Source organism: Archocentrus centrarchus, chromosome 2 (genome assembly GCF_007364275.1).
Source record: "Archocentrus centrarchus isolate MPI-CPG fArcCen1 chromosome 2, fArcCen1, whole genome shotgun sequence".
NCBI classification, from domain to species: Eukaryota; Metazoa; Chordata; class Actinopteri; order Cichliformes; family Cichlidae; genus Archocentrus; species Archocentrus centrarchus.
The window spans coordinates 12,118,565-12,242,270 of record NC_044347.1 but is presented as its reverse complement, the minus strand read 5'-3'; the positions used below and the strand labels follow the sequence as shown (position 1 = coordinate 12,242,270).

At 41.6% G+C, this 123,706-nt stretch overlaps 5 protein-coding genes and 1 long non-coding RNA gene across 6 annotated transcripts; 3 read left to right on the top strand and 3 right to left on the bottom strand.

Moving 5' to 3' along the window:
- Positions 1-12,766: 12,766 nt before the first annotated feature.
- LOC115797002 (ADP-ribosylation factor-like protein 4C) lies at positions 12,767-16,349 on the top strand. The gene has a single exon (XM_030753492.1). It carries the CDS (start codon positions 13,219-13,221, stop codon positions 13,801-13,803), a length of 585 nt encoding a protein of 194 aa, XP_030609352.1. The 5' UTR covers positions 12,767-13,218; the 3' UTR covers positions 13,804-16,349.
- Positions 16,350-24,654: 8,305 nt separating this feature from the next.
- Positions 24,655-35,619, bottom strand: LOC115792038 (uncharacterized). Its single transcript, XR_004020999.1, has 3 exons — positions 35,451-35,619; positions 33,801-33,972; positions 24,655-25,487 (listed from the first exon to the last, which is right to left on the bottom strand). It is a non-coding gene; the product is annotated as an uncharacterized LOC115792038 (long non-coding RNA).
- Positions 35,404-62,601, top strand: aox6 (aldehyde oxidase 6). Its single transcript, XM_030746370.1, is given in 36 exon segments — positions 35,404-35,534; positions 36,160-36,271; positions 36,273-36,284; positions 39,148-39,205; positions 39,308-39,404; positions 42,492-42,600; positions 43,001-43,127; positions 45,622-45,683; positions 45,811-45,888; positions 46,638-46,718; positions 46,848-46,992; positions 47,162-47,254; positions 47,370-47,521; positions 49,974-50,067; positions 50,148-50,257; positions 50,540-50,724; positions 50,841-51,003; positions 51,084-51,161; positions 51,246-51,415; positions 53,727-53,853; positions 53,969-54,091; positions 54,508-54,604; positions 54,735-54,859; positions 55,164-55,297; positions 55,875-55,962; positions 56,565-56,651; positions 56,742-56,933; positions 57,019-57,246; positions 57,501-57,596; positions 58,446-58,649; positions 58,732-58,784; positions 58,866-58,980; positions 59,080-59,145; positions 59,698-59,886; positions 59,979-60,146; positions 61,954-62,601. Coding segments are annotated over 36 exon segments (4,188 nt in total). The 5' UTR covers positions 35,404-35,415; the 3' UTR covers positions 62,005-62,601.
- A 2,141-nt stretch (positions 62,602-64,742) lies between these two features.
- Positions 64,743-72,823, top strand: LOC115792029 (basic leucine zipper and W2 domain-containing protein 1-A). Its single transcript, XM_030746384.1, has 12 exons — positions 64,743-64,880; positions 66,886-66,959; positions 67,071-67,247; positions 67,331-67,425; positions 67,510-67,575; positions 68,676-68,811; positions 69,244-69,353; positions 69,446-69,616; positions 69,876-70,022; positions 70,887-71,025; positions 71,417-71,539; positions 72,168-72,823. Exons 2-12 carry the CDS (start codon positions 66,896-66,898, stop codon positions 72,197-72,199), a joined length of 1,260 nt encoding a protein of 419 aa, XP_030602244.1. The 5' UTR covers positions 64,743-64,880; positions 66,886-66,895; the 3' UTR covers positions 72,200-72,823.
- Positions 72,824-76,563: 3,740 nt separating this feature from the next.
- LOC115798705 (basic helix-loop-helix transcription factor scleraxis-like) lies at positions 76,564-78,672 on the bottom strand. The gene is made up of 2 exons (XM_030755653.1): positions 78,075-78,672; positions 76,564-76,599 (listed from the first exon to the last, which is right to left on the bottom strand). Exons 1-2 carry the CDS (start codon positions 78,603-78,605, stop codon positions 76,564-76,566), a joined length of 567 nt encoding a protein of 188 aa, XP_030611513.1. The 5' UTR covers positions 78,606-78,672.
- Positions 78,673-82,930: 4,258 nt separating this feature from the next.
- LOC115793374 (von Willebrand factor D and EGF domain-containing protein-like) lies at positions 82,931-120,425 on the bottom strand. The gene is made up of 33 exons (XM_030748330.1): positions 120,291-120,425; positions 114,009-114,193; positions 113,571-113,799; positions 113,244-113,309; positions 112,892-113,124; positions 109,407-109,496; positions 109,146-109,287; positions 108,430-108,647; positions 106,054-106,127; positions 105,694-105,970; positions 105,338-105,540; positions 104,314-105,224; positions 103,991-104,127; positions 103,731-103,892; positions 103,525-103,629; positions 102,547-102,661; positions 100,423-100,694; positions 100,079-100,298; positions 99,776-99,913; positions 95,776-96,246; positions 93,865-94,002; positions 91,369-91,736; positions 90,778-91,282; positions 89,748-89,843; positions 89,568-89,663; positions 89,175-89,270; positions 88,759-88,854; positions 88,518-88,613; positions 87,902-87,997; positions 87,613-87,708; positions 85,388-85,483; positions 85,029-85,126; positions 82,931-83,482 (listed from the first exon to the last, which is right to left on the bottom strand). Exons 1-33 carry the CDS (start codon positions 120,388-120,390, stop codon positions 83,462-83,464), a joined length of 6,246 nt encoding a protein of 2,081 aa, XP_030604190.1. The 5' UTR covers positions 120,391-120,425; the 3' UTR covers positions 82,931-83,461.
- Positions 120,426-123,706: the final 3,281 nt, after the last annotated feature.

Below are 123,706 nucleotides of genomic sequence, written 5' to 3'. Positions count from 1 at the left end.
AGTCACCCTTTGCCTCTCACTGACTCACCCTCTACATTTCTACCTGTCTCCTGGATACAAACTGTGTGTGTGTGTGTGTGTGTGTGTGTGTGTGTGTGTGTGTGTGTGTGTGTGTGTGTGTGTGTGAGAGAGAGAGAGAGAGTGATTTTAAAAAAGTTTAATTAGGGTTTTTGAAATGCTGCAGGGGAGAATAAGTATAAATTGTAAAACTCTTGCTGTGTGTTTAAAATAGGAAAAAATTCAATTCAAGTCAATTTTATTTATATTGCGCCAAATCACAACAAACAGTTGCCTAAAGGCACTTTATATTGTAAAGCAAAGACCTTACAATAATACAGAGAAAACCCAACAGTCAGTCGACCCCCTATGATCAAGCATTTGGTGACAGTGGGAAGGCAAAACTCTCTTTTAACAGGAAGAATCCTCCAGCAGAACCAGGCTCAGGGAGGGGCAGCCATCTGCCATGACTGTTTGTGGCTGAGGGGAGAGAGACAGGACAAAAGACACAAACGGCAAAATAAAATAGCCCATAAAGAACTGGACTTTTATTATGATAGTGTTGCTATCTGATTGTCAGCTAGTTGCTGCAACATTTGGCATTTAGGTGCTGGAGTATCAAAGAATAACCCAACATTTATTTGTGAAGGAATGAATTTAAATATTATTTGTTTCATTTGAAACCAAAAACCTTTGAAATTAACTGATTTTTTTTTTTCGTTGAGCTTCTTACTCAACTGTTTTCATTCATAATTATATCCACCTCTCTCTGAACATTGCTGGTCTTAAAACCACTATATGCACCAAAGTACAGGACCACCAACATGTTTAATCTTGGAAATCAATTAAATGAAGCTCCCAGCGCTCAGTTTTTGTGCTGATGTTAATGCCAGAGGTGGTTTGGAGGTCTGTGACCTTTGTGGTTGAGATGCTGTGGTTCCTGAACATTTCCACTTTGCAATAAAACCACTTATAGTTGATCGTGGAATATCTAAGAGGGACAAAATTTAATGAACTGACTTATTGCAGCGGTGGCATCCTGTTACAATGGCATGCTCGAATTCAGAGAGCTCTTTACAGCGATCCATTCTTTCACAAATTTGTGTAAAGGCAAACTGCTTTTATAGATGTGAATGCAAGGTTAACCCTGCCACCCCTCCAGTTAGCGACAAACAAAGTGGGTGTGGCGGAGCTTACAAGCACCAGTTGTTGCCCCTCTTCAGGCTGCTGGAATTTGGCCAATCAGAAGAAAATGGCTTTTAGGGAGGCACTCCTTAAAGAGACAGGCGCTAAAACAAATTGTTTTACTCAAAGAATGAAATGAAGCTGCATACAAGGCCAGTGTAAGATAAAATAATGCTCTTGTGATTAACCTTTTGAAAACCTTTTTATTTTATGTAGCATATTCTTTATAGAAACTTTGAATCCATGAGCTGTGTGAAATGCTTATTAAAATGGGAGTTCATATTTTTATATCCCCTTTGTACAAAGATGTGTTCAAAGGCAGATGAAATAAAAATTTAAAAAACTAAACCTGCTTTAAAGAGAGCAGATCAGAGTGCTTCTGTCTCCTGAATCCTTTTTGCACTAAAAAGCTAAATGTAAAATAATAATAATACACTTTGCATGGTTTGGGCAGATATATAGCTCTTATGGCTGTAAGTGATAAACTTACATGATAATCTGCAATCATCCTGTGAAGATTATAAGCAGGTGTTATTGTGTGGGTCCAGCAAATCACAGGAACAGCGATGGATGAGGTAAGCAAGAGATCCTCTCTTCCCTTTGTTAATTCCAGACAAATTGGGCTGCTTCGAGCAGCTTTTGAAAATGCAGAACAGGTGGCGAGATGAAAAGCTCAGGGACGAGCCGCCGCTCTGTTTCATCTGCCGTTCCTTTCCGGAGTTTCTGGAGGACGTGTGGAAACAGGCCAGACTGATTTCACCTCGTGGGCCTGACGAATATAAAGGGCCCTTGAAAGATAAAGAGAAACACAAAATAAAACTCCCTTCATCTGCTTTTTCTCACGTCCTGGGCCTTCAGCTGCACAGTTGCAGGGGACCCACAGATGAAGAAACCTTAATGGTGATTATCAGAGCTTCCGTGTCTCTGATGGGCTGCGAGCTGTAAGATCTTATCGAGCTGAAAAACTGAACTGCTCTCCTTCTTCTCTTTCAGGCTGAAGCAAACAGTGAAACGGGCCGTCCTCTTCAACAGACCTGCGTGCATCCTCTAAACTTATAAAAACTTTGCTGCCTTCTACATGCTCTTATCTCACTAAAATATTTTAAAAGGTTGTGTTTGTGTATCTGTTTACAGTTTGAATCTGAATCTGATGGCAGCAACACATCACAACGAAGTTGGGACATGGGAACAAAAGGCTGGAAAAGTAAGTGATACTAAAGCATATGTGAACATGATCCAGAAACACTGCTGTCTTCTCCGAGCCAAAGCTCATTTAAAGTGGACTGAGGCAAAGAGGAACGCTGTTTTGTGGTCAGACGAATCGAAATCTGAAATTCTTTTGGGAAAACGTGGAGTAAAGAGCAGAGGGACTTGTTATCAGCGCTCAGCCTGCATCTCTGATGGTTCGGAGGTGCATTAGTGCCTATGGAACTGGCAGCTTGCGCATCTGGAAAGGCTCCATCAATGCTGAAAGGTACACACAGGTTTTAGAGCAACATATGCTCCCCTTCAGGCGACATCTTTTTCATATTTCAGTAAGATGACGGTAAACAAACCACAGCAAAGCAGACCCAGGACTGCTGAGCAGCTAGAATCCTCTATCAGAGAGAAATGGGACAATGTTCCTCTCCCAGAAGTCCAGCAGCTGCTCTCCTCAGTACCCAGATGTTCACAGGCTTTTGTTAAAGAGGGGATGCTACACAGTGGCAAAGACGGCCCTGTCCCAACTTTTTAGAGACGTGTTTCTGCCATGAAATTCAAAATGAGCTCATATTTTTCTAAAAATTGTAAATTGTCTCAGTTTAAGCATCTGATATGTTCTCAGCTTTTATAGAATTGGGGTTGTCGATGTTTCACATTAAAAGACTTTAATTTTACTTGCCCATTGACCAACAGCCTTTTGGAAAACAAATGGCTGATATCAGCCATAGGTATCCAACCAAAGATATTGTATAGACTATATACTCTGTGTGTCCAGGGTTACGTTCACACTGCTGGGCCATATGTAGCCACAAAACCTCCCAGTGTGGCCTAAAGAGATCAGATTTAATGTGTCCACAATGCATCCCAGTTTCATTTACACCTGTGACAGCATCGCTCACCATTGAGAATTTTAGCAGCAGACTGAGCCATGAGGGGAAACATTTAGTCTCACACACACACACACACACACACACACACACACACACACACACACACACACACACACACACACACACACACACACACACACACACACACACACAAAATGGTAAAATAGTGCTGACACATGAATTTTTACCATAACATGTGGTTGATCACATTTACACAGTGTTTTTCCAGAGTAGCATTAATCTTTTTACTTTATTTAAAATATCTGAATATTTTCTCCTATACTGTAAAAAAAACAGCTAAAATTTTTTACATACAGGTTTGGGGTCAGTAAAGACCAAAGTGCATTATATAAATTATTTTTCTCTTCCTCTTCAGAAAGTTGGCAGAGAGTTAAACAGCTTGTTTGAGACTCTCTCAACATCTGTCTGCTGCTCGTCATCTGTTACCTGTGGAACAGCGAGGAGATGGTGGAATAAATTAGAAGCAAATCAGTGAGGGAGACTCTTGATTTATGGATGAGAAGACTGCGTGGGCGGTGGGTGAGAGACATCCAGCCTTGTTAGATAGCGGGAGAGCAAGAGAGAGGAACGCAATTAGAGTGAGTTGTGGTCTTATAAAGTTAAGCTGTGTGCGTGTGTGTGTGCGCGCACGCGTGTCCACGCCCCATTTATAATTCGTTTTATTGATCTCACACACACACTAATAAAAGGGAAATCAATAAGGAAGGAGGACAGCGAGGACAATTAGTCGGGTCTTGATGACTCAGGTTGTGTTGTTGTTTAGGGACCGGCTTTCTCTCCCCACTGCTAGCACTCCTGCTGCTTCTTAAAAGCTGCATACGCACGCAGTTGCTTTCACTTCTTCTGGCTAATTAGATGAATTATTTGTGCCCAGAGGAATTAAATTTAATGTAGGCTCACAGTAAGAGTTGTTATCAGATAATATTCAATCAGTAGCAGGTGCTACAGGTGCTGTAAAGATGCAAATTGAACACCTGTTGTTACAGCCAAACTGAAGTATGAGCGTCAATCATGACAAACTGAATTTATAGTCATTTATATCTGGAGGTACCGCTCTGTTTTGGGACCTTCCACGTGCTTTCACATAATGAGGGGAGAGCATCAGCAAGACCACAGCACAGCACTGAGCTGGCATCAGTGACAACAGATATGACATCAAGCCAGATACAGCATGAAAAGAGGAGCTGGGGTAGAGGTCGGTTGCAGAGTGGCTTGCTGAGACAGGAGCAGCAACTGTAGGCACGTTAAAGCAACTTAGAGACCAGTCAGCAACCTCCTGGCAACCACAGGCTGCTAGGGAAAAAATGTGTATTCCCTAAGCAGTTGGTGAGCGGTTGCTGGCAGTTGCTGGGTGAAATTGGTTGCAAAGAAGTGTATGATGCTGCATCAGAAACCTCCTTGTGATTGCTTTGGTTGCTAGCAGGTTTTTGTGGTCTCCCATAGTTTGCATGGTAGATGCGAACTTGTCTACGAATACTTGCCAACTACTGACTGGAAGTGACAGCGTTTGCCTTCAGAGTCAAAGTTGTGTTTTCACATGCCTCAGCTGCTGCAGAAAAGCACAACCTGAACTTTGAAGGCAAATGTTCTGTTTCGTGTTCATGTTGTTCTTTCAGTTTCTCTACTTTGTGCCAAGTGTTTGCAGACAAGTCAGCATCTAAGAGCAACCAGTCTGCTAGCAACCAATAAAATTGCAAGGAGGTGTTTGTTGCAGCATACTCTTTGCGGCTGATTTCACCTAGCAACCTCCAACAACCACTCACCAACTGGTTGGGAAATGCATATTTTCCTTCTTTATTAAAGGAAACAAATTGCACTAAAATTATTATTTTGCAGTAATATTTGTAACAAAGCTCTTGTTTCTTTCTTATAAATCAAACACACCCCTTCCCTTTATGTCCCTGTTAATAATTTCACCCCTTCTTAAAAGCCCAACCTCACTCGCTGTTTAGTTCAGTTCAACCCAGTACGATGGAGAAAGAGTCTTTGGTCAATAAGATCTGTCTAGTAGAAGTAAAACATTTGAAAGGTTCCAATACGTGAATCTTTTAAAGGATTTTGAATGGTTTCCTCCAGCTACCTTTATCTCTGAATCACTGAAGGTCTCACCTGGTTCACTTTTTGGCTGAAGGCTCTCCATGCGTATCTATGAGGCTACTCTGAGAGTCCACTGCCACCTGGGTTTCTCGTTGCTCTTATATTCCAGCTGGCAGGGCCCAGCGATTGCCCTCGCCCAGCAGACTTTAAGGTTTATGTGAGTTATATTTAAAGTTCAAGGGAATCCTCCCCTAAAAGATATGTTATTTTTTAGTTGAATAAATGCTGGTTAAGTTAATGGATAATCATGCTAATAAGTTAGATTAGAATTATTGGCCAAAATAAACTTTTTTTTATTATTATTATAATTCTTGCAATAATCGGCAGCCCTACCATTCGGCGCATGGCACATAGCTATGCTTAATTAGTACAGACATAAAATGGGTGAAATACATGTATCACAATATTCATCCATCTTCTGCTGCTTTTCTAGGTCCAGGTCATGGGGGCAGCAGTCTAAGCCGCGATGTCCAGACCTCTCTCTTCGTAGCAACCCAGTTGGACATGTACAAAATACCTCCTGTGGGAGGCATCCTGGTCAGATATCAGAGCCAGATTAACTGGTTCACAGTATCACAGAGGTTGCCACCTAGAATACTTTTCTTTTGATATTTGATATGGAGGGTGGAACACTGGTTAGCACTATTGCCTCACAGCAAGAAGGTCTGGGTTTGAATCTACCTTTCTGTGTGGAGCTTGCATGTTCTCCCCCGTGCCTGTGTGGGTTTTCTCCGGGTACTCCGGTTTCCTCCCACAGTCCAAAGACATACAGTTAGTGGGGTTAGGTTAATTGGTGATTCTAAATTGCCCATAGGTGTGAGTGTGAATGGTTGTCTGTCTCTCTGCCCTGCAAGAGGCCCTTTACAGGGTGTACCCTGCCTCTCACCCAGTGACAGCTGGGATAGGCTCCAGGCCCCCATGACTCTGAAAAAGGATAAGTGGAATAGGATGGATGGATGGATGGATGCATTTTGACAGAGCTCCCATCTGTTAGTTATTGTGGAGGTCAGGCCACCTGGATGTAGGTTTGGACTCATTAGAACAAAGTCCAGATTTCTGCTGTTCTAATGTCCACTCCTTGTGTGTCTTGGACTCCCTCCATAGTTGTTTCTTGGCAGCAGTTGTTTCAGGCATAAAGGCCTGATTCACACAGTCTCCTCCTAACAGCAGCAGAAAATGGATGGACAGATGGAGCTTGAGGCAGATCTGGTGTTTGAACTCTCTAATCTTATATGCTGTTACTTGGTGATTGATGATGGTGATTTTCTGAAGCTGGTAACTCTGATGAACTCAAGTTCTTGATGTTCTTTTCCGGAGGTGGCCCTCTTAAGGAGCCAGTTTCATTGATGGCTTTTGCAGCTGCACTCGAAGCATTCAAACCACATGAACAAATCGACCTTTACATCTGAAAGCAACGATAGACCATGATAGACAGCATGAGCACACCAGCAGCATGATTCTGAGTGTTGCAAACCATGCAGTGTCTGATTTGTTAGAACCCTTGAATGGAGGACAACATATTTTATATAAATTTAAATATTCACTTTGCTATACTTGTACTTTTCTGAAAAACAGTTATTGTCCATAGCAATCCAAACAAGAGGAACAGCTGTCTGTCAGTGTTTGCAAACTTCCTCTGACTGCAGGAAACTCCAAGTACTCCAATGAAAAACTGTGCTGCCATCTAGTGGTACACATGTCAAATGTTCACAGGGCCATGAAAAAACTTCATGGGGAGAGTGGGTTTATTCAACGGCATAACACAAAAAGTCGTCATCAGTTAACAAAGATGTAATATCCCCACATACAGACACAGGGTCTCCATTTGTGAAAGCAGTGCAGTATTTACTTCAGTGGTAATTGCAAATTTCCAGTCATTTAAATATAAAAATAAACAACATGGACAGAATTAAAGCTAAGATAAAGTTCTTGTTTTGTTGTCTAATGTTGGGTTATTGTTGCTTAAATGTGCAGACTTATTTACTGTCATCCTGTGATGGCTGTAATGTTCAGTTTTAATGAAATACTCTAGTACAGAGTTAGATCAGTTTTTAAATGTATTTCTGTTTTCAACATGTTTAACAATAATTTTGTTAATTGCAAACCACAAAATTCAAAATAAATGTAAGTTGACAAGTTGAATGTAAGTTGAAAAATGTGAGATATGAACAATTTTTCTTGTTTAAAATTAAAAAAAAAATAAAATGGGAAAGCTGTGAGGATTATTATAAATCTGAGTCAGATGTGTCAGTATCTTATGGAGGACAAAAACTGCCAATATCAAACAGCTGAAGCAAATAAACAGATAAATCAGTCAGTGTAGATTTAAAAAAAAATGAAATAATAAATATTTATGTACATAAGCAAACAACCAAAGAAACAAATAAACACTATTTTAAAATTTACATCGCATTTTAAAGTTTACCTATTGATTACATTTATTTTTGCTTTATTTAATGCATTTAATGGGATTTTTTTTCCAATTTCATTTTTTATTTGTGATTATTTAGGCAGATTTGGTCCTCTATATTATTTTTTAACCCAAAAAAGGGCAAAGCAGAAGTCCAGGCCTCCAATATTTAAACAGGAAAAACAAAACCATATCAAACTCTGAGTAATGACATTAATTAAAGCACATTATTGACAAGATTTGGGGTGTAGCTGAGGTGAGTACCCAAACTCAGGACCATAAGAATAAAAATCCAAATGGGAAGTAAACAAAGTCCATAATATCAAATATAAAATCCAGAAAGCGGGACTAAAGCTATATATACACTAAAAGACACACATGATCAGGGGACATTAACACAGTCACAGGTGAATAAAGTTAAACACGACAAGGGGGAAGTAACGCTAAATACAGACCACAAGAGACAAAGAACTGTCAAAGTAAAATTGGATGTAAAAACCGTCACTAAATGGGGAAAACACAACCACATGCATGAACTGAAGATAGGGAAACTGACACGAGGTTTAGATGGGGAACACTGAGGGGAAAAATAAACTAACACAAAAAGAAACTGGAACTAATAGTTAAACGAAGGAAAACATGAATCAAACAGGAAATATTTAATAATAAACAGAACTTAAAAACTCAAAATGGTGGATCAAAGACCCAGGACTGTGACAAGAATGAAGAAAAATACTACACTATAAAATGCTATATTTCAGTATATTGGTTTAAATATATTTTTAAATTATATTAATCTCTGGGTGTGCAAATTGTTTTTGGAGGTCAACCAAAACAATAAAAATCAGTTTCCATGTAGCACAGAACTGTGGGCCTTCTTCCTTTCATGATCCATATCTCTCACCCATTTTTTGATTTTTTTTTTTTTTTAAACAAATAATTGTCATGAACCGCTGTGGCAGGCATTGATTGAGGACCCCAGTGCAGGACTCAGGACACAAACTTAAACTCAAAGCCCAGGACCATGACAATATTTGAGTGACTACATGCGACAGTCTGCAGCGGTCATTAGTCTGCACAGTTTGAAACCTCCCCACATTTCAACCTTAATTTCTCCTCATGCTGTGGACTACAATTGCTTAATGGTTGAATGAGTTTTGGTTGGCGTATCAAGCTTGAATTCATTTTTAAGTGTTTATGATTCCCGCGATACACAAAGCTCTAAAATGCAATCAGAACGTTCTCACACTTTTGTAACACTACTCGTCCTTCCCATTATCTTCAGGACAGCCTTCATTTTCCTCACTCTCTTCACTTCATCACTCTCTGCTGCACAGACCCACCTCTACATGAATGAAGAACACAGGACTGATATGAGCCTCCTGCTGTTTTCAACCTTTTTGATGCTAAAGCCCTTTGTATAACAAAGACACACCACAATAACTGTAAATAATCAAATTATCCTGATAAATGTCAAAGTGTCCAAACTTGTTTATGTTTATGAAACTGTAATGCTAAAATGACAGTACTTTGTTTGAGTAGGTCTAATAGTAGTATGTGAAAATGCATTTGATTAAATTTGGTTTGTGATATGTGCAACAGTGTTTCTTTCAGGATATCAAACACAAAATATTTATATGGCAGTCTAAAAGTCTTTCAGATGTACTGACAGTGTTTTAAAAATAGGTATCGATGGGCAGGTTTGCTTTGAGAGTGTTGTGGAGAAATATAAAGAAGGTTAAAAAGAGCTGCACTGTGTCTTTGTAGCGCTAACGGTGGTACTGCATGAGGAAGTCAGGAGTGGCAGAGACGTATGTGAGGGTGGTGCAGGACATGCATGAGGGCAGTGAGGCAGTGATGAGGTGTGCAGTAGGAGGGACAGAAGAGTTCAAGGCGGGGGTGGAGGGGGATTACGTGAGTGACCGGCTCTGAGCCTGTTCTTGTTTGCAGTGGTGTTTGACAGGTTGACAGATGAGGTCAGGCAGGAGTCTATGTGACTTTATGATCTGTAGTGAGAGTAGGAAGGAGGTGGAAGAGAGCCTGGAGAGGTGGAGGTGTGCTCTGGAGAGAAGAGGAATCAAAGTCGTGTGTGTGAATGAGGGGGAGGCAGGCGGAAGGGTGAAGAGGGAGTGGAGGTAGGTGAGTTTAAATACCTGGGGTCAAGCATCCAAAGCTATGGACGGTGCACAAGAGACATGCAGATGAGAGTGAAGGCAGGGCGGAGTGGGTGGAGACGAGTATCGGGTGATTTTTGCCGGCAGGATAGCAGCAAGAGTGAAGGGGAAGGTTTACAAGATGGTAGTGAGACTTCCTATTGGCCTCCCCAGAGCCTGGACCACAACATTATTGAATCAGTGTGGGATCATCCTGACAGAACAGAACAAAAGGCAGAAACATCCAAAGAAGAGCTTTGAATGTCCTTCAAGAAGCCTGGAGAACTATTCCTGAAGACTACTTAAAGAAACGAGAAGAAAGCTGCCTCAGAGAGTTCAGACTGTGCTGAAGAATAAAGGTGGTCACACCAAATATTGACTTTCATGTTCATTAGAACTATAAAAACTCTGTTTTTTGCCTTATATGCTGTATTTCCATGTATGTTTTCATGTTTCAGTACATCATTGCACCTATTTCCCATTTTGCTAGAAAATATAAAGAAATGTGGCTCAAGACTTTTGCACAACACTGTTACTGCCTTGCTTACATCAGTGCACACCTGCTGAGAGCCACTGAGCCAGCATTTAATAATGCTGAACGCCGCTTGATGTTAGTGCTGGTTTTTAGCTAAAATTGTTATTGATGCTTGGAATAAGTTGGAGTTCACTTTGTGTCATATTGTTCGGAGAGGGGCCTCCTGATGCTTCACTCTGGCTGTTTCTGAAATTAAGGGCCATGTGTTCCATGGTGTTAAGCTGTGCTGGGTAAATTTGATAAATTCTGCTGCATTTGTAAGCGGTGAAAGAGGCATCAGAGGGCCTCCACTATTTTTTAGAATTAAAGTTTAAAGTAGAATTAAAGGCAATTTACTTATGACACAAATAACTTTTTTTTTTTTTCCTCAATCACTTTGGTGCAGCTCTCACATCAGAAACATCATTCTCACCACTCTTGATGCAGTTCTCAAAACAGTTAAGGCATTTTTCATAACACAGACTCACCTGTGCAAAAGACTAAAAATAATCAAACTCTTTTTCACACACATCAATCACTTCAACTCTGTGACCCGTCAATAAAACCCTTTCACCACTGTTTTAAGACTTAGATATTAAATTGTTTCTTACCTTTCTGAAAACCTTCCTGACTTTGGAAAGAGTGGTGGGCCTAATGCGGACTGAAAAATGTTCAGATACAAAACTGGAATGTTTTGTAGAAACGTGGAATTTGACTCTTTGCAAAACTGCTGAAATGGAGAAAGCAAAATGATACTTGTGAAACTTTGTGCGTCAGAAACCAGACAAAGAAAATATATGCAATCTGAGAACACAGCACCATCTACTGTATAGTCTAGCAAAGACATGCCACATACATTCAGCAGCCACTTTATTAGGTACACCTGCTCAACTGCTCCTTAATGTAAATCAGTCAGTCATGGGTCAGCAAGTCAAAGCATTTAGGTTTCTAGACATGGTCATGGACAGCCTGCTGAAGTTCAAACTGAGCATAAGGAAATGAGGCTCGTGAACGTGGCGTGGTTGTTGGTCTGAGTGCTTCAGAAACTGTTGATCCCAGACATTTTCCCAGACAATCATCCCAAGGTTTATAGAGAGTGGTTCGAAATAGAGATAATGTCCAGTGAGCAGCAGTTCTCTGGGTGAAAGTACCTTGTTGATGTCAGCGGTCAGAGGAGAATGCCCAGACTGCTTTGAGCTGGTATGAAGGCAACAGTAACTCAAATAATAACCACTAAGGTATGCAGAAGAGCATCTCTGAAAGTACAGCACATCAGACCTAGATGCAGATGGGCTACAGCAGCAGAAGAGCACACCGGGAGGCCACTGCTGTCAGCGAAGAACAGCAAACTGAGGCTACAATTCACATGGGCTCAAAAAAATTGGACAACAGAACACTGGAAAAATGTTTTACTCCAATGGCCTCCAACAGTCACCAGCTCTCAGTCCAGCAGAGCACCTTTAGGATGTGGTTGAAAGGGAAATTTGGATGTGCGGCTGAAAAATCTGCAGCAACTGTGTGATGCTGTCGTGTCAACATGGACCAAAATCTCTGAGGAATGTTTGTAGCACCTTGTTGAATCTGTGCCATGAAGAATTAAAGCAGCTCTGAAGACAAAAAGGGGGTCCAACCCAGTACTAGCAAGGTGTACCTAATAAAGTGGTCAATGAGTGAACATGTATAGTACACACTTGTGTGTCATTAGCAGTATCATGACATGCACCTGCGCCACAAAGGGCAGTTTGACTGACAGAGTGTGAGTGGCCGTGCTCTTTCACACATATTTGAAAAGAGTTTGAAGTAATTTGGTTGAAAACACTAATGCATTGCTGGATAGAACTCAGGAAAATGAGAGATCTGTAGTTCTGACTGACAAAAGTACAAGTGCATCAACACAATAAATACAAATCCTTAGCAGTGAAGCATGCGTAGAAGTTGTAGCAGTGTGCACAAAAATGAGAACAGGCTAATGTGGGTGAGGATATGCGTTACTGGTTTAAGAGCAGTGAGAATGAGAATTCTTAATTTGTGCATCTTCATATTTTTACTTTTTTCATCTACTGTTTGCAGGTGCGCATATGTACCACTAGGTGTCAGACTCTCACAGCTGAGCACGCTCCCTGCGCAGAGGAAACAGGACTGAGTACCTTCCAAATTAAGATTCCTTTTTCACCCCGCTGGCATGTTTTCTGTTACGGATGTGAAGGGCTTTTATTTTTTTTTAAGCCTCTCGTGTAACCGGAAGACAAACTTTGCGCTTTTCTCGCCTAACTTGATGCATCTTTACATGGCAGCGTTCAGCGACTGATCCACGCGTCACGCACCATCACTTGTGCTTGTGTGTGCGCTACTACATGAAGGCAGTTCCTGCGCGCTCGGATACAAACGGCCAGATGCGGAGACGCGATGTGACAGGCGCGTAATTTGGAGAGAGTGCGTTGCGCGACTGTGGATGCGACAGCTGTACGTGCCATGATTTGACAATTTGTGGATGCCAGATAGAGTTGGAGTGCGTCCAGGGATGCTGCGGCGTTCCTGGCTGCCGGAGTGCCTCCGTGCAACGAGGGGCTGCGACCCCTACCACTGTTGAGCGGTGAGAGGCGCGGATCAGGCTCTGTTTTTTCTTTGCGCGTTTTAATAATCCACTATGGATCACTCCTGGGACATTTAAGCGTCTCCTGCGGTGATCTCGCTCGCTGCTGTGGGACTGTGGGAGTGCATGCTGTCTCTCCTCCCCAGCCTGCAAACATGGGGAATAGTTTCTCCAATTTGGCTGCCTTCCAGTCCCTGCACATAGTCATGCTCGGCTTGGATTCTGCGGGCAAAACCACCGTGCTCTCCCGGCTGAAATTCAACGAGTTTGTCAACACGGTGCCCCCCATCGGCTTCAACACGGAGAGAATCCGGCTGGGTGGCGCGGGGGCCTCCAGGGGCATCAGCTGTCACTTCTGGGACGTCGGGGGCCAGGAGAAACTGCGGCCCCTGTGGAAGCCCTACAGCCGCTGCACGGACGGCATCGTGTACGTGGTGGACTCCGTGGACTCCGAGAGGCTGGAGGAGGCCCGGACCGAGCTGCACAAGATCACCCGGTTCTCGGAGAACCAAGGGACCCCGCTGCTGGTCATCGCCAACAAGCAGGACCTGCCCCGGGCGCTGGATGTCGGGGAGATCGAGAGGCAGCTGGCCCTGGCAGAGCTGAGCCCCTCCACCCCTTACCACGTCCAGCCGGCCTGCGCCATCATAGGAGAGGGACTGGACGAGGGTATGGACAAGCTGTACGAGATGATCGTGAAGAGGAGGAAGTCACTCAAGCAGAAGAAAAAGAAGCAGTGATGCCAGGCTTTGGCTGGATGATGGCTAATAAACTGTGATACATCCCATCTATAGAAACAGGATGGATAAAAACACCACAGAAATACCGCAAGCCTCCATATAGGAGGGGAATATATTCATAGGGATGCAACATGAGCTAAAAATGCATATCACATAAACTCATTAACATCCATATTCTCCTGTAGGAATGCATATTTGCAGAAAACATCTCTATAGCATAATCATAAATAGCATAAATTGGTATTAAATATGAAATATTAAAGTCAGGTTAATGGGAAGAATATTGATGATTTGCCTTGGTAGATGACTGTTTTTATGTTTTTCACAGGCAGTTGTGTCTGCACACTGTGGCACTCTCTGCACTCTCCCTGATGGAGGAGTATTAATAGGACTGTTTCATTAGGGATGTGTGTATTGTAGCGGAGATGTTTTATAAAGTGTATTGATCCACTGGCAGAGCTCCCTGTTGCTGTGCTGTGCACAGATGTGAGAAGGCTGTTGTAAATGTGATTAGGGATGCACTCATGCACAGACCAGAGTTTAGAGCGGCGAGGTGGTTTAACACCAAAGATGATTTCCATGAGATGACACAGAAACTGCTTTGTTTTTTTACAGCCCTCCCTGCCATGCTGAGAAGAACATATACATCTGGAATGAATGGCTTATGAAGAAAATATAAACTATGTTGTGTAGAATGTATTTCACTTATATGGCGTTCTCTCCTTAGAAAGGCAAGTACTGATTCTTCATCCCAAAGTTTGCTTATTTTCTGTCTCTCCCTCAGAGGAACCACCTTTGATTATCCCTCCTCCAAATTGGAGGCTTTCTGCTCTGTGAACAGCTGATTTGGTCTGTTTTGGAATTAAGTTTAAATTTTTACTAATGCTGTATCTGTTTTGTCTTCCCTCTTTTAACGGTTCGAGTTTTTCCAGCTATACTGTTGGCAAAACTTGAACTGTTTTAAGCCTTTAATTCTCTGTTGCCACCTTTTTTTTCTAAGAAAAATGTAGCTTGTTGCTAAAAGAGTTGCAAATAGATATCATGGGCTAATTTAAACCAGCATATATAATATTTGCTGTTGTTCAAACTTCATGCTGCACTAATTTGTTATTCAGTACTTGGATATTGCACTGCCTCTCGCCCTGTGACAGCTGGGATAGGCTCCAGCCCACCAACGACCCTGAAAAGCATAAGTGGAAGAAAATGGCTGGATATGTGGGTTTGTCTGCTTTTCCTTTTCGCACAAAATTCTCTCCTAGTTATACCTAACAACTCTCCATGAAAGGGAAGTTACAAAACAGATGAACCAAACTACCATCAGAAGTGTTTTTCTGACATCTTACACCAAAACATTACATAGTCATCAGCATATAGGGTGATTTTGACCACAAGACTAACGAGACCTGGCCCAAATCAAATTTAGCTTCTCCAAAGCAAGTTGTAGTTTTGGCATCAGCTGTTCTTCAAAGTTTTTGAGAAGTGTTATGAGTGCATCCCAGACTGATTCAACCTGATGGCAGTTAAAGGACAGGTGTTCAGAGCCTGTTTTCATCCCCATGGCACCAAAAAAAATCAATGTTTTGTCAGTACTGCTGGTGTCTCAGCTATGCCAAAAGTTGTCTTTTGGTGTTAATGTCACCCTAGTTATGGTAGCAGCATGACTGTTGTGACTTATCTTTTTATTCGTATGATAATTTTATCAAACAACTTGAAATTAACTTGAAATTTTGAGTTAAGTCAAAAGTTCGAGTGAGGTTTTGAGTCAAACTAAGTGAAAAAACAAAGCTCTCAAACAGGAGACAAACCTGCTTGACAAACCCACCCACACCTTTTGCTTTGTTGAACAGAGCCATTGGCTTTTGGCATCCCATACTGACGCCATAGGGCACGTTTTGCACACGTGTGATGCCAGCAGCTTTGACAAGATTCCCTGGGATGAGAGTGGGTCGATAGTCGAGTGGCCCGAGTGTGTTCCTGTCACAGTGATGAAGTGAAACAAACTGACAGGCTGGAACCTGTTTATTCGCGCTTAAAATTGTTCACAGAGTGTGAAATAATCATAAAGGTTAGCATCACTATAATATTTCAACACCTGACAGACGGCTTGCAGAGTAGTCCATAAAAAGTCACTGATATAAGCATTTGATCTTAAATGATGGGACTGTTCAGTGTCTTGCATAGACTGTTCTCTGATGCCACATTCACGTCGAAACTTGAGAAGCAATGAAACAGTAGGACGTTAGTCACACTGTAGAGGTGACTTGTGTTGCCATACCTGTAACTAGTCCAGGTAGTCCACCGGGGGGCAGACATAACTTCTGTTTGTTTGTTTGTTTTTTACAGTCAGGATTTCCAGCGTGAACGTGGCATCTTTCTGCTAAGTCGAGCTGTGTTCAACATTGCATGACACCCACTACTTCAGACAGTATAAATTATACAGTACTATAGTGTTACAGCCAAGATACAGCAAGACCAAACAATGTATTACAAGCCAAAACGGGAAAAAAGGAAAAAGTATTTTTGGGATTAAACTCTTTGTAATTGAACTTGTGTGTTGTCTGATTCATTTTTGGTTTCCAAAGGTTTAATCAGGGCAAAAAAATCCCAGCAGCTCCCAGCTAAAAAAAAAAAAAAAAAACTAATTTACAGGATATATATCTGCAGCAAAACTTCAGTGCCTTGCAGACATAACATTGTCTGCACGTCTTTAATGCCTTTAAACCAGATTTAAGTAGTTGCTCTCTTTTCAAGAGAGCTCAGTCACATTAAGGTTTATATTTTATTACCAATAATAATGGAAATGGTGTGTAAATGTAAAAATATGATATAAAAGTAAACTTTATTAAGTTCACTTACTGGCAACTTCATTAGGTACACCAGCAGGTATTTCAGAAACTGCTGATCTACTGGGATTTTCCCATACAGCCATCTCTAGGGTTTACAGAGAATGGTCTGGAAAAGAGAAAATATCCAGTATCTCCAGTATATCTCTCAGTTCTCTGAGAAAAAATGTCTTGTTGATGTTAGAGGTCAGAGGAAAATGCCAAGCCTGCTTCGAGCTGCCAGGAAGGCAGCAGTAACTCAAATTACCATTTATTATAACCAAGGTATGCAGAAGAGCGTCTCTGAACACACAACAGCAAACCAAATCTTGAAGCAGATGGGCTGCAGCAGCAGAAGGCAACACCAAGTGCCACACCTGTCAGCTAAGAACAGGAAACTGAGGCTACAATTCACACAGACTCACCAAAATTGGACAACAGAAGACTGGAAAAACATCTTTTGGTCTCAATTTCTGCCTCAACAGCCTCAGTTTCTGCTGTCACATTCAGATGGGAGGGTCAGAATTTGGTGTAAACAAAATGAAAGCATGGATCCATCCTACCTTGTATCAGTGGTGCAAGCTGCTGCTGCTGGTGTGCACTTTGGGCCCCTTAGTACCAACTGAGCATTGTTTAAACACCACAGCCTACCTGAGTATTGCTGACCATGTCCATCCCTTTATCACCACACTGTATCCATCTTCTGATGGCTGCTTCCAGCAGGATAACACACCATGTCACAAAGCTCAAATCATCTCAAACTGGATTTTTGAACATGACAGTGAGTTCTCTGTACTCAAATGGCCTCTACAGTCAGTCCAATAGAGCACCTTTGGGATATGGGAGATTCTCATCATGGATGTGCATGATGAGAACGTGCAGCAACGGTGCAACATCTGTGCAACATCTGTGCAACATCTGTGCACAGGTTTTGCACAGTTGGTGCAACAAGTGTGTGATGCTCTCACATCAATATGGACCAAAATCTCTGAGGAATGTTCCCAGCAACGTTTTGAGTCAATGCCATGGAGAACTGAAGCATCTCTGAAGACAAAAGGGGGCCCAACCAGTACTAGTACCTAATGAAATGGCTGCTGAGAATATACTGTTCAACCAAATAACTATTGCGGACCAACAGTCCAAATAATCCATTTTATTATTAAGAGCCCAAAACACTGATGTGTACAGGAGGTCCACACTACGCACACGGCCATTGGTGTATTCCATACAGGTCTATTGATTAAAGTGCTGTATTGTTAATTGGAAAGACTCGGGCAATGTGTTTAAAGGTTGTTGCACTAATTAATTTACAGTGTATGCTGAATATTGTTAATAGCTGAAGGTTTGCTATGTCAGTTAAATTACCCCATTCCATTATTAAAGCCTATACAATGTTCCTTCAGCTGAAATATAGATGGCCACTTAAGGAGGCATGATTAAAAAGCTAAATAATGTAAAATGTATGGGTTTCAGTTTCTCAGTTTAACTTCTGCCATGTCTACATTTGAGGAATTATCCACAGGAAGCTCTAAAAACAGGCTAAAATACCGTGTCCAGGGATAGCGGTACATTCAAATTGCTTGTTTTCTTTCTTGTTTTGACTCACTTTCTGTGTCTAGTGGCAAATTCATCTTACTTCAGTCATCGTGTTTACAGCCAAATGGCCTCCCATCTTATTATTATGGCTTATGTCACTCATGTAACTCAGTGTAATTGCACCACACACACACTGTGCTCCTGAAATAAGACAGTTGTTATCTCTCGACTGGGGTTAGTGTGTCTGGAGGAAGAAAAATGTGTCCAGTGTTTTATCTGAATATCAGACATGCTGTATCTGAGCTAAGAGGAGGACGAGGAGGCAAAAGGTCACTATTTCAAGGCACAGGCGGGCATGGGAATCCAGTGTCTGTATACGCAAATAGATATTTTAAGCTTTGATTGGATCTCTGAGGATTTAAAAGCAAGCCTGTAAATACACACGTAAGCAATGGATGATGCATTTTATTCTCATGGAGCTCATAGAGCTTCTGTTAATGAATGTTACCGATGATAGGACTACACAAAGAGGACAACAGGTTTGCACATTTAGCCCTCGTTCCTTCAAATTGCACTTACTTAAAAAAAAAAAGTATGGTATGAATATTTATGTTTAAATTAGGGCCTCATCTAGTGCTCATAGTTATAATAGCAGGAACAAAAGGGGGAGATTCAGGAGACTAAAGACCACCAAAGTCAACACAGGGAGGACGCTGGCGTTGATGTGTAGGACCAGCTGCTATTTATTTTTTCTTTTAATTATGACCATATCCATAACCTGAGCACCCGGTTTATCATCTTAGACACAGACCATATGAGATCCCACACTGCTTCAATAATGTTGAGGTCCGGGCTCTGGGGAGGCCAATCCATGACTGATAGTGTTCCACTGTGTGTTTTTCTATCCAGGTATGCTTTTACTGCACTGGCAGTGTGTTTGGGATTATTGTCATGTGGAAAAATGAAGCTGATGCTTTATTTTTTGGATTGTGCTGAAATTTGAAAAAACAAAAAGCATTTTATTTACTGCTGATACAAACTTCCTGACAACAAGAGTCCAAAAACAAAGAGTAAATGTAAGGGCAAAGTAAACTCAAGGGGACCCAGGAACAGTAGGAAGTAACACAGAGATCAAACAGGAAGTAGATACAGTACACCGTTGAGACAGAGGCTATAAATAAACACAAGGTAACAAGGGAAGTGGAAGCATGAGGGAAACTAAACACAACTGAAAACAATCAAGACAACACAGCAGGCGAAGTTAAACTAGACAGGAGACATGGAAGACAACTAACCAATAAAATAAGATGGAAAGGGAATTATAACCAAAACCAATGAATTTTACAAAGGAAAGAACAAGATAATAAACAAAAGCAAAAAACAGTCATTTCAACACATACACAATAAAAACCTGACACAATAAACGCAATACAGTAAAACCTGAAAATAAAAACCTGAAAATCAAACTTGAACAACAAACCGTAACAAAACCAGAAAACCTAAAAACACAAGAACTTCAAATTTCAAAAACACCAAAGAACTAATGTAGAATAACAAACGATGCACTGGTTCCAGATCCCAGGGATCATGACATCTCCCCCTTTTAGCCAGCTTTCTTGGCGGCCCCTCCTAAGTGGAGCCTCTGTGCTGGGACATGACTATATTAGGGACATCCCCTAGCGCCCCATCACTGACATCATACAGATTCAAGAGTCGAAAAACACTGTCTGAAAGTGAGTGTTTAGAGCGGTCCGAAGCTACAGGGATCACGTGTACATACACTGAATGAATGAATGAATGAAGTTTATTGCCATGTGGGTGAACAAGTTCACACATTGGAAATTGCAGTTACAGAACACCATCCAAGGGGGGGATATGTGTCCTGGGGTCATGCAGCCGACTTGCAGCGCTACCATCATCATTATCTGAAACTTTGGCCTTGTTTAATGTGACAGTATATTTGGTGTCTTTGCCAATTCTGAAGTACTAATTGAGCTGCTGATCTACAGCCTGCGTTTCCTACTTCACGAATCTGCCTCCTACAGTTATACTTCATATCCTCAGTCAAATGTGATTCTTTCATGTCTCCTTTCAAACTGCTGACAGAGCAAAGAGGTTTCAGCTCTATTTGTATTTATCCGTCTTGTTCTGCTGTGTCTTGTCTGCATGTTTCTGTGGGTGAGCCGTCAAGGGGATTTTATGTTTTATCTGTGCATGCTGATAATCCCCCACATTTCCACCCTCGCGGTCCAAAATGGACGGCGGTCATGTTTCCGCTTTGCACGCAAAAGCTTTGAACGCCAACGTTAACATGCTTAAAAAGAGTACTGAATGTGCACGGGTGGGATTATTTTATGTGTTTGAAGCAGCTTGTCATATTTTTGTTGACAGCTCAAACCTTTTGTCTAAACATGTGTTTGAATTATAATATGCAGCTGAGTTACTACAGCTCACCAAGGACTAGGCTCTGTAAAATAAAAGTAGCAATTATATAAGGATTTTTTTTCTAAAACTACACAAATATGGGCTTTTGAGTCACAGTAAAAAAATTTTTTTTAAATGTTCAGTTTAAAAATGAGGCTTACATAGATGGATGTAGATGGACGTAGTTCCTTTGATGTCAACTGTTGGTTTGCGGACTCCTGTATTGAAGCTTCAAGTTGACCATTGTGCCTATCACCATTTTGGATCAAGTAACACATTTGGACTAGAGGGTGGAGTGCTAAGTTGTCAGCTAATTCTTTTTTTGCTAAGTAAGGCCTGACTCACACAAGCCTTGAGACTGGTTAGTGACCCCCCCCCGGGCAACTGCTGGTCAGTAGGGAAAAATGTGTATTCCTTAACCAGTTGGCAAGTGGTTGCAGAACAGTCCCAATGAAAGTGCTGAACCAAAAAGCTCCTTGGTAATGTTATGGTCGCAAGCAGATTGCTGTAGCTGGCTATAGTTTGTATGGAAGACGTGTCTGCAAACACCACCTGCTCGCAAGGAAACTTGAGAAAGTGTGACGCAAAAAAGAAATGGAGAACATTTACATTTAAAGTAAAAGCTGTGCCTTACAGCTGCAGCAAACATGTTCCAAAAAGCATGGTATTTCCAGTTTCTATCGCACTTTGCAGTTTCACTACAGCTCAGTGAGAAGCATTTTGCTGCACGCAAAAACATGCTAGCAACCAAAGCAATCATGAGGTTTTCAGTGCAGCACCGTCTTTGTCACAATTGCACCTAGGAAATTGCAGCAACCTCAGGCAACCACTCACCAGCTTGTCAGGGAATGAACATTTTCACCTACCAACTGGTGTTTGCCCGATTGTCATTGTCTCTAAGCCTGTGTGACTAAGGCCATAACTAAGGCCATAACAACCTAAAAAGTGCAAAAAAAAAAAAAGACGAAAGCTAGAATTTAACTCAGCAAAATTGGAGCACAAACATCTTGGCTGGTACCACACAGCTGACCAAAAGATGTTCCAAAAAGCACCAGCTGCACTCAAGAGGTTAGTGATTCAGATTCTGAAGCCTAGCATACAGCTCTGTCAATCAAACAGCCACACCCCTTGTAATGTGTGCTTTATAAGGCTTCATATAATTTAAATGAGTTACTTATAACGAACTTCACCCTGTGTACAGATATCTGTACACAGGGTGAATTAGAGACTAAACCCTTTCTTATAGCAGGCTGTAAAAGGTTTATTTCTGTAGTAAAGTTGGACATTTTAACATGGAGATTGACTCAGCTTAGGAGCCAGCCCCTAGTGGGCACATGAGGGACTGCAGCTTCTTGACTTTGTACATTTAACACTGAATCAGCCACAAGGCTGCCAGAACTGCACTTACTCTTCCAGCCTATGACTGCCTCTAAATGTCTCCCGGTATATAATGGAAAACCCATAGCTTGTCTCTAAAAGCTCAAAGCCAATGTATGCTTTCTGCATAAACACTGCAGCTCATCAATTTTACCATATCACACTTTAGCAACAGGACAAAAAAAACAGAAGACTCAATCATTAATTAATCAGTGCGGTGACGTTTCTAAAGGTGTCCTTAAGTCTATCTCCTCTGCTGTCTAACCTGCTGCAGACAGAATCAGTTGTTGCCCAATTTGTTGCTGAATGTTGTTAAGGTCAGCTTCTGTTGAGTCAACACAGGTTTTGCAGTTAACGCTGGTCGTTCTGATGATCAAGTGAAAAGCTGTTGAAACAATAAAGCTGACCTGATTCTGACCTTTCAGTCCGCTTTCTCCTCTGATCTGCAATCTGCAAGTTCAGGCCTTGATCTCTTTCTGTCTTTCAAGTCCACTGGTTGCAAAATTCTTTTTCTAAGCCCTTCAGATCAGGCACATTTTTACTTCTAAGCTCTGACCCTTTCCTTCTGAAGTATTTCTGTCCAGCCCAAGGTGTCATGGAGTTTTTGGTTTTTTTTTTTTTCTTTTTTTTGGGGGGGGGGGGGGGGGGGGGTCTCCTTTTATCTTAACCTGCCATGCATACATATTGTAGAATACATGAATTGCATATACATGAATCAGACACAGTCCTTTCTCAAGACTGACCTATACTACCTACAATCAGTAGGTCATTTATACTAGAGAATAAGATGGAACCAGAGGGGTTCCAGTCTGCTGCTCATGAACTCTCTGAACCTGATCAGGTTCAGAGAGTTTGAGTCCTGGTCTGATGTCTGAATCTGTGACTTTTAGACTTCCGCTCAACACTTGTTTGACTTGTCTGACCTTTGAACCAGCTCTGAAACATTATTTGTTTTGTGGCAAAGAGGATTTCTGCAGCACTTTGAAGTTTGCACTCTGGATTTGGTGACAGAAATTGTAGTATTTTATTTATCTGTTACTTAATGCTGCTGCTCCCTTAGTAGTGAAAGTAGAAATCCCAAGTTCCTAGTCTTCATTTTTAGCTGAAATGTCCCCTCAAGTTGAACTTCCCACAAAGTCAGAGCAGCTACACCAACCCTGACCTTGCAATCCAAGATGGCAGCAGCTTGTGAAAAGAGTAGAACCTGTAATTTACTTCCTAAATAGTCACACAGTGCAATGACCAACTCAGTCAGTCAATGGGCTGCTGCTGTATTTTTTAGCCAAAAAAAACAGGCTTTGCTTAGTATGACTACTACTACAGGAATACAGTTAACTCAGGTGTGGTGCCACTTCCAGCTCTAATATCCAACTTCTGAGGTAAAGGAAAGCAACATAATGATATTCGATATTTGTGTCTGTGTATTGTGCTCATAAATTATCCACTCTTTAAATTTGGTCAGCTCTGACTCCAAAGCTCAACGTGACAGCATCCAAAATGCTAAAGTTGAGGCTTCAAAACGTGAAGTCCAACCCAGTGAGGCATGTCACAGTGGCTTTGTCCACTTTTCATACACAGTATGTGCCAATGTTTCATCTGTGCTCCCATTGTTCCTTCCTCTGTTTGGCTGTCTGGTCCTAGTTTGACCTCTTGCCTTTACTGTCCTTAGTTTTATCTACTTTCTGGACTATTTGACATCATTTAGTGCTCACGGTATTGTGCAAAAGTCTTGATCAAGTCATCATTTGTTACACTCACCCATATAATGCATACCGTGTATGCTATGTACCTTACCGGCTACAAATGTATATAATATTTTGATATCTGTATATAGTGTTTTGATGTGTGTGTATATGTGTGTATATGTAAATGTGTGTATTGACATTGATATATATATATTTATGTATATAGTGCTTATGTATACATATATATATATATATATATATATATATATATATATATATATATATATATATATATATATATATATATATATATATATATATATATATATATATATATATATTTATGTATATAGTGCTTATGTATATGTGTATAGTTTTTTGCTATTTTATTCTATTCTATTTTAGTTTTAGTTTAGTTATTTGTTCTTACTCATCCTTTCATTTTTTCTCTGTACTGAGCTGCTGTAATGCGCAAATTCCCCGTCGTGGGATCATTAAAGTTTTATCTTATTTCTTTATATTTTACTAAGAAAATGAGAAATAGGTGCACTGATTCATTGAAATGTAGAAACATACATAGAAATACAGTATATAAGGCAAAAACAGAGTTTGTACAATTCTAGATTGAAGGTCAATATTTGGTGTGACCACCTTTATTCTTCAGCACAGTCTGAACTCTCTGAGGCAGCTTTCTTCTCATTTCTTTAAGTAGTCTTCAGGAATAGTTCTCCAGGCTTCTTGAAGGACATTCAAAGCTCTTCTTTGGATGTTTCTGCCTTTTGTTTCTGTTTTCTGTCAGGATGATCTGACACTGCATTCGTTACCCAGCACTTTTGACAAGATCTCCAACAGCACTGGCTGAAATGCCCAGTGAAAACCTTAAAAGACCTTCAGAAAGCCTGGAGAACTATTGCTCAAGATCACACTGAAAATGACAATAAAGTCTGGCTCCCTGGAAGCAAAACATAAAGAAACGAAAGGTGATTCAAGACTATTGCACGGTAATGTACTTTTATAGTATCGGCACAGTTTAATAAAGCTCACATTTGCTTCACTTCACTCTCCTTTTTGACTATGTGGCAAATGTACAGTCTAAAATATTTTCAGGCATGACTTTCATTTAATTATTGAGCAGATGCTAGCTAAGCTAAGCTATGGCTATTATGAAAAAAATCAAAAACATTTTTTAGGTAACTTACAATCTCATCATCCTGAAATATCCCTTTGAACTCTCAGTTTTCCTTCATGTTGGATCAAAATCTGATTCACAGTTTGTACATCTGAAGTGGAGGTAATTGCATTATTTATTAGCTAGCATTGGCTGGTCGAGAATAATGCAAAATATATGTAAATACCAATAAAATGTTGACTTTGACTGCAAAAAAGAAGAGATGTAAAGGGCCTTAGTGCCACTGTTTTAGGCTCTAATTTGGCCTTTCTTGGTCATGATTATCTGCACCTCTACACTAAATTATGGAAGAATGTAGGAGGAATTTCCCCCATTCATCCATCTGCTGCTCTTTCAGTACATCATAATTTCTAACCCTCTGTTCAAAATGGATCAATAGCATGCTGGAGATGAGCTCTTGCTATTAAAATGCAAATTCCACCTATGTGCTGCTGTTCCAGCCGGTTCTCAATCATCCCTCATTCACAGACGCTCTCAGTGCGGAGTGTGTTTGGGCTTTGTGGAGCCGTGAGCCAGTTCAAGAGTAGGCTAATCCGGCGGTGTTTCCTCTTGCACAGCAGCGAGCCGGTGAAACAAGAGTCACCGCTGACGTCAAGCCCGAGGCTTCATTTGCAACCAGGCTCATTATCATTGTAATTACAGGCTGGGAGTCTGGAAAGAGAGAGAATAAGAGCGTCATCAGCAAGCGATTTAATGTTGAATTAAACACTGAATACGCATGAAATATAAAACCTGTTCTCAGAGCAGGAGAGATCAAGTCTTCATTGGAAAATTAAGAGTGACAGAATTTGAATATTTTTTTTATATATCATATTGTAAGACATCTTGGTTGCTTGGAACTCTGCATGCTTATTGTTCTTTTTTATTCTAAATGGGATTATAATTTATAAAATAAACCCTCATGTTGTTAAGCATTAATGGGCTCATAGATCAAGTGAGAAGTACCGGTAGTGTAATTTCCCATTCACATTAGTGCTGTCAATTTTTTATTTTATCAGTCACCCCCTGATGGCCATTAGAAAGAATGCAGGTTTAAGGCTGGCCTCCATTTTGAACTCTCAAGCTACATCCATTTTTTATTATATATACTGTCTACATTTTATTAGGTACACCTCCTCAGGTGCAGATATCTAATCAGTCAATCACATGGCAGCAACCGAGTGCAATTAAGCATGTATCACGGGCAAGACAACCTGCTGAAGTTCAAACCAAGCTTCAGAATGAGGTAAAAAGTGGTTTAAGTGACCTTGAACCAAGGTGTGGTTGATGGTCTCAGACAGGTTGGTGTTTTTCACAAATTGCTGCTCTACTGGGATTTCTCACAAACCATCATTAGAGTTACAGAGGATGGTCTGAAAAGAGAAAATATACAGTGAGCAGCAGCCAAAATGCTTGTTGATGTCAGAGGTCAGAGGAGAGTGGCCAGACTGCTTTGAGCTGACAGGAAGGCAACAGTAACTCAAAATAACCACTTGTTACAACCAAGTATGAGGTTGGTTTCTGCTGCAACATTCAGATGGTAGGGTCAGAACTTGGTGTAAATAACATGAAAACATGGATCCATCCTGTCTTGTATCAACAGTTCAAACTGCTGGTGTGTGATGCTGTGGGGATATTTTTCTTTGTGCAGTTTGGCCCCTTAGCACTAACTGGGCAATCATTTAAACACCACAGTCTACCTGAGTATTGTTGCTGACCATGTCCATCCCTTTATGACCACAGTGTATCCATCTTCTGATGGCTGCTTCCAGCATGATAACACACAAAACTCAAATCATCTCAAGCTGGTTTCTTGAACATAACAGTGAGTTTCTCTTACTCAACGGCCTCCACAGTCACCAGATCTCAGTCCAATAGAGCACCTTTGGGATGCTGTGGAACAAGAATTTATCTTCATGGATGTGCAGCTGTCAAATCTGCAGCAACTGTGTGATGCTGTCATGTCAGCATGAACCAAAATCTCTGAGGAATGTTTGCAGAACCTTGTTGAATCTGTGCCATGAAGAATTAAAGCAGCTCTGAGGGCAAAAGTGGGTCTAAGGTGCTGAATGCAAAAAGAGGTCACTGGTGATCTAATGGACCTTAAGAGGGGACTCATTCAGTTCTGCTGAGATTAAAATATTCACATACACATCAGTGAGATGGAGTAATACACAATAAGTAAAGAGTCATAAAAACTTTTTTAACCTCAGAGAGCAGCAACAAGTAACAGCTTCAGTCAAATTACATAATCATTATGAGCTGACAGAGGTTTCCAAGCCATCCTTTGAGTGCACGTTTTCTAAAAGGCTGCAATAGGAAATGCCATTCTGTTCTTTGTTTACTTGATGTGCTCTCTGAGGTGTTGTGTGTTCCATCTCCGTACAAAGAACTTTAAAAAAGGGTTGTTTGGTTTTTAGTTCAGCTCAGATTCTTAGACAGAATACGGAGAAATGCAATTCCAAGCGTCCAAGGCTGGAAAGCTGTATCGCACTTAGCAAAACAGCTGCTCCAGGTGGCTAATTTCTGTGTTCACCCTCGTAACTATCGCATTTTACCACTATAATACACACTGTTTGTGTGCACCTCCTTGTCTACAAGGAAACTGGAGGTGCAAAGTGACTCAGTAAAGCACAGCAGCACACATTACAAGAGTACAGAACCAGAATTATGTTCAGTAATAGCTCTGAATAACTGTTTGGTGCGTAAATAAAATGATGCATACAAAAAATAATCAATAATAATCCATCCATCCTGTACATGGACTTCTAACTCTCATCATGCAAACACGTGCAGAGTGACAGCGTGAAGCCTGATTTCTGGTGTGAAACACAAACAGCAGCTCCTTCTGAAACCTCAGAAATCTGCTCAGATGTGTGTAGGTGGCAACCAAGCTCTGGTTCTCTCTTTGCTGCTGTCAAAGCAAATTATTTCACATGTAGAGCACACGCGCGCGCACAGACACACACACACACACACACGAGGATTCACAATGAGGGTATTTAAATGCAGATGCTTGCAAATCTGACAGCGTGCATTGTTCTTTCAGATCATGTTTCGAGAAGAAATCATGATTTATATTCTGTGAATAAACATTTGCAGGTCAGTGTAAAAGCAGCAGGTTGTTTCCTGTGTCAAACCCTACACCCCTTCTCAATCTTTTATTCATACATATAGTGCTATTAATATAACTTTATGACAAAAAAATCAGGGCAGACGAGGCAATGGTGGAAAAAAGCACCCTGAAACAGAATTTAAAAGCTGGGGAGGTCCGTGGAAAAAACAGTCACTGGTGTCAGATTTATAACTTTAATGGCAGATGTTGGTAAAGAGTGTCATTAACATGTTAAATTACACAGCTTACCTCTGTAATCCAATGGGTGGGACCCTCTGGAATGGGACTCTCCCAGAGGTTACTGGGAGATTATGTGACGGGAACACTTTTAAAACATCCACAGGATCCCAGTCAGAATCAGTCTGTCCTATTTTTGTGGTTATTTTCAGTAAAAGTGTCTGTAATACCGTCACTGTGATACTGATACTGTTGCAGTTTGTTAGAGAGGTCAAAATAAAATTAAAAATGAATAGACAAATGAAGGAGACTTTTTAGTTTGTAGACCCTGTGATCAGTTTCCACATTTCAGGAGAAATTGCTCATTATTAAACTGGTGCACAGGTGTGTTTTATTTTGAAAGAGCCAAGACAACAAACCTTGTTACAGACACACAAGCATGTGTGAAAAAGGATTTCACAGGGCTCTACTCACACCTGTGAAAAACTAAGTACACCCTGCCATAGGAATTAAGTTGCTCAGTAGCAGCTGGGTGCTGCTAATCAAATGCACTTGATTTACTGAACATCAGCGAGCGTGAGCACCTCTATAAAAGAAGTTTTGTTTGCTGGTCTGGGGCTTTCAGGTGTATGTGACACAATGCCATAATCCTCCAGGACTGGATGTGCCAGCAAATTCACCCCTATATGGAACTTGTTTCTGCCACTAGAAAAAAAATTGCCATTCATAACCTGAAATTCTGAGTTAGGTTAGTTTTTCACAGGACTAATTCTAAAATGATTGATTGCTAAGTGAAGTAGAATTACAGGGCCTCAAGGGGCGCCCACACAGGACAGGATGTGGCAACCAGAAACCCCTGAAAGTCAAGGATACTGAAAGACTTCAAGTAATGACACGTAACTGCTGTCAACCAAAGAAGGCGGGTGCTGAGTGACAGCCAATATCCACCAATGGAGAAAACTTGGAACAGCGGGGAACCTTCCCAGGAGTGGCCAGCCTGCCAAAATTACTCCAAGAGTTCGTCGATGACTCATCCAGGAGGTCACAAAAAAAACAAAAAAACAGAACAACATCTAAAGAACTGCAGGCTTCAGTTGTTTCAGCTAAGGTCAGAGTTCATGATTCAACAATAAAAGAGAGACTGGAAAAAATGGCATCCATGGGAGAGTTCAAGGAGAAAACCACTGCTGACCAAAAAAGAACACAAAGGCTCGTCTCACATTTGCCAAAAAACATCTTGATGATCCCAAGAAACTATTCTGTGGACAGTCGAGACAAAAGCTGAACTTTTTGGAAGGTTTGAGTCCCGTTACATCTGCATAAACGAACACAGCATTTCATAAAAAGATCATCAGACCAACAGTCAAACATGGTGGTGGTAGTGTGATGGTCTAGAGCTGCTTTGCTGCTTCAGGACGGCTTGCTGTAACTGATGGAACCATGAATTCTGCTCTCTAGCAGGAAAATCCCAAAGGAGGAAGTCCAACCATCAGTTCATGCTGTGAAGCTCAAGAGCACTCCAAATGCACCAGCAAGTCCACCTCTGAATGGTCCAAAAAAAACCGAAATGATGATTTTGGAGTGAGTGACTTATATCAGATGAGATGCTTTGACCTTAAACAGGCCGTTCATGCTGGAAAATCCTCTGATGTGGCTGAATTAAAACAATTCTGCAAAGAAGAGCCTGGAATGTCCGCTAGCGACCAATCATCAGCGACAAAGATATGCGCAACGAGTGTTTCACTTCCTGTGTGGACACCCTTATCATATAAATTTGCGCTAACTCACGTAACTGACAAGCTAACATTAGCTTTGAGTGAATGCTATTAGTTAGTTTGGCACAAACTGGATAGATTGCATTCATTATAAAATCTTTACTGCACAGATTAGTTCTGGTGTACAGATGAAACTAAAAGAAATCTGTTATTCACATGTTTTAATGCTAACTTCCCATTTATGGTGCATGTAGCTGAATGACTAAATAGCACTACTAGCTATAAAACATAGCTGGAGATAATGCTTTTGGGAATGCCTCGTTTGATATTATAAAGCTACTAAGAGCTTAGTAAGGACTTATAATTTATGTATATAATGTATGTAATGTTGTATAATTATGTATAAGTTCATACATTTTATATGTAGTATGTTTAGTGCAGAGTTTTATGCCATGAAGTTATACATGCACATAGTGCATCGCCTTTTGTTTCCATGATATTTTGACTCCACATGGAGCCTGAAAGGGGTTTAGAAACTTTAATGTTTCATGTAACTTTCGTTTAACCCGAGTCAGTCAGTCTGAACTCCTTTCAGCTTCACTTGTTGTAAATGGGTCATATATTGAAGTGATTTTGGTCCGTAAATAATGACAAAATGGGCCCCATAGCAAAAATGCATTGTTTTTCTAATTTTTTAGGGTACAAAAAGGAGTGTATGTCCCTCAGGCATAAAAGTAGACTCCTAAATTGTGTTAACAGAGCGGAGCTGCAGAGTCCGCTTCTCTGCTTATTCAAGCTCACAGACGACAGAAATATGACTTTACAACACTGCTGACATGGCATTATAATACCTGGAACATTACATAAATATTACAGCATATTTTATTTCAGTACTTCTCCAGGTTTTAAATCATTTCCTGTGTTAACTCTATGTCAGATCATCAACTTTTTCCAATTACTTCAAGCATTTTTTCTTCCTCACATGCCCTCAAGCGCTGACTTCTTAATTGCCAAGAAAGTAAATAAAAGCAGGGTAGTTTCCTCACTTGGAACACGTAAGCTGTACTTATGTTGGGAAATGATCTCACAACAGGCATCAAGTGTGGCTAAAAATCTGGCAGTGCTCTTTAACTGTACGTACCACTTTGCTGTTTGATAATGTTTCCATTGAAAAATCATAGAGTCCATAATGACACCTCATGACCAATGAGCGCAGCCAAATTTTAGTTTACCAGCTACAAAGTTTATACTTTAGCTTTTGACCCAGCAGCAGTAGTTTCCTGAGCCCTGTGATGTGAGGTCAGCGAGGCTTAAAACCACATTTCCTCAGCTAGAGATGAACCAAGTGATAGAGAGCTGAGGAAGTGGAATCAGATCTGTAATAGGAAGTAAAGGAGGATGGGAGAAAAATCTCTACTGGAGATTTGTTTATTTTCAGCTGATGACAGAAGATAGTTGACTGACGGGAGCCCTGAATAGCTTTATGTGACGAGCGTGGGAAACAAACCTCTACAAGTTCTGCACGGCAGGTCTAGGTTTGTTTTTTAAGCTTGACAATCTTCAGAGAATGCAAATAAATAGCATATATAGATGAGCAATTTGATCCAAAGGTGTAGGTTTTGTTTGAGAAGTGTGCACCTTTTAGGAATCTTGATATAAATGTCTTTGTTGCAAATGAACCACAAAAGATTCAGTGGTGGTATGTCTGCACAGGTTCTCAGTCATCCAGGTCATAGCAGTCTCTGGAGCTTGAAGAAAGGGCGACTGGACTTCTTTTTGTTTTCTGAAGACGTTTCACCTCTCATCAGAAAGGCTTCTCCAGTTCTCAAACCAAAAGGCGGAGAGACCCAGGTATTTAAACGCCAGATGAGAGGTGAAACGTCTTCAAGAAAGTTTCTCGAAGACGTTTCTTGAAGATGTTGATGTTTTCAGCTCATTTGAGAGTTGTTTTGAGGCTCCCATGTTACCACTCTTCAGAGAAGATGCAAAGAGAAGAAACACTTGCAGTTTTCCACCTTAACCATTTCTTAGAATTTGATTCACCTATGTATGTAGGTCAAGGGTCAATGAGCTTACAAAACAAATTTTGTGTTACAGTAATTAGTGCTAAAGCTATTCAAATCAATAAAACGACAAGGGTGCCCAAAATTATGCACCTGCCAAATTTTGCTTAAATAATTATTGCACACTTTTTGTAAATCCTATAAACTTAATTTCACTTCTCAAATATCACTGTGTTCATCTGCTATATGATATATTTAACTGAAATTGCTGAGCCAAACAACTAATGATTTATAAAAGAAAATCATGAAAATTATCAGGGGTGCCCAAACATTTGCATACCACTGTAGTCTGTTCTAAGGAATGATTGTTCGACCGATCTTTCAATAGTGTAAAGTTCTTTTGTGCAGGCTGTAAATGTGTTTGTTAAACATGGATATTGTAACATGACAGGATATTGACTCACTCTCTTGGAAGCGACCACTATAGAAACTGTAGGTTTCAGTTTCAGCACTGGCTTCATTTTCCAGCCCTGAAGCGTGTAGCAAGAGAACCTGTGAGTGAGTGGGGCAGTGAGTTCGTGCCGGCTGCAAGCAAGCGACTGAGGGAATTAATTAGTACATTTATGGATCCATTCATTTGAAATAAAGCAAAGATTTTGTGATTTTCTGAGACATTTTAGAGCATGAATGGGGAATGTTTACATGGAAAATGTCTAACTGTATAATTTTTGATGATGACATGAGATGTGCCTCTTGAAGTATAGAAGAGGGACTTTAACCATTTTTCCATTATCTATGAATACTTTTAATATTCATCCACTATTTTCTTTCACCCGTTAATCTGTTACCTCTATTACATCTACTTATTCATTACTTCTGGCTCTTTCATTACCATTGCTCTAACTCTGTATAAAGCCTAATTTAACTCTCTGTATAGGCTAGTTATTTTTATTATTTAATTCATTTATACATTACTTTTAACCCTTTTGACCTATTTATTTATTAACATTTTAATCCAGTCATTTTTTTAGGTCATTCGTCTTCATTCTGCTGCATTTGTTGCCTTTGATCTGAACATATACTGCAGTTAAGAGGCTGGAAACTGAATTTCAGCGCTCTGAGGGCGTGCCTGTTTGTGTTGTGGTGCCGTGACACCTTTGACCCGCCTGCTCCATCTGAAGCTGTAAATGTCACAACCAAACATGCTGTGATTTGTGTACATAAATCCCACCAATAGATTCAGGAGGAATGTGTTCAACAGCTTGCAACGCTGAGGAAAATATGCACTTTAACCCGGTGGGTCTGGAGGTCACAGCACTGAAACAGCCATTTTTAAGAGGCTCAGTGGAAAAATTCAAGCTGGGCTGCAAAGTAGAGCATGTTTGGTTTGTCCTCTGGAGGCCTACCTGTTGTAGTGAGTCAAAGAAATTCGAGTCAGTGAGAAAAGGTAGAGCTGTGTTTGTTAAACCTGGAATAAAAGCTGAGTAAATAAGCTCAAAGGGATCAGACAGGGGCAGGGATAGCTTTCCCACGCTCAGACTGAGGTGATGTGATCCTTTATCAGCACACAAGCGCTTCAGCAGTCTGCCTCCAGCCAGGCACATCATTCACACAGAATCCATTTCAAACCAGTAATGGAGACATTTGAAAAGGAAATTTGGAGAAATACTGAATCTAAGATGTGCCAAAACTATTCTTAAGCAAAAAAAGGAAAACAAGAATAAAGTTCTAGGATAGAAATGTGATTACAGATGTGATAGTTGAATCATTGGCTTTGTTCCTGCCTCCCTGTGAGTATTTTGCTTACAGTATTTTAATTATAGCTTTTTTAAAGTGGATTTTGCCTATGACTAAGCAAGAAGTGTGGTCATGCCAGAAAATGCTCCTCAGGCCTTTCTGATTCTGGTCTTTGCATCGGCACCTGTCTCACCTTGTTTGTGTACAATGCTGCGGGACTTACAGGTTCTTCACTTACAGTGAAGGTAAAGATAAAGGTCTTCTGTTGATGTTAAGCTGGAATGTTGAACCGCCGTGAAGACGCGTCCTTCATGTGCTGTTGGTTTTTGTACTGGAGGGCAAGGTCATCAGCAAAGTCCAGGTCATCTAGCTGGCTCCAAAGCGCCCAGCGGATCCCATCCTGCCATTCCCTGGCTCCAAGAAAGGATGAGGCTTGGATTTGTGGCCAGCAACCCAACTTTATAAACACTTAACAGCAGCTCAAGCTTTGAATGCAAACCTGAACCCCAGGCAAAATTTCAGAGCCACTTACATAAAGCAGGATGGCAGAGAAAAGAAACAGATTTATGTCTATAGATTCACAACACACTGAAAATATATTTTTGTTTTTTTCCACTTGTCCTGGTTTGAATTTTCTCTGCAGCCTTTTTTCCCCGCGTGCCTTTAGCTCCCTCTTGTGGCTCTTTGCCTGACACTGAATCACTCTTTTTCTTTTCCTTTCTTCCTTATCTGTCTTTGCTGAGAAATGATGACCATGCGTTGACAATGACTGTGCAAAAACGGTCCATAAATGATTAACTGCAAATATGCAGAAATAAATGTGAGGTCCAAGGACAGGGTACGAATCACCTGATGTTTATCTAACACTGCAGCCACTGCTGTATGCAAATAAAGATGCCATATATATCTGCCATATGTGGGTCAGATTGTTTGCCAGTTTGGTTCTTAAACCCTTGCCCAACTCGGATGCAGTTTTTTTTTTTTTTCTCATCTTCTGACCAGAGTCCGAGGTAAAGCGCTAACAAAATATTTGACCCACAGTCTTGTTTGCATTCCTCGATTTACTCGTGTGTTTCAATCTCTGGATGTGCCAGAGGAAGCGTTTAAAGGTGCTCAGAGTGAAACTTGGAGAGAGTTTAGTAAAAGTTTAAAGCTGCTAGAACTACAGCTTATGTGACTAATTATGCAAATTAACTATAGTGAAGCACTCCACTAAAAAGTCAGTCCTGCACAGGGAGATTTGATGGGACAAGTCGGAGACAAGCAGCAGTTTTTAGGAATAGGGTTTTGAAATGAAAGAATTGCCTTCTTACTTAAAAAAAAAAAAAAAAAAAAAAAAAAAAAAACAGAGAGAGAAGATAGAGGAGAGAGGAGAGAAGATAGAGATAGAGAGAGAGAGAGAGAGACAGGGAGGGAGTAGATAGAGAGAGAGAGAGAGATATATATATATTAGATATATAATATATATATATATATATATATATATATTATATATATATAATATATATATAAGAGAGAGAGAGAGAGAGAAAACTTCTTAACTGCTTATGCAATTCAGGTTTCACAAAAAAACAGAAGCAACTGATGGCATTTGCATCTTGAAATCTTATTTAAAAATGTTCTTCCTAAGTAATCACATGTAAATTACTGAAGTATAAGTCATGAAGTGTAATCAGCTACTTAATGCAATTTTTGGTGAAATGCTTGAGCAGTACAATAGAGCTTTTACAGCTTACAAATTTAAAATATATTTAGTTTTAAAAGTACTTGGACCAAATATTGTATTTCTAGTTACTTACAGCAACAAATACATCACATTTACCGTTATGTTACACTTTTTCTTGATTGTTTTGATGCATTCTCACAGCAGAAAGTCGTTTTCACTCACCTCGTCCACATTTCCCTTTCAACCACATCCCCAGGATGCTCTACTGGACCTGATAGCTGGTGACTGTGGAGATGTCCCATTTAGGTGAGTCTGGTGTGAACTGTAACCTCAGTTTCCTGTTCTTAGCTGACAGGAGTCGCCCCTGGTGTGGTCATCTGCTGCTGTAGCCCATTTGCGTCCAATGTGTTGTGCTTTCAGAGAGAAATCATCAATAATCACACCTTGTGTAATTAATTGATGGATTTTTACTGTTACTGTTGCCTTCCTATCAGCTCGAACAGTCTGGCCATTCTCCTCTGACCTCTGACATCAATAAGGCATTTTTGCCCAGAAAACTGCTGCTCACTGGATATTTTCTCTTCTTCAAACCTTTCCTCGTAAACCCCAGAGATAATCATGCACATCAGCAGTTTGTAAAAACACCCACTTTCAGCCACCTTTCTTTCTGATTCTCATCCTGAACTTCAGCAGGATGTCTTGACCATGTCTACATGCCTAAATGCTTTGAATTGCTGACCCATAATTGACTGATTAAATATTTACATTAAACGAGCAGCTGAACGGGTGTACCTAATAAAGTGGCTGCTGAATATATGTAGCATGACTTTATTGGACCATACAGTAGTTGGTGTTATGTTCTCAGATTGTATATATGTTTGAGAACTGCATTATGAGTGGTCAGAGTGATTGAAGCCTTTTATTCTGAAAGTTTCCTCAGGCGGAAGTGTTGCGGCGCGGATAAGTTGGGAGTCTCAGCCTGCCTGCGGCTGCTTGGAAAGATGTCTGCGGCAAAGGAAGGCGATCCTCTGTTCTTCTTTATCAAACGGGAAAAAGGTACGTTTGGTTTCAGTGTTATCAAAGTGGCAGTTTTGTTTTTGTTTGTTTGTTTGTATGTTTTTGCTGTCTTTTAGTTTATCTTAAATAAAATCTGCACAGGTGGAAATTTCCCAACTTCAAGTGACTTTTTAAACTCGCGGTGTTGTTTACAAACTTTTTATTATGTTACTGTTACTGGATCAGGAGAGATAAAGGGAAAGTAGCGGACTAAGTCTAAGTTAGAGTCAGAGTTATGCAATAAATAAATAAATAACAACGACTTTTATTTGCCCTTTTGAGTTTACGGCAAGATTTCCGTGCATTGGCGGAACACATGCAAACATACGGACGACTGCACAGAGTCAACACTGACAGCTTTTCGTCTTCAACAAAATAAAGAGAAAACATCTCACTGACTCATAGTGTGCAAATATTTTCTCTTTATGCGCCCAATTTAGAAAGAGCTTTCTCTTTGAACTACACCTCTGTTTGAAAGTATTTAAAGGTGTGTGTGTATAAAATCTTATCTTTTTCTTTTACATCTTCAAATGTACCTCATCATCGTCATCATCTGTTAAAAGAGAGGTATCTGTGCACTCAGCAATGTGCTCCATCTTAACCTTATAACCCAGTATTCTCTAGTTGGATGATGGACTTTCTGACTAAACTGTAAGACTCCACCTTGACCCCGAGCACAGGTGTCCCTCTAAGGTTGTGCGCTGAGTCCTGTTTTATACTCATTATTTAGACATGACTGTGTGCCATCCACCCGTCCCACATTATTAATCTGCAGATGAGGCCACAGTGGTAGAGAGACTAAAAACTGATTGTGGATTCCAGGAAGTCCATCTTCATCAGCTGTGCTAAAGCTGAGCAGGTACCAAGCTTTAAGTTCCTTGAGGGCCTGACATGGTCTCTGGATACCTCCTGTTCCTCCACTTCCTCAGGAGGTTGAAAAGGGCCCATCTGTCAGAAAAAAAACCTTGCCAACTTCTTCCGCTGAGCTGTACAAAGCATCGTAACCTTTGCATAACAGTGTGGTATGGTAACTGCTGACCAAAGGGCTCTGCAGTGGGTCGTGAAAGCAGTGAGAACATTTAAAATGCCACCATCCAGCATATGCGCAGCATCGCCCGTGACTCTGCTCACCCTTGCAATAAACTGTTTGAGCCCCTCCTAATGACCCCCCCCCCCCCCCCTCCCCCTCCCCATTTTATTTTCAATAAAATGTAACTTTGGTGAAATATGTCCACCTAACAGTAAAGTATGTCATCAATACAGACAAACAAGGTTCTGTTACAGTTGCCCCCCGATGTGGCGTTCGTGTTACAATCTTGTATTCCAGCTTGCAGCACCTGTATTATATATCATTGTTCATGTTCATTTTTAACACCCTCCAGATAAAATTGATGTCAGTTTAAATTCAGTCATCTAAACTTTTGGCAGTAGAGAAAAAATTGCCGTGCATCCAAAAAGTAACTTCCTTATCTCCAGTCAGTTTGTCCCTGAATTACCTCTGCACTTCTTCCATGAGCAGAGAGAGAGAATCCTAATGAGCATGTGCAGAGTTAAGTGTAATCACTCTGGCTTGTTTCTGATTTGAGGAATTGGCTGAGTAACAATTGCCTCCTGTTACAACTGCCCTTTGTCTCCCTAGTGTGACAAAAGTGGCCTTTAAAATGGAGTTTTCTATCTCTTATGGCAAATAACCTATGTAGATTAGTAGGTGATGATCCATGTATCGCTATGAACATAATTAATAAAAAATTAAATCCTAATTTCTGTTTTCTGTACCAACATTGAGGTTAAATTAATGTACTTTTTACCCCATAGCTCAGCACAGTAATTGCACTATGACACGATTAAAGAAGAATACAGTCATTTAAGTGTGTTGCAGTCTAGCAGAAATTTAGGTTCAGTGAGATTCCAAGAGTGTTTATGATCTTTTATCACACCAAGAAATTTGATTTCATCCACCATTTCAGTCTTTCTTCCGTCAGTTGTAACGCTGATCTGTACGTCTTTTCAGCTATTTTTTTTTTTAATCATTCATTTTGTTTTACTTACATGTGACGATAATTCATTTACAAACCACTGACAATTTCATTTTGAACAATATCCAACAGTGTTTAAAATAAAATTTAAAAAGTAGTGGTATTGTCAGGAACGAGTATGTATTAAATTCTTTGAGTTACAGATGTCATTTCTGAATAAAATTAAAGTTTTTGGGCCTGATATTGATCCCTGTGGAACGCCAACTGTTAAATGTCAAAACTCTGATTTTTGGGATGTAGAGGCACCAAGTCTCTCTTAGTACTTTATCAATTAAAAATGATCAGATTCCTTTTGAAGAGTTGTTATCACACTGACTGCTGTGACCCTTCAGAATCAGTGATGGAAATACTGGTTCAACAAGTAAAAGCTCAGTTTGACTTTTTTAAACTTTTCTTTTAAATCTTTTGAAAGCCTGTTTTTCTAATCCTTGCTCACACAATGTGATGGATGAGGAATATATTTTTCTATATTTTTTAAAATATTTTTTATTCTCTTAATTCAAAAACAATGCCAAATAATGTTGGACATAGGACAATCCATTAACCCTTTCTTTCATATCAATGATAATTCATTTCATTTCCAGTGATGTCTCCACAGAGAATTTTATTGGTGAATTTAGAAATGGGGAAAAGAAGCAAAAACTGCACACACCCCTCCTTTTAATGACGATTTCTTATTTTTTTGTATGTATCCAAGTTGGCTACTTAGTAACTTTAGAGATTCTTAGAAGCCACAGAGGGTGGTCAGAGACTTTAGTGCAGCGCCGTATGAACATAGTAAACGCTGATACTAGAAAAATGAATTTTCTTTGTTCCTATTCAAACAGGTGACGGAGAACCATGCTGACCCTGAGACAATGCTGCTCTCCTTCCTCAGGGAGAAGAGTATCCTTCAGATCAGTTTTTAATTCACCTTCACCATTAAGACTTGATACATTAATTGTAAATATTTGATGGACTTCTCTAATCCTTGACTGCTAACTTCAGTGAAATTAACTGGAACCAAGTATGGCTGCGGTGGAGGAGGCTGCGGAGCGTGCACGGTTATGGTGTCACGCTACCAACCTGCAACCAAAACCATCACGTATCCTTTATGAAGTCTCACTGCCTGGCCCTGCTGATCTGTTTATGAGCAGAATTTAACTTATTGTGATTTTTCTTTTGGTCTGCCATTTGTTCACTGCTCAAAAAAAAAAAAAAAAAAAAAAAAATTCATGGAACCCTTTTTAATCAGAGTACAGCATCAAGTCAGTTAAACTTCTGGGATATTGATCTGGTCAGTCAAGTAGCAGAGGGGGTGTTAATCAGTTTCAGCTGCTTTGGTGTTAATAAAGTTAACAGGTGCACTAGAGGAGCAACAGTGAGACAACCCCCCCCAAAACAGGAATGGTTTTACAGGTGGAGGCCACTCACAATTTTCCCTCCTAATCTTTATTGCATTTGGCTAGGGTCAGTGTCACTACTGATAGCATGAAGCAATACCTGACCATCCAGAGGTTGCACAGGAAGTCAAGCTCCTCCAGGATGGCACATCAATACGTACCATTGCCAGAAGGTTTGCTGTGTCTCCCAGCACAGTCTCAAGGGCATGGAGGAGACTCCAGCAGACAGGCGGTAACTCTAGGAGAGCTGAACAGGACCGTAGAAGGTCCTTAACCCAACTGCAGGACTGGTATCAGGAGCTTATATGGTTTGTTTCAGACAAACTGAAGGGGCTGCATCGTGAGCCAGAGCCAGTATAAGTGTGAATTGTTTTTGAACTGTGGATCTTGCCACCACTCTCGTAGAGTCCACAAATATAATATGAAGCTATAAATGAGCAGAATCATTTAGCTTTGACGTAAGAAGAGTTTTGTTCTAAGGTTTTGTGCTGTCAGTGAACTTCACACCATTGATTCTTAACTTCTGAGCAGCTTGAATAAAGGACAGTGTTATTCCAAGAGTTAATAAGCTGCAAAGGCTGCTAAACTTCTACTACTGTCAGTGTATGTTTCACTTGGGTGCAACTTTGGACTCAGTACCTGAAAGATCAGTTTGTCCAGCCATGGTGGTTGGTTAAATTCCAAAATGCCAAACAGTCTCAGGTTTTTTCCAAAAAAAATTAGAATTGTAGAAAACAACAGGGGGCCTGAGTGTTGGCTGGTAATGAGCCAGCTTGGTGTGAATGGTCACACTGAACTTCTGCGGTGGCCAATGGGAATTTCCCTTCCTGGCACTGAAACAATACAGTGTCCATTTGACTCGTTGACCTTCCTGTGGCGGAGGAGATGGTGGGACACACACATTGAAATCTGAAACAAATGTGGGACAGAGACTTAAAAATGAAGGTTGTAGACAAATCATTTGAGCCTTATTACATACTCTTTCTTACTTAAAATTAAAATAAAAACAGAGACATGGCAGATAATATCATCTAACCATTTTACTCTGCCTGGTGTTTGTGCTGATCTTCACTATGGCTGAAAATCCCTCCACAGCACGCATGATACGAGTCCCTGGATCCAAAAGGATATCTGGATCTTTATTGGTTTGTGATATTCTCTTGAAGACGATGACTCCCTACTTGTGTCCTTTGGGTTGGATCTGTCTAAAGAATCCTTCTAAAAATTCCTGGCTCCAGACAATCCAGCAATTATAGAGCGTCCTCTGTGTAGTAAAAATGGGAATAGTTCTTCTTGAGCATCAGTCACTGTGTGTTTGTTTTTAGTTGAGGATTACTTACTGTTTGCTAATCTTAATGCAACAAATAACTGAAACAATCTTTCAAAATGGATGCATGTGCCAAAATTTGGGTTTGTCCCTCTGGTGCCATTTGAAAAATCTCATTAGCCACTGGAACTTTTTGAAATGTGGCCATCATTTCCATCTCAGGAAATGACCGCTTTCCTGCAGAATTTAAACCACTGGATTCATCTCAGAGGGTTTTTCTCTGGATTTATGTGTTTGTGCATATGTAGGCCACATTTATACCTTTTTAAAAACTTCTTCCGAGTGGTAGTTGCAGCTGCACAGTGTCGTGCAGTTTGAGGGACGGCCCTTGAACAGCACTATGAAGCATGTAACTAGGCTGAGACATTTGCTATCCATCCGGTGCCAATTTATTCCTGTGTGATTCAATGAAATTCATATATTCGATGCATGAAGGAAATCATTTACAGTCACACCAGGCACCACTTGAGAATCACCAAATAACCTGACAAGCAGGTCAGCTCTGCTTGTAACATCGCTCAGCATGACCGGTTTACCCATGGAGGGACACACACATCTCAACCGGCTAGTCAGCAGCACCCTGACTGCCATTAGTTGTTGGGATGAGCTCCTTGAACCCATTTTCAGACTCTACACTGGTGCAGTGGGGTTTTTTTTTTTTGTTTGCTTGTTTTTTTTTCATTTCCATTGTTTTATTCAACCTTATGTTTTGTGTGCTTTTGCAGCATTTTTGCTTTAAGTTGCAGCGCCTGGTTCAGTATCTCCCTCTGTTTCTCATTAGAACATCTAAAAGCAGATGTTTTAATATATTTTTTTCCTAACTGAACTAGTGAGAACCTGCACATTTACTAATTTCTATTAACATGCAAATTAAAATACTGAACTAATACGTGAGCTTATTTTCTTTAATCCTTTGGGGACCGTGAATATCTGTTTTTGATAAGAATGGATCTAATCTGTTGGTATTTTACTTGCTGCATCAGGGGATGCAAAAGCTCTAATGTCCTAATCCCATGAGTAAAATTACATGTAATAGTCAAACAGTTGCAAAAGCAACACCATGGATGCTTTTGCAGGTGGGGCGTGCATAACCAGGTAAAGAAGTCTGGTTTGAAACTAAGCTGAATGAGTCAGATTTATTTAATTTTCTTTGCTTCTGCCAGAAAATGTTTGAGAAGCACCACCTTTAAGATGGTAACAGAGTTTCTTTTTCATTGTATATCCATAAAAATATGCAAAAAAAAAAAATCAGTGTATTTAACAAAAAGGATGCCTAATATCACAAATTATTATAGATTGACGTAGTGATTAGCACAAATAGCAGTACTCCAATAGCAGCAGGCAGAGCAGAACCATTACATGTAGTCTTTTTGAAGCTGCTAGTTCCTAGTTCAACAGCAGTTGATGGGAACAGGTGAAAGAGTGCTGCATCATGTTTGTGTTGCCTTCACTGTACCATCAGCCATTACTCAGCCAACGCCTGCCTGCTGCCGCTCTGTCAGCTCCACGGAGCCGCGGTCACCACGGTGGAGGGCATTGGCACCACCAAGACCAGGATCCACCCGGTGCAGGTCAGCGCTGGGGGTGGAGAGACCTCTCTTCCTTTTATTTGTTAATATGGACATATAAGGCTTTTTCTTATTTTCTGTCATAAAAAATTCCTCTAACAAAAGTTCTACTGCTTTCATTTCTAAGGCTTTACATATCAGGACAATAATAAAAAATAATTGGTCTTTATTAGATGCTAAAAATTGTTAAATACAACCTCAGATGAACACAACATATTACAAGAACACTGCTAATCATTTTGATGGATAATTCTATTTGGCTGCTGAGTTTGGATTAATTGCTTTATTTTTAAACTTTATTTACATGTAAACAAACTGTACAGCTTGGTGTGCATGTCAAACAGAAAAAAAAAAGGACCCGAAACACGAGACAAACTGTCGTGTGATGCCGTTGTCCTTCCAGGAGCGAATAGCGAAGGCTCACGGTTCCCAGTGCGGCTTCTGCACTCCGGGGATGGTGATGTCCACGTACACTCTGCTGAGGAACAAACCCCAGCCCACCATGGATGATATCACCCAAGCCCTGGCCGGTTTGTTTGCTTTACTTTCTATGATTTGAGTTGTTTGTTATTGTGCTGTCGTGGTTAGTCTGTCGTATGAAACAGTGGGGTAAACATTGCTCACATTTTCTCTCTTCTGTCTCAAGAATGGCAAATTTTGTCTCATTTTTCTATATGAGTAGAACTCCCCTTTTTGGCACAATGACACATAAAAAAGAGAACTAGAAGAACAGATGATTTTAGCATGTCATGAGAAAACACCAGAGACCAAATTATTAGAATATTTCCTGAGATTAATCACGAAAGGATTTGCAAAACAGAAATGTCCAAATCCTTAAAAGTATTCGGACTCTCCGCAGTTCTTGTTACTTTTCCCAAGGGGCCACATGAGAAACTGGGACTGTTGTGGAGGACTCTACCAATAAGCTGACCTCAGTTCTGTCCAGTATTCATTTTTATCTCATTATTTGGGTGTGACCTTTCACAACAGTCCCAGTTTCTAATATGGCCCTTTAGGAAGATTAATTGCCCACCGCTGGTCTCTAAGGTTCAGGTCAGGTGAGTTGGCTGTCCAAAATGTCAAGTTTGGTAGTTTTTTGGCAGTGGCTCTGTGGGCAGGTGCCAAGACCTGCTGGAAAATGAGATCTGATTCTCCATAGAACTTGTCAGCAGATGGAAACATGAAGTGCTCTAAAGTCTTTTGGTAGATGCTGCACTGACTTTGGGCGTAATAAAACACAGAGGACCAACCACCACCAACAGCAGCAGCAGGAGGAGCGGACACGGCACCACAGATCATCACAGACTGCAGAAACCTTCACAGTGAAAACCTCGGCTTCTGGGCTTCTTCAGTCTTCCTCTAGACCTTAGGTCCTTGATTTCAAGCCCCTGTGGTGCCTGAGAGAAATTAAAGGGCAATAAATAAATGTGCACTTGTTGCTGCTCCTTGTGGTAGAATTTTTTCATATTGCACTTTTTGCAGATTAAAAAGTGGTTCACAAGTTAATTCAAAGCTTGTCTGTATAAAAATGATAGTGGAGTCTGTGCAGTGTAAAGACAGCAGAAGAGAATTACACAGCCTCGGTGCCACTGAAAGCCCGATTCCCCACGAGTTTTGAACCGAGTGCGTGGGGCCAGCAGCCACCTTTGACCTGATGACCTAAGAGGTTGGGAAGAAGAATGAGGTTTCTGCAGGTTGGAGATATACTGGGGAGCTTGAGCATGTAGGGCCCTAAAGGTTAAAACTAAAATCTTTTAATGAAATCTATAATTTACTGGCAACCAATGAAGAGAAGCCCAAAATGGAGTGAAATACGATCTTCTCTTGGTGCTAGATAAAAGTCTTGGTGCTGCATTCTGTGCAGTCTGAAAGTGACCCAAAGCTGATTCATTGTAACAAGTAAATGTTCTACGACAAAGAATTCAAACAGTGTTTATTATTCCTGTCATAAGTGGGCCTGTCAACCCCTAAAGTCTCAAAGTTCTCCAGAAAGGGCTTTGTCAAACAAAACTTGCAGCTTTGTCAATTTTTTGGTGCGCCCACTTTTGAAGAAGTCCACAGAGATTGTCCAACAGGATCCTTAAGAAGTAAAGAGCTAAAGTAGTTTTTCACTGATTTGTGTCAGGAGTGTGACAGTGGGTTAAAACCAGGTCACAGTGTTTGATTGTCTGTTCCACAGTAATTGTGACTGGTTTCTTAAGTCCAGTGTCCATAGGAAGATGTTATGATGAAGGCTCAGCTTGGACATCTTGTGGAAGAGTCTGGAGAGCCTGATTGTGTTGAATGCAGAGTTGTAACCTGCAAACGGTTGTGCTTATGTTCCCTGTTGTTTCAGTGGATGCAGTGCAGTGTAAAAGATGCGGGAAATGGCAGCACCTGCTGACCTGTCAGTTCTGTATGTGTACTGATGTGGGCCCAGAGTAGGTGAAAGTGTGTCCATTACTGGTGTCAGAGCCGCTGGCCTGCAGTCACTAAGGCAGTTTGCTACAGGCTGTTTGGGAACACTATACTGGATGCCTTAAGGCAGATGGTGACAGTGAAAGATGTTTGTGAAGGCTGTCCATTAATTCCACAGCACGGTCTCTGAGGACTTGTCCTGGAACACCATCTGGGCCTGCCAGTTTTTGTACAGATATATTACGGAGTGTGCGTGTGACGTCCGTTTGATGAGGAAGTTCATGTCTGTGGCTGAAGCAGTGCTCGTGACAGTCCTTGTCTTGATGACCCAAGACGTGATTACGCTGCTCTCAGCTGTCTAAGTGGCCTTCAGTCCTCCTCTTGTAGGCTGGTTTGGCATCTCTGAGACTCCTCTCCAGTTCGGACCTGCCAACACTGCACTGCTGGATGTTCCTGGACTTGAAACCCCTGTTTCGAGACTTTAGCAGGAGTCAGACAACTTTTGTCATTCATGGCTTCTTGATGGGGAAAAGTCAAATGTTTTCATGATCTATTTCTGTCCCCTCAATATCTATGTCAGAAAGTAAGCTTGATACTAACGCTGTCCTCATTGTGTTGTTTGTTCAGGAAATCTGTGTCGGTGTACAGGATATCGGCCCATTGTGGACGGCTGCAGGACCTTCTGTCAGGTACACAGCCGCTAATTCATGCCTGCATTTCACATCTGATATGAAATATGAAAATATGTCACACAGTGACAAAAATATGTGCAATTCTTGCATTGAGAGTAACATCCAAATAAATCGATGCCAACAGGAAGCCAACTGCTGCCAAGCCAACGGTGGCACAAACTGCTGCCTCAACGGAGAGAAAAATGGCCTTGAACCTGAGTGTGTGAGTGCCTTTTTTTTGCCCCTCCCTACTTCAATTTTACTGTTTAGATTTCTTCTTCTTCCTCCTCCTCCTCCTGTTCCCCCACCATCAGATAGGCTAAATCTCCTGTCACTGTGCCTATGACCAAGACACTCGCATATATTTGGAGTTGGTCTCCGTTTGAACACTCTGAATCATCACAGTATAACGCAAAGTCAGTTTCACCTGCTTTGGTGCAAATCACTGCTGGCAGGATGAGAAGGTACCTGCAGCCCATTTAAGTTGTACAGGTAGTCCAGCTCCTTCAGGATTTGACATACTGTACATCAAAGAAGGTTTGCTGGGTCTCCCAGCACAGTCTCAAGAGATACCAGGAAACAGGCCATTAGTCCTAAAAAGTGAGCTCCAGCTGCCTTCCCAAATCCATCTGAGCACCTCTGAGATGAGGATACCATCCACTGTCTCATCATAAGTATACTGAGGTTGTTGGGAGTGAAAACAGGTGTGATTCCAGTTTTTATCTTAGCTTTTTCTTAATTGTTTTGGGGCAAGGCATTTGGAGGGGTTAAGTGCAGAGACAGTTTGCCTACTGGGGTTAATAAGCGATATATCTTCACTCTGTACTTCTTTTCTTTGCTATCTTTGTCATTTAATTTAGAGTTGATATGTTGTGCGCTCAAACTGGTTTCATTGTCTTCGCACATCATTCCTGCAGTCATACCTGGACGAATCCAGGTTAATTGCTTGTTTTCCTGCTTCCTCGTCTGTAGGAAAAGCCTCAGTTGTTTGACAAAGCTGACCTTCTGCCATTGGACCCAACACAGGAGCTGATCTTCCCTCCAGAACTTATTGTAAGTGATTAGATGTAAAAGAAGCAGCTCATTTGATGCCGGAGGATCCCAAGCTAAAGTTAATAAGCTATTCATGCGACAGTACTTATAGTAGTAGTTGTGGTATGAAAATGTCCCGTTTTCCCTCAGCTGATGGCAGAGACGACGAGCCCACAAACCCTCACCTTTCATGGGGAGAGGGTAACCTGGGTGTCCCCCGTTTCTCTGGAGGAGCTCATTCAGCTCAAGGCCAAGCACCCCAAGGCTCCGCTGGTCATGGGAAACACCAACATAGGTCAGCGGAAAAAAGATACTCAGAGGCATTTCCAACATGAATTAGACAGTGGAAACAGAGAAAAGAGATGTCTTTAAATTATCATCATTTAGGCTTCTGCTTTCCTGAAGTGGATTTTTGAGATGTTTGACTGATTTTTAAACTCCTTTCTCTCTGCTGTGTGTTGAAGGTCCAGACATGAAATTCAAAGGCATCCTACACCCGCTGATCATCTCTCCGACCAGAGTTAAGGAGCTGTTCGAGGTCTCTCAGACACCACAGGGTGGGTAACCTGCACCGTGAGTTGGTTTTGTTGCACCGACAGTGAGTTTGCCTGAGAGTGCAAAAGAGTTATTTAAAGGAAAAATAAAAATGTTTAACATGCTTTCTCTCTGCAGGCCTTTGGGTGGGAGCGGGCTGCAGTTTGACTGAGCTTCGCTCTCTCCTGGAGAAGCTGGTTCCTCAGTTCCCAGAGGAGAAGACTGAACTGTTCAGAGCCCTGAACCAGCAACTGGGGAACCTGGGAAGTGTGCAGATCCGAAATGTCGCTGTAAGCAGAAATTATTCATGTCTTATTGATCTCGTTATGTCTGTCTTTTCTCCATCTACTTCACTTCCTAATTTTTCTCTATATCCTGTTTTCACCTTTACTGTAGTACTGAACAGTTGCTGGGGAAATGAGCACAGCAACTGTTTAACTAATTTAATTTTAAGTGCAAGAATCAAAACAAAATCTTACAAGTACCCTTAACATCATCCTGGTGCAGGGTCCAGGGAAGCTAAATCTGTATCGACATTTATAACTGGTAGATGTAAAAAAAAGTCAAGAAAAGTTGCGAGAAACACCCTTCAACCCTGTCATGAGTGTTGATGTTAACTGCATTGTCATATTATCTTAGTAAGGACTCATAAATAACTACATATAATAAATGCTAGGAATCTGTGCATGTTTTGGGTATCTGAAAGAATAAACAAATATCAGCTGATATCTGATATTCAAAATAGCCAAATATCAGTATCTTGTATCAGTCAGGCTGTAATCATTGGCAGTGTTTCCTTGAGTCATAGGGTGTTTTGGAGGCTTATGGGGTACTTGAGCCTTTCACTAACCTGGCATACTTTTTAATTAATTAATTAATGTATTTATTTTATTTGAAATTGGTGTTAATTGCCCATTTGGAGAAGCTTTGGAGCTGTTGATTATGATTTCTGGAAAGACTCACACCTGAAAAACTCAGAAGCGGTATTTTTGGTGCTGGTATCTCCAAAAAAATGGGTGTTTATAGCAAATAGTTCAGGTGGATAAATGGCATTACAATCCAGAACTAAATTTGGGTTTGATTGGCCCTTTAAGGGTCAAAGTGGGGGATTTATAAATTTATTTATTATCTATTGATTTGTCTATTTTTCCTCAGGAAACTTTAGACTCCCAAATAAATTTGTGTTGCTTAAAAATGAAAAACCTCCAAGGTACTCTGTTTTTATCTAACCTGCAAAATCCCTTTAGTCTCAAGGCATGGTCATGTTTAACCTAACAAACTCCAGCATGATTGGGCATACAGGCCTTAATCAGGGGCTGAACAGACTTTCAGGAAACAGCTCATTTCTAGTACTGTTTAGCCGACAGGAGGCTTGCACTCGACGTGTTCAGTCAATAGCAAACCCCCACCTGTGGCGAGAGTGGAATATTCCACCTGTGATGTGTTTGCTGGAGTTCAAAAAGGCATCAACACATTACAGTGTACTGCACACACTGCCTTAAAAGAGGAATTTGTTTTACTGCTTTTTTAATAAACCTAGTTTGTTCTTTAAAATCTGTTCATATTATTTGTAAGGAGTATCATTGTTTCTTTATTTAAATTTGATACATATTGCAGACTCCTACACCTCATCCAGGGTTTGAGGATACCTGCCGGTACAGCATCGCTGGTGGAGTTTTTGCTATTGGCTGAACATTACTAAAAGCTGTCATAGTGCTAACACACAGAGACAGATAACCATTCAAGCTCACATGCACACCTACAGCCAATTTAAAATCTCCAGTTAACCTAACCCCATGCATGTCTTCAGACTGTGGGAGAAAGCCAGATAGAACCCACACTGACATGGGGAGAACGTGTACAACTTCCCACAGAAAGGCCCCAGCCGGCCAGAGGATTTGAATGGAAGACCTTCTTCCTGTGAGGAGACAGTGCTAACCACTGCACCGCTGTGGTGTCCGTATATTACCCCTTCCAGAAAAACAATAGTGCTCCTGTGGGAGGGGAGAAGCTTCTGTGTTGCTTTTGATGCCTATGAACACTTGGTTTTGAGCTATAATGCAATTTGTTAACCTATGCAATTTGCAATTTGTATACTTGTATATTGTCTTATAGTTTTTATACTTATTTGTTTTTTTCTGTAAGCACGAAGTACCGCAGCAATTTCCTAATGCTGTGAACCTGTTCACCCATATGGCAATAAAAACCTTCTGATTCTGATTCTGATTCTGATTCTGATAATACACTCTTCACAGATTCCAGAAGGAAAAGACCATGCAGCACTTTAAAATGAGCCTGTTGCTCATTTTAAGGGCCGTTCTGTAGTAGCTGCCGTGCACAGCTGTTGGGCTGTGTTGGAAAACACTTACTGCTCAGTCTGTGGTGAAGCCACAGTACCTTTGTAACAGGTTTCTTTTTTTGCTTACTGCAATGCTAAAAAGTAAGGCAGAGAAGAGAAGCCTGTGCAAACCATCGTCCATTTAAACAAACGCATGCACAACCAGTCAGATGATGCACAGCATTAACAAACCCAACAACACTAAAACTGAAAGGAAAAAGCTGCTGAGACATTACATGTCATGCATCAGTTTAACGTTATTTAAATAGTGCCTGAGCAGCCAAAGCTGAGGGCACAGCTGCTCTCGCACTGTTTCACCCAGTGGCAGTATACTGCAGATAATGAGAAGTAATAGTGCAGAATAGTAACGCTTTAATGTCTCCTGTGTGTTTGTGTGCATTTAGTCTCTTGGAGGAAACATTGTGAGCGCGTACCCCAACTCAGACCTGAACCCCGTTTTGGCCGCCAGCAACTGCAAAGTCAGCGTGATTTCCAGCGGTGAGTCGCAGCACTTCGATTGTTTTTAGACACTTAAGTAAAAGATGGAAAGATGAACACGTTCTCCGCAAATCCACCAGGAGGAAGGCGAGAGGTTCCCCTGAATCAGGACTTCTTCGTGGGATTTGGGAAAGTCATCCTGAAGCCAGAGGAGATCCTTGTCTCTGTTTTCATCCCCTTTTCCAGAAAGGTATACAAACTTTATGCTGGATTCAGATTTAAAGCTAATTCCTCCCTGATATGGGCAATTTCTTCTAATGCAGCTGTAAAAAGTGGAAAAAGTCACAATTCATATTTAAGCAGCTAAATTCGACTAACAAAAATCAGTTGTTTGAAGATGTGGTTCCTCTGATGTAGCCGTCTCTCCTCCTCCTCCTCCTCCATTGCTGTGGGGCTGTGAGCATCTTATCATAGCTAACAGGTTAGAAAAAAAAAACATGATTACTAGCGTTGTGTCTCGTCTCACCTGCAGGGGGAATTTGCTCGGGCTTTGCGCCACGCGCCGAGGAAGGAGACCTCCTTCGCCACCGTGACAAGCGGGATGAGGGTGTTCTTCTCAGAGGGATCCAGAGTGGTTCAGGATGTCAGTATTTATTACGGAGGAATGGGCCCGACCACTGTCAGCGCAACCAAAACCTGCAAAGCCATCATCGGAAGGTCAATGTCCTTTTTGTTCTTGCTTCCACCTGATTTCCTTCCTTTCTTATTCTTCCCCTGCTTTTTACTTCATTGCTTACTCATCTTCTTCTGGTTCGCGTTTGTTTTTCCTTAAGGCCGTGGGATGACGAGACCCTCGGGCAAGCCTATGACATCCTACTGGAAGAGTTGGCCCTCCCTCCTTCGGCTCCCGGAGGGAAGGTGGAGTTTCGTAGGTCCCTGACTCTCAGCCTGCTCTTCAAATTCAACCTGGAGGTCCTGCACCAGCTCAGAGAAATGGTAAAAAGAGGGTGTTGAAAAAGAAAGACATAATGCAGTGTATTGTGGTTAACCCAGCAGACTTAAATTTATTTTTACAGAATGTGATCACAGATGACGTGCCTGAGAAGATGCAGCCTTTACCCAGAGAGATCCAACCTGGACTGCAGGAGTTCCAGGTTACAAAATCTCTCATTCAGTGTTTTAACTATCAAACAAATGTGCTTTCTTCATAAACCTGACTGCTTACGCCTCTTCCTCAGCCTGTGTCAAAGTACCAGAGTGACCAAGATGCAGTGGGGCGTCCCATGATGCATCGCTCCGCCATCAGCCACGCCACAGGCGAGGCAGTGTACTGCGATGACCTCCCGAGGATAGAGGGGGAGCTCTTCCTCGTGCTGGTCACCAGCTCCCGAGCACACGCCAAGATCACGTAAGGACCAAACGGCAACATCCTGCATGGAAAAATAAAGTCGACAAGTTGGTCGCAGTTCCTCTGATGGCCACTTGAGGCGTTTTGACCACCATTAGAAGTAACCAACATAGACAGTATAGCAGCGTGCGCTGCGCTGCACTCTGAAACCCATTCTTTGCTATTTTTTACACTACGCAATAACAGTTTCCTGCTGCGTTGAGCAAAGCAGAGTGAAGCACGGCAGCCAGGCAGCATTCACGTGCGTTGTGATGTACTTTTGCGTGACCAATAGAACTTGAGACTGATAGGAGGGTGGGTGCATATAGTACATGAGCAGCCACAAAAAATGACAATAAAGGCAAAGAGTAATGGCCAGCTCAGCACAAATGGTCATGGTGCTACTTATGTGAAAGGGCCTTAAAACGTGGACGTAGCTTCCAGGTCAGAAAAATTAAGCCAATGTGGAAGTGCCTAAAAACCTTGTATTCTATCTGAAGGCCACTAGATGGCGATAGCTGTGGTTGCAAAAAGGTTTCTTGGCCTGTGGAAGTCTGTCTAAAACCGCTTTCTGTCTTGACCTCTTGACACTTTCCTGCTGAGTTCAGTCACAAGTTTTGGGCCATAATGAATAAAAAAACATTACATTATGATCAAGTTGTCCACCACAAATAATTGGCTAATGAACATGCAGTTTCACAGGCAGACCCTCCCCTCAGGTTTTTGGCAACCAAGATGGCAACCGTGGTGTTGGGATGGCCCTTAGCAGCTGGAGTAAAATAGGAGGCTTCAGGCGGAGATGAGGTGCCGACACAGCAGGTGTTAATTTATCGACACTGACGATCACAAAACATAACACAAAATAAAGCAATGTAGCCCAATGGTGGGACACGGTTCCACCAACAGTATCTGACGTTTACTCCCAGCCTTTTATTGACTGCTGCTAATTAACCCCCTGGCCATACCATTCTCTGAGGTTACACACTAAACTAATAAACTAAACACAAAAGTTAACTGGTCACTTTGTTAACATTAAATCAATACTGTGGCGATAACTTGGCCTATCACCTATAATCTACAAAAAAATGATGGCTAATCGATTCCCTCAATTGGGAAGCCGGTGGGCTCTTTTGGCCGGAACACCTTTGGTAGGTAAGAGACAATCTTGTAAACAAAATGTTTTCTCATTAAGATAAAAATGTTAAAATGCAATGTTTTCTGTTGACTAAAGCAAACTTTCCATACTAATCAAATTCTCTTCCTAAGAAGACTTTCACCAGTACCAGCTGGAAGGTTGCCAACAAAAATCTAGAAAAGCAAATAATAAAATATGTCAAACTGTCCTCTTTATGTGAGCATATTCTTTTACACAAATATTAAAATTAGACGTGTATTATACTGATTAGACAAGTAATGAAGAGGACCTTCATTACAGGTGGAAAATGATACTTCAGAAACCAGTAGGTGACATCACAAAGCTACATCCATCTTTTTATACAGTCTATGGATCCTTAATTAATCCTGTTTGGACAAGAAGCTAACACTAGCTAGCTCTGTCATAAACTGCAGAGGTTCTGTGCATATACACAGACCGTGCTGAGGAACAGGCATACTAGAGTTTCACTCACCAAAACTGGAGCACAGTCTTCTTGGGCAGTGTGCACTTTCCAGGAAGTCAAAACATCTCTTAAAAATGCTGCCAAAGGCACTAGCAGCACAATCCTGGTGTGCAGTTCTTGTTCAGTGACATAAATCAGCAGACTTGAGGTCTAGGAGTCAGGTATCGGGTACAACAGCTATGTCAGTACACCTGTCAGTCAAAGCAGCCACACCCCGACCTTTAACCCTTAGCATATTCAAATTAATTGGCTTCAGCTGTACAGCTGTTACAAAAGAGGAAACTGTTCATAGAGGCCCAAATAGTTTTTTTGGATCAGGTTGTAAATGTGCATTTGTGCTGTAAAGTTGGACATTTTAAGATGGGAGTCTATGGAGCCTGACTCACTTTTAGCGTCACCCTCAAGTGGCCACTAGAGGAACTGAAGTGTTTGTTGTTAAAAATGCTTTTGGAGCATTTTAATTCAATTATCTTCTAACAGTAAGACTTTCTGTGTGGTTAATTGTACTAACAAACCATCTAAAAAGCCCGTGCTCCACTTCCGATGAGTGAAGTATAGTAATCTGGCCATTCCTGCAGTGGCCAAAATCAGACTTCACAAACCAGCAGGTGATGTCACTGTGGCTATGCCCATCATCCACATGCAGTAGCGAGAAAAAGGGCTCTTCCTTTTTTCTTTTGTGCTAATGCTTTGCTGCATGTGCTGTCTGGCAGAGGGCTGGATGTGAGTGAGGCCCTACAGCTTCCCGGAGTTGTTGACATCATCAGAGCCAAAGACGTTCCCGGGAAGAAAGTCCGCACATTTTGTGGTTATCACGAGGAGCTGCTTGCTGAGAGCGAGGTAGAGCATTTTGGATTCGTCTTCAGTCACATTAACAGTAACCGTAAATTACAGCACAAACCTCCAAACCAGCTGCCATTCAATACCTCCAGGGTTCCCTGCTGTGTGTCTGCAGGTATCGTGCATCGGTCAGATGATTTGTGCAGTGGTCGCAGACACTAAGGCGCATGCCAAACGAGGAGCAGCAGCTGTAAAGATCAGCTACGAAGACCTGCCGGACCCCATTTTCACCATTGAGGTCTGTCCATTTGTAATTCCACCTGAAACCCTCAGAATTACAGGCCACTAAAGTACAGAGAGGAATTTGGTTTGGAAATTGGTGCAGTTTATATGATATAATATACATATATTATTGGTATATATTATAGTTTCAGTAGTAAAACTGAATGAATTCAATGTCTGTGTTTTAGAAGAACAGAACCAACCATTGTTACTCTGGATGTTTGATCTGTTATCTCATAATTTACTGGAAAAAAAACATAAAAAGTGCATTTTGGGTAAACTTTCTTGGGTCAGATCATCACGTGGGATAGGTTACTCTCCTTTGGCCCTACATTTTCATACAGCTTCATCCTTTGTTTATTTTTCATGGAATGACCCACAGCTGTTTAATCACAGCTGCTCCTGCTGTTTGTCGTCACTCATTTGTTACAGGAAGCCATCGAAAAGTCGTCTTACTTCAAGCCCCAGCGAATGCTCGAGAGAGGAGATGTGACCGAAGCCTTTAAAAACGTCGATCGGGTTTATGAAGGTAAAAGTCAGCAGAAGGAACCCCCCCCCCCCCCCAAAAAAAACAAACAAACAAACAAACAAAAAAACAGGCTTTTGTTTTTTGGTTTTATTGATTATTTTAAGCTTTGCGTTTTTATTTTTAATCTCAGGGGAGATTCGAATAGGAGGCCAGGAGCATTTCTACATGGAGACGCAGAGCATGCTGGTCGTTCCTGTCGGCGAGGAGACGGAGTTCAACGTTTATGTCTCCACTCAGTGGCCGACTTTAATTCAGGTAATAGCAAATATTTTTTACTGACTGTCACTACTCACTGCTGTACTGATGACTGAATGGATCATGTGTAAATGGTCAAAGTCGGACTTAAAACTGTTTTTCTTCCAGTTTAACTGGGATTTGTTGGTGTTTAAAAAAGGATTAAATGGTAAAAGGTGTGTGTGTGTTGTGTTTAAATGGAATTTCCTGCATAGTTTTTCTGTCAGTTAACCTGATAATGAACCATTGAACAGCCATGTAACCTTGTTGTGGCATCAGTTGGCATCATGAACATAAAGAGAGCTGAAATTGGATTTGTCTGAAGGATGCTGTTGCAGAGACGTTGAACATCCCGTCCAACAGAGTCACCTGTCATGTCAAGAGAATTGGTGGAGCCTTTGGCGGGAAGGTCACTAAAACCTCCATCTTGGCTTCTATCTCATCTTTGGCTGCTTGGAAGTGAGTCCAAAGGGTTAACAAATCTCTTTCAGAATGCAGCCTCACTCACGCAGGCCTGGAGAGTGGTCAATAAGCTCTTGGCATTCACCGGTCACTAGGAGAAAAAGTGTATTCACCAACCGGTTGGAGAGTGGTTGTGAAAAGGTATTTGATGTGTCACCTCCTTGTGATTCCTTTGGTGGCTGGCAGATTGCTGCAGTTGACCTTTAAAAGCAGCTTTCTTTAAAAGATCAACAACTGCTCGCTGAGCTGCAGTTGAGCTGAAATAGAGAGCTTACAGCTACAACCAACGTATTTTAAAAGGTCACACTGCAGGTGACCGCAGCAATCTGCTAGCAATCAAAGCAATCTCAGGAAGGTATTTGGTGCAGCACCCACTTTGCAACCAATTTCACCTGCCAGCAACCACTCACAAACCAGCTGGGGAACACAGAATTTTTCCCTAGCAACTGGAGGTTTCCACTGGCCAGCCTCTAGGCTTGTGTGATTGAGGTCTAGAGAGAAATTTATGATGGAATTAAAGAATAAGAACCTGGAAAGTTTTTGAATTTCTTTTCTTTCTTGTAATTGTTTGAAGAACCAATCGTGCCGTCCGCTGTGTCCTGGAGCGCGGTGAAGACATGCTGATCACAGGGGGCAGACATCCCACCCTGGGAAAATATAAGGTACAACCAAGGCTCCCAGGATATAATTTCCAACTCTTGAGATCTTGCCCACTGTATGGAACGAGTTGCTCAGATTGGAAATGTTTGTAAAAGTATAATTTTTCAGTGATCTAAAAACTCCAAAGCTCAAAGTAACAGTTAAAAAACCCTTAACTCTGTTACATATGAATGCTTCACATTCTTTAGGACTAATGCAGGTTTTTTTGTTTTTTTTTTTGTTTTATGCAGATGCCTTTAATTATAAGAGTTCATATAAATATTCTTTTGGTCTCAAATTTTCTGTAAAAACAAACAAGAAGTCCAATTCATTGCATATACACTATGAAAAGGTGATTTTTTTTTTTTAATGTAATTTCTAAGAAAGTTTTTTAAAATTTTACATATTTTTCTTTTTTTTTTATCTAAACTTTGAACTACTTCTGGACTTTAAAACAATCTATCCATCCATTAAATACTTTTGTTGCTATTCTTTACTTACTTTCTTATTTTCTTACTTATTTAATTTTATTTATTTCCCACATGGTGATGATCCAAAATGGTTTATAACTGAATGAGGCAGTATTTATCATTATCCTAAAAGTTGTCTGTTTTTGTTGCTTCAGGTGGGTTTCATGAATGACGGGAGGATCATTGCTGCAGATTTCCAGTTTTTTGCCAATGGCGGCAACGCTGCCGATGAGTCTCCTTTGGTAAGTGAAGGAGTAAATGTCACTCAAGATAAATGTCAGTGAAAGCACAGGATTATAAAACGTAACTGTGGATTGTTGTTTTGTTTGCAGGTTGCTGAAAAGATGGTGCTCCACATGGACACCGCTTACAACATCCCCAACCTGCGAGGTCATGGTGCCGCCTGCAGGACCAACCTGCCCTCAAACACCGCTTTCAGGGGCTTCGGGGTGCCCCAGGGCCTGCTGATCGTGGAAAACATGATCAACGACGTGGCGATGGTGTTGGGCTCCCCCGCAGACAAGGTCACACCTCATCCTCTTCTCCCATATGCTCGACCTTATGTTTATAAAATGGCGTCTAATTAAATATTTAAAATCCTTTTTTCAGATTCGGGAGATCAACATGTACAAGGGTCCTTCAACCACCCACTACAAGTTTGCATTCGACCCTGAAAACTTGCTGCGCTGCTGGGACGAGTGTAAGCTCAGGTCTGACTTCAGCGCCCGCCACACTGCCATCAAGCAGTTTAACCAGGAGAACCGCTGGAAGAAGAGGGGGATTTCCATCATCCCCATCAAATACGGAATCGCCTTTTCAGAGAGCTTCCTTAATCAGGTCGGTGGGATCTCATTTGGTCTGTGTCAGCTTTTCTTTTTGGTTACTGCTGTGGCTGGCTATCTGCAGGTTAAATCCATTCAACCAAACTTCAAGATTCATGATTTAGAATAGAATAGAATGCCTTTATTGTCATTATACAGGATGTACAATGAGATTGGAGAATGAGATTAGTAACTGCTTCAGGGAAGAAAAAAAAAGGGCGTGTAATTTTTTTTTCTGTGTAGTTCACGGTGTGTGTTTGTGTGAGACAGGCTGCAGCTTTGGTCCACATCTACAAAGACGGGTCTGTCCTGGTGAGTCACGGCGGGACGGAGATGGGTCAGGGAATCCACACTAAAATGCAACAGGTACTGTACAGCACAGCTTTTAGCAAACTGATTTTTTATTGCGACACTGAAATTGCTTAAGTTATTTGGTATGAATCCAGCATGCTGTTGCAGTAGAAGGCGCATTCTTTTATTTTCATCTACTCATGCAGTTTTTAACTCAGTCTTGCATGCACCCAAGTGCTGCCATGCATATAGTCGACCACTGATTTTGATTAATCTGCCATTGAAAATAGCCCTAAACTATTTCATGAATGTTTGGACAGCTATTTTTAGCTCAGCTGTTTCAAAGAAAAAGTCGAACTATTGTCGCAGCCTTGGCGTTGGTGTTGGCAGCATCGTCTGTTCCACAAAAACTTAAACACTGGCCATAACTCGAGGACAATGTGATCTAGGATGTTCAAATTCACACCGTCGATGCATCTACTAAAAATCTCACACGAGTTTGAATCTCTGTGACCTTGACCTAAAGGTAACGGTCAGAGGTCAGGTTCTCTGAAAATCTAATGCGTCAGAAGCTGTTCAGTAAATTACATCTTTGAGTTTTGAGAGACATTTGCAGACGGTTCATCATCATCATCATCATCAAGCTTTATTTATCAAGCACTTTAAAAAGCCACAGCAAATACAAAGTGCTGTACACCAAAACGGTTAACAAACATTGGAAATATTGGAAATATTGGAAACTCCAGTTGTTCTTTATTGCAAAATGGTTGTTTTTTTGTGCACAGCTGGGATTCCTCATATTGTATGAGTCTTTTGCACGCTGCATCACAAATTCCTCTACAGTAGGACTATTATGAAAAATGGCAGGAAAAACACCTGATTTATGCCCTATACACTCGGGGTTTGATTCCTGTTTGTTGTTAGGTAGCGAGCCGGGAACTACACATCCCAGCCTCAAAGATCTACATCAGTGAAACCAGCACCGGCACCGTTCCCAACACCTGCCCGTCTGCCGCCTCCTTCGGCACTGATGCCAACGGCATGGCGGTCAAGAATGCCTGCGAGATTCTGTACCAGCGACTGGAGCCAATCAGAAAGAAGAACCCCAAAGGAACATGGGAGAGTTGGGTATGAAAATCCTTCTTGAATGATGTAAAATTTGGACTTTTGTAAATTTAGACCCTTTAAATAAACACGTCTTTGAACGCAGGCCAGAGCAGCATTTATGGAGAAGATCAGTTTGTCAGCGACTGGATACTACAGGTATGACAAAACTCTGATGATTCCATTGGGAAAAAGTAATAGAGTAGCAGTAAGTGGCTGTATCTTCTGGTTTGTCCTCAGAGGTCCCGACCTGTGCGTCGACTGGGAGAAGATGGAGGGCCAGCCTTACTCTTACTACACCTACGGAGTGAGCTGCTCCGAGGTGGAGCTGGACTGCCTGACAGGAGACTACAGGGTCCGTCTGAACCATCTCAACTCTGAAAGTCACTGATTGTAAACAGGGGGGAGTTCTCCAAAAGTAAAGGAACTTTTCTTGTGTTTCTGCTTCTTGCAGACATTGAGGACGGACATTGTGGTCGACATCGGCAAAAGTGTGAATCCATCTGTGGACGTGGGCCAGGTGAGACCTGTACTTTAAGGTCAGCTCTTTCCAAAGAGTCAAACTAAAGGATGGTGACTGTATCTCTGTTTTAATCATAAATATCCACACAAAACAATTAGATAAAATTAAAGCAGGAAACTTTGTTTAACTTTTTCCTATAAAATAAATGTCATTTTCAAGTATTTTACCTTTTTCTGTCTTTGCGTGCCATTTTACATCTTTGTGCGATTTGCTGGCAGTTGTTTCGGTGTTGTTTACCAACACAAACAAGATCCTTTATATTTGCAGCACTGTGTAAATGTTTTGACACTAAATGAATACATTAAGCTGCCTAATAGAGTTCCTTTTTTGCCTCATATACTGCATTTTTATACATGTTTGCACATCTTTACAAACTACAGTACCTATTTCCTTCAGCAGCAAATATAGAAATGAGGGGTGGTTTAAGACTTTTGCACAGTACTCTATATTTGTGCTTTTTGACTTGTATGCGTTGGTGTTTCGGGGCCAGTGGTGTCTGCTGTTTAAATCTTGTCCTCTTCCTTGCCATGCTTTCCTTCCTCCTCTCAGATTGAGGGAGCGTTCATGCAGGGTTTGGGTCTCTACACTATGGAGGAGCTGAACTTTTCTCCCTTTGGGCTCCTGTACACTCGAGGACCGTCTCAGTATAAGATCCCGGCGGTCTGCGACGTGCCGCTTCAATTTAACGTCTATCTGCTGCCAGATTCTGACAACCCCCACGCCATCTACTCCTCAAAGGTCAGAACACAAACAAGGCCTCAGGTTGTCCTAAACCATCTTCTGTCATATACTTAATGTATCATGCAGCTGACATTCATCTGGCTCCGCAGGGTATTGGAGAACCCGTCCTCTTCTTGGGCAGTTCTGTGTTCTTTGCCATCAAGGATGCCGTGGCTGCAGCTCGTTCAGATTCCGGTTTGAAAGGACCGTTTACTCTAAAATCCCCTGCGACACCGGAGAGGGCCTGTCTGGCCTGTGCCTCCCCGTTCACTAAGAAGGTAATAATTCACGTTTATAAAACAACCTCAGGTACAGCTAAAGTGATGTTTTCTACAGGTTTTAAGTCCCATAACTGCAGCTTTGTGGTTAAGGATCACAAAAGCCAAAGAGTTCAGCCTTTAGAAGAAATATTAAGACTTAGGGATCACTTTTCTGTCCCCGTCTGTCCGTCATGCTTTCGGTATCTCGGCAACCAGTGGCGGTTTCTGATATGGGCGACATGGGCAGCCGCCCAGGGCGGCATTTCATCTAGGGCGGCATGACCGCCCCCCTCCCCCCAACGCATTGCGATCGCCGCAGCAACGCCTACCACACTGCTCCACTTGTGGGATAATGGGCGCCCTCTGCTTGCTGTGTATTGCATGTAGCTTTCTGCCATGGTCAGACAGGTTGTAACAGAAGAAAAAGGGCAGGCGGGGGATTCTCTCTCTGTCTCGCTGTCACTGCTTCACTCGATCGTCACACACACAGCGCTGCCCCGCCCCCTTCTCCTCTCAGCCTGGGGTGCGAGTCGAGTGAAGCAGTGATGGCGTGAGAGTGAGACTGTCAGCCGGGTTCATTCATTCATGCCTGTACAGTTTGGGCCTGGTTACAGCCAACAGTAACCGCTGAATTATAAATAAAGGCGACTTTTGCTGGCAGTCTCTCGCCAAACCTTTCATCCTCACGGACACTGTCATATCAAGATTAACGCGAAGTGTATGTCCTAATATTTAAAAGTTTTGCGAGATCTCGCAAAAGTAACTCAGGATCTCGCAAAACTTTTGCGAGATATGCAAAACTGACTCTTTTTTTTTTTTTTTTCCTCCCATGTTCCACAGAATGAATCTGTGCGTCTAATAAAATTAGATGCACACAACTGATAGAACACAAAGCCCATTTCATTTATAATACTGTAAATATGGTCATTAAATCACAGTATTTGTGTGAACCCGAATCTTGATAAAAAAAATAACACAAATACGAATCTAGACAGTTTGGACAAATGTTGGTGGATGGCGCAGTGTTGCCAGATTGGGCAGCTTGTGAACACATTGGGGTGGAATATTATATAGATATTTCTATATAATTATAAAATTATATAGATATATAATTTTACAATAAAAACTTCCTAAAAACCTACCAAATATGGTGAAAAGCAGCCAAAATTTTAACAAGTTACCCAAAGCTTGTATATTTAAATATATATCACACCTGGTGCTATTAACATGAGTTTCAGTGGAGGTTTTGTTGTGTTGGGCTGGCAACTGTCAGTCAGATCTGACAACCCTGGGGATGGGCGGTGGTGGTGGCGAATTGTGGCAGATGGAAAGGAAAAGGTCAAAGCCATCAGGTGCACAGTTTAGGAAAAAGAGAAAAGAAGAAGAGGAGAAACAAGCAAAGATAAAGGTAAGCAGAAGCTGTGTAATATTTCAGTTTCTTCCATGTTTTTTCAAATAAAAATTTAAAAGAAATTCTGAGTGTGCCTGTGATGGTGGGGGGACCTTCTGTTAAAGCCTGTCTGTCAGACCATGGCAGAAAGCTACATACACCACACAGCAGTCGCTCATTACCCCCCCAAGTGTAGTAGTGCGGCGATCGCTATTGTGTGTGTGTGGGGGGGGGGCGCCGGCGGGGATGCTCGCCCAGGGCGCCAAACAGGCTAGGCCCGCCACTGTCGGCAACTGTGCAATACATTGACTTCAAACTTGAAGGATAGATACGTATCAAATAGTTCAACTTTCATATACGTGAATATACTTTCTGACAGGTGACAAATGTTGTTATATTTATTAATTCCTTTTTTGTTTGTTTGTTTGTTTCCAGGTTCCAGCCAGTAAACCAGGATCTTTCAAACCGTGGGCCTTAGATGTCTGAAAGTGAATCATACTAAAGATTTTAAACCAATAGGGATCTAATCATTCTTAAATAATTCAGGTGAAATTCACTACCAGCTGCAGGACAGAAGTGCTCCTAATACACAATTTTACAGTTGTCATCAGGTGTATAAAATGTATCAGTTTATGACATTCAGAAACTCACTTAGACCACTGGGATATACAGGTCCACCTGGCCATAAGGTCAGCGCGCTCAGTTGTATATCAAGTTATCTTTGATTTAAGCACAGTTTGTGTGTTTCAGTTGTTGCATGGATTATTCCCCGTAATCTATCACACAGAATCACAAGTTATACTTAATGTTGTGTTCCACTGTGCACTAAATCAGCTTGGAATACACCTGGTTTTGAAATTTGACCCATTATGTTCTCAAACAGCAAATTAGTTCTTAGAGTAGTTAACCACCATTTTGGTACCTTAGGTGAATTTCAGCCCACAGATATTTTACTAATTTGATTATTTTACATATAAGGAATCAAATTTGAGATTATTGTTGACTTGATTTTACTTTTACTTTAAGACGTCGCTTGTTTTTACACTAGAACGGTTGATTGAAAATTGAAAATGCCCAAATCACAATGAATAAAATTATTTTTAAAAAACTCCTTTTCATGTCTGTTCATTCAGTAGAAACAGGTAACAGTGTCAGAGTCACTCTAAAGACTAAAGCCATGATTACTGACATATATTTGTTTAACAAATGAACACAGATTTGTCTGAAGATGAGGATGAAGCTGCTTTTACAGGAGCAGGTTAGACGGTGAAACTGTGGAGAGTACTGGGTGAAAAATAAACAGTTACAACTGCTCGTTAAGGGGAATATCTAATCAGCCAATCAAATGGCAGCAACTCAGTGCATTTAGGCATGTAAACATGGTCAAGATGACCTGCTGAAGCTTAAACTGAGGATCAGAATGGGGAAGAAAGGTGATTCAAGTGACTTTGAACACAACGTGATTATTGGAGGGGCTGATCTGTCAGAAACAGCTGATCTACTGAGATTTTCCATCTCCTAACAACCATCTCTATGGTTTATAGAGATGGTCTGAACAGAAGGAAATATCCAGCAGCTACAGTGCTCTGAAACTCTTGAAGTTTGGGGCAAAAACTTCACTGGAAATGGAGCGTTTTGGTCTTTGTATATAAACTGTATACAAAGGATGGAAGTAGTCACTGTTCTGTCCTTGACTGATTTCTGGCCTGTGCATTTTAACGCTTTTTATTTTGGCTGCTTTCATCCTGGTTTTTTGGAGCCAAATGTGATCATATTTGTCTGAGAGGGCTTAGTTAGCAGATTGCAAGTTGCATCTGTAATCTGTGCACAGAAACAAGAAAGAAATGACTAAAATATGTGAATTTCACACCAAAACTGAAGCGCAACCTTCTTGATGGCCTTGGCCTCACAGTGGGTTAGATTATGTTCTTAATAATCACTTTTTCAAAAGGCACAAACACAGTCAGATTAGCAAAGGTAAAGCCTAGTATAAAGTTATTGTTTTTATACTTATTAGCTTTTTCAGTTTCAAAGTTCAGGCAAAAATGAACTAGTTTTTTAGATGCAGGAAATGGGTGATTTCCATTAAAAGAGGTATAATATACGATTGATCTGGTAAAAAGCCTTTCCGGCAGAAAGAGCTTGAGATAAACTGCTTCCCTTTATGACACAAATGTGATTGTGGTGATCCTGGCACAGTACTGGTCATGATATTGTTGGATCAGCTCTAATATGACCGTATCAGATTGCACAAAAAGCTGAGAACCATATCCGGTTAAATTTGGAGCGCTCTCCGCAAGGCTGTCTGTGTTGAAACAGCAATCCTTCAACTTGATGGTGAGTGTGGTGTGCTGCAGCTAGGGTTCCACTTCATCTGTAATGGGATAAGTTTAGCTTTAATTTTTTCTTGAAGTAGTCTTATTATTATTGTTAGCTGTCTTTTTTTTTTCTTCTTCTTCTTTTAATGGTGTTAATGGCTGGCAAAGCATTGAAACTCTCAAAAAGGGCAAATGCTGCCAGACTTACATGTGGAGGACAGCATCCTCATACAGTAATGCTTCATATATTTGAAAATTGCAACAACAGTGCTACTATGTGGTGAAAAATTAGCTAACTGGTAATAAATTTTGTTACGTACATGAAAAAAATGTGGCCATCTTTGGATTCAGTGGATGATGATGCACTGACTGTTTCTTGTTCACTCACCTCTGCTGTTTTTACACCACTCTGCATTTAATCATTAATAATCTCTGGTTCTCTTCCACAGCATCTCTTTTGTCCGGTCTCCCTCCCCTCACACCCAACCAGTCACAGCAGATGACTGCCCCTCCCTGAGCCTGGTTCTGCCAGAGGTTTCTTCCTGTTAAAAGGGAGTTTTTCCTTACCACTGTTGCCAAGTATATATAAATAAAATTGAATTGAACTGAACTGAACAGAATATGTATTGCTTGTAAGTGGGATAAAGTAAACGTCTGTTTAGTATTTTTATATTTTGTGTGCATGGATTTATTAACACCAATAGTGTATCACTGGCCGAGTAACAAAAACATGAACCACACAAGGGCTAATTAAAGAACTATATTGAAATATTGAAATAGAAATCTGAAATCCCTTTATTAGTCCCACAATGGGGAAATTTCATATATAGTTGCAAAACAGCTTCAGTAAATAAATAATTATTTTTCTTTCTTTTTTTTTTTCCATTTTTGTTCAAAGGAAATCCCCTTTAAATGGCGCATGCGCGGCGGGCGGAGCCTGCGGAAGTCCTGACGGGAAGGTCTTTTTGTTTGGGCCGCTCAGAGACGCGACACTTTGCTTCCATTCCCCGGGTTCACAACCGTTTTTTATCTGCATTAATTTCGGTGAGTACCCGCATTTTCCGGCTCCTCGTTTCGGTTCCCGCGCCATTTGTCCCCCGCGGGTACTGCGGTGGTTAGTTTGAAGATGGAAAATTATTTTTTCTTTTTTACGGCCTGGGAATGTTGCTATCATGGGCGCCGCCGGAGGGCGAATTTTAACTTAGCGTTAGCCTCGTAACAGCCGGAAGACTCGGGCTCTCCCTCGGTGTTACTGCGGATTTTTTTTAATGACAGTTCGACAGATGGTTGGGTTTTAGGGCAGATTAGATTCCGATGGGATTTTGTTTGTTATTTTTAACGTCCGTACGCCGAGGCTGACTAGGTAATCAAACGTGGGTTAGCCAGCTAGTGGGCCCCGCTAACCTGCTCGGCGCATGGCGAGGCCTGGTGTTAGCCTGTGCTAATCCACAATTAGCCAGCTGGTTAGAAAATCTCTCATCGCACGCGAGAAAGCTTTTCGTGGGAAATATCCGCGGAAAAAACTCGCTTCGAAGTCACACATATCTGCAGTGATATAAATATGAGGTGTTGAGCTGTTGCACCTGGTTATTTCCATTTCCCAGCGCCCACCGCTGTAGCTCCTCGTATCGTCTTTTGTCTGCCGAGCCTGTCACCTGTGTGTGTGGGTAGTTGGCCAAACGCTGATGTGGAAAAACAGCCGCGCTGGATTTAATTTACTTTGAGTTAAGTCTGTGTTATTTCAGGCTGTTTTAAATGGATTTAGGCGGGTTTCCTTACGGTGAGATAAATGAAATCCGAGCACTTAAAGCCAAAGTAAACCGCTGCAAAGGATTGCTTAGAGGAAGCGGATCGCGGCTGACTGCATTGTCATTTAAATCCCCTAAATAATGCTTATATTTAAATACTTCTAGCCTCCTTTCTGCGTGTGAAAACGCTTGTTACAGAGTTTACTTACCCATTTGGCTGATATCTGTAGATGAGGTGGCATTTAGCGCCATCTGTTTCATCGGCTTTTTAGTTTGTTTGGGTTTTTTTTTGTTTTTTTAACAAAGGGGTAAAATGCGACCGAATATCAGTGAGTTTTAAACACTGCTGCTGTTACCTACCCAAGGTTTCACTATCACTGCATCCTTAATAGTTTATTTCCACATAGTGATGAAACATATCAGCCTGTATAGCACTGTAGTTTCTGAGGGGAAACCGGTTAAAAGCGGTTTCCAAAACGGTTAAAAACATTTTTTTTTTTTTTTTTTTTTTTTTTTTTTTAATAAAGATTTTGTTTACGTTGTTGCTGTTTTACAGCCGGTTTGCTTTTGCACAGTTCCATGAATTAAAGACTTGATCCTGCACAATACTGTGGTTACTTTTATTGATGTGTCAGCAGGTATATTTATATCTTGCACTGGTTAAATCTTTATATAAGAAATATCAGCCCTCCATTTTAAAAGGGTGCTTTACTATTAACTTCTTGACCACAATTTATTTTTTTGCTGAAAATGCACTTTTTAGACTTTGTTAAAGTGTTTGTTTTGACTGCCACAGCGAGGGAGCATTTCATCCTGTGATAATGCTTTGGTTACATTAACATTGAAGCTCATTTTACTGCATTAGTGTCTCATTTTGAAGGTTTTGACACCTGTTAAGGTGAGAAAATGTTTAGTCAAAAGAAACTGGAAAGATGTTGTGCACCCACAATACTAAATCTAAATAAAAATGCATAGAAAATGCCCTTTTTTAATTTGGTCAAGTTTAACTTCACCAGCCTGAGGGAGGTGGACATTTTTAATTAAAGCTAAATTGAAACAAGCAAACTAACTTGGGGAAACTCCCTAGAAGTAAACTAAATTAAACAAAAACTGAAACTAAATGCGTGCAATAAAAACATATCACTAGCTTTAAAACTACCATCAGGCTCTAAAACTAGTTCTGCAGGGGATATTTACAGCGTGAACTCACGATGTGGTGGTCTCCCAGGCGCCGGCAGAACAAAACGTAATTAGCAGTTGCCTGCACAGCTAAACATTAACTATGTTCTCGTCCTTTTCAGGGTGTCTTTTATGAATAATCAAAAGCAGCAAAAGCCAACGCTAACCGGCCAGCGTTTCAAAACTAGGAAAAGAGGTGAGTGCTGCTTCCTGTATTCACAAATCCCCACACAGACCCCGCGGTTCCCTACCATGCTTTGATTCCTGAATCCAACGTACGTGTGTGTGTGTCGTGGTGTTCCCACAGATGAAAAGGAGAGATTTGACCCTACTCAGTTTCAAGAAAGTATCGTACAAGGCTTGAATCAAACTGGCACTGATTTGGAAGCGGTCGCAAAGTTCCTTGATGCCTCTGGCGCCAAGCTTGACTACCGCCGGTATGCAGAAACACTCTTTGACATCCTGGTGGCCGGCGGGATGCTGGGTGAGTTGTAGATATGTATGTTTCCGCTTGTGCACTGATAGACATGCGAAACGATACAAATTTATTTTTATTGGTCTCTGCAGCCCCAGGCGGGACGCTCTCTGATGACATGACCCGCACTGAGTACTGCCTTTTCACGGCACAGGAAGACCTGGAGACAATGCAAGCATATGCTCAGGTTAGTCCCCATTAATAATCACATATTAAATCAAAGCACATATATCAGGTGATGCTCACAGGCTTTTTCTCCCCCAATACATAGGTTTTTAACAAGCTGATCAGGCGCTACAAGTACCTGGAGAAAGGTTTCGAAGAGGAGATCAAGAAGGTGTGTGTTTTTTTTTTTTTTTTTTTTTTTTTTTTTTTATCTCAAACGACTTTTTTTAAATGTTGCAGGAATCGGGAAAGCTGTAGGGTTTCTTTGGATTCTTTTAAATACTTTAAAAGGCACTAATCTAAAAATAAGACCTTAATTGGTATTTAAATTGTCTTAAACCATCTCAGTCTTAAATGCTGAAACTTGGGAAATAGAATTTCATTAGTGTCTCCACCACCACCAATTCTCTGACCTTTGAGTGTTTCCCACACTGACATTACATGGGCAGGGCCACTCATGTCCCAGATGACAACAGTCGATTTACTGATACTCTTTGAGCTCTTACTTTGAAAGTTCAGTTGCTGCCAACTCCCTTTCTTCCATTCAAGTGTTTCCTAATGAGCAGGCTGGTCTGGCGGCCGTTGTTGCGGTCCTTGTGGTCATTTAGTCTCTGGTCCCAGGGTCGTGCAAACTCCAAACTGCTGCCGTAATCTCTTAACCGCAGCTTTGTGTTCTTTTAAGTGGTCAGGGTGTGTAAGATGCATTTTTAGTTGCATCTTTTTACTGATTGTTTACTGCACAGATATGTTTAACCCCCAATTATTGGCCTTCAAAGTCACTGGATTATCGCGCAGCACTTATTTTGTGTCTTATCGAGTGAGTGCTAAGAAGCTTAGAACGAGTGTGTAACACCATACAATTAATTTAAGTCCTACTGGTCTTGTTCTGGAGATCCAGAGGTCACTCTTAACCTGAACCTGAGGCGGGTACCACTGTGCTGAGCTCAGAATAGGGACTACAGTCAAAGGTGGAGGCAGCTTTCTTACTTATGCCCACATAGTTTCCATTGTTTAATTTAAACACCAGGGTAGCACCTTTTTACATGCGTCCCTGCATTTTCTGATCCTAAGGTATGGGGACCCTAAAAAGCATCAGAAAATTACTTAAACATTTCATATTCTCAGCATGTCAAATTGAAAGCGAGGAGGGGGAGGAAGGCAGTTCCACCTCTTTGGGGATGTCAAGTTTTCCATAACTTAGCCTCAATTGTAGGTTTGACCAGCCTTTTTTAGCCTGAACATGCATTAAACTTGTCTGCTTTCTATTTGTAGTTGCTGCTGTTTCTAAAGGGGTTCACTGAGTCTGAGCGCAACAAACTCGCCATGCTGACCGGCATCCTGCTGGCCAATGGCAGCATATCAGCCTCCATCCTGAGCAGTCTCTTCAACGAGAACCTCGTCAAAGAGGGTGAGGATAAACTTCTCTTTAAGGGAATTGTGGCAGGGAACTTGATATAAAACGGACTCACAAAGCTGCAACTGGTTGAGTTTTGTGTCCTGTTAATCAACTCTGTGCTGGCAGCAGTGCACATAAAGCGAACAGTGAAGGTTCGGCAGCCTTCTGAGGGTTTTGTTTTTTAATAGTTCAACGTGACAGAGGCTCCATTGAAGATGCTTCACCTGTCTGTCAGCTTTCATTAGATTTAACATGTGTTGGAAAGCTTTGTGCTCTTTAATATTAAGGACAGTACAGTTAATCCAAATTTAATTTCAGTTCAAATTTTTGGCTGCAAGCATGAAATAAAATAAGGTCATTGTTGCCTCAAATGTTGCTTTTGTTTCTTTGTTGGAGGTTTTGTGTTCAGTTGGTGAACTAACCTGTCTTGTTGTCTTTGTTCAGGCGTATCTGCAGCCTTCGCTGTCAAACTGTTCAAGTCATGGATCAACGAGAAGGACATCAACTCTGTTGCCGCCAGTCTCCGCAAAGTCGGCATGGACAACAGGCTGATGGTAAGCGACTCGTTTTAAAAAGAATGAGCAGCTGTGTTGGTCCTTTCCTGCTGCCGATGGCTCATTCATGTGCGTGAACGTCTGCTCCTCAGGAACTCTTTCCTGCCAACAAACGAAGCTGCGAGCATTTTTCTAAGTACTTCACCGACGCCGGGCTGAAGGAGCTGTCCGACTTCGCCCGCAACCAGCAATCCATTGGCGCCCGTAAGGAGCTGCAGAAGGAGCTCCAGGAGCAGATGTCCCGAGGTGACCCCCTGAAGGAGGTGAGACTACAGTAAAACCTCCTGGGTTTCAGGCAGCAGGGTGTTAATTTATTTATTTTTTTTATTTAAATGGCAAATATGTCATGAATGATGTCAACTCAGTGGTTGCAGGTATCATGCTTCCTCTTTGCTAACACATCTTGAATGTTTGCTGTTTCTGCAGTGCTGCAGAGTTTCTCTAAATGAAAAGCGCAGTTTTCAAGTTCAGTTCAGTGAGTGATGTGGCTGATTAACTTCTCTGTTTGTCCTTGTCGTTCAGATTATCGCCTTCACCAGGGAGGAGATGAAGAAGGCCAACCTCTCTGAGCAAGCCATGATCGGCATCATCTGGACAAGTGTGATGAGCTCCGTGGAGTGGAACAAGAAGGAAGAGCTGGTGACCGAACAAGCCATCAAACACTTGAAGGTACGCAGCAGAGCCAACGAGCACATCACGGGTTTAAATGTCTTTAATAAAGCACTTTAATGGCTTAATTCATCAGTTAATGATCCAATGGAGGGAACGTGACTCGATGACTGAAGGCCACAGCTGCAAGGCTAGGAATGATTGATTTTTAAGAAACCAGTAAGAAATGAAGTGTTGATGGTAATGATGGTGATCATGTCACCAACCACATTTATCCAGCTGAGTGCAGCTATGTGCCCCCCACCCCCAAAAACCCTTAAGATAGTAACAGCAGTTGAACTGTACTCTCAGGTTTCCAATATCAAAGACTCCAGTTGCTTATTATGTATTAAAAAGATGCATTAATGCTGTGAAATTTTCCAAACAAAAGGCCTTAGTTAATCTTATATATTTAACACAATGCTCATAAATATCTGCCCCCCCCCCCCCCAAAAAAAAAAACTAGTTACGTTTTAAGGTGGTAGATTTTCAAAATAAAAGGTTTCTTTTTAGTTCTTTGCACTGTTCAGCAGTAGCAACAATCTCACTGCAATTTCTCCTGAAATTAGTCTAGATTATTATTACAAATAAATTGCCTTTTGAGGGTCTAAACATACTCAAACTCATGAAAGATTGCAGATGTGTCAGGACTACTGAAAACTTTCATGGGTCTTACACACCGGGGGTGGAGAATGCTTCCATAGCACCACCTACAGAATTGTAACAGGAAGCCCCACCATAGTGTTTGACATAATGTGTGAAATTTGCTACACACAGCCCAAGATGGACCGAAATATGCCCTTGGAGTGATACCCTAAACTCTATAAGAAGTCTGCCATTTTGAGTATAAGGGAGTAATTTTTTTTTTTTTTTTTTCCTCCACAGCAATATAGCCCTCTGCTGAAAGCCTTCACCTCCCAGGGTCTGTCTGAGCTCAGCCTCCTGCTGAAGATCCAGGAGTACTGCTATGACAACATCCACTTCATGAAGGCCTTTCAGAAGATCGTGGTGCTCCTCTACAAAGGTTGGTGCCGCACGCAGCTTCATCAGTGCCATTATTTGAACTTTGCTCCGACAGTCTCGTCTTGTTTTAGGTTTATGAATGTCCGTTTGCTTTGAGTGCGAGGTCATTTTTCAACATCTCGTTGACCTTAAAAAGCTGTTCCTCTAATGCTTGGTGTCATTTTTAACAAAACATTTGAAAGTCTGGCTTGTCGTTGTGCGTTTTGCACACAGCTTCAGCTTTGATTGGCATTTAGATTTCCTCTGAAAGTCCAGATTGTTTATAGGAAAAAAGGGAAAAACTCATGTACCTCCCAAGAAACATCAGTAAGGTGAATTTTTACAGTAGTATATCTGAGGCTCTTTTAGTAGACGTTTGCCAGCTCTCCTCACAGTTCTGTTTTCTCTTTCAGCTGATGTATTGAGCGAAGAGGCCATATTGAAGTGGTACACTGAAGCCCACCTTGCCAAGGGGAAGAGTGTTTTCCTCGAGCAAATGAAAAAATTTGTGGAGTGGCTGAAGAACGCAGAGGAAGGTAAAGACGGGGGGGGGGGGGGGGGGGGGGGGGGGGGGGGAATAGTTTGTTTATGATTTGTTTTACAATTTCTTGGGCAACTAAAGCAATCACAGGGTTTTTGGTGCAGCATCCTCTTTTGCATCTGATTTTCACCTGACAACAGCCAGCAACCACTCGTCAACCAGTCAGAACACATTTTTTTTCCCCAGCGACAGGGGGCTGCCATGGGGTCACTGACCAGTCTCTAGGCTTTGTGGCTGAGGCTTTAGCCTGCATGCTTGCTGAAGTCTAAATCCTCTGAAGCCACATCACCGTTTTGTCCTGATATTGATTTTGCGTTGGCGTTCTGCTGGGAGCTGATCATTTGGTGACAAGTTAACATCCTTTTGGGTTTTTAGTGGAGAATAAGTCCCGAGTTCTTTGCACAGAAATCAGTCCACAGGCTGCTGAAGGCAACAAGAGTCCAGTTTTAAATGACTTCATTTCAGGCATTTGCAATAAGAAACCTTTAATGCATTAGATATGTGTTTTGGCAGTGCACATGAATGAAGTCGCCTGTTAGTATATCGAATAATCATTGATCATTCACAAGACGCTCATGAAAGAACAGTGACTGACTGATCATCTCTTCTTGTTTTCTCTGTAGAGTCAGAATCGGAGGAAGAGGAGGCGGACTAAAACCTCAATCGCCAGACAAGCTTTTTTTTTTTTTTTTTTTTTTCTTTTTCTTCCCCTTCTATTTTCTGTAAAGAGTAGGAGCAGGAGCAGTAGAATGTCTTTCCCCTTTTTCCTTCTACCTCCTATTACAGTTAATTTATCCCCAAACACAAACTTCCACCAATACCAAACATTTAAAGGTTGCCCAGACAAAATGGGGAGATAAAGGGCTCGGTCCTTAACTCGCAACACTGTGGGCAGCGGGAGCAGAAAATGACACATTCTCTCCTCCTTACTCTTAATGGTTTTGTTTTTATTTTGGTCATTATCATGCTTTCTGTAATTTGGATTTTTTTTTTTTTTTAAATCCTGTGGTCTTTGGTGGACGCTGCTCGTATGAATCTGAAATTCACCTTCATGCGACTACAAGGTTAACACACTTCAGCCAAAGTCTTTTCTTCCCCCTCATGAATTTTTTCTCTTTTTAAAAATTGACTCGGCTCATGTTTTGGCTCCTGTTCGGTCTTAAACTTCGCCTTTTTTCTTGACTTTTCGGGTAAACCTGTACTACCTGTCGAGGTCGCTTCAGTCAGTCCGTCAGAAGACACACACACACACACACACACACACCCCCCCCCTGTAAGATGCCTCGCCAGCTAACGATTATTATTGGTTTCTACTTTCTTTAATCTGATATAAGCCGATTTGACTTTTTTATGAAATAAAGATTATTGGAACTGTTCTTCCTGTGGTGGTTTTATTTTACTGCTGTAATTGCAACTTTTGAGTTGTTTAATTTCTCACACTTTTGTAGCTACATCAGTTAAAGAGGGGGGGTAAACTGGTATATTGAAAAGGTCTATTTTTAAATCTTTTGTTTTTGGATTTTAAAATTCTCAGCTAAACTCCCCAGTAAACGGCATGACCATATAACTCGACCCATTTATTAAGAATAAGCTTTAAGAGCTTAACCAGTGCTAACCTAGAAGGGGTGTTCACATTGTGCAGAAGATGATGAAGCTAGCCCACACACTTTATTTGGGGAAAGTTTTTGAAACCACATGCACATCCTCTTATCTGTACAAGGAAATGAGGTTTTTCATCTTACCGACCAATTGGTCGGTAAGAGTTGCACTCCCTTGGTGGCAACTATTTCCAATCAACAACTTGACGCAAAAAAGTAAATGACGAACTTCCACGTGAATTAAAAAGCAGCTGGCTTTGGTGGTTGAAAGGAAGCTACACGAGTGGCTGTCTGGCAAGCCGATGGATGAGTCTGGGTTTGGTGGTTGCCAGGAGAACAGTACTTGTCTGGCTGCATTGTGCCAAGTGTAAAGTTTGGTGGAGGGGGGGGATTATGGTGTGGGGTTGTTTTTTAGGAGTTGGGCTCGGCCCCTTAGTTCCAGTGAAAGGAACTCTCAATGCTTCAGCATACCAAGACATTTGGGACATTTTCATGCTCCCAACTTTGCGGGAACAGTTTGGGGATGGCCCCTTCCTGTTCCAACATGACTGCACACCAGTGCACAAAGCAGGTCCATAAAGACGTGGATGAGTGAGTTTGGTGTGGAAGAACTTGACTGACCTGCACAGAGTCCTGACCTCAACCTGATAAACCACCTTTGGGATGAATTAGAGTGGAGACTGTGAGCCAGGCCTTCTCATCCAACATCAGTGTCTGACCTCTCAAATGCACTTCTGGAAGAATGGTCAAAAATTCCCATGAACACTCTCCCAAATCTTGTGAAAAACCTTCCCAGAAGAGTTGAAGCTGTTATACCTGCAAAGGGTGGGCCGACGTAAACTATGGATTAAGAATAGTTTCAGTCCGCTTCATATGTGTGTGAAGGCAGATGAGCGAATACTTTCAGCAATATAATGTACCTGTTCAAATAAAGCTTGCATTGACTTGCTGCACCATCTTGTGGTATAAAGTACAGCCTAGCCCTAATTCAGCTTTAGTTGATGTCTCTTCAGCATAATAAACAGATATTATGGACATAAAGTCATATTAGTTGTTTCTGCACAGTCTGTTGACAGATCTGTGTCATTTTTGGATGTCATTGCAAAAAGCGCCTCAGTCTCCATTGGCAGCAACACTTTCTCAACATATACTTTAAACTCACAATTGAGATGCAAAGAAGCCAGTTTGATATTCTTGTTTTTATTTTTATTGTACAAAAATACATTTTTCTCTTTGAGCAGCTTCTCAGTATGTGTGATGTGCAAAGGACACAGTTGTCAGGTATTCAAGTACTTTTTACTCATTGGATTTAGAGGTAGGCCTTCATATACTTAAAACAGGTCTGAGGTAGTGTGCAACAGTTCCCAGTGATAGTTTAGTGCTGAAATAATATCAAGGGATCCAGTTGGTTGAGGAAGGATAACATATACTCCAATTTAGAGCAAAAGGCAGACTATTGCACAGTTTTTTTTTTTTTACAGTGATGAGGAGATTGTGCAAGAAAGCAAAAGTAAACATTTCACCACACTGCAAGTATACACAGAGAGCTTTATCTTGAAATCAGGCTGGAAATTGAACTTTTGACACAGGTACAGAGTTACTGTGAAGTTTGAGAAGTTCCCAACTGGGCTTTTAAATTTAGAACACTGCTTATTTCAGGGAAGCATTTTGATGCTAAATGTCCTTTAATATCCAGGTGTATCCAGATTAACTGCAATTAAGTCCCTGATTTTGTGAAATCATGCAAAGCACACTGAAAAAAAATAAAATAAAAATCACCCAACTGATCCTCCACAAAGTTCCCATACAGCTAAACTATGCCCTTATGCTTAAATAGACATTAAATAAAGGCAGCATGTTTTCCTGGAGCTGAAGCTTGCAGATTCTGTCTTTCCTTGAAATGTGGGCTGCTTCTCAAAAGCTGAAAGCAAACACGATCCCAGCACTCGGTCAGCAGTGCTGATGACGGCTCATAGCTGAAACACGTTTGTTCCAAGGAGGGTACGTCTCCTGTGAAAGGTACTGAGCATTTGTCAAGAGCGAGGATCCTACACAGAGTTTAAGATTTGGAGCTGAACACAGTGCTATCTTGTTCTATAGAGATGCACCAATCCATGAAACTTTCTCCAGTTCCGATACAGTAACTGTAAATTTGCTTTGTAAGTGTAAGAGTCTTTACTACAGAATGGCAATAGGTGATAAACTGCCCATTAGGAAGTGATGCAAATATGGAGGACACGGGCACAGTGAGCGAGCGACTTCACAGGCAATTTCATCCCACTTTTGAGGAAACCGCTGACTTTTTGTTTCTTCTTGTCAAATAAATACTGAAGCGTTAACGTGGTCAGGAACCGCGACACAAGACAAAGAACTGTGTGAGCTGGCCCAAACATCATTGAAGACGGGGAGAACTTCAGCTGACAAACACCTGATTCTGAGGATTGGTACATCCCTTAAAGGCAATTGGCAGAGAAAAAAAAAAAAAAAAGCTGTGTGGTGGAGCAGTTGGAGGGGTAAACCAAAAAACTGGACTTTCACCCAGGAGTCTGGGGTTTGAGTCCTGTTTGGATATTTACTGCGAGACTGTTCTGGTTTGGTTTAGGCTCCAAGAATGCTGCGATCATTGTTGGGATTAGAGTAGATCCTTTTTGTTAATCCAGCCTGAATGTCAAATGAACCACAGACCACTTTTCTTTATGGAGACGCGGCTCCCTCCGTGTGAAGTAGTTAAACTTAACTGTGGACTATATGCACTCAAATCCCCCCAATTTTTTTTTTTTTAAAGGTTTTTCAGGGTGCTTTGCATTCTGGGAAAAACTCATTGTCGGTTTTACTTTTGATTAACCAGTTGGACATCAGAAGACTGGATCCCTTGATTAAATTTTGATATCTCTGCTGACCATTCGTTGACATGTAATTTTTTTTAGTTTTACATACCTAATATTTGTGTCAGTGTTGTTGCAGTTATTGCTGTTCACCACTAGTGGCAACACATCAGTTAATGCTCCTTTAAAGCGCAATGTTCCCGACTGCGCTTGAAAGTAAGGCTGAACTGACAGCAACCACTGCAGCAGCTGCTCTTCATGTGACTGAAGGCGACGAGGATATTTTTTTTAAGAAGTCGGACATGGGATGGCGGTTAGGGGTGCCGAGGGGTAGTTTGTACTATTGGCAGGACCAAAATAGCCCCCCCAGTCAGGTGCAACTTTACACATCGGCTCAGGTTACAGTTCAACCAAAACACAGAGGCTCAAGAAGCACATGAGCGTGAACAGAAAGTGCTTTTCAGTGTTTAAATCTGTCTTTTGTTTTCTTGTCTCGTCCAAAAATAAAGATATTTATATATATATATGTACAAAGTCCTACATGTAAACAACGCCACGGTGCGGCGGGCTCCTCGCCTCTCCGGAGCCGAGACGCTTCACACGGCGGCCGACTGCTTCGCTCCATCTCTGAGCTGCGGAGGCAAAACAAACGAATGAACAGATTTCAGTGAAGGCACCATTGTAATAACTGCATGAGCTTCAGCCTCCAGCACAAATCAGCACAATTAAATTATGCATTGTTAAAGAGCTTTATCTTTAAATGTAACAGTGACATAATCTCGCTGATGCTGTGCCAGTTTCTAGTCTCCATTTATAACTGTGAAGGGTCCAGCCAGACACTATCACATGCTGTAAACACTTGTCACCCACACTGATACACGCACAGGCAGTGGCTGTGGCTCTAGTTCTATAAAACTAATGCATTCATGCACATTTTGCATGAGCAATGAAACATTTCTGACGATGAAATCATTCATTTCTTCAAAGTCCGCAGCTGAGTCGAGGGCTTTTGAAGGCACCGCAACTTGATCACATTTTGTTTTGTCAATCAGTAGCGACACAAACTCAGCACCTGGAGATCTGGGTTCGACACAAAGACCGTGCAGCCTGCACCGGTGCGTCCTCTGCTCTGCTTGGAGCAGATCTGTGTGGTTCTTTGGGGACCTGAGCAGAACCAAACCGCAGGTGATGGTTTCTTAAAGAATCAGGGATGTGGCTGAAACAGGAGCCTGGGTTGGCGCATACTCCCCATCCTTTAAAATTAGACTGCAGATGTGTCGTAACATTGAACAAGGATGGAGAAATAGGTCTGGATCGGGGGGTCGAGGTGGGGACCACCAGACGCCCCGTGATACAATGTTATCACAATACTTCACTCATGATATGATATTAGTGTGATTTTTATTTATTTATTTTTAAACATTTTGTGATATGCTGAGTGTTGCAATCTTTTCTAAACTGCAAATTAGGTCCCCAAAGTTACACTGTATCAGTATCTGTTTTATCCAATAAGATAACAGTATCTCACTTCTTTTTTTTTTTGCTGCTAAATGAGATTACCTGCCATAAATGTTGCCAATGATGGAGTCAGTCTGCAATTAAATGGGGTCAATTTGACAATTACATATTTGGTGTCCCTGTATCGATACAGTATCGCCATGCAAAATATGCCGATCCTGTATCGATCCCCCCACCCCTAAGAAAAAACAGTGTGACCCCCTCAATGCATCGATGTAACTATACGCATAACTATAGACACTTGATCTTATTATAAATGCAAAAGATAAAATTTTCATGTTGTAAGCATACTGTATATGAAAGATGGACATAGCCCTAGTGACTTCACCCAGAGGTTTTGGGCTGAGTGTGAGAGCTTTGAAGTCAGCCTCAAGTGGTGCATTGTTTAGCACTTGAACTTCATTTTCCAGCCCCAGAGCTTGCTGCTTGGTTGTAACCAATTTATTTTTCACTAAATTACCTTATAAGTGCTTCAGTGTTTGTATTTTTCAACCCCACCCCCACCCTCCTCCCATTAAAAAAAAATAAAAAATCCTGGAAACGTCCCTGGCAGAAATCGGCCCCTCTATATGTGTGAAAAGCCACTCACCAATTTCCTCTGGTTGCTCAGGCAGAAGGTGCAGATGGGCCGCAGGGAGGGCGTGCTGAGGGCGGCGGGGCCGTGCAGGATGCTCTGGTACCGCAGACAGGGCTGCCCGTCCAGGCAGTCCTCCCCCAGCAGCAGCACGTTGGCCAGGTGGGAAATGTAACTGGAGGCCAGGCGCAGTGTCTCTATCTTGGAGAGCTTTCTGTCAGCGGGCTCGGTGGGAATGAGCGTGCGGAGCGCCGTGAAGGCCGTGTTCACGCTGTGCGTCCTGTCCCGTTCCCGTGCGTTGGCCGCCTGCCTCTGTTTGCTCACGCCGGGCAGACGCGCGTCTCCTCCGCCTCTTCCACCTTCGTTGTTGCTGCTCCTCCTCCGTCTCCTCCTTCGTTTCGGAACTCCCTCCTCCTGGACCACCTGCCCCGGCTCTCTGCGCGGGGTGCAGCCGCCGTCGGAGCTGTTGCTGCCGCTGTCCAGGTCATCCAGGTCTGAGGTGAAGCATTCTGGTTGCGCGGTGCGCTCGCCGCCGGTGGACTTCATCCTGGCTCTGCTGTGGTCTGACTGGAGCTGCTGGGGCCGTGCGGGCGGCTCGCTGAACAGCACTTTATCCTGAGAGTGAAAATAGCACTGGGGGCCAAGCAGCTGCCGCCGATCCGGTGACTTAGGGGGTTTGTGCCGGCGGAGCGGCATACCATTTGTAATGACTGACGGCTGCTTTCTGGATAGCCAGCCCGCCACGGAAAAGAGAAGACAGGTGGAGCGTAAAGGGAGTGGAGGAAGGGGGCACCTGTTGTGGTCTGGAGGATATGGGTTTAAATTAGGCTCCATCGAGGTGGGGCTCCCCTCAAGGCCAATAGGCCATATTCCATATTTGATTCAGATTGGAGCTGCTTTCTACCAATATCTGTTTACAAGAAGGCAAAACAAAGGGAAATCCAGCAAATGCAAATACATAAAAATAGTAAGATTGATAAATAGTCTACTTAAACCCACAGTTCCCTCTGAATTATGAACAGGACTGGAACTTTCCATGCTCAGATAGGGAACACTTTCAAGCTCCTTCAAGACGCTTTGACACAGTGCTGTGCAAAAATCTTGAACCACCCATCATTTCTTTTGCTAGGAAAATAGGAAACAGATGCATTGATTTTATTTAAATGCAAACATACATGGGAATATAGTATATGAGGCAAAAACAGAGTTTGTGAGTTTGAAAGTCAACATTTGTTGTGACCACCTTTATTCTTCAGCACAGTCTGAACTCTCTGAGGCAGCTTTCTTCTCATTTCTTTAAGTAGTCTTCAGGAATAGTTCTCCAGGCTTCTTGAAGGACATTCAAAGCTCTTCTTTGGATGTTTCTGCCTTTTGTTCTGTTCTCTGTCAGCATGATCCCACACTGCTTCAATAATGTTGAGGTCCGGGCTCTGGGGAGGCCGATCCATGACTGATAGTGTTCCACTGTGTGTTTTTCTATCCAGGTATGAATTTACTGCACTGGCAGTGTGTTTGGGATCATTGTCATGCTGAAAAATGAAGCTGTTGCCAATCAGACACTTTCCAGATAGCATTTTATGGATGATGGTACTTTTCTTCATTCATAATTCCATCGGTTTTAACAAGATCTCCAACACCACTGTTTCAAATGCAGCTCCAAACCATCACAGAGCCTCCACCATGTTTTACAGATGTCTGCAGACACTCACTGCTGGACCTCTCTCCTGATCTCCTCTGTACACTGACGATTATTTGAACCAAAACTTTCAAATGTGGATTCATCTCTCCATCAGACCTGTTCCCACTGATTTTCAATCCAGTTCTTGTGTAATGTGTCATACCTCAGCCTTTTCTCCCTGTTTCCCTTCCTTAAGAATGGCTTCTTGACAGCCACCCTTCCATCCATCCATTCGCTTCCGCACATCCTGTTAAGGGTTGCGGGGGGGCTGGAGCCTATCCCAGCTGTCATAGGGCGAGAGGCAGGGTACACCCTGAACAGGTCGCCAGCCTGTTGCAGGGCCAACACGGAGTGACAGACAACCTTTCATACTCACATTCACGCACTCAGTCACACCTATGGGCAATTTAGATTAGCCAATTAACCTAACCCCAATAAGTGCATGTCTTTGGAATGTGGGAGGAAACCGGAGTACCCGGAGGAAACCCACGCAAGCACGGGGAGAACATGCAAACTCCACACAGAGAGAGGGAGAGGCCTGGGCCAAGGTGGAATCGAACCCAGGCCTTCCAGATGGTATTCTCACTGTGAGGCAGCAGTGCTAACCACTGCACCACCGTGCTGCCGACAGCCACCCTTCCACTGAGACCATTTCTGATGAGGCTTCAGGGAACAGTAGATGGATCAGCTGAAGGTCCAGATGCATCTCTCAGGTCCTGTGTCAGGTCTTTGCTGGATTTTTCCTATTTATTAAGGACATGACGCTGCTGTAGATAGTTTACTATATGCCAAGTTTTCAGCTAATATCTCTTTGGGAATCACCTCGTTGGTGCAAAAATATTTTATGACTGTCATTTCTGGGAACAAATGATGTGTTTCTGTGACAACCAAAAAATAAAGAAATGAGGGGTGACTCAACACTTTTGCACAGTACTGTACACCCACCCACATTTCTAACAAGTTTACGTGCTGAAAATAAGGATTAAGTGAATATGTGCAGCTGGATACTCTGTAGGGTTCATCCTGTATTCACATTATTTTTTATTTTATTTAAGAGCTTTTAAAACGTGCATCCTCTCCTTCATGTGGTTCATATATGAATAATCATTATTGATATTCACCCAAAGGAAACCATTTAACACAGATTAAATCCTCCCTCTCTGACTTTGAACTTTACAGTCTCTGTGTTTGTGTGTGTGTGTGTGTGTGTGTCTGCACTTGCAGCTTTGCTGGTTTGGCTGGCGGCGCTGAGCTTTCACTGAGTGAACAGTCCAGGTGTTCTCCTCCCTGTCCGTCCCGTCCCTTCCCGCTCTGTCTGTGCCCACCATGATGGACACACACACACACACACACACACACACACACACACACACACACACACACACACACACACACACCCCTTCCACCTTGCCCAGTGCCATCTTTGGCGGTGGATATAAATATCTGTGTGTGTTGCTGCAAAGGCTCAGAGCCACTTTCAGGCTGTCAGTTTCTTTCAGATTAGGACTAAAAGAGGAAATGACCTTGGGCTTATTGATGAAATTTCAGTTTAGAGGGTTGGATCTGAATTTCTTAGAATTTTTATAATCTTGAAATATTTGTAATTTTGCCACTAGAGGGCAGTAATTTTCAATAATCATTTCTAATCTCTTTGGAAGAGTCCAAATAGCAAAGCAGATGACATGTAGTAATCTGTGGAGGTCAAAGGTAGCCTTCCTGCAACAGGAGGCTAACAGGATTTAAATGACCAAACTGGGCTTAAAAGTCCTCCATAACATTGGTTTCAATTTGTCCTAAAAAACAAACAAACAAACAAAAAAAAACCCCCCAGTTATATAACAACAAAAAAGTCAGCTGGCTCTTTTGTCTTTGGCTGGGTGAGGGAAGGAGTGGAATCCTAATTGATGCGGAGCTAATGCGACCTCATTAATCTCTTAATCCTCATTTCCTTGCAGCCCTCGTGGCCCTGACCTGCTGGCTGTGTACTTTTCTGGCCCCTGCAGCAAAGTCAAATGCCTGCTGCCACAGACTAACCAATGCCAACTTAAAAAAAAACCTTAAAGGTACTTATTGTAAAATCTCGTGTTTAGTAATAGCTTAAAATTTTCCATAATTAGCTAAAGCAATCAACAGAATGCGTAGAAACACCTGAAGAGTTTATTTCCAAAGCATCTATGTGTTGTGTTGTGTTGTAGAGATAACAACTACAGCTGAACAAGGGCTGGGCTGTAATTTCATGTAATGGCACCTTGTACCACAAGATGGTGCAGCACTGCAATGTGACCTTTATTTAACCAGAGAAGTAATTAACAACATGTTATTTGCAGTGGTGGTCTGGCAAAAGTTGAACAGCAGAGAAAGTGCTGCCCCCGGGTAGTGATTTATTTATTTATTTTTATTTTTTATTGAATTACAAAAATTACAAAAAACTTAGGACAAAACATGAGGAAATTTGTGTTTGGTTGATTATTTCTTTGTTGTAACAATGCTTGGATTGATTGACCATTGCTGGTTGAATAATGAGATGCCATCCCACAGCAGTGGTGACCAGCATGAGGAGGAGGTGTCAGGTTGCTGTGTATGGTTCTTCCACATGCTGCCAAGGGCCCTGATAGTTAAATGAATAAATTGTTAAACTGACAACATGGCTTATTCCTTCAGACTTCAATCATCCAATCCAGTAAATGATAGCAACAGCAGAGTAAGCTGCTTACAAATGTGGCTCCATTTAAGGGGAAATAAACAGGCTTTCTAACTGTATCAGATTTATTGCCAAGAAGCACTGTTACAACAAAGAAATAATCAACAAAACACAAAGTTTCTTACTTTTTCTGCTACTAAAGAGAGGCCCTGGGGCGGCTCCTTTAAACTCCTCCCAGAAGTCCTGGGGGGGGGGGGGGGGGGGGGGGGGGGGGGGGGCATGGGGTACCAATCCTGGTTTTTTTGTTTTTTCTGGCAAAAACATTTTTTTCCTCTTCACTGCACTTTATTCAGAAAAAATGTACTGATCCCCCACGACAGGTTCTTCTGACACCCCATCTAAAAAATCCTGGAAACGACCCTGTTTCCAAATGTAGTCGGTTTTTAGGAAGAACAAGAAGTGGTACCTCTGAAGAAACTTTATTTTTTTTTTACAAAAACCCTCCCCAATAACAATACTTTGATAGGAAATAACAGATTATACAATGATTAAGATATATACAACAGGAAATATATGACAATATAAAACAACCAAATAAATAAATACTCATATTGAGGTTTGGATTTGTGGTGAAAAAGAAAAACCCTGAAGATTTACAGTAAATTGCTGTAAATGAGTGGAATGTCATTGTGAAAGAACCTGATGATCTAGTATAGTTCAAGTCTGAGGACTCGTTCATGTGTTAGGCTGAGAAAAAGGCTTTTATGATGTCGGGATTGCAAATAAAGTTGAACTTCAGGTAATGATTTTTTTCTTTCTGAACAAAATACGCGTATACTTCAGTTGTTAATAAAGACGGGAGATGACTTTTCTTTGTCATCTTAGGAGTAGATTCTTATCTGTATCTAAAACGTTAGCTGAGCTTAGCACAAAACAAGGGATAAGCTGCTTTTTTTCCCATCTTGCAGTATGTCAGCATCGCTAGCTTTCATTGCTAAGCTCAGCTGAAGGTGACCTTTGGAGTGTGACTGCTCGCTGCTCTCCGGATCCCCCCAAGGTTTAACCGCTGCTGGCTGTTCAGTGTCAGCCTCGTGTGATTGGAAGCTGGAAAAACAAAGAAAGGCTTGATAACCACACAGATCATCACTGAGAAGCAAAATGAAATAAACTGAGAGCAGATGCAAGCAGAAACGTAACCTTGTATCATTGTTATTATCAGGCCCCTCTCCAAGTTTGGATTTGGGAGACAGACACCCGCTCTACTTTTAAGATTAGGCTTAAAACTTTGCTTTTTGATCAAGCCTATAGTTAGGGCTGGATCAGGTGACCCTGAACTCTCCCATAGTTATGCTGCTGTAGGCCTATGATGCACTGAGTTTTTCTTTTCATTCACCTCACCTTTCTTCCTGTTAAAAGGGAGTTTTTCCTTCCCACTGTCACCAAGTGTTTGCTCATAGGGGGTCGTTTTGATTGTTGGGTTTTCTCTGTAATTATTGTGGGGTTTTTCCCTGCAATATAAAGTGCCTTGAGGCGACTGTTGTGATTTGGCGCTGTATAAATAAATAAATCTTTTAGTTGGCGTTTTGTCTCGTCGGATTTGATTATTTTGATTATTATTTTGTGTTTGTTTTTTCATTCCTCTTTAGGGCTTTTTGTGTGTCTTTGTGTTTGCTTTACATTTTTGTCATTTTGTGTCTTTGTTTAGTTTCTGTTTTGTGTTTCATGTTTTTTGTTTGACTATATTGCTTCTATTTGTTTCTTTCACATCTTTCTGGACTTTTTCCAGTTTTTACATCTGTTTAACATCTTTTTTGGTCATTTTATGCGTGTTTTGTGTGTTTATGTTCATTTCAATCATTTTGAACCAATTTGTCATCATTTTGAGTCTTTTTCTGACTTGCTGGATTTAATTACCAGTTTTCCTCGTAGTAGTTTTTTAGTTTCTTTGAGACCATTTCACTGACATGTCAACTTTCCCTTAAAATGGGACTTAGATAGGTTCAGGGGCCTCTGACCCCTTTGGCCTCTGGCCCCTGTGCCTGGAGTGGCCTGTCCATCCTTTTGTGTGTGGCACAGACTAGGATGCTGTCAGCTTGAATATCCTAATTTAAAAAACAAAAAAAACTAAGTCTAACCTAAAACTCCTCCTCATCCTCTGAGTCCTAACTTCCTCCCTAAAGATTTTCATGCAAAACTTTTATTTATTTTTTCTCTCTGCAGAAATTCCTGCACTTACAGTCTGTCCTCCAGCTGGTGCAAAACAAATGGAACAGATGGAGTCATTGGCGAGTTTAAAAAAATATTAATGATACATGATATGTGACTGTAACGTGAGGCTGGACTGCAGGACGTTTGCAGAGATGAACTGCAGCTTATAAAATCCAAACACACAGAACGACGTTTGGGTTTGATCCCCGAGCTTCATCATCTGTAAGCGGTCAGTTCACGAGTTTCACGTGTTTCTGTTTTTCTTCATGCGAGTCTTCTGTGTGAATCTGAGACAGGCTGAAAAATGTGAAGCGGCGCTAAAAAGAACTGAAACACAACCTCGGTGAGCAAAGGAAGGAGGAACAAATACAGGCCCAGAGAAAAATGTTTAACAAGCAGATCCCTCTTCCCTTTAAACTGAGGCTCCGTGTTCAGTTCTTACCCTCTTGGAGCAGAGCGACCCTGAGAATCCGATCCCGCAGGCGCAGACGTTTGGCCGGATGCAGCGACTTCCGTACAGGCACTTTTGTTCACAGTGAGCTGAGACACACAAACAGCAGATACACAGTTAGAAGGTAAAAACATCAGTGCTGCTACAACTTTCATTCAAGGCATGATGAAAACATCAGGAACAAAATGAGATAAAAAAGCTCCTACTTTACATTCACTGGACCCGTGAGAAACAGGTGTATTTCAAATGAACTAATCTAGCGATTGAACGCAGCTTATATTATGGCCAATTTTAGCTTTTATATACAATAATTTCAAGTGTGTGTTGGTGTGTGTGGTTGCGATACTCACGGATCTGACACAGCATGCCGTGCCACCCCGGGGCGCAGTGGCAGGTGTTTGGACCGACACACTCGCCTCCATTCAGACACTTGTGGAGACAGCTGGCTGAGAGGAGACGACAACATTTTGAAAATCATCAAAAATTTGTTCTGCTTTTGAAAATGTTTTTACAAACACAATCACAGAATGAAACTTTGAGCGGTACATTTTGAAAGCATCAATTATTAATAGCCCATCCATCCATCCATTCATCCATCCATTCACTTCCGCTTATCCTGTTCAGGGTCGCGGGGGTGCTGGAGCCTATCCCAGCTGACATAGGGCGAGAGGCAGGGTACACACAGAGACAGACAACCATTCACACTCACATTCACACCTATGGGCCATTTAGAGTGGCCAATTAACCTAACCCCAGTAACTGCATGTCTTTGGACTGTGGGAGGAAGCCCACGCAGACACGGGGAGAACATGCAAACTCCACAGAGAGAGAGAGAGAGGGGCCAAGGTGGAATCGAACCCAGGCCTTCCCGATGGTATTCTAACTGTGAGGCAGCAGTGCTAACCTCCATGTACTCCTCTTTAAACCAAAATATTCTAGAATTAAATGTTTGGCCATTTCTCTGACAACCAAAGCTTGGCTGAAAGTGGGTCATGCAACAGGACAATAATGCTGAGCACAGCAGCAAATCTCCAACAGAATGGCTGAAAAAGAAGAGAATCAAGCTGCTGCAATGTCCCAGTCAAAGTCCAGACCTCAAAAGAGGCATATGCTGCAACATTTGACAGAGATGAAACTGGAAAAAGCTCAACAGTTTTTAATTCCAGAACTGAAGCTGTTTTTTATCTGAGTTGCCACACCTCTTGCTCAGGTTGCAGGACTGTGCTGACACCCAACGTATCAACTATAACTGCAGCACAAAGCTTGGATTATATATACCTACATGCAGACAACTTCCATGAGTATTCATAGTTGGAGTCCACCTGAAGGATTCGTGCATAGTTGGAGGTTTGTGTCACATGGTCTGTGTGATCATGGAAGTTCGCCTTCACTCTGATGACATATTTAAATCACTTTGACCCAAGTGGACCTTCATACTAACAACAGACTTCCTAGGAAAGCTGGAACAGGTCAGCAGGTAATGGATATCTGTGATTAATCTCCTCTTCTCTTGAATTTCTGTCTCTTAGGTAACTGCTGCTGCTCTGAGAAGGTCAAAGGTCAGTCCAGTGTAACTCTGCAGGGATTACACCTGATGGCTTCCACATGTGAAGCACCTCTCCGGAGGCATCTGTCAGCCTAGCCAGGAGTCACCGCTTCTGCTCCTGCTTCACTTCAGTGAGTTTAACAGCAGGGCGATGAGCAGCTTTCCTGACTCCAGGTCAGTCTGCGATACATTTGGAGCTGTGAGCTCAGGCGGTCGGAGCTAAAGCGAGGCGAGAACTGCTGTTTGTCAGCTACATTTCACAGAGCAGAATTTCATGAAACTTGGCGGAGAGGTGTAGACCTGTTGATCTTCCCTTTAAATGGCAAAAAAGGGCAATGGCTTTGATATGGGAAGTGCCCTTGTAGTTCTTAGCTGAAATCATTAAAGTGTTCATTTAAGGAGACCAAATCTCTTTTCTAAATTCTTATTTTTGCATCTTTAGTTTCAAGACAACTCATCAAGCCATTTATTTCACTCCAGTTACAGATTGTATTTGCTAAAAAAAAAAAAAAAAAAAGGTAAATTTTACTGGTTATTGTGCTGTTTTGAGTCTTTTTGTATTTACTTTTAAATAAGAAGCAGCTTTTTTTCTTCTTTTCATGTCTTTGTTGGAATCAGAGAGAAATATTCTTATTTTATTTTAATTTATTTTAGTTGTGTTTTAATCATGTTTCTCTCTTTTATGAGCTCCAGCTCTACTTTGTTAAATTGATTTAAAGTCACAGTAAATACACTGTCCGTCAATTCTGAGGTTTTACCTTTCAGATCATAATAAAATATTATCTGGTTCTTAGCAGGTCTTAAAATTAGGTAAATAAAACCTTAGATGAACAAACACACATCACTGCGTCATTATTTAATTACAAAAACTGAGCCAAAATGCATTTTTACTTACTGATATACAAATCCTTACAAGTGAAAGAGGGTGTACTTTATTTTTACCCTGACTCTAAGTCAACATAATAAGAGAGATAAAGACGTGTTGTTCTGCCTGGATGTTACAGAACCTTTTTGTATCATTACACTTACGTTTGTCACATCTCTTCCCTCGCCAACCGGACGGACAGTCGCAAACATCAGGACCGACGCACCGCCCGCCGTTCATACACATGGGCTCGCACACGCCTGCAGAGAAAGAATGAGAGCAAGAATCAATTTAGGATCAAGCTTACAGGACCAGTTAACCACTTATAACCTTTATATAACCTTTATAAGACTGCACTGCCGGGCTCAAACTGACCTTTACAAAAAAAAGCACATTATAGAGAGAAGAAAGAAAGATGACCAGAGAGAGGAAGGAACAAGAAGAAGGACTTACTTCTCTCACAGCATCTGCCCGTGTATCCCTGCAGACACGAGCAGATGTTGTTCCTCATACACAGACCACCATTTTTACAGGGAGGGCTGCAGACGGCTGGAGGAGAAAAAAATTTAACGTGAACCATATTTTAATTATTGGTATCCACTAGAGTAGCTTTGCATGACTCACAACTCAAAATAATCCTTATTAATCTTATCCTGGGTCTTATCTGAAATGAGGCATTTTAGCTCCTCCCCCTTTTAGCTAACTTTCTTCTGATTGGCTAGCCCTCACAAAGAGCTGTTTAAACAGCAAGTGGGCGGGACTTCTGTAATGTCCATATTAGGATAACGTCCTCACTATGACATCATTCAGAGCCAGGAGTAGCAAAAACTGTCTGAAATAGAGCATTTAGAGCAGTCTTAAATCTGAGCTTTTGGCTCACAGGGATCACTGCACATACACTGGCCTCATTATTTGAAACAATGGCCATGTTTAATGTTATAATCCACCACTGGAACAGTATTTAAATGATTTTAAAAGAGGTAAAAGCAGCATAAGCCCACTTTTAAAACATGATAAAAAAAAATGGTTTTGCTTTAAATCCAGCTTCTGTCTGCAGCTGTAGATTTACCGTTCTGACAGTGTGCACCGTAGAAACCGTGAGGACACTCGCAGGTATTTGGTCGAACACACAAACCTCCGTTCAGACAGACAGGAGAGCAGAGGGCTGGAAAAAAACCAAAAAATCACCATCAAAAAGAAAGATTTCCATGAGTTCAGAGGATATTACTTGGACTCCCCATTTACTTCCTAAACCTAAATTAAATCACTTACTCTACCTTTGCCCCCACAGCATGAGTAACACAACTCACCAGTCTCGCAGGATGGTCCAGTCCAGCCTGGTGTACACATGCACTCGTCTGGAGATACACACTGGCCTCCGTTTTGACAGTGCCGCCTACACACCACTGCAACCCACAAAAAGAATAAACATATTCAATGTAATTCGATGTCATTTTTGTGGTCTAAAGGTTCCAAGACTGCAGTATCAGAGACAGAACTACAATGATCTGATGATCTCCTCTGAACAGCTCTTGGCGACAGTGGGGAGGAAGAACTCCCTTATAATAGGAAGAGACTACAATAACAGTTATGGGAAAGACAAAGTGAAAAAAAAAATGCTTGTAAATGAAGACAATAAAATGAGAAAACATACCTAAAAACACAAAAACACTGTGTACAAATTTCTGCTATTTTTAAGAACTTTATTGAAAATCCATGAACTCACTTGTTTGACATCGAGGACCAACAAACCCATAAGGACAGGAGCAGGTCTGCAGCCCCACACAGGTGCCTCCATTTTCACATGGTAACCTGCACAGGGCTGCACACATCGACGTTAAATATGAGATGTAATATTTACATATTTTTAATGCATGCTATTATAGACTTATATAAAAAAAGCTTCAAACTCCCACTTCATTTGCATTTCTGGACCTGGACTTATTATGATCTACTTAGCTAGCATGTTTGGTTTGCAAGGTACACCTGTCTACACAGATATCTGGGAATGAATGTTAAGTAAAAGACCAAAACAGTCCGGATGGGCTTTATGGTCTTTCCAACACACCACTGTGCTGCTATTAAATAAATTTATTGGGAAACATAATTAAAACTTTACCTTCCTGACAAGTCTCTCCATGGTAGCCTCTGAGACACTGGCACACGTTTGGAGCAATGCAAACCCCACCATTCATGCACTCTGGATCACAGATAGCTAATAAAATATGTCATAAACAAAACAAAATAATTATTTAAAATACATTTTTAAAGAATTCAAATACAAGCTATTTATTTTTACCAGTCTGGCAGTTTAATCCTGTGTAGCCTGGTTTGCAGCGGCATGTGTTGGGCGCTGCACACTCCATGTTCCTGCCACATGGATGCCTGCAAACGGCTTGAAACACAAACATAAACAGCTGTTGAGATGTTAAACCTGTGTATATCTTTCTATTTGACTGGTTTATCTTTCTTTTTGCGGCCCACAGACTGCACACAAAGACGGCCAACATTAGATTAGATTCTGGTTATAACTGGCATTTGTTTATTTTTTTCTCAAAATATGTAAGCCTGTGGTAAATAACTTCATACAGTTATTTACCACAGGCCAGATATTCAAAGGACTCTTTGCAGTTCTGTGAAAAACCAAGTACACTATTATTCCTGCTAATCAAATGTACTTGATTAACTGATCATCAACAAGTTTGAGCACCTCTATAAAAGGAGAAGTTTTGGCAGTTTGCAGGCTGGAGTGTTCAGATGTGTTAACACAACAATACATTCTTCCCAGGAGTGGGCATCCCAGCAAATTCCCCCCAACATCAGACCATAAAAAAAAAAAAATCCCCAAGATCTACATCTCAGACTCTACAGACTCTGATTTGGGCTTGTTTTGCAGCTGCAGATCCTGGGCACCTTTCAGTCACTAAGTCGACCATGAACTCCTCTGTATACCAAAGTGTCTAACAGCTAAACCTTGGCTGAAATTGGATCATCCAACAGGACAATGACTTCAACCCGACTGAAATGCTGTGGTGGGACCTTAATGAATGCCCGCAAATCTCAATGAACTGAAGTAATACTGTAAAGAAGAGTGGACCAAAACTTCTCCACAATGATGTGAGAGACTATCGTACAGAAAACAATTGCTTCACGTTATTGCTGCTAAGCTATTTCATGGGGTGTACTTAGTTTTTCACATGACTGCACATGAGTCCCGTGAAAACTTTTTTTCCCAACTCTATTTTATATTAATAAAAACACTATTAGAAATTAGCCAAGCAGTTCTGCAGATTTCAAATAGTTGGATATCAAAGCGTTAAGAGATTCACCTTTACAGACTCGTCCATTTCCAGTGTATCCCATCGGACACCTTCCACAGTAGAAACCCCCATCCATGGTTGGTTCACACTGGACACCGGGAAAACATGGCCGTTCTGCACAAGCCATCAAATGTTTGTCAGCTGGTGCACCCCTTCCAGTCGATGGCTGGCTGGCTGTAGCTCTTTGTGCCAGGGAGCTATAGACCGTCTTGCCTGGCGTTGTGAGGGTCAGCACTGGCACGATCTTTGGCATCTCTGATCCTGGCTCAGCTTCATCCCCATCTGCAGAGAACTCGGACTCGGACAGTGAGTAGGACAGAGCGGTGAGGGCTGCTGTAAGTGGGAGGGCAGGTCTAGGTGGAGTCCAGGGTTTGGGCTGGGTGGATGCCAAGTGGTTGAGCTGAGACTGGGTTGTCTGTTGAGGCACTGTTACTCCTCCAGGCTGAGTGGAGAGGTGAGGAGCAGGGGGAGTTACCTTAAGAGATGTGGCACCAGCGAGAGCTCCTTCAGACTTCTGGAAGATGATTATAAAGAGAGTTAATGGAATCTAATGTCCATCTGTATCATTTTCTTTTAATGCTTTGAACAGTACCAACTCACCTTGGAGACTGTTACACGGGGCACCACAAACTCCCTGGAAGTAGTGGAGTACATCCCGGTGTCTGATCTAAGGCCAGCACTTTTATGTGTGATGTGAGTATGGGCAGTGACATGAAGGGCGCTGACTGATGTCCTGGAAACATCTCTGGAAGCAGAGGTGACCGCCTCTCTTCTCCCTGTGCCCCCTTCCCTCCCTGATGTCGTAACCTGGTGTTCTCGGTTCGACCTAATGAAGGGTGAAGACAGGTGCTTGACGCTATACCTGGTGGGAAAGTTGGGCAGGTGAAGATGGAGGTCTTTGTTGCTGCTTCCATGTGAGGATCGGCTGGACTTGCCGAGCAACTGCTGCAGAGGAAGGTGATTGGATGCTGAGGAAAAACAGAAGGGTCACATTCATGATACAATCAGACACGTAATTTATCCACCTGCTCCTTGGATATTGTTCCTGCATACTTTTTGGACACTCTAGGACCTTCAGTTTCCATTATTATAAATTTTGTGACCAGAGCAGTCCAGCTCATTAAAAAAGCTAGCCTGAACAAATCAGATCTAAGTAATTTTCATTTTGAAATTCCTATTCTGTGATGGAATATATGGAGAAAATGGCCAATGCTCAGCCTCTTCCCTTTTTAGACTATATCACTGAACATTTACAATCAGGCTTCAGGACCAAAGCTGAGAATATACTCTACCCAAACTTTCTAATGATGTACAGCTGCCTTTAGTAATCAATTTCACAGCGACTGCCAACAATCTTCAGCAACTACATGCAACCAGTGGGGAGATACTCATTTTTCCCTAGAGACTGGTGGTTGCCAGGCAGTTGCCAACCAGTCTCAAGGCCTGTGTGACTGGGCCCTAAGCAATTCATATCTCTATCTCCAAAAAGGTCATGATCCAGTCATAACTTAGGAATCCTTACTAGGAAGTTTCAGATTGCAAAAATTTGCCACAGCAATGTTTGGGTGGGCTTTATTTATCCTCCTCGAAACAAGCAAAAGAGAAAATAAAATCACAAGAATAAAGGTTTACCTGCTCTAATGCAAACTGCTGGAAAGTATAGCTCTTGTAAATCTGTGCCAAAGAGCATTTCACACTCTCGTGTAGCAGCTCTGTCCCCGTCATTATTGGATTAGTGTTTGTGTAGTAACCAGGACTAAACTTGTTATCTGAGACAGCAGTCACTAAACACATCTATTGAAACTCTAGCTAAAAGCCTTTTTAAAAGTTAGCATACTGTTTGAACAAAACAGGATAACCTAAGCTTTGTTTTGATGGCTATTTAAGCCAAATGGCAAGTGTAATCTTCCTTTATCACAGACAAAATTCCTCGACTGCCGTACAAATTAAAATAATGTTTTCTATTCAAATATAATTCACAATACAAGTCAGCTGGAAGCATTTACAGATCAGCCTGAGGCTGTTTTGAACCAGCCTGTGGAGCTACAGCTGATTTCATTATAAATCTGTCATTCTGCTGCGCACTGCGTATGTGTTGGACTACACACAGCTCGAAAGACATAACAGATACAATGAGCTGTCCAGTGTGAAGGCAATCTGGAAAACAGTCCATTAAATAATAAAATATAGCAAAATAAAACCAAAATTGAAAAGCAGGACATCTGGTCAAACGATGAACATGTAGCACGAAAAGATCACGTCTGCTTTCCGTCCTTGGACAAACAGGGTAAAGAGAAGAACAGCAAAGCAATTTAAGCGATTAATGTCCTGTTTGTGGTGTTGTGAGTTTCCAGACAAACTCAATCCACAATAAAGGGATTTAAGTTGGAATCAGGCTGTCTCTTTGGAGCTGTGAGGGCCCCTCGTGTGACGCAGCATTAAGCAATGCTGCAGAAACTTTGTGGCCAGGCACCGACTCAAAAAGTAAAGGACCAGAGGTGGTTATTTCACTCGCCCACCACTCATGCTGATTTATCTCCTGCAATAAATCACATTCTTTCCAATCAAGACAAACACATAAAGCAACATCAGGGAAACCAGAGCATAACGAGAACAAAGTAAGCTCTTAAGGGCAGACCGCAGTAGCAGAGGGATTCACATTGCTGACAGATGTTTTCATCAAATTAATGCTTATTTTTGCCTCTGAAAAACAGCATAATGTGTTTTTGTACCAAGAATGAAAAGAGTGTATTATACAGAGCAGAGAGCAGATACATTTGAGCTACTTATGCACTGGCAAATGTTATAGATGTGACTCAAAGGCAATTAAACATCTGACGCCTGGCTTATGTAAAGTGGACCTGTGGCTGAATTGAGTCAACAGAATTAGGTAAGGTTAAAGGGAACTGGACATGTGGGCCAAATTTTGGCAAAACGCTCACTGTGATCTGCTGTTTTAAAAATTTGGCATGTGAAAAAGTACTCTGATCTATTGGTTCCTGCAAAGTCCTTCAAAATGGCAAATAAGACTTGAGAATCTGGGAAGCTTATGCTTAATGCATTAAAATATTAAGAGTGAGCAAAAGAGTCCCATACCTTCCTTGGCATTCTTCATGCAGATGCGACCGTTGCCGTAAAGTCCAGGTGGGCAGCGACCACACACGTAGCCAACGTGCGGTGGTCTGCGGTTGATACATTGAACCCCGGGAAAGCAGGGCCGGCTGGCGCATGTACCTGACACATTGACAGCCAGAGACTTAGCTGATCCTTGAAGAGACAAACTGTATGAGGTGAATCAGTGTCCTAGCAGCTAGTCAGAGTCTACATGGCCTATAACAAGGTTTGGATTGTAGTTTTCCCCAAGCAACACTGATCTCCATCACTGACATCCTTGCAACATGAAAGTAAAGCTGTTGCAAAGCTCAGATTTGTTTTTTTTCAATAATTAAGGCTGTGGAAATTCACTTGTGCTGGGTCCCTCCTGAGTGAATAGAATTTTATTCTATTTGACAACTGATTGCAAGTAGTTGTTTGAACTAAGTGGTTGCCCCAAAGTTGAGTGTCCAACAACCTTAACCTCTGGGAGACCACTTTCAATCACAAGGAACAATGGTCTCCTATTGGGAGGCAACCTGTGTCCAAACAATCACAGCCTGGCGTGGACAGACTCCAATCACTTTCAGACAGACTGGTGTAGGCTTGCAAATAATTGCAGACAGGTTGCCAACAAGTTGCAATCAATTTGAGTCAATCTGCACTGATAAGTGCAATTAGTCTTTGATGAGTCTCTTTGCAAAGGGAGACTGAACTCAATAGGTTGCTAACTGGTTGTATTCTGGTTATATTCCAATATAAAAGCAAGGTTGCTGAGTGCCTATGTTATTTTGCAGTTAAATTGCTATCCCGCAGCAACTGTCAGTATGTGTGGAGGACTTCTTTCAATTTTATGAGGTTTTGGCAACAGATTTACAACAGATTTGTTTTTCTTGCAGATTTATCACAGTTAATCGCCATATTATCACAAACCGACTGCATGTAATTGCCTGTTTGACCCCATTTAATCACAAATCGACTGCAGACTGATAGCAGACTGACTGTCTTATTGCTGTTTTATTGCCGTCTTGATGCACCAAAGTCACTTTAAAGTTGGCAACTGACTGCTCACTGTTCACAGACCTGGTCCCCATCTTCTGGACCTCATAGAAGCAACCATATTAAAGGCAACAAAATCTGAAGCTCATCACACACAGGTCGCAGTAATTTAGGTTATGCCACAGGCTCCAACCACCGTCTTCCCTAGTGTCACTGTAGCATAAGCATAATCATTTTTGTCTGTTGTGAATTTCCCCATTTCTGAATGGCTATTTGAGTGCACAATGGTAAGGGTCTTAAAAAAAAAAGGATGAATGAAGTTTTATAAGCCAACAGCTAAACAATCACACTGATTGGTTGTTCCTAATGTCTGAAAACGACCCGTTTAACTGTTATCAAAGCACCATATGGGGTGTTCACTTTAAAAAAGGGAAAAAAAAAAAAAAAACCTACTTTGGGACTGGAGACTGGAGTGTTTACTTTCTCTCACTGAAAAGATCATGGTGTGAGTTAAATTAAAACCTGTGTACAAAAATAAATTCATGTTATTTTCTAGGTTAGCAGGGCGCCAACTTCCACTTGCACTACACATGGCTGCTCGAGGTCGCTTATCTTAAAGACATAACTACATGTCAAAAAAAGTGGCCCCAGAAAAAGCAAACGTTCTTTTGTGTTCCTGAATCACGTCCAACCACCTTTTATGCTATTTACTACGGTATGTGAATAATTTTCCTGGCACTTATTTTAATGACTGTGAGAAATCATTGAAGGCCAGGGTGACTGAGTGTTGCCTCTTAAAGTCTCCTTGTGTTCATATTTCCTTGAGGCTCAGTACAGTGTAATACCCCTTCATCTAAAGCACATATGTACAGAAAAATGACATTAAGTGGAATTTATTGTAAATGTTGGGTTTACCTGCAGCTGGTCTGCCATTTTCTGGTTGTGGAGCTACACTCAGCACCTTGCTTGTAGTGTTGCTAACTGTAGACTTCTCCTGCTTGACTCTGTGGGGCACAATCTCTGTGACATTCTTGAACATGTCTGTGTTACTCCTGGACAGGTTTAGGTTAGCTCCTTGGGTTTTCCATGAAGAATCAATATTTGCTTGGCGGACAGTTGGTGTGTCGCTCCTGCTGGTTTCTGCTACCGTGAGCTCTGGGCTGGAGCTAATTCCTGCCATCCTTCTCCATGTGGTTGACTTAATTTGTGGGTCAAATCTTGGAAATGTTTTCCTGGCCTCAGCCCTCATCTGTGGGGAGCTACCGCTTGAGGTCTTCTGGAAAGTCCCTGTCTTTATTTTGGGTGGTTGCAGCAGAACATCTGGTGTCTCGTAGCCAGTCGTATGAGGAACAGATGTTGAAGGGATGACAACTGGACTGAGGATGGCTGCAATAAGAAAGCCACCGATTATTTTCTGGATTGCTTGCCTCTGGATTTACATCTGATTGAACATCAAGATCACCCACTTCAGAACATATTGCAATAGACATATTGCAAGGACTAAATAAGAGAGCTGGTACAGTAAAAGATGAACAGCTTGGTGAAAATAAAAACACCTGAAAGGGAGTCAAGAGCTTGCGTTTAATGAGCCGTGACACCCGGCAAGAGACGAGACCTTGGGTCGAGTTTGTGTGAAGATCTCACGAGGTGTATCAACACCTTTACAAGCCACAATAGTAGCAAGAAACCTGAACAGACTTCAGACAGGGGAGCAGGTAAAACACCACTCATTCTGCTTTAGTTCAGCCAAGACTTCTTTTTAAATATAATTAAAGCAGATTCAATGAAACTTTGGAGTCCAGTTTTGAACACATTTTTAAGATCTTTACCCTTGTGACTCAACTTTTATTCAGTTTTTTCAGAGCTGAATTTTCTTGGTTAGATGAAGAGGTGTAAAGGCTACTTTCCCAATCTCAACGTAACTGCTTTATAGCTTTGGATGAACACTGCAGCGTGCATTGCTATTTTCTGATCCTCTTGACTAGGACGTTGTTTGGTCCTGTCTGACGATTACTTAATCTTTGATTTATTTAATCTAGTGACGGGTTTCTTTTCTTTCTGTTGCTGTGATTAAAGACTATTCTGTAGATAAATAATTTATTCTTAATCCCTGCTCCTCCTCTGAGCCTGGTATTAGCTGAGAATATGAATTTGCAGGTGTTGTAAGAAGTTTATATTCACTCATCATGGGCATGAATGTGATGGTAATTTGGGGGTTTTAATGATTTCTTTCAGCTGTTCTTTTTCCAGGGTGGCATGATTGTACAGCATATATTTTTAATTAGTTTAAAAAACAAGAATTATTTCAACAGCTCAATCTTTGTATCATCTACCCATAAAAGTTTTCTCCAGAAGGTATTTGGTTTGTCCTTGAGGGCAACTGGAAATTTCAGTTGCATGTAAGGTGTCAATTTTGGAGCAGGTACCTCGTTCTTGGCTGGGACCCTCTTAGTCCACGGTGATTTTAAACTCAATTCACTGTGGACAGTGATGCTGGTGGTCCAGCAGTTTCCAGTTCATGGCAGGCTTTGAGCCTTGCTGGTTCCATCCTGATCAATGTCCTCTCATTTGAGGGTGAGAGTTTGGGTCTTCTTCCAGACACTGGCAATGTGGTAACACATCTGAATAACTTAGGTACAATTGTTTGAACTGATGATCTTTGAATCTGCGGTTGTTTAGAAATGGCTCCAAAAGACTTTCCCAACCTTTGTAAATCTACAATTCTCCTTCTTAGATCTTCACAGAGTTCCTTGTTGGTCAAACAAATACTTTTTATGCTGGCAGAGAGAAACTACCAGTTGTAGCCAATCATGATCACTAATGAGAAGTTAGTAGGCCTTGGCCTTGTCAAGATCAAAGACTTTGTAAAATCTTCAGCACCACTTATTAAAAGAAAGTGAGTGTATGCATATATTTGAGCTTGTACGTATACTTTTGACTCTGAGTGGATCAAAGAAAATCCAAAATAAATTCAAACTTGTGCAACAAATTCTTGTTTTCTAAAGTCATTAAAGGTGTATGCTACACAATCATTCCACCCTGGAAAAAGAACAGTTCAAAGAAATCATTAAAAGCCCAAAATGATCATGGTATTCATGCCCACAATGAGTGGATGTAAAACTCTGAACACAACTGTATTTAGTTTTAACTCAAGTGTCTTTGACTGCAGCCTTAAACTCAACAGGCAACAGTAAAAAAAAGCAGGAGCATTCATCACTGCCCGGCTTGTCATTCATGACATTTTAGATTTAAGGACCCTGCCCAGCTCCACTGACACACAAAGTTGTGTATCTGAAAATTAACTGGGCGAAGAGGTCAAACAAGTCAAGCTGAAGAGTCTCGCTTGACATGTGGTGGATTAAAGAACAAAGGGGATTAGGAAATCCAAGTATCTGTCCCTGTGAGTTTTCTGCCACCAGGTTCCATAAAAGTGACAAATAATACATTACTAAGTTTAATTTATGTTCTGTGCTTTACTTTGGACAAGTTCTTTTTTTGGGGGGGGCAGTAACTCCTTAAAACACATGATGACTTGAAGGACAACCTGATTGTAGGAATCCAACATCTTCTTAGCCCCAGTGCTAATTGGCCCCAGATTATTTGGAAAAACTTTTCAGGCAAAGTTTGTTTCAATTCAGTGTATGATAATACACCTGTGGCACCATATGGCTCAACATGATGTCTTTAAAATGTGAAATTTGGTTCTTTTTATTTAGACTGTTAAAGCAACAAATTTGACTCTGCATTGATCTAGAAACTGAAGCAAACTGATGACTTTTATTGTGTCTCATAATATTACCGTTCTTCTAGTGGCCACCAGAGGTTGGCTCTAAAAGTGAATCAATCCCTGTAGACAACCATGGATGTTGGAGTTCTGGGACAGGCAGTTTTTGAAAAACCAGTTGGAAAATACACATTTTTCCCTAGTGACTGGTGGTTGCCAGATGATCACCAACCAGTTTCTATGTTTTTAAGACTGGTAGGGTTTCCAGTTCCAGACAAACACTGTGTTTGTGTGGGACAAAGTGGGATGGATTAACAACGCTGGGAGGTAGTCAAATATATTGTATTTCAACTCTCTTGCTAAGCAAATAAAATAAGAATAAACAGAAGCTGAAGTTTGTTTTTATGGTCTCATGCAATAGTCTTTATAAACTCCTGTATTCTCTGGTACCATGATACATAACTGCTGAGTGATTTAGTTTAGGTGGAGCAAAAAAGGGTTTCCAAAGCAGTGTGAGCGGTCACGATACAAGACAGCACTATTAGCTGCTATCAGACCATCTGGTTTCAATTCAGCATGAGTACCATATCACTGCTGAGTGTTCCTCAGAGACACACGGCTGCGATGAAAAACTTCACCCTTTTTCTCAGACAGTCGATGCTTTTATTTAAATTTACTTGGAGCTAATTTTCTTATAGTTCCAGTTTTTTCAGGTTGCTTACAAGTAATCACAGTTCTGGAATGCTGGAACCAACATCGCAGCTAATGAACAAATGTAACAAACTGTTGGAAAATGAGCAGATAAATAGATAAATAGTCAGTTTTACAGACTTCACACATTAGTTCAGTGAGGCATTTGAACTCTAAAGAGTGGCTCTCAGAGAACAGCAGTATCTGTTAAACTCATGGTTGTTATGGAAAGCCGGATTGATTGTAGGAATATAAGTGGTCTTGTTTGGGTACACTGTGTTCATACTGAAGCTACTTAACCATGCCTATCACTCCTCAAGACATATACAACTGTGGTCAGATGTTTATATCCGCTCATCATGGGCACGAATGTCACAGTCATTTGTGGCTTTTAATGATTTCTTTGAGCTGTTCTTTTTCCAGGATGGAATGAGGGGCTCATAGCAGAGCTCCATCTTTAATAAAGAGCCAACGGGGATAACACAGTAAGCCCAAACTTACCAGTGCACGAAGTCCCATTTCCCACCATTCCTTTGGGGCAGGGGCCACAGCCATAGGAGCCGAAGCTGTTGAAGCACTGTACTCCAGGAAAACAAGGCTTCCTTTCACACTCATTGATATCCTCCAGGCATGTTAAACCTGCCACACACACACACACACACACACACAGAAACCATAACTGTGGTTAATCCTCCTCGGCTGCAAACATGAATCTAAACAGAACCTGCTTTATGTATTTTTAAACATTAAGGGCTTTTTTGTGTTCATTTCTGATTAAATGTGTACATTTTTCATCATTCTTACCTCGCAGTCCTGCAGGACACTGGCACCTGTACCCACCCACAGTGTTGATGCACTTGGCGCCCATACACGGAGCCGACAGACATTCGTCCACGTCCTCGGCGCAGAGCTCGCCCCGCGTACCCTCAGGACACACACACAGGTACTTCCCACTGCCCGCGGGAAAGTTAATATCTGTCACGCACGAGCCTCCATTCTGGCAGCCACACGGCACCACAACAATCTGTATGACAGATGGAAAACACAGATACTGCTGAGGCATGTCTGGATTTTATTAATATCTAACAACATCAGTGTATCATATTTACACCAGCTGACCACTGCTCAGCAACTTAACTCCTCTCTACCTCCACAGTGAAGCTGCTCTGGGCGTTGCACTCGTCGGACAGTGTGAAGCGGACAGAGCTGCTCGCCCGAAGCTCGTCCTTCATGGGAACTGATGGGACCCTCCAGATAAGGAGGCCGGCAGGGGAGAGGACAGCACCTTCCGGCCCCTCTTCCAGCTGGAAGAGGAGCGCCGAACCCTCGGGGTCTGATGCTGCAAACTGGAAGACAAAGTTCTCGCGGGCAAATGTCCGCAGGTCGCTTTGAGGCTGGTGGAAAGTCGGAGGCTCGTTGACTGAAAATGCAGACAGAAACGGACCAAGACGCACTTCAGCCCACCTCTTATTCCCACCTTACTATTTACTGTCTTCCAACTACAAGCATTTGATGACAGGAGCTTCCTGTCCTGAAATAAGCTCTTTACATGCAAGCATGGTTTGGCAAAAACATGCCTTTAGGTTCTTTCTGGAAGAATCATTGTAAACATGCATGTCCACATCTGGATGAGGCTCGAGCTTTTCTTTCCAGCTGCAGTTCTCAGCGGCTATTTCTACAGCAACATCATTCATCGAATGAGATCTCACTTTCAACACAAAGTTTCACAGGGGAGAAAATGATAATACCAGGAAACACCTCCCCAGATTTGACTGTCAAGTATGGGATTTCTGGTGTTACTGGCAGGGGCAAAGGGGAAAAGACTAACTTCATTAACTGAGAACTCTGGTTCTCAGAGGTTATCCTTCAAGTTATACAAGATCACAAGATGAGATACAATCTAAGAAAGTTATAGTTAAGAACTGCGGCCTTATGTCTCAAAAGGGACGAAGAGGGCTAGTAAGTAAGTAAGTAACTGGGAATCCACATCTTGTTCTACACAAAATCAAAAAAGTAATGGATTATGTAACTCATAACCGCTGAAAACAGCAAAGGAACTCAATCTGAACTCTCATTACACTGTGCCCTGAGTGCTTAACTAAAATTACAGGGTTTGGACCAGTGTATTACAGCCTGGTGAAGATTTTTTAATCCGTTGTAGTCTAATGCATCGGGCAGCATACAGTGGCTGAAGCGCTCGAAAAGCATCACAAGAGATGATAAAAACTGGAAGGGTGGTTATCATAAGCCATTCTTAAGGAATCAATGGAGTGATGATTCTAAATTTGAAATATTTTGGATAAAATCATCATCAGTATGTATCAGCAGAGAGGTACAACAGTGAGTGTCTGCAGCCATCTGTAAAACACAATGGAGGCTCTGGCTGCATTTCAGCCAGTGGTGTTGGAGATCTTCTCAAAATTGATGGAATTATGAACACAGAAAAGTACCATTAGATTTTGATCCACCATGAAATACCATCTGGAAAATGACTGATTGACAACATCTTAATTTTTCAGCATGACAGTGATCCCAAACACACTGCCAATGAAGTAACACACACACACCTGGATAGAAAAACACACGGCGTGCTGAAGAACAAAGGGGCTCTCACCTGTGTATTTTCCTGTATGTTTGCATGTTTCAACACATCCCTGCACCCATCTCCCATTTGAGGGGTGGCTCAAGACTTTTGCACAGTGCTGTATATTCATTAAATAAGATAAATTTGCAACTGCATGTATTTTATGTTATGGGTCGTGTTTATTCTGTCTTTTACTTTGCAGTTGGTTAGTGAGAAGTATATGTTGCATAAGTTTAAAAATAATAAAATCTTTAAAAAAAATTACCAATCTTCTACAATTAAGTTTTAATGCTGAAAGTGTGACTAAGTGATAAGTTAAACTGATCATTTATTCCAGCGTCCCCCTGCTTTTTTCAGGAATCTTATCAGTCTGTGCTGCTATGGAAACCAGCCATGTGATTTACCCCCGCTCTCAGAGTGGTTAAGTGACGGGTCAGGGCATGCTGGGAAACCTAAACCGCCGCTCCTTTGATCTGCTAATGGACACAAACAAGACCGCAGTTGGACGGCTACCGCTGCACTGACACAGGAAGATAAATGCTGTTTTACCTGATGTGATCATAAGTGGACTGCGAGTCAGGTATAAAATCAAGTATACAGGGAGACTTTAATGACTGTTGTGTGTTTGTTTATACAAATAAGCTTGTTCTCCTTTCATAAGGGGAGATCCATATGGATTTGTTTGTACCTTGGTTCACAGACCAGGCAAATTTGGAGATGTTGGGGTCACAGAGGAGGCAAGGACTGCTGGGATTGGCGTCTCCTGCTGCGAAACACATCCCATCTATGTTGCACGTCTGCTCCTGACGAACAGAAACAGAATAAAACAAGAACAGATCTGCTTGTGTACTCACATTCCCAACATTTTATTCTAATAGCACCATGTTTTCATGTCATAAAACTCAAGCTGTTTTGTAATGAACAGGGAATCAGCTCTAAACACACATCTCTACTTAAGTTAATTCAATTTGGTTCAACTTTGGCAGCCTCTTGCACATCTCTTGGTGTCTGTCTGCAGCTGTTTGTGTGTGTTTTCGCTCTGGGCTGTTTGTCTGTCTCCCATAAAAAGCAGTTCCAGTAACAACAGGACCCCTAATGTACCTCTTTTCAATGAATGTAGAGATCTTAAATAACCAACTGCTGCTTTATTCGTTCAAGCAGCAGACTGTTGTGCCCCCCCTAACAGCATGTAAAATGCTTCACCACACATTTCCACTAAACACCCACTGAATCACATCTGTCTCCTCAATCAGCATCTCCTACTCACATAAACAAAGATTAGAGTGCCCAGGTTTTCCTAACATGTCACCTGTGGAGGTGAATAATAACAGGGCTGACTTGATACTGAGGTTTTATAATGGGAGACTCTCTAATACTAACGAGGAAATACAGTACAGTTATATTCAGGTCTCACAGCCTATTGTATGGGCCTCCTGAATCTTCCAGTGCCTAACAGCTGTCCCTATGCCCTTCTAGTATAGATTGTGGAGCTGTTCTTCAGCTGATGGCTCAGTATAAGGTGTGTTTTAGCAATGAAAATGGATTTTGGCTTTTTTTTAGTTCCATCTCCTTAAATTTCAATAATTATAATAATTTTCATTAAAATGGTGGTGCATAAACAATTTTCCAAGAACAAAAACATTGTTCCCTTTTGTATGCGAGTTACCTTTAACTTACAGAGTCCTGAGTGCGAGGCCTCGCAGACCTGACAAATGCCATCGTAGATAGTCAGCACCTTTGCCTGGCTGTACTGGGACCCATCATTGGTGACCTGTGACAGAAAAAGAGGAAGGCAATAATGTAACGACATCGTGATTAAACAGTCAAACAGAAGACACTCTAATTCTAGTTTAAGATGAAAATGAGCCTTGCCTTAATCTCCCAGCGTGCGTATGGTTTGTCATTCATCATGAAGTCTTCCGTAGTGATGGCAGTGGCGCTCAGTGATGGTACGGCACAGTCTAAAGCCTTGGAGCTGAGGAAGGTGGCTTTAGTTCGCTGTTTTTCCCCTGGAACCCAGGCTTTGTTTAGGTACTGCAGAAGGAATTCAGAGAAAAGATGAAAAAATTAAAAAAAAAAACACTTTGCGCTTCAAATCTCTTAACCTGATTTCAGCCTTAGTCCCTCTTCACCTTCAGTCTGGTGGCATAGCAGCTCAGGTCAGGAGAATCAATGAAGCCGAGGCCAAAGACCCGAATGCTGCGACAGTCGTAAGCTCGAATATCGCAGAGTCCACTATTCTCCAAATCCGTTACCTCAACTGGCTGACCTATTAGAAGAGAGATTGTTTGAAAATCAATGAAATGTGAGTTCTTCTTTGACTTGCTTAAGATTAGTGTTGTTAATTAATCAATATAGCTAATATCAAGTCTTAAGAAATTAGTACCAGTGAGAATTTTAATCAACTTTAATCTATGCAGTCTTTGCCAAGTGAATAACTGTCCATGATACTCACTGATGGCCAGGCTGCAGTCATGGAAGCTGTAGTTAGGATAGCACTGACAGCCCCATTCTGTACACTCTCCATTCCCATTGCAAAAATTGGGGCATCGCAGGGCTGTCACCACTTCCCCGTATGTTCCCGGTGGACTAGCCATCTCCAAGGCTCTTTGGGTCCGGTTTTCCAGCAGCTTTCTCTCGCACTCGTTTTCCAGGTAAGGCAGTAGCGCCTCCTCCCAGCCCAGGTCATCTTTCAGCTGCAGGTCTAGCATGCAGAGATCCAGCGCCTCATCCAAGCGGCGTCCCAGCAGCTCCCGACACACTGCGCCGACAGTAGAGTTGGCCAAAGCCAGCTGGCACACTTCAAGGGCTTTAGCCGAAGTCAGACCACTTGGCGTGGGCCATGTGAGTTGCACCACTGGTCGAGTTTCCACCAGGTGATCCTCGGGGAAAAAGTAAGCGTAGCTCTCCAGATCAGTCTGGCTGAAGCTCTGTGCCACGAAGACAGGCTGGAATTCAAGTGATGCCTGTCTCTTTGGCCTATCAACAGAAAGCAGAAGATCTTTCCTGAACTCACCGTCCAGCTCAAGATCACTGTCATTGTTTTGCTTGTTTTTGCCATGAAACCAGAGGTGCTTCCTCTCGAGAGGGTGACTCTTGGAGGGTGATAGCTCCAGAACGCTTTCCTCTCTTTCCAGGCTCTTAATGTATTCCACTGTTGTGTCCATGGAGGGGAACACAGATGTGTAATCCACATTATCATATGCTATGCACTCTGAATGAGCAGAGGGATCATACAAGTTTCTCATCCCCCTGCCAGCATTTTGAGAAGTGATGTATCCTGATTGGCACTGACAGAAAGGACTCCTGACCTCCTGTGTCATCCCAGGAGGTGTTTTGTCAAATAAACTCCCACCAGGAGCTATCCTAAAACACACAAAGGAAGGGAAAACAAATAACTTTGTGGAGCTGAATTATGTTAGCCCTAAAAAAAGTTTATAACTTTGAAGATTAGAGTCTACATTGTGTCCCAGACTGACCTCCAGGCATCTATGAAGCTATGCAAGTCATCGGGGCCATAAGAGCTTCCATCAGCGGTCTGGAAGTCATTGTTGCCATTGTGGTCGAAGGTACCGCAGAGGCCTTGAGTGTTGCTGTAGTCCACACTGGGCGCCCGCACAGACAGACTCATCCCCCAATCGCCAACATCAGCCCTAACAAAGGCCCCGGAAGGAAAGATCAACTACAAAAGGAGAGTCACATCCGACAGCTAGTTAACATAGTCTGCTCATGCAGTTAGTAAAAACTCAGAACCAGAGAGAACTGTCCATTCTTTATTCAATTTACATGATAAATATGACTGAATAAAGATCCTTGTTACTGTCCAGATACCTACGGTGACCTTCTTCCCTTGGTGTGACTCCAGCACCCTGACCCGGCTCCCCTCACTGTCACCGAGGTTCTTAAGGGCAAGCTGTGGCCTTGTTTCCTGTAGCTGGCCATTGCACATGTCAAAGATAGCAAGCTCGTTCCCCTCTCGCACCGCAACCCCACAGCTGCATGCAACAGCGTAGTGTCGGCTGCCACAGTCCCACTGGCGAGAATGAACTTCAAATTCCCTGGTGAGGCTCCGGTAAAGGACAAACGTGCCAGTCTGGTGGTTCTCATAACGCCTGAAAAAGACATGCAGTTATTTAAATAGAGTATTTAACCAGATAATCAAATCTTCATTTGACGAAAGCTGGTGGTAAATTACCTGCCATCTAGTGTAATGACATGCGGGTCAGTCAAAGAGTAGCAGATGGAAGTAGGAACATCCTGGACCATAACCTGGGGGTGGGGTGGGGTAGAGGTCAGCAGAAGAAAGATTAAGGGGGCTATACCCTCTGACCCTGTGGCCTTAGGCTTTGATGTTTTCACTCAACAGAGATGAGAAAACTCTTCAGCAGCGGGCTCCTCAGAGAGCATGTCTGCAGGGCTGACATCACGTCTTACATAATGTCAGAGCTTGTGTGGACACAACTAATGAGCACTTAGAGAGGCACTCTTTAAACATTATGTCAAACCATCAAACAAGTGCACATTCGGTCCTAAACCCCAATCTCCTCTCCAGTTTTACAAAGAACTATAATTGTGTGTATATGTAAACAATATGATGGAAAAACCTGCTATTTGGAGTCATTGTACTACTTCTCTCTAATTAAAGTAATACTTTCATTCTTCATTTAGCTTTGGAAGCTGGTGCCTTCTTCCCATTAGGCATGCTGAAATCTATTAAAGGACCACTTGAAGAGCCCTTATTTATCTTGAAGGACTCCAAGAACCCATTTAAGGATTGTGTTTAATGCAGGACCCTAGCTCAAAGTCTCCATGGTGCCGCACCAGCTTTTATCTACTTATGACCCTGGAGATCTTTTAAAAAGCTTCTTAAAGGCCAGAGGAGAGTCCTTATTTGACAGTTTCTCCAAAAAAACAAAGTCCTTTTAAGGTTTCTGCACATGCTTCCTTTAACCTGCATGCCTCAGATTCCAGTTATCCTTTAAACCTTCTCAGGGCTTCTCTCCAAGATGCTCAAGAATGGACTGAAATTATTTTCAAGAGTTAAAAAAATCCTCTAGGATCTCTCAATCTGCCTCAAGGATAACAGTTGCTACAGTTTCTAGCTCTTCAGATCCAAGAGAACTCTGCATGCACCACATAAAAAAAAAACTCCATAAACTTGGGGAATACAAACAGAATGCAATGATTTGCAAATCTCATAAACCCATATTTTACTCACAATAGAACATAGAAAATATATCAGATGTTTAAACTGAGACATTTTACTATTTCATGAACAATATTAGGTCATTTTGAATTTGATGGCACCAACACATCTAAAAAGAGTTGGAATGGGTGAAAAAGCAAGTGGTACTAAAAAGAAAAGAACATTTGGCAACTAATTGGGTTAATTGACAACAGGCCAGTAACATGGACTATAAAAAGAACATTTTAGAGACAGAGTTTCTCAGAGGTATGATTCTGTCATGGAAATCAGAACATGGTCTCAGGAAAACATCCAGAAATCACTGTCTGTGACACAGTTCACGGTGCCATCCACAAATGCAAGTTAAAGCTCTATCGCACAAAGAAGACCATGTGACCATGATCCAGAAATGCCACCATCTTTTCTGGGCCAAAGTTCATTTAAAATGGACTGAGGCAAAGTGGAAAACTGTTCTGTGGTCAGACAAACCAAAGATTTTAATTCTTTCTGGAAAACATGGATACGTGTCTTCTCTAAAGAGAAGGGCTGCATTAGCATCTATGGAATTGGCAGCTTACACATCTGGAAAGGCACCATCAGTGGTGAAGGGTACATACAGGTGTTAGAGCAACACATGCTCCCATCCAAATGATGTCTTTTTCATAGCATATTTTAGCAAGACAATGCTAAACAACATACTGCATCTATTACAACATCACGGCTTCATAGTAGAAGAATCCAGGTGCTGAACTCATCTTTCGCCAACGGAAAACATTTGGAGCATCATGAAACCACAAAATACAACAAAGCAGACCCAGGAGTGTTGAGCAGCTAGAATCCTCTATCAGGCCATAATGGGACAACATTCCTATTCCAAAAGTCCAGCAGCAGCTTCCAGATGTTTACAAACTGTAAAGGAACATGGGATGCTACACAGTGGGCCTAATACTTCTTAAAATGGTACATTTTCTTAGTATAAAGGTTTGATATTGTCAGGTCTGCAGGATGTGCAGACTGGATGTTGAGTGGGATCCAATTTCAAACACACGCAACAGGCAGAGTTGAACAACCAAAATAAAACAGGAAATAACCAAACGCAGAATGTGACACAAAGGCACAGAAAACTCAGGGGAAGCATTAAAGATGAAACAAGGAATAAACCAACCAAGCACCAAACCCTTGTACTAAAACTAAGGTGGCCTGAGAGTACTAAACACAGAAAGAAAATCAACCAACGATATCAAAAACAAGGACTAAACAATAAAGAAGAAGAACAATGATGAAAACCAAAAACTGGAACTAACACCTCAGACTCTAAATAACAGGCATGAATTGAAAAGGTACAAACACAGAAACGCCAGGTCAACTATAAATCAACTCACTCACTTTGAGGGACGTAGGGACGTAGCTTCTCCAGATTCGTGGTGCAGCGGGTCCGGGCAAAGCGCCGATCAGGCTCGCACGGTTCCCGTCACGTGTGAAATCAGTCACAGCAGTGACAAAAAACTTTGCCCGACCACAGCTGCCTTCACTGCAGGTGTTCGGCTGGAGCTCCACCTGGCAGGCGGACAGCCCCACATTGGCAACCTCATGTCCAAGACTGTCTGTAGGTGTCAACACAGCAGTAAATTAATGTTGACAGACAGCACACAGCTGCCTGCAGAACTGTAACGATGTCTTTCTTAGCTGGATTTAATGTGATGATGTACAAGGTAAGTCTGGGAATAACAACAAAAAAAGCTCCCCAGAAAGGAAAGATATATTCAGGGAGTTTAAATGATTTTATTTTATTTTTATTATTATTTAAATGATTTTATTAATGAATGATTGTGGACTCAACAGTTAATTCAGCTGCTTTAATTTCTGTTTGGTGATATTTTTGTAGATAACTGCCCAATAAAAAGCACATTAATACTTAAGCAAGGGCATGTTTGTTCAGCTGTAGTTGTTGCTGCAGGCACTCACTTCCACTCCAGTGCTGTTTCCAAACAGCTTAACGCAACTGCAGGTTAAACTGCAATCTACTCAAACTGTATGTTTATTATGTCCTTGCAGATAAATATGACACAGACACTATCTCCTGTTTTTCCCGCAGGTCTCACCTGGGTCGTGGACAGTCAGAGCCAGAGGGACTCCACACTGGTGGCCGACGTTTGAGGTGAAGCAGGGGATGGGTACGGTACTGTGGACGGTCACCTCGTGCTCCTCACTGTTCTCTGCTATGTGGAGCACTTCTGGAGAGAACTGAGAAAGGAGTAAGGGTCTACGAGATTGTCACTGAGTAATAAAACTGGACCATGGTTTTCAAATCCATGTCACTGTGGTGTATGATGGAGATAAACTAGAGTCAGAGGAGAGTTTACCTTCAGTCCAGCGTAGAAACTCTCACTTTCTTTTGAAGTCGATCTGGTGTGGCTGTAGTTGGCTCTGAAAGTTGACACACTGCAGGAGAACTACAGCGGAAATATCAGCTGAAGCATGAAGTCTGAATCAGCTGTTTTAAAATCACTTCTTCATCTGGCATACCAACAATGCTAGACTCAAGAAGCCCCTTATGGTTTGTCTATAACTATTGGTTCGCTATTACAGGCATTTATCCTTTGGTTGTTACTCCATTTAACAGTTATTAATAATGCTTAGTGACCATTAATTTATACTTTTAGCCTACAATTTCAACAGCTAGTCATTTTCCAGCTTTTTATTTCCTAAGTTTAGCTGGGTATTTCAGTTCTTTATGTTTCACTAGAAACCTAAGTGCACTATATATAGTGCACTTGGTTGAGCAGGGTGTCTAGGGTTTGATTCCCCCTTCCCTGTGTGTACTCTGCTACTGCCCTGTCCAATAAAGGTAAAAAGATCCCAAAAATAATTTTTATAAAGTATACCCATAATGGTCAAAAAGCTAATGAAGCCTTCTTGCCAGTTTCATTACCTGATCTGTACTGTATATGTCTGAAAAGGGCTTCTTCCTGTGCCTTCCTTTCACAACAAAAGTCCTTCACATGTACACTGTCTACATAAGTGCATCAAAGCATTGATTTTACTAGCTAAAAAAATTAAAGATTAATAAAAAATATGTACAGTTTTGGTTAAAATAAACAATATATGGAACTAATTAAGAAGAAAATTTACATTCCTCTTGTCAAACTATTAAACTCTGTTTCAGTGATTTGTGAACAGTGTTGGGGTCATTACTGGCAAAAAGAAATATATTACACATACTTTTCATAAAAATAATGCAGTACTTTTTACTCCCCAGAGAAAGTAATTTGTTACAGTACTTTCCTGTTACTTGATAACATGACCCAAAATGCATTGCTACGCTACATAAGCGCTACATGAGCACCAGCCCATTTTACCACTTATATAATTCACATTTCTTTACAATATTGATATTGATGTGAATTGCCACAGATTTCATGTTTTTCATATACAGTACCAGTGTGTGTCCAAACCTTTGACTGGTACTGTATTCTGTATTTTTTTTTCTTTTTTCAGATCAGTTGTGCTAATCTGTCCATTTACACCCTGTTGAAGAAGTACACAGTGGGGTGCTTGTAGCCCTTTCTATGAATCACTGGTCTTAGAGAAGTAAAAGATGAGGGTATAATGGAGGTTGAAACCATCTTTCAAATTTTGATTCCTCAAACAAACCTGGTGCTGCTTCACTGTTTATGTTTTTGATACATGAGAGCTAAAGAGTGCATTACGTTGTCATGAAAAAGGTCAGCAGTGTATGACTGTCACTGTATTTGTGATTTATCTAAATGTTTCCAGATGTAGCTCAAAATACAACAATCCGGGGCTCCAGAAGCACTAAAATTTAACTCTCTCTCTCAAGGTAAAAAAAAAAAAAAAGATGATGACGACCTCTGACCCTGCCCAGCTGCTATATCAACATGTGTTAAAGGTGAGCCCAGTGAGCGAGCCCAGCCCTGTGCGAGACCCAACTAATGCAACCCTGGTGTGCAGATATGGGGGCAGAGTGGTCCGCAGCTGCAAGATGACAAAACCTGAGTGACATCATCTCAGTGTCAAATAGCATCACGCTGAAAAATCTAATAACGTTGTGTTTCCTAGCAACATATCACTTCTCCAGGAAATGAAAGCCATCATCAGCCTGCATGGTCTGGCGGTTTGGAAATGAGGCTGTGCAGCAGCGTGTTGAGATCTTGGAAAGACAAAGGCCAATCATAACAGTTACTATTACTCCAGCGCAGGACAGCGGCGCAGCTACTCAAAGTCAGCTTCAGGTGCAAGAAAGGAACCTCGTAAACAACTGCTCATATTTAGCCATCACTTCCATCAACCTTTGGATTTCTTTCTTCTTTTCCTGGTGCCCAAGTTTAGTGTTATCAGTAATAATTCAAAAGTTTGACACTTGTAGCTTTCAAACCAGAGCTAAATGTGATCTTCCGTGCTCCTAGGACACAAAGCTGACCTCAAACCATGTGCAGGGGCTAAGACTTAATGATCGAATGCTTTCTGTAATTCTTAAGGAATAAAACTGATGGCATTCTGAAAATACCACAACAAACCATAAAATGTGCCCACTATTTTCATGCTACTGTGAATCAGTTCTCCCCTGCACCCTGACTGCAGATATTTGCATGTACAGACTGCATACGCAAGGGACAAGCTTTTTAGTATTAGAAGCTTTTTGGTTTCTGTTTGTTTTCTGGGTTTTGATGAGCAATCACAGCAGCAGGCATCACTTGCATGATTGCAAACACTGCCTGTGAAGAGGAAAAGAGGATTTGCGTTTACTTAATTCAATCTCTAAACCATAGGCTTTCATTTGAATGCTGGCTTTCTGATACCTATTATAAAAATGTTTCTGCATTTGTAAACAATATCCAGCAGGCCCTCTTGACCCAGCTATCTCCTGGCTATGTTGCAACCCCCCCAAAATTGCTTGTTACCCCAGTAGGCTACATCATAAGACCAGCCAAAGGGTATCCCTTGTTGGTGTGCACTACAGTAGTTGTGTATGGTCTTTTTCTCAAGTAAGAGGTAGAGAGAAAGCAGACAGACTGACTGCTAATAAATGGGGCAAGAAGGGAAAATATTACCAGCTGATGGCTGGTAATAATGGTGTTGTAAATCTCTGCTACTTGGCTTCTGTTTGGTGGTTTTCAAAGTAATTATTCCATTTTCTAGAGGATTATTATTTCTATAATTTATAATTTAATTATAATTCAATAATAATAATGAGATCATTTCTATTGGGTTTCTTCACCTTTTATTTTGGAGCATCTGTATAAAAAGCTATGCGCAAACACATTATGTGGGTCTCCTACTAAGGTAGTCTTTCTGTTGAAGTTGACCAACCAAATAACACAAAAGTTTTGAAAGGAAAGCAGTCACACTGACATCTCTGGATGATGCCTTTTTACAGATGAAAGAGTTTTGCTGGCTATCACGTGCTTAAATCCCAAAATGTGGTGATGTCCCACTAGAAACATCCAGATTTAGTCAAGAACAGCTACACTACTGCATGAGTGCAGAGTTGCCAGGAAGTCAACACAAGAAACAGCTTTATTTTATATATGTGCATTTGTTCATATAAAAATAAATTCCTAGAATTCACTGTGAAGATGTGAGTGGAGGCTGGCTTAAATGGGACACATATGGAGTGAGGCTTTTCCAACCTGCAACTGATTTAACTTCCCCACCATTTTCTTGCCTTCTCTCGACTGGATATGACATATCTTGCTCCTCTGCCTTTTCTCTGTGAGCCTGAGCTCAGAAAAGAAATTAAAAAATCAGGTTGGGGTGATTGTGGGCCATTTGAGGAGATCAAACCCACCACATGTGCTCCCCAAAACTTTCACCTGGCAGAAATTACCGTTTCCCCGAGCCTGAAGTGTAAGCCATCCATCTCCACTATAGAGAAGGGCTTCAGTGTGGCTTCCTGTCTGATCTCGGCCTTCATGCTATGTCCGATGTGTCTGGTCCAAACCACCTGGAAGCCCAGCATATGGCTCCATGGTGGCGGGATGAAGGAGCACCTCAGGTGGACGCTGTGGCCGATGAGCTCCGCAGTGATCACCGGTCGGGAGGGCAGGGATGGGACAGCCACTAAAATTAGATTTGCAGAGTTACTGAAGTAACATTAATTGGGTTTCTTTGTGTATTTCAATGGGAAACTGTGGGTGCAGAGACCTCTTTATACAGAGATGAACTCATATTTCCTGTACCTTTGCATCGACCGTTGACTTCCACCTCCCCTGGTGGGCATAGTCTGGGTCCCAAATCTGAAACAACTGAAAAATTAGATTAATCAACAACCTTGCTACTATCAGGCTAAAAAACATATCATAATTCATCTCTGTAATCTAAGAATAAAGTTATTTTATTGAGATTTTCCTTTTCACATCTACAACAATCTCTTACAGTCCTTTGATGAAACCACCCAAACTCAGGGTTCCCCGCCTAGCTCCTTCTGAAATTGCTGTCTACATCAGCAGCAACACTTTGATTTAACTTCTAACTTTCACAGCAAAAAAGAGCAGATGAATATTGACCTCTTGCACAGTATCCCATGCACCCCTGCGTGGGCTGCAGATAGTAAACCATGAACTCTCCACAGTTCCGCACTGTGACGGGGATACGGAAAAGGCAGCAGTCTTTGGCGCTTCCATGGAAGAACTGCCAGGTGGCACAGGCGGATAGTTGGCGGACCTCACCAGGCGGTGGCAGCGAGGTGTCCTTCAGTGACAGCCACACCGGAGCCTGGGTGCCACAGCGGTTCATCTGCAGGACGCCACACACACAAACAGTCATTAACTCTATAAAGGGGGGTTATTATACTCTGCACCTGGACTGGAGGTGCCTGTTATACCAATCATCCGAATGCTACACGTTTGATGGTGCTTTTGAACAGTGAAGGAAGCAAAGATTTGGCAGAATGTGAGCACAGACAACTCAGTGACAGAACTTGCCTGGCATTTTGGCCATTTTACCTCAACACAGGTGGTCGGCATCTCTGCCGGCTTGTTGTTGATCCAGAATCTGTACCAGCCTGGCGACAGCGAGTGGTCACAGATCAAATCCTGGATGGCGGTATTCTGGATTTCAGTGGAGTCAAAGTTGACACTTCGATAGGGATTGCTCAGAGACCGATGGCCTCCTGGGTAGCACTCTGGAGCTGAGAACAAGAATGACAAAGATGCCAAACTGTGAACTTGTGAAAGGGAAGGAATAAAGACACCAAAATAATGTGAAAAAGAAGACGGTGCTTCAGTATTTTCAATTTGCTATAAGCCTACAACAAAAAAGCTACAGTGTAAAGCTAAAGTGTATGTTATGAGAACTTTAAGATGATGATCTTTTTGGAAGTTTGCCTCTGCAGGAAACAAAGCAGGATTTTCCAAACTTAAACTCCTTCCTCTCAGTCCATCAGCTTTGAGCTAAAGGAAATGAAAACTGGCCTTGATTAGATCAGCTCTTTATCTGTGTCAAAGTCCTGCTGTTTAGCCATGTAAAGGACAGACATTACAGAGGTAGACAAAACAAAAGCACATGAATGTCTCACTGAGACGTTTTATCTCTTTCAGCAGACTTTAGGTCAAACTTTTAATTTTGCTTTCGACTGTGTGAAAGCAATTTGAATTCAAGGTTCACTTAATAGCATTTTCAGGGCTATTAATCATTCATTGCATGATCTTTATCAGATACCTCAAAAATGCTTCATATGGACAAAAGTATTGGGTCGCACTTAATCTTTGAATTCAGATGTTTTCAGTCCAACAGTTGTATAAAACCAAGAACAAAGTCATGCAGCTTGCTTTTACAAACATTTGAGATAGAGTCATTCCAAAGAGCTCACTAAACTTGAGTGGTACTCTAATAGGTGGCCACTGTTGCAACAAGTTTGTTCAGTATCTGAAAGTCATGTCCTTAAGAGGGAAAAATCCAGCAAAGACCTGACACAGGACCTGAGAGATGCATCTGAACCTTCAGCTGATCCATCTATTGTTCACTGAAGCCTCATCAGAGATGGTCTCAGTGGAAGGGTGGCTGTCAAGAAGCCATTCTTAAGGAAGAAAAACATGGAGGAAAGGCTGAAGTATGCCACATTACACAAGAACTGGACTGAAAATCAGCAGTAACGGGTCCGATAGAGTGAAGAATCCGTATTTGTAAATTTTGGTTCAAATCATCAATATGTACAGGGGAGGTCAGGAGAGAAGTCCAACAGTGAGTGTCTACAGCCATCTGTAAAACATGGCGAAGGCTCATAGATTGACCTCTTCAGAGCCCGGACCTCAACACTATCGAAGCAGTGTGAGATCATCTTGACAGAACAGAACAAAAGGCAGAAACATCTAAAGAAGAGTTTTGAATGTCCTTCAAGGAGCCTGGAGAACTATTCCTGAAGACTACTTAAAGAAACGAGAAGAAAGCAGCCTCAGAGAGTTCAGACTGTGCTGAAGAATAAAGGTGGTCACACCAAATGTTGACTTCGAAGATTGTTGTACAAACTTTGTTTTTGCCTTATTTTTTGTATTTCCGTGTATGTTTGCACGTTTCAATAGATCACTGCAACTACTTCCCATTTTCCAAGCAAAACATAAAGAATATTAACATAAAAGTTATTAGTAGTCTAATAGCTACTTCTCAGTGATCCAAAAAACCCAAAACTGAAGATCTGTTGTACTCAGAATGGAACAAATGCCTCAGTTTTAAAATGAAGATGAAGGATTTAACTGAGCATATGTTAACAGCCTTGAGTTATGACTTCAGTATAGCAGCTTACAAAGTATTTTACAGAAAACCTTCTGATGTCATCTTGAAAACCAGAAGCGACCGAACAGCTTGTTTATTATAACTGAAGAATTATATGATGAACCTGTAAGTGCCCAAAAATGAAAGCTGTCTGAAGAAAAAGGTGACAAATCTATGGATACAATCTGCTCTTCTGTGTTAGGGTGGTGAACATCCCACCACCACAGGTTATCTAAATTGCTTAGAATAACAGGCATTTCTGTGAGCCTCTCACTTCTGTTAACTCACCACAGGAAAGGACGCTAAAACCAACAGTGCATGACAGGCCCCCTTAACACCAGCTGCAGCTGGAAGTTGAGAAGACCAGGGAAATTATCTGCGCAGGACATGTACTTTTCCACAACATCACGCTCTCAAAAGCCTCTACAGTACATCTGTGGAATGGCATGGGTCAGACTTGTCAACGAGGGTATTAGTTAACAAACCTTAGAGGCTGATGAGTAAAGTCACATCAGGGGAGGATGTTTTAGGACCCTCAAAGTCATGATTGTGCAGGGTGAAGCTGCCACCAGTGATCCTAAGCCTAAACAAGGGCTTACTGGCTGGTCTTCATGCTGACAACCTCTTGAAACCAAATGCTTTTGTTTACACTGTCGCCTGTCTGAGTGTACACCTCATCTGCTCTACTGACAAGATTTGAGGTCACAGGTTGTCCAAACAACCAGGTCTTCAGGAAGGAGGTGCTGCTGGCTAAACTGTTCCAATTGGCGTCTTAATGAGTTTGCGAAGAAGTGGGGGAGGTAAATGAACCAGCCCTCTGGGGGGGTTGGAGGGATCCCACTGGGAGGGAAGACCCTCAGCAGCCCAGATGTGCAGGGCTTTAGTAGGGAATTCTCCAGTTTCTTAGGAAAGAGGATTAATTTAGGAGAAGGTGGTGTTAACACAACTGAGGTTATGGGTCTTTTTCCCAGAAGGCCTATAGCCAGAAACTAAACAGTCAGACCACCAGTGAAAGGGCAAAGAGTCTGAATGAATTCTAAAAATGCTAAAATGATATGATGATGAGTTACTGTCACTAATAACAGCTTTTTTTTTTTGTGAAGGCTAACAGTTACGATGCTTCATTGTCTCCATTTAAGAACAAGGTTTGAAGCAGTAATGATAGATAACCACAAAATACATGTTTTGCCACATGTTCCTTCTAGAAGTGGAAAAACAGCATTTATACTACTGAGAGACACTTAAACACTTTAATGAAACCCCAGATTTCAGGGAAAGTAAATAAGTCTCTCATTGCGTTGGGCAGCTAAGCCCTTTGGACCAATTTAAGTATTTTGGGGAGGAGGAGTTTAAAAAAGACAGGAACTTAAACAGGATGTTTCAGGCAGAGGATGAACTAAAGCAGCTGGGTAAAGGGCCAGTAGTCATTACCACATCATTATATGATGACATGAGACCTCAGTGCTCATGGGTCGGCCTTCACCTGTCTTTGAACTCAGCCTTCATTTTAATTTCAACAGCACACCTGTAAAGTTTTATCACTCTATCTTGGACATGTGATGTTGTTGTGTTGATAAAATCCACTCAGACAGATGTAAAAACACCTCCTAAATTACTCAAACCCACCTTTTAGTAGTTCCTGCTCGAGTAAGTGACTTGAGGACCATATTTTGATGACACACACACAGAATCACATGATAAAAGCATTACCAGCTCTGCTATTGAGAAACTCACTTTATTAGGTTCACCTTATTAATGCAAATGACTAATCAGCCAACACTATGGCAGCAACTCAATGTATTTGGACATATAGACATGGTCAGATGACCTGCTTAAGTTCAAACTGAGCATCAGAATGGGGAAGAAAGGTGATTTAAGTGACTTTGACTGTGGCATGGTTGTTGGTCTGAGTATTTCAGGAGCTGCTGATCTGCTGGGATTTTCACACACAACCATCTCTAGGGTTTACAGAGAACGCTGTGAATGGTCAGTTCTCTGCGAGAAAATGCCTTACTGATGATGGAAGTCAGAGGAGAATGGCCAGACTGCTTAGAGCTAATAGGAAGACAACAGTAACTGAAATGACCACTCTTTAAAACAAGGTATGGAGAAGAGCATTTTGGAATGCACAACACATTGAACTGATGGGTTACAGCAGCAGAAGACCACACAGGGAGCCACTCCTGTCAGCTAAGAACAGGAAACTGAGGCTACAATTTGCACAGGTTTCCAGCAGGATAATGTACAATTCTGCAAAGCTCAAATCATCTCAAACTGGTTTCTTGAACATGACCATGAGTTCATTGCACTCAAATGGCCTCTGCAGTCACCAGATCTCAATTCAATGGAGCACTTTTGGGTTGGGGTGGCTGTAGCTCAGTAGGTAGAGCAGGTCACCTACTGATCAGAAGGTCAGCGGTTCGATTCCTGGCTACTCCAGGCTACATGCCAATGTATCCTTGGGCAAGATACTTAACCCCAAGTTGATCTCCGACCGTCCCGTCGGAGTATGAATGTGTGTGAATGATAGTTAATTAAAAAGCACTTAGCTTAGTACATATGGAAGTGCTTGTATGAATGGGAGTGCATGGGTGAATGTAAACATGTTGTAATAGCGCTTTGAGTGCTCATACTGAGTAGAAAAGCGCTATATAAGAGCTAGTCCATTTACCATTTATGGTGGAATGGGAGTTGTAAAGCCTGCACGTTAGCTTCCAGCTTTCTTCCCTGATTATTGCTGCTGCACTTCTTGGCCTTTTGTTTGATACATGCTGTTTATTTAAACCTAGCAAATGTTAGCAAGCTAATAAGTTGACAAAAAATGATTTCACACCTAAAGACCTAAAATTACACATGCTAGCACTGTCAATGGGTGCATGCTAGCATGCCAAAGTTAGCAGGAACCCCTCATGGTGATGCTAGCCTGCAAGCTAACTCTTATTCTCGTAAGTGGTTACTCTTTAAAAACATTTTAGTTTACAATTTATAATAATGTCAATGTAAAAAAGCACAGGGTGCACAAAAGTAGTTGGTAGCAACTTATTTTATGCTAAAGTGAGAGTCTCATATTCACCGCACCTAATTTCTCACATGAAATCAGATTACTTTACGACTTAATCATCACATTAATTGCAAGATTAAAAAGAAATCCAGCCTGGATATTTGTGATCTTGGTAAATGTTGATTCCTGCCATATTAGTTGGGATTCAGTGGGATTCAGCTGGTTTCAACAGTGCTTTTACTGATGATCTATCTGCAAGGTCAGCAGGTTACATGTGATGTATATTACCTGTTTTTTGTTTTTTTGTTTTTTTAATCAAGGGTCATCTGAAAAAAAATACAGTCATAAGGCTGTTGTCAACAGGACAAAATGTGCCCATTTGAGTTGTGGTATACTTTACTTTGGCACAGAAATGTCTGGCATTCCTGCTGGAAACCTCTGTGAGGACCCCACAGTGTTTCATTTTACAGCAGTTCGCCCTAAAGTTTACAACTGTGTGCTTTGATCTGCTGCAGGACGCCCTGCAGACAAAGATGTGAGCGAGATGGAAGACAGGGTGGCAGGTTGGAGTATACCAGACACATATTGTCTTACAGTCAGCACTCGTAATCTGCAGGACTGCAGCTTGAACATTTTCATTGGTTTGGTCAGTCCACTCCAATCCTAACAGCAACAACAGCAGCTCACCAAAATTTGACCTTTATGTGCACCTTTTACAATCCTCTTTTAAACTTGTGTTACCCCAGCAAGGAAGGACAACAGAGAGAGAGCACCAATCACTGGAAATTACCAGATTGTATTAAGCAACAGTGTATTGTGTTTTTGTAATGAGTCATAATGCTGTTTGCTAATCTTGTTCCAATTACTCTCTTTACAAGTTTGTCATTTTTATTTCCATTGGGTCAATACTGCAACATTTTCCCCAACTTTTTCAGGGTAATTCCAAATGATAATCAACTCCATGTTGGTGAATTAAAGCCCACACAGACAGAACTTGATCTCAGCTAAATGAAGGGAAATTATCCCTCTGCATGAAAGGTAAAAAAAAAAAAAGTTTTTAAAAGATGAAACCACATTTAGATCAAAAGGAGAGCAAAATTAATTGTTTCTCCATGTTTAAGCATGTTTCTCTCTCTATGTTTGATTAGCTTTGTTGTTTTCTGATGCCTTTGAAGGTTCTATCTAACCTCTGGAGCTGAGCGATGGGAACGCAGTCAAGTCACGCATCTCCCTTACGAAAATTCACTATGGTATCCTATAGTTTTTATGAGGTAACCATGGTTTAAAACCATGGTTACTGCATAAAAACTATAGGTAACCATAGTGAATTTTTGTAAGGGCTATGTAGAAGCTCGCAACCCTTTCTTAATTCTGCATTTTATTTAAGGCTATAACACATTTAATAGTGACCGCTCCGGCTTGCTTCAGGCACGTGCTTCTACTTCACCTCAGATCATGGTAAAGTTTTCATAGTTACATACACTGAGCCATAAAAAAAGGCTCTACATCCACCTACCATGTTGCGCGAGTGCTGCTAATTGCACGACCCCCAGCAACGCGATGCGTAAAAATCCAAAGAACGACGAGCGCACTGAACCAAATGCGCAACAGATCATGGCTGCGGCTCCAGGTTAAACAGATGCAGCAGGCTCGCCCCAGTAGACGGATCCCATTGAAAGTTTGGAGAAATGCCGCGAAACTGGCGCACTTATCTCCCCGCACGCTCGCTTTTGGCGATTAGAGAGATGTTTGCGCTCCGGCAGACTGGCTTTCATGTGCGGAGCGCGCAAGATGACTAAGCCATGAGAAGAAGAAGGGGGGCGGGCGGGGGGGATGTAAATCACGGCGATGGTAGGTGGGTCCTCTTCTCTCTGATCCCCCAAAACATCACGTGGCTACAAATCAATTAATCATCCATCCCATCCGTCTTCATCAGCGGTGCATCAACACGCTCAGCTCGGTGCGAACTGTTTAGATTTACTGCTGGAAAACTTAAAGTGCGTCAGTGTGAGCAAAGTGAAACTATAACACAGATAAAAAGCGGCAGATAGGCCCACCAGACAGAACATGTGCAGTTTCCACACGCGGGTGTTTTGTAATTCCTCCTCAACCACAGCAAAATTCACGAGTCTTTAAATCCCATTGCATGTATTTTACTGCATTTCTGCAAATTACACACGGTGAGTAAATAAACACGAATTTTTGTGCAAAAACAAAAAAAATCGCTCGAACAGACATTCTTGCAGCAGACTGTACATACTGTACAAATACAATGTATATGTGTCCTCCTGTGCAGCTGGATGTATTCAGTGTATACAGCTGCAGAGGAAGTGAGCATCCAGTCAGTCTATACTTTAGAGGAATAAAATGATGCAGGTGAAGAGAACAGAGACTGGCATGTATATGGAGAGGCTGTTATTCATAACTCATAGGTTGTTAGCTTTGGATTAACAATCTCATTTCCAAAAAAAAGCATTTACACACGTTTTTGTAAATAAATAAACAAAGAATGTAATGCCTTACAAATCATTTGAAGTTTATAACCAAGCAAATCAAATATTCACACAAAGTAACTTTATTTAATCCCAGCAGCATGTTTCAGCAAAGTTGGCACAGGGGCACATGAGGAACAAATGTGTTCCCATTCTTAACTGGTATCAGATTTCAGGGCCTGCTTTGCCATGTTTCTTGTTTTATAATGCAGAAAGGCCAGTTTGGCAGCCATGCTGCTGGAATATGAAATAAGGAAGAAATTCTGTTAAAAAGAGGCCTGGATGACAACACGCTTCAAACCCACTCAGATATTGTTCAGCTTTAATGGTGCTTTCACAAATGTGCAAGCTACCCCTGGCATGTGCACTAATGGCAGCAGCATGGTGGCTTTGATCTGTGAGCTGATTGCAAGCCAGATCCTCCCTCTCTTTTTCACTGGTTGTTCAGACCACAGGACATTTTTGCACTTCACAGCAGCCAGTTCAGTCCACCTTAAATAAGGGTTTTCCTGGCTCAAAGTGGGTCTTTGACAGTATGTCAGTAAGACTGGTCTGCATAGAGTTGAGGGTAATGAGTCTGTGTTAGCTCAGGCCCCAGTCACACAGATCTAGAGACCAGTGGGCAACCCACTGGCAACCTGGTTGCTAGTAACAAATGTGTATTCCCTGACTAGTTGGCACGTGGTTGTAGGGGTATTCAGTGCTGCACCGAAAGCTGCGGTCACCTGAAGTTTGCACAGAAGCTGCAGACCTGTCTGATGGTGAAACCTGAAAAAGTGCAATGCAAACTGAAAATGGAGATCATTCTCCTTCAAAGTAAAAGCTTTGCCCTACTGCTGAAACCAGCATGTTTAAAAATGTGCAGCTTTTACTTTCAGGTTTGTGTCGGATGCTTCGCCGTTCCACTACTGCTTAGCAAGTACTGTAGTTTGCAGTCAAGTTGGATCTTCCATGCAAACTACGGGTGACTGTGGCAATCTTCCAGTGACCAAAGCAGTCACAAAGATTTTCGGACCATTTTCACGCAGCAACAACATGCAACCTCTCACCATCCAGTCAGGGAGAACCAATCAACCACTGGTTACTAGGTGGTCGCTAACCAGTCTGTATTCCTGCGTGACAACGATCTTTCTACACTTATAAAATTAGGCTACAAACTTTCCTTTTTGATAAAGATGAACCATTCCTTCACTCTCCTTTTCTTTCTTCTCTTTCCCCTCATCCCCATGTCAGACTAAAAAGAGTAAATGTATTGAAAATACAATAAAATAATAATGGTTGAAAACCTTTTTAAGTTTTTACATCCCATATCATTCCTGATAATTTTCCTCTGTTGCAATGCAGGAAAAACCCTGCTAAATGAGATCTTGCCCAGAGATGTCTGCAGCGTTTCTGCATCATGTTTATATCTGCTTTTTCTTTGCATTTGTGAAAGCTGCAATGATGGTTTTCAGAGGTGTTCCTGAGCTCATGCAGTAATTTCCCCACAGAATGTTGAATGCAGTGCTGAAGATCACCAATATTTCTTCTGAAAGCCTCAGACTCCCTGGGATTTTCTAAAATCTCTGCCCCATAAACCCATAATGATTTAATTAAATATCAAAAAAAAAAAAAAAAGCACATATAACATACAGTATGCCGCCGAAATCTGAAGAATCTTGAGCTAAAACACTGGGGGAAAATTCTGTCTTTAAATTCCCCTCCAAAAAGCCTTTATGGTCTTCTTTTGCTTTGCCACATGATAGGAAAGCCTTTCTAAACAGCAGCCACTGGAAAGCCTCCCCGGTTCATCGTCTCTTCATGTGACTCAAAACACTTTTGTGACTGAGATGATTTCACTGTGGGGGGAAGCGTGAGCCTGCAGAGCAGATACAGAGAAGGTTGCCCTCCTTAGTTTAGAGTAAATATCAGGTGCCGGAGACCGTGGAGACGGAACGACATACCTTTCCACTAAATCAAAGAGCTGAGAGGAGCAGCAGGTGTTCTGCACTCCCCTTTTCATTGAGACTTCACGTCAACTTTGTGAGAAAGTCTTAGATCTTCAGTTTTCAGACTCACTGTGCTACGTGTTTGTAGCAGAACATCCTGAAAACAGTGTAATTTGTGTCTCAGTGCAGTCGAAGAATGAACAGCAGCATCCTTTGATATAATGATGCTGCAGCAGTCGGGTATTCATTGTAGCTGCATGTCATTTTCTCTTTTTCGTGCATCATTCTTTGTTGATGTTGATTCAAATGAACAAAACGAACAAACTAAAAAAAAACTCCTAAAATGCAACTAAAATTGCAATGTGTGCCAGGCTAATCGCTACAAACATGTATCTTTAATACGTTAATGCTTGTGTTTAATGTCAAGAAAAGCCTGTAAGGACTGTAAGAAACGATCTTTTCTTTATGTTACTAGGTTCAGTGATTTACTGAAACCTGTGCAAACATAAATG

What these genes read in the sequence shown, in the direction of transcription:
- LOC115797002 (XM_030753492.1), top strand. Translation starts at nt 13,219, where the DNA reads ATGGGGAATAGTTTCTCCAATTTGGCTGCCTTCCAGTCCCTGCACATA.
- LOC115792029 (XM_030746384.1), top strand. Translation starts at nt 66,896, where the DNA reads ATGAATAATCAAAAGCAGCAAAAGCCAACGCTAACCGGCCAGCGTTTC. An exon ending in CGAGAACCTCGTCAAAGAGG is followed by an intron (nt 68,812 to 69,243) that starts GTGAGGATAAAC and finishes GTCTTTGTTCAG; the next exon opens with GCGTATCTGCAGCCTTCGCT. An exon ending in AAGCCATCAAACACTTGAAG is followed by an intron (nt 70,023 to 70,886) that starts GTACGCAGCAGA and finishes TTTCCTCCACAG; the next exon opens with CAATATAGCCCTCTGCTGAA.
- LOC115798705 (XM_030755653.1), bottom strand. Translation starts at nt 78,605, where the DNA reads ATGAAGTCCACCGGCGGCGAGCGCACCGCGCAACCAGAATGCTTCACC. An exon ending in TGAGCAACCAGAGGAAATTG is followed by an intron (nt 76,600 to 78,074) that starts GTGAGTGGCTTT and finishes TTGCCTCCGCAG; the next exon opens with CTCAGAGATGGAGCGAAGCA.
- LOC115793374 (XM_030748330.1), bottom strand. Translation starts at nt 120,390, where the DNA reads ATGATCTGTTGCGCATTTGGTTCAGTGCGCTCGTCGTTCTTTGGATTT. An exon ending in GTTTCTACGCTGGACTGAAG is followed by an intron (nt 109,288 to 109,406) that starts GTAAACTCTCCT and finishes CTCCTTTCTCAG; the next exon opens with TTCTCTCCAGAAGTGCTCCA. An exon ending in GTGTCCTGCAGGACTGCGAG is followed by an intron (nt 99,914 to 100,078) that starts GTAAGAATGATG and finishes TGTGTGTGGCAG; the next exon opens with GTTTAACATGCCTGGAGGAT.